The sequence below is a fragment of the Diabrotica virgifera genome, chromosome 9, assembly GCF_917563875.1.
Source record: "Diabrotica virgifera virgifera chromosome 9, PGI_DIABVI_V3a".
NCBI lineage: Eukaryota > Metazoa > Arthropoda > Insecta > Coleoptera > Chrysomelidae > Diabrotica > Diabrotica virgifera.
The window spans coordinates 32,237,658-32,381,836 of NC_065451.1; the positions used below are offsets into that span (position 1 = coordinate 32,237,658).

Consider the following 144,179-nt stretch of genomic DNA (forward strand, 5'->3'; position numbering starts at 1 on the left):
CCAGGATTTGCACTTGAATATATTTGATTACTGTAAGATTAATGATTAAATTATATACACGGTAGGGATGACATGACAGTGGAACTCTTAACCTTTAACTACACGCGCTGGCGTATTTTGTAAGCCAGATATAAGAATTCTACGACAAATATATTTAAAAATTTAATTTTTGACCTTGTTTATCTATCTAACCTATCACTGGAATGTGCTTTACAATTGGTTTTAGTTTTGTTAGAACCGGCGTTCTGAGAAAGTCGTAAATGTTAGTTTATTATTTGTTGTATCCGGTGGTGTACAAAAAATGCGACGATTGTAGTAATGTAAGTACATCTTTCATTTGTTTTTTTAGCCATTATGCCACAAAATATATTTTATCGCCAACCGTTACTAAAGTCATTTAATATTGTACTCATTTGCCCTCATTTGCGACAATAAAGTAACACTTTATTGTACTGAAAGAAAAACTTTAGTTTACCTTTACCAATTAACTTACGGATAAGGAACTCCAAGTATTCACTGATGCCGAATAAAGTTTATAACAAACAACTAAGTGTAATTTTTCAAAGAAAAAATAAAAACCGCTGTTTTTAAGTGGCGTATAAAGTACGCCACGCGTGTACTTATGTTATAACTTGATGCGCGGGTAGTCAAAGAATTTTTTTTATTATTTAGCTAATGCTTCGACAACTAATCGCCATTGGCATGGTAGGTACGGTGAAATTTTGCAGTTAGGTACCTAGTGTCATGTGTAGTGTGTGTGTTGAGTAAGTCTCTTGTTACTTTGCAAAGTCGACGTCATTGTCTTTGCAAAGAGACGCTAATTATATCCGAACGTCTGCGGTCCCTCCGGTGAGTACCGATCCCACAAGGACAGAAACCATTTTCATTTATTAACTTATAATAAACGAAAAATTCCTGACTCTGGTGAGATTCGAACTTACGACCATTCGGAGCTTTCGATCCAAAGGTAGGCGCTCTTAGAGTTAAAGAAAGTTGTTAAATAGGGACAATATACATTATTTGCTTACTAAACTTTTATAAAACCCGTTTGTGAATCAGGAGAAATACCAGATGACTGGATGACTTTCACTTTCATTGTAATTCCTAAAATAAAATTTAATGAGCTATACACTGAAATTTTTTTTGACTATACAAAATCCTATTACCCAAAAATTATATTTAGTATAATTAACATACTTAACGTAAGCTAAGCATTTGGAAAACTGAGTCGGATCTTGAAAAACACTATAATAGAATAATATTTGAAAACCAGAGTTTACTATCAGTGTATCCTTCCTATACTTACGTATGGTTCAGACAGGTGGACAATCACCAAGGCCAATATAGATAAAACAGTAATGGCACAAAGAGCGATGGAAAGATCAATGCTCGGGATGAGGCTTATAGACAAAAAACAAACAAGAAGCAAAACCGCCACAAATGAGATGAGCTGTTGACATTAAGAAGATTGGAACTAAGAGGAATAAAATACTAGTTCTGCAGAATATCATACAGGGAAAGATTTTAGGAGGGTGTAGCGTTGAAAGGCAATGAATGTCATAGCTGAGTAATCTCAGGTAGTGGTCTAATTGTTCGTCTGGATAGCAGTGAACAGAGGTGATGATCGCCAACCTTTGAAAGAAGGAACATCTTAACAAAAAGAACATTCTAGTAGAATACTTTAACGCTCTCGTTGCTTTGTAGTCTTAACCGTACCAGTCTCTATTTCTTCTTATTGTATTTTTCTTCCCCATGCTTTTCTCGTTCTATCGTTTATGTTGCAATTTAATTCTGGTCATCACTATCTACTTAATATTTGTAGGTTTACTCATAACTCATAAGATTGATGTAACAGGTGGGACAAAAATTTCGTACCTCTTCTTAGTACATAGATAACACTACTGCTGTTAACTCCATATGATTTTTGACGGCTGTCGAACTATTTGTTTATATTATTTTGAGTGAAACAACTTCTGTTAGTTAAAAAAATGGATAAAAAGAAATTTCTTAATAGAGCATTTATTTTTGGCGAAAAAAATACTGTTGAAGCCACGGTTTGGTTTGATAAACAATATTCGAACTTTACACCAAGAAAATCAACCGTTGAGAAGTGGTTTTCTGAGTTTAAACAAGGCGAAATGAGCGTATTAATATCAGGGTAAACTAGTTTGGCCTAGGCTAAACTAGTTTATCCTATCGCGTTTAGGCCAAACTAGTTTGCCCTGAAATCGGGTTTGGCCGGTAACAGAGTTATTTGACAGAGTTGAATTTTTTTTTAAAAACCTGTGACCTATTCATCGTGACCAGTGTCTAATCATCAACTAGCCTATATTTGTCCACTGCTGAACGTAGGCCTCCCGTAAAAATTTCCACCTATTTCTATCTTGAGCTTCTTGCATCCAATTTGTGGTGATGCGCTTGATATCATCCGTCCATCTAGTCGGTGGTCGTCCTCTGCTTCGATATGCCTCCTGCCTTGGTCGCCATTCCAGAATCTTTTTGGTCCATCTGTCATCCGTCAGTCTGTCAACATGTCCTGCCCAAGCCCATTTAGCCATGGCTATTCTTTCAACTGCCTCCGTGACTCCTGTTCTTCTTCTTATTTCTAGGTTTGGTACTTTATCTCTGATGGTAATACCTAACATTGATCTTTCCATAGCGCGTTGTGTAACTCTTATTTTATTTATTGTTCTTTTTGTCAGAGTTAGTGTTTCTGCACCATATGTAAGAACCGGCAAAACACACTGGTCAAAGACCTTTCTTTTTAAACAAACTGGAATATTAGACTTGAAAATGTTATTTAATCTACCGAAGGCAGCCCATGTAAGACCTATCCTTCTTTGTATTTCAGTTGTCTGGTTATCTCGGCCTAAGCGAATCTCATGTCCTAGATATTTGTAAGCTATTACTTGGTCGATGCTATGACTCCCAATCTGAATTTTATCGCTGACTACAAGGTTGGTCATAAATTTTGTCTTTGAGGTGTTAATTTTAAGACCAATTGTTTTTGACACTTTATAGAGCGTGTGCAGCATTTTTGTAGCTTTATCAACTCTATCAGATATTAAAACGATGTCATCGGCAAATCTTAGGTGGTTCAGATCCTCCCCGTTTATATTGATTCCCATATTATCCTCTCCTTCCATTTGCTTGAACATATATTCAAGAACAGCTGTAAACAATTTCGGGGAAATAGTATCACCCTGTCTAATTCCACGTTCTATTCTAAATTTCTTGGTATCTTCATGAAGTCGAACACAAGCTGTACCAGTTTCGTAGATACTTTTAATCAAGGCGATATATCGGTAGTCAATGCGGCAGTCCGCCAATGCTCGAAGCATTTTATGATGATCTATAGTATCGAACGCCTTTTCATAATCCACGAATATAAGAAAGATAGGCTTGTTATACTCTGTGCACTTTTCTATTAGCGTTTTTATAACTTGTAGATGATCGTTTGTTCCGTATCTGGAGCGGAACCCAGCCTGTTCACAAGGTTGGTAACTATCCAGTTTGTTCACAAGCCGTTTTGTTATTATCTTCATGAATAGTTTGTATGTATGGGAGAGCAAACTAATAGGTCTGTAGTTCTTCAGATCTGAAATGTCACCTTTTTTATGCATTATGGTTATTATTGCATTATGCCACTGAGAGGGGGTTACGCCTCTTGTCAAACAAACATTGAACATCTTTTTCAACACATTTATTAACGTTTCTCCTCCTTCTTTGATGTGTTCAATGACTATCCCATCTTCTCCAGGTGATTTATTGTTTTTCATCTCCGAGAGAGCTGATTTTATTTCCTCTGTTGTGATGTCTGGGATGTCTTCTGAGCCTACATTTTGAACTTTTGGTATTTGACTTTGATCAGGATCTGGAAGTTCTTCTCGCTTATACAATTCTGAGTAAAAATCTTGAGCAATTTTTAAAATATCTTCCTTATTTGTTGTTATTTCTCCTTTTTTATTTACAAGTTTACAAATATTTTTCGATCCTTCAGTCATTTGTCGGCGCAGTACCTTTAAACTCTTATTTTTATCAATGGCGTGAGTTATGTGTTCAGTGTTGTAATTTCTGACATCTTTTCGAATGGATTTTGTGATATCTTTGTTTAACTGTCTAAGTGCTGCAAAATTTTCTGTGTATTTGTTTTTCAATTCTCTTCTTTTGTTTATAAGGTCTTTAGTAGCTTGAGTAAGTTTATCTATCTTGTTTTTTCTTTTTTCCTTATATTTGCTATGAGCGTTTCGAATCGCACTGTTTATTCGCATGTTTGTCACCTCTATATCTAATGCATTTTCATTTAGATGTCTAATGTCTATGTCAGTGTCTAATACCAATCGTTAATTACCACATAGTGTTGTGAACTGGATGGTTGGTAAAGAAGAAGGTCTTTAAAAAACTTCCTTTATTTAAATGCAATATTTGCAACCAAATTTGATTTATTCAAAAGAATTTAGTCACAAAATTAATAAAATCCCATTATAATCTTATTTTTATTCTTGCTAAAATTTATAGGTAGGTACAGGGTTTCTCATTATATTTTGACCCCCATTTATTTTCCTTATTTTCGGGAATACAAAAAAAAGTTTCAAATAAAAGCTGTATTATTTTATCTGTACCGACCAACAGTGTAGCAACAGACCAAATTTTTTATACAGGGAGTGCCCAATAAAATGCATCTTCAATATTTCAAATGGGACACCCTGTAGTTTTTTATAGTTTTGAGTAGCCCTGCATTTCCTGATTACAAATATATAACATAGTGTAGCATTAGTTTTGTTTTATAATGGCGTATGGTACTACTATACTATACTAAGATAAGAAAAAATATATTTAGAAAGTCAACAAAATTAATGACTTACAATACTACATTTAAGATACAATACTACATTTAAGATTACAATAGATGCTCAAAGTACCCTCCACTGTTATCAATCCACAAGTAATATCTTCGTCTCAAATTTTCTAATGCGTCAGATATTGTGTTACTATGACCATTTAAATTTTCAATTTCCGCGCGAACTTTTGCCGTAATAGTGATAATATTTTGTGTTTGAATCAAAATACACTTTTTCTTTTAAAAACCCCCATAAAAAGCTATCACATGGTGTTAAGTCGGGACTATTTGGTGGCCATGTAATGGTACCCTTATTGCCGATCCACACATTAAATTGATTATTTAAATGTTCTTGAACGGCTACGACATTATGTGGCGGTGCTCCATCTTGTTGCCATATCATAGTATTTAATTGATTTTGGGTATAATTTTGATTTAATAACTCATCCACTTCTGTAATGACTGTGTCCAAATATGTTTCCCCAGTTAATTTAAAATCATAAAACAATGGTCCAACTATTTTGTTTTGAAATATTCCGCACCACACATTTATTGATTTTCTTCCTGACTTTTTTATTTTCTTAATTTTTCTTTTTCTATTATTTTTCTGTTCCCACGAATACCTGTTTCTTCTATTAAAAATGCCTGAAGTTGAAAAATTTTATTCATCTGTCCATAAAATGTTATAAAAATAATTATTAGGATCATTGTTCAAATTTGTAAGCATGTCATGACAGAACTATAAACGCTTTCTCTTATGAACATCGGTAAGTTCTTGTACCGGCAATATTTTGTACAGCTTATAGTTGTGCATTTTTAAAACTCTATGTATCGTCACGGCTTTTCTCTAATGCATTAGTAGCATTGTTTAGACTAGTTTCGAAATTTTCTTAAAATAAAAATGTTATTATGGATTTAATCTATTATTTAAGTATTTAATTTTTACCTTCAAAGTAAAGCAAAGTATTAAGCTAAAAAGGGGTAGTTCCCTGGGTTGGCTGTATACCTTATAGTTAAACAAACTAGAACATGAAGTAAAAACCACTTCTATGTAAAAGATATATTTACTAAAATTTTTTTTTTAGAATCCCAATGGATTCAATAAAATGAGTTCATCAGAACGTTTTCAAACCTATCGGTCCATCATCAGTGAATTTGAAAACTTGCAAAATAGCCCCAGAACCAAACAATGGTTGTGATTATAAATAAATCTACATTATGTTAAAATAAATTTAAAATGGCTAAACGCCGATGTTCAGGGATTAAACCTCTGGGAACATGGTGAAACTCTACCCGAGGACCCAATCAACCATCTTCGGTCAACGATGACTACTAGACTTAGTAGTCATCGTTGACCGAAGATGGTTGATTGGGTCCTCTTGGGGACTACTAGACTTAGTAGTCATCGTTGACCGAAGATGGTTGATTGGGTCCTCGGGTAGAGTTTCACCATGTTCCCAGAGGTTTAATCTCTGAACATCGGCGTTTAGCCATTTTAAATTTATTTTAACATAATGTAGATTTATTTATAATCACAACCATTGTTTGGTTCTGGGGCTACCCCTCTCCGTGGTAAGTCGTGTTTAATATCATTCGATAGATTTTTAAAAAATATTGAGCACATATTTTTTAGTTTTTCGATCTGTCATTCATTTCGCGAAATATTCGCCTTTTTCTTGTGAAACTTTGGGCTCATCCATTTCCTTACGCACGGCTCAAATCGTCAGATTTTTTAAATATACACTCTTTTGCATGTACTTAACTTACCTTATCTTAATCTGACAATTTCGAGTTTTTTTAAGGATAGATTTTTTTTCGGTCCCACTTTAACGAACTCCCCTGTGTTAAGAGCCAATATACCTATGGTAGAGGTACATCTGCAGGGTACCAGGTTTCTCCCCATAAGATAATCTGACGCGCTCGAGTAACTGCAAAAATCCCCGCTTGGGCTCCCCTACCATAATACATTAATAATTGTTTCATTTTGAAATGTCAGTTGCATAGCCTATGGTTACCCTTTTGTAGTACCATAAGCCATTATAGAACAAAGCTAATGCTACACTATGTTATATATTTGTACTAAGGAAATGCAGGGCTACTCAAAACTATAAAAAAATACAGGGTGTCCCATTTGAAATATTGAAGATGCATTTTATTGGGCACTCCCTGTATACAAAATTTGGTCTGTTGCTTCACTATTGGTCGGTACAGATAAAATAATACAACTTTTATTTAAAACTTTTTTTTGTATTTCCGAAATTAAGGAAAATAAGTGGAGGTCAAAATATAATGAGAAACCCCGTACAAATTAATTAACTATACTTTTATTCAGATGTTTACTAAATTATATATACCCTTTTACATTATTCCATGCCTATAATAATTAATAAAAAAAAACCTGCGTAAAATTAGCATCCCTGTCAACAGAAATAAAAGCTGCATTCAAGCCTCTTGTCAAGATCGTCTCGTTCAAAGCCTCATTTTTCTTGTTTCTTGTATAACTTGAAGCCAAACTAGATTCCCAAGAATTGAGTGTGCCTCTCACATCCCATTCTAAGAAATACAATGGAGAAGACAATGCTTGTGGAAAATATGTGTGCTGTTAAGTACAAAAGGCAGTTCTTGTTAGGGAAGGATTTCATGCTGGGCATATCGTGGAGAATCTTTTGTGGTGTTTTTTAGGTAAATTAATAGAGGAGGGATTATTGTTGGGGCATTACGTGTTGTAACGAATGAAAAATTGATGTTTGTGTATAACACGATACCACAACTTTTTTCCTAAATTGTTTTTATATCGACTGTATATTGATGATATCATATTGATAATAAATAAAACAGAAATTTTAGTAATACATTTACTGATCTGAAAATACGAGGGTTATCCAGAAAGTTTGATACGTTTTGATCTTTAGTCGCTAGGGACGGGGCTAGCGCGGCGATTTTAGCATCGTGACGTTCCTCCGTAGGGATGATACAAATGAGTATTTTTCGGTAACAGTTACGTTACGTTGCGGTTCCATTACTTGTTCCAAATACTAGTTACTTTTTAACCTAGTATTTTTCATATTTTCCTGTCACAGAGTCGCAGTCGGTTGTGATGCCACCGATTCTAGGATTCTACCGAATTCCTGTCAAATCTATCGATCTACCGAAGTTTCTTTTTTCTCCTATTATTCTGTTGAACAAACTAATAAATATTTGTTTTTGTTTTGATATTGATTGCAGTTCATTATTAGAAATTTTTTTTGGCAGTTGCCCTAATAGATTAGCGGATAGATTTGGCAATAGAGTTTAGTCAATTTTCAAGAATTCTTGCATTTGCTTGCAGTTACTTTGATTGCCCTGACTTGGTCTTTTGGGTTCAGGAACTCCACGCCACCAATAAAAGTAAATAAATATCATTAATAAGTATGTCTTGCAATGTTATCTAGGTCCTACTATCCCATATCGAATGTAATCTTTATTTGCTTTTTTTAATTTTTAATAAACTAAAAACTTATTTGCACATACAGAAAATTTATACACCCTTTTATTTTAGTTTCATTGAAAATATGTCTTCCATTCAAACAAAATAAAACTAAAATACTTCTAGACTAGAATAATATAGTAAAAAGAAGGAACCAATATGATACTTTTAATTTCACATCTGGGTACCCCACCGTAAACCGTAATAATCCCGAACGGCCCGAACCCGTCGGGCCCGAAAAACCTTAGTAAAACTACCTACAAAGTAATACCCTACCCACAAAATGTAACTGTTCCCAGTGCGTATCAGGTACCTATTACAAATACCACAGCGCATATCGAGTTACGATTATAGACCTTATTGTATTGTCTACAAGTACTAGTTACCACCGGCTTGATTCATTCCGTGTCCGTCGTGTCGTTGAACAAATGGAACTGGAACTAGTATTTTAAATAACCGGTAACTGTTACGTTACGTTATATGCTCATACCTATTACGAAATACTTGTTCCTAGTATTTCGTATCATCTCTATTCCTCCGTTCAGTAGTTGCCTAACCATGCTAGCCTGAATCACTGTCTCTTTGTTATTTTATAACAACTGTTTGAAATGTTTGCCGCGATCGAAAACCGCGCCAATTGTGAGGTGCGATAATACGGTTCTTCTTGACTAAACGCAACAAACCAATTGAAATATATCGCCATCGACAAATTTGTGCTGTTTATGGGAACATTGTGATCACTGAAGGTGGAGTGCGTCAATGGTGCATTAAATTCAAAAATGGCCGAACCAAGCGTGACTGATGAACTTGTCTATTTAATTCAAGTGGGAGGTGTTTCCTCATTCGCCGTATAGTCCGGATATTGCACCTAGCGACTACCACCTGTTTCGAGCAATGAAGACCTGGTTTGCAACACAGCGCTTTGATGACGATGCGGAGCTACGGGACGTCGGCGTCGTTGGACACCTGGTTGAAGTCTCATGCTGCAGAATTGATTGAAAATATTGTTATTGCTGCATCTGAATTATATTTTCAACGATATCCAGAAAGAAGGCAAAGAGACAACAGAATTTTTAAATAACTTGATTCAAATTTATTATAGTATGGATGTTTCGTAAAACCACGGCGTCGGTATGAAAAAAATAATGAAGCGAGAGTTTTAAATACGTTGGGTTATATACACGCATACCATAAAACTTCTTTGCGTCAAATTGAGAAGGAAACAGGTATTCCAAAAACAAGTGCTGGGAGAATTTTATAGAAGTATAAATTTAGGCCTTATCGAACATCTGTCCGACAAAAATTATATCCTAATGATTATTTGAGAAGGATACAATTTGCAGAATGGTATATAGAAAAATGTAATGAAAATCCAAATTTTTATTCAAAGGTAATATTTAGCGATGAAGCTCGCATATCCAGTGCAGGAATATTTAACCGACACAATGAACTGTATTGGAATGACTCAAATTCCCACTTAGTGCTAGGGCAAGGATCAGGAGGCAAGGCAGATTCTGTTTTAACTTTAGTTGTTTTGTCAAGCATAATAAATTAGTTTATCAACATCAGCATCAACTAACTGCTGCCGGATATGTAGATATCTTAGAAACTAATTTAAATGACATTTTTGATGAGGATTTTTGGCTTATCGGAATACATTTTGGTTCCAACAAGATGACCAGCCCATAATGCAGAATTCGTTGGAAATTATTTAAATGAAAAATTTCATAATCGGTGAATTGGAACTTATGGTCTTGTTAGGTGACCCCCTCGATCACCAGAACTAAATCCTCCTGATTTTTTTATTTGGGGATTTTTAAAAAACAATATTCATAAAACTGAATTTCACACCACGGAAGAATTATTACAAAGCATTCATCAAGCATTTAGAAAAATAAAAACAGTGCATATACTCAATTGCGTAAGATCTGTAACAAAAAGGTGTCAATTATTATTACAACAAAACGGGGAGTATTTTCAACATTTATTATAATTTTCATATTTTTGTAAAATTAATTATAGTTTTTACGTTGTTTATTGTTGTTGTTTGTTGGTTCATGTTAATGTTATTATTTTTGTCAAATTAATTCTGGTAGTTAAGTAGTTTTTCGTTGTTGGTAAATTCATTATTCCTATTTTTTAAAGTTGATTGGTTTTATATTTGCTATATAAAAATGTCAAGGATTGGTACCCTAATATTAAAATGTTAACATACGTTACCGAGTGTTTTATTTTTAAGTGCCTTTAACCTGACGCCAACTATAAACAATTTATTTGAACGGTAACTCCAAGAATCGCCTTACACCACTATGTGGTAAAAAGGTTTTTTGAAAATATATATAACTCCAAGAATTGAAAATAGATATATAAGATATGTCATATCAGATGAAAGAGAATTAAAAAGTTAAACGAAAAATGTCAAAATATACCATTTAAAAAAAACTTAAGTATGGTTTATATTTCCTTAGCGAGACCCCCTAAAAAAGTTTTTTGTACGCCACTGAATCCGTCCATAATATATCTAGCAAAAGTTCCTATAAAGTTTTTAAAAATTTTTCTTAATAAAGAAGATCTGTAACCCTGTCGTTTTCGACATTTTTCAATAATCGCCCAGTATCTCGATAACGTGAGGAGCTATTGATGATTTGATTGGGCAATCGTTACTTTAACGAAAAAAGAAGTCATAACATCTTAACTATTTTTTTTTTTCTATCTCCTCTAGTTTTCGGTATACACTGCAAAACATACCAATTTGGGACACACTATCATATTTCCATCTTTCTGCTTTTTTTAAATTTCTCTTTGTTCTAAATATACACAATCAATCTCTACTCTAGATGATTAAAATACACATTTTTACAGTAGTGTACTATGTAATTAAATGTATATGGTTATTCTGAAATTTTATTATTTTTTGTTTTTCCAAAATTCTGCCTTGAGAATCTGTTTAGGTGCTATGAGATCTACTCCTATACAACCAATACATATTGAAGCTTCTGAGCCTCCTTTGGAGATTAGAAGAAATTTACTAAGCGAAAAATGGGTACTTAAAGCACACTCTACAAATTTCGAATTATTTTCCTGTATATGTCATTTTAACGAATCAGATCTTACTCACAAGTATTGGATTAAAAAACCATCTCCGCCTTTATGTACTGCATTACAGAACAATCCTATTTTTTCAAAGAAATTAAACACAGTAGACAAAACCTTAGACTACTTTGCTCTCTTCCATAAAACTGATGTAATAATACCCACATACAACGAAAACAGCATAATCAGCAGCAATATCCTGAAATCTATTTTGAACTGCTACAGTGATGCAACAGTTATACAGAGAGAGTCTGTAAAGTGGAATAAATTCAATATCTCAAATACTAATTGTTTTTTTGGAAAATGCTCAGACCCGTCGATTAGTATTTCAAATTGTCCTTTTTGACATTCAATAATAATGTATACAGGGTGTCCCAATTTAGAGATATGACGTCATCGTCGATTTTCTTAAATGGCAACACTGTCATTTTGATAGCTAATTTGATAGGGTTTGTAAAGTTATACATAACTGCAAAATATCAAATTTTTATTCTCTACCATTTACAAGATAATAGAAAATAACAAAGTTATATCTGTAATTTGGAATATATTCAATAATTAAAATACTAACTGTTTTTTTGAAAAATGCTCAGACCCTTCGATTAGTATATCAAATTGTCCTTTTTGACATATAATAATAATGTATACAGGGTGTCCCAATTTAGAGATATGACGTCATCGTTGATTTTCTTAAATGGCAACACTGTCATTTTGATAGCTATTTTGATAGGGTGTGTAAAGTTATACACAACTGCAAAATTTCAAATTTGTATTCTCTACCATTTAGATGATAATAAAAAATAACAAAGTTATGAAAAAGAAGTAATCAACTAATAATTGAATTTAATTATTTCAATAAATTAAGCAAAAACTCATAATGTTGCCCTCAATTATTGTCAAATTGTCAATGGGCAACGTTATGAGCATTTGCTTAATTGAAATAAATAAATTCAATTATTATTTGATTACTTCTTGTTCTTCATAACTTTGTTATTTTTTATTATCTTGTAAATGGTAGGGAATAAAATTTTGAAATTTTTCAGATGTGTATAACTTTACACACGCTATCAAAATAGCTATCAAAATGATAGTGTTGCCATTTAAGAAAATCAACGATGACGTCATATCTCTAAATTGGGACACCCTGTATACATTATTATTATATGTCAAAAATGACAATTTGATATACTAATCGACGGGTCTGAGCATTTTTCAAAAAAACAGTTAGTATTTTAATTATTGAATATATTCCAAATTACAGATATAACATATAACTTTGTTATTTTCTATTAACTTGTAAATGGTAGAGAATAAAAATTTGATATTTTGCAGTTATGTATAACTTTACAAACCCTATCAAATTAGCTATCAAAATGACAGTGTTGCCATTTAAGAAAATCGACGATGACGTCATATCTCTAAATTGGGACACCCTGTATACATTTTTATTGAATGTCAAAAAGGACAATTTGAAATACTAATCGACGGGTCTGAGCATTTTCCAAAAAAACAATTAGTATTTGAGATATTGAATTTATTCCACTTTACAGACTCTCTCTGTATACACAGATTCATCTAAATAAATCAAGAGAAGGGACTGGCTATGCTTATGTTTTACCCTCAGGAGGTTTCGAATTTAAGTACAAACTTCCCAATGAGTTTTCAGTTTTCTCTGCGGAATCATTGGCCATACTCGAAGCGTTGAAATATATTTAAAACTCTTATACTAAAAAAACGTTAATTCTTTCAGAGTGCCTGTCAGTTTTACAGAATATCAAAAATACTTTTTTGCCCAAAACATTTAGTAATCCTTACATATTTTTAATAAAGGATATGTTAAAGCATTTAGAAGACTCTGGCTTCAATATAAAATTTATTTGGGTTAAGGCACATATTGGACTCAGGGGCGGTTTCTCCATTGGTTCACTTGTGCAGTGAAAACCCAATCAAATTTCATTAAAATACATATTTTTAAAAATCTCATAAATATCATTAAAATATTTTTTCTTAAATCTCATAAATATCATAGTATCATTAAAATATAATTGTATTTATTAATCACATAATTTGTTTGCACAACACCACTACGCTAGATGCACGTGGTAAGTGCAGAATTCAAATTGAACCCAGCCACTATACAGTAACCCTATAGAACGAGAGCTCTTAAATCCGTGAACCAGGGATTCTCCTATCTTAAAACATTGACGATTTGTGCACTGCACACAGAGACCGGGGCGAAGCGTTTCGATTCACAGTTTGGCATTTTCTGTTGTGGGATTTTATTAAATACAATATTGGTATTGTCCTTTTCATGATCATTTTTCAGTGCGTAACAAATGATAGGAAAAAGGGTAAGTCCCTGATAATATACATTTATGACATTTATTCTAACATGACATTTTAGTTAAATCTGACAGTTGTCACATTTTATTTTTAATTTGGAATAAAAGCAAATCAAATGTGTTTTTTGCATTTATGAAATGGTATTTTCTTTGATTTGTATAGTCTTATAAATTATACAGATTATATTTGTAATATTATTATTTAATTAAAAAAAAATATTTTTTTATTATGGCGCCATCTATCGACAACTAGAATAACTAGAATAAATGTTATAAAAATGTCACCGACGAAATATAATCACCGACGTGCCTTTTTTTCTGTCACATACAATTTAATGCGTTAGAAAGAAATCGAAAAACTGTGACGCACTGAAAGATGATCATGAGAAAAAGAATATAGTATTTTTACTACAAAAGCGATATTACGTAGGTCAAAAAAATTTTGACGTAAGAGAACTGTCAAGACATTAGAATGTGACTTTTCATTATTGCCATGTTTATTATAAACATGGCAATAATGAAAAGTCACAATCTAATGTTTTATAAACATGGCAATAATGAAAAGTCACAATCTAATGTTTTGACAGTTCTCTTACGTCAAAAATTTTGACCTACGTAATATCGCTTTTTTAGTAAAAATACTATAGGCGCTTATTCACCGTTTGTATAATTACATTCTTTAATTGAACACCCTCCTTAAATTATCACGAGCCGCCACTGATTGGACTCAAAGATAATGAGTATGTAGACTACTTAGCTAAATCCAGTATAACATCAGGCACTTTATTGTCATATTCTTTATGTGTATCAGATGTTATTACTATTTTTAAAAGAAACCAACTATCGATATGGAAAGATCAATGGAATCTTTACTGCTTAACAAACCCCACAAGATACACCACTTTACAACCAGTGATTCCACAAAGTACCTGGTTTAAGAGTTTTAAAGCTCCACGTAAATATATAACGACTGTAAATCGACTACGTTTTGGTCTTGCTTGCTATCCAAGTCATTTATATAAAATAAATGTGATTGAAGACGATAATTGCAAACATTGCGGAAAGCAGGGTGATCTTCATCATATCTTTTTTGAATGTACTAAGTTTCAACAGCATTCAAACTCTCTCTCTATAAAAATTTAATTAAAGTTGATATGCATGCACCATTCAATATCCAGTCTCAGCTGGCTACAGGCTCACAACAAATATACAATATCATTATAAATTTCTTATCAGATACACGCATGGTCTTATAAGATTTGTACTCGGGCATGATATTTTTTATGATTTAAGTTCAGATTTGCATTCGTTTTTATCTTAAATGTTATATCACTTTATCAGAGATCCATTATTGTTTTTATTGTATTATTATTGTATTGTACCATTGATTGTATCACTATATTGTTTCTGTTTAATTTTGTATTAGGGATAGGATTGTATATTCTTTATTTTGTATATTTATCCTTCAATTTTTTGTACACTATAATTTTATTAATTGCATCGTCTATTCTGGTGAAAGCTCATATTATATATCTGCAGTTTGATAACATCAAACACACTGGGGAACTATTTTATCAATGAATGAGAAATATGAAAAATCGATAGTCATTTAATTTATGAGAGAGATATTTCAGAGCCTACTAATTTTATAAATGGGCAGAGATGAATAATTATACTTTGTATAATAATTTGTGTTTTGTTTATAAACTTAAAAAAACCATTCAACAGAAAAATATACTTTAAAAACATCAGTATTTTTAAAAGTAATTGATTATCTGACCGGGTGTGACTCATACCGATGAAAAACATATTTACTGGTTTACTAAACATTTTTTATATAAATATCTATTAAGAATAACTATTGTGTCGAATGGAAGCATGGACTTTAAAAGCCAGCTCCATTAATACACTTGAAGTCTTAAAAATGTGGTGCCTTTGCCGAATGCTTAGATTATCATGGACAGACAGAGTTAGAAATAAGAAAGTATTAAGGAAAGCGGTCTTTCAGGATAGGGAACTGTTTGATTATGTAAAAAATATAAAGAGTACATATATATAAATTCGGGTTCAAAACGTCCTCCGACGTTGTCCGATGCGTTGTTGCCAATATCTTCTATCATTGCAGTTTTCATCTTCTAATCCTCGTACACTCATTGATCGTCTTACTCCTTGTATCCATGTCGTTCTTGGCCTTCCCCTTTTTCTGTTTTCTGTGGGTATCCACTTCATAATTTTATTTGGCAGTCTTTTCTCCCCCATTCTCTGAACATGTCCGTACCACGTTAATTGTTTCTTCTCAATGCATTCTACAACCGTTTCTTGTAAATTCATTCTTCGCTTTAATTCCTCATTTCTAAAACCAGGTCCAATGTCGATGTTCTACTTGCTCTTCTTAGGGCGTCCATCTCAGTAGCTTCAGAGTACATACTTTATATATTACGAGGAGAACGATATACTTTTAAGCAACTGCTGCTTAAAGGAAAGATTGACAGTTCAGAGAAATAAGGAAAAAAAAATCCTGTTGGTGACACAACCCCCTCCAGGCCGAAACCAGTTTTTTTAAGTAGTATGGACATCTATATTAATAACCTATATGTTTCGTGCAGCCGATTTTGATTATATACATAGTTATAAAGAAGTTAAGATCAAAAAACAGTAAATTTTCGCTTTTTTCGTCTATAACCAAAAAGTATTTTAAACAAATTTGAGAGTGAGAAACTCATAAATCGTAAAAAAACTTCAATATGGCGTTAGCTGAATATGTCTATCCTTATTGGTTGCTTAGAAAATTGCAAAATAAATCCTAAATTTTAAGTTTTTATAAATATTCATAATTTATGTAAAAATTAACTTAGAACGTTCTTATTACAGGGAATGCTGTAATAGTCTGGTGCTTAAATCATACCCTAAATTGCAAAGCAATTGGTCAAATAGTTTAAAAGTTATTTAATTTGTTTACTTGTTTACCACAATTTAATTTTTTTTTGCAACGCTTTAAGTCAGAAATTGATGAAGTTACACTAATACTTTGGATAGATTATGAAAGAAGAAGATTTATACTATTAATCTTATTTAAAAAAATGACAAAAAATAATTCTAAATACTGCAAAATTATTTTGCAAAAACATGTGAATTAAAAAAAGGGGGGCTAACTTTGTCCCTAATTGTCCTAGGACATTTGTTTTTCTTTCTAAATGTGTATAAAAATTCAGTCTTTTCAAATATAAAAAATAATTTTTCTACGGGTAACGGTTAAAAAGTTTTTCTAATTGTTTATAAGTAAGCAAAAAATCGACGTGTTTTTTCAAAATAATTTTACACCGTTTAAAATTACTTTTTGTCATTTTTTTTAAGTCAATAGTATAAATGTTCTTCTTCCATAAACTGTCAGAAGTCTTATTGTAACCTCATAATTTTCCGACTTATAGTGTTGCAAAAAAATGAATTTGGGATAAACAAATTAAATAACTTTTAAACTATTTGACCAATTGCTTTGAAATTTAAAATATAATTTAAGCGCCAGAAGTCTCAGCAATTAGTGTAATAAGAAAATTCAAAGTTAATTTTTACGTAAGTTATGAATATTTATATAAACTCAAAATTTATGATTTATTTTTTAATTTTCTAAGCAACCAATAAGGATAGACATTTTCTGCGAACGCCATATTGAAATTTTTTAGACGATTTATGAGTTTCTTACTCTCAAATTTGTTTAAAATGCTTAACTTTTTGATAATAGAAGAAAAAAGCGAAAATTTACCGTTTTTTTATCTTTATTTGTTTATAACTATGTAGAGCATCATAATCGGCTGCAAGAAACATATTATCCATCCAATGGCACTACAGCCCAAATCGAGCCTTGGCCTCCTTCAATAAGCTTCTCCAATCATTTCGATTTACCGCTGTTCTTTTCCATGAACGCGTTCCCAGGAAGTTCCTGGCATCCTCATCGACTTCGTCTTCCCATCTCTTTTTAGGTCTTCCAACCGGTCTTCTTCCCTGCATTCTTGCATTCAGCAATTTTCTGGGGATTCTATTCTCATGCATGCGGACCACGCGCCCTGCCCACCGTAATCTCTGTAGTTTAGTGTGTTGTGCTAGAGTTGGTTCGCTATATTGCTCGTATATTTCTCTATTATACCTAATTCGCCAGTTGTTATTTTCCCTTATTGGGCCCAGTATCCTACGTAATACCTTTTTTTTAAACACATCTAATGCATTGGCAGATTTCTGTGTCACCACCCATGTTTCGCAGCCATAACTTACTATGGGCCTGATTATTGTTTTATATACCCGGAGTTTTGTTTTCCGGTGTACGTCTCGCGATTTGAATATGTGGCCCATCGCGAAATATGCTTTATTTGCCAGCACAAGCCTTCTATTTATTTCCGGTTCTTCTTCACTGCTTGCAACCAGATCCATTCCTAGGTACGTGAATCTATTCACATGTTCTATATCGTCAATAAAGTGTTGTTACGCCGGTCTATTTGATCTGGTTTGTATGAGTAGTTTTGTTTTATTTGTGTTTATTGCTAGCCCTACTGTTTCTGCACTCTGTTTAAACTCAACGTAGGTTTCTTCCGCTGCATTCATTATTCTGCTCATTATGTTTATATCATCCGCGTATGCTGCTAATTGGGTAGATTTGTTTGTAAGTATGTTATTTCCGCTTACCGTCAACCGTCTAATTACATATTTAAGAACAAGATTAAAAAGCGTTGGAGCCAGTCCGTCGCCTTGTTTCAGTCCTTGCGTTATCGTAAACGCATCAGTGATCTGTCCTTGAATACATACTTGTGCTTCTGTTTCTGTCATTGTCATTTGCACTAGTCGTATTAATTTTGATGGTATGCCAAATTCTTCCAGTATATTAGGTAGAATTGTTCTATCTATTGAATCATAGGCTTGTTTAAAATCTACAAAGAGATTGTAAACGTCCATGTCATATTCCCATGCTTTGGCTAGTATTTGTTTAACTGTAAATAGTTGGTCAATGGTAGATCTATTTTGCCTAAACCCTGCTTGATATTCCCCGATGATTTTTTCCGTGAGAGGTTGAAGTCTTCGATTAAGGATGTTTGTGAATATTTTGTATCCCGAACAAAGTAAAGAGATGCCTCTATAATTCTGACACAACAGTTTGTCTCCTTTTTTATGAATAGGGCAGATTATACTTTTCTTCCATTGTTGGGGGATTTCTTCTTCTATCCATATCTCTCGTATTAGCTGATACATCTGTTGTGTCAAATTCCTTCCTCCTTGCTTGAGTAGTTCTGCCGGTATTTTATCTATTCCCGGTGTTTTATGGCTTTTTTGTATGTGGATTGCCGTTTGGACCTCCTCTAGCGTTGTGGGTCTAGTTAATTCATTTTCTTCTCCATCTTCCCCCAGCTCTTGTTGTTGTACCTCCTGCCGTGCCTGCTGCTGTCTCTGTTGTTGTAATGGTGGTTGTGCCCCTTTGTTTAATACTTCCTTAAAATATGTCATCCAGGTTATCTTAATTTCGTCCATATCGCTAATGATTTCACCCTTCTTATTTTTGCAGAGGCTAGTCTTCGGTTTGTATCCCTGTCTTAAATGTTTAATAAGTTGGTATGCACTACGTGTTTCGTTTTCCTTAAACTCCCTCTCTATGTTTAGTATCCGTTGGTTTTCGTACTTTCTCTTTTTCTGCCTGCACAGTTTATCTGCTCTTCGTCTTTTGTTCTCAAATTCTGTTTTTCTCTCTCTAGTACGTCTGAGTATGTAATTCTTATGTGCTTCATTTCTTTCCTGTATAGCTTGTTTGCATTCTTCATCGAACCATGTTTCTTCTCTCCGTTGTGTCTTTGTTCCTATGACTTCTTTCGCTGTGTTTAGTATGATACTGCTTATGGTGTTCCATTGATTTTCTATTGTGGAGTCTGCTCTGTTTTCTTCTAGTAATTTTTCATCCATTGTTCTCTCAAATCTTTCTTGTACCTCAGGGACTTTTAGGTTATCTAAGTTTAGTTTTTCTTGTTTTGGATATTTTTCCTTTACCTGTCGACTGATTTTGCATCTAAACCGTGTCTGCACTAGTAGATGGTCTGAGTCACAGCTTGCGCCACGTCTGCTTTTTACAAGAAACATATTATAGGTTATTAATATAGATGTCCACACTACTCAAAAAATTTAGTTTCGAATAGAAGTAGGTTGAATGCTCGAATATATGGAATTTATAGGGATAAAAGGCAGATTTCGAGCATACAGTTTAATCAAATCTTGCCCAAGTATACTTTTTGCTAACTTAGCATCATCAGGGGCATTTCTTCAAAATAGGAAGATATCCCAGCAAAATGTAAACATTTGTATGGCAAAAACGTAATTCAAAGAATTTTGCAAATAATAAATAAAATTAAACACACACTGGACGAGGGACAAACATATCAAAATTAATTAAAATTTGCCGGATACTAGATCTTGGCAAGAGAAATGTAAGAACAATGATTGTTTATTTTATGAATAAAAATTGACATGTTATGTAGAAATATATTAATTCATTTCATTCCTGTTTTCATTTTTGTTTTTTCTCCTCGACCTCTGCAAACGACTACTGTCTGGGACCGCATCCTCTTAAGGTATTTGTATATGGGTTCCTGGAAAGGGTTGAACGCTGCAACTACAAAACTGCTTGGTTGTTGTCACCAACCATCTGGCTAGATACTGATTAGATGGTCAATCAGTCTGTTTTTCTCGGAACACTCGATGCAACCCGTTCATGTGTTTGTATGTACTGGAGCCTTATTTACATGGTTTCATTCATAACATATTCTTCATGAGGACCCTAGATGAGACTGAAGCAAGGTATATCCTTTCTTAATAGATTCTACAGTTGGTGTCTCCAGTGGAATTCCATAATGAAACTACATGCAACATCAACGTTCTAACATAGTCCTTGTATAATTGGATTTTCTTGACCCACGATAGAAAGCTGGTTCTAGATATTTACATACATTTATAACAACCGAATCATAATTTTTGCCAGTGATTATTTCTTCTTGATTTCTTGTGAAAATGAGTCTTTCATCGAGACGAACTTCTAGGTACTTGATTCCTTTTTATTCGCTTCTATCTGATCTTATCCTGATTCCTTCTCTTCATAGACTGGCACTTACTTAAGGATCTAACTAAAGGCACTTAAGGCTAAAGGTGGTAGGTTTATTATTTCTACTATTTAGGCTATACCTAATGTTTTTATGTTCAATAATTCGTTTAGAGAGAACACTTAGAGACACACTTTGATGTGTCTCTCTAATATACAATAAGAGATACAGTCTCTATAGTTTATGTTATAACTAGTTCCGATGGACTCTATTTATTAAGCAATTGAAAGACGCAACTATACTGGAAAGGACAAGAGAATAGGTAAACAATAATCTTAAAAACCTCGCTGCAAAAAATAGGAACACAGGCAATGTAGAGAACAAATGGATGGAGATAGAAAAGGCCCTTATGACAGCTGGTGAAGGCTCCTTAGCTCCAAGCAAAATTAAGAAAAAGGAATGGATGACAAACGAAATTTTGTACCTTATGGAGGAAAGGGGAAGAAATAAAATCAACAAGACAAAATACAAAGTGAACCGTGAGATTAAGAGAAAAATTAGAGAAGCCAAAGAGAAGTGCGTTCTGGAAAACTGCAAGGAAATAGAAGAATATGAAAGAAAGTACGATAGCTTTAACATGCATAAAAAGATCAAGGAAATAACAGGTAAAAAAGTAAAACAAGAAACATCCTTCGTAAAGGACAAAAAAGGTAAAATATGTACAGATTTAAATGAAAAACTGGTAAGATGGACAGAATACATTGAAGAACTTTTTGCAGACGACAGACCAGAAATAGCAGTGGCAGAACCTACAGAAGACACAACAGGGCCTGAAATCCTAAAAAGCGAGATAGAATATGCTATAAGGAATACAAAAGGGGGTAAAGCTGCAGGACCAGATGAAATTCCTGTAGAATTGTTGAAACTTATAGACGACAACACACTTGAAATAATGGTGAACCTCTTTAACACAATTTATAGAACAGGCATCATACCAAAGAAATGGCTCTACTCTACTTTTGTCACAATTCCGAAGACGAATAACGGTTCAGACCACAGAACTATAGCATTGATGAGTCACACACTAAAAGTATTTTTTAAAATAATTCACAAAAGAATATTTAATAAATTAGAAGAGGACATAAGCGCCACACAGTTTGGATTCAGAAGTGGACTGGGAACACGGGAAGCTTTGTTTGGTCTGAGTGTGTTAATGCAAAGATGTTTGGATGTAAACCAAGACCTCTACGTAGGTATCATAGATTTTGAGAAGGCCTTCGATAAAGTCAGACACCAAAAGCTGTATGAAATCCTAAGAAGCAAAAACATCGACAGTCGCGACATTAACATCATATCCAGGTTGTACTGGGGACAAACAGCAAAAATCAAGATTAATAATGAGTTAACCGAAAAAATTGAGATTCGTCGAGGTGTGCGTCAGGGTTCTGTGCTTTCTCCACTATTATTCAATATATATAGCGAAACAATATATCAGGAAGTGCTCCTAGAGCAAAACATTGGTATGAACATTAACGGAGAGTTAATTAACAATATACGATACGCTGATGACACGCTAATAGTAACAGATAACCTATCAAATTTACAGTATTTGATGGAAAACATAAACACTCATACCAATAAATATTGTCTAAAACTGAACATCAAAAAAACTAAATTCATGATTGTAACAAAGAAGCTATACACCAACGTGAATTTAACCATAAATAATCAGCCAGTTGAAAGAGTTACGTCCTACAAATATTTAGGGGTTTGCTTCACTGATACTAATGACCAGACAAGAGAAATCAAGAGGCGAATTGAGATAGTGAGACAAAATGTATTTTGTCAAAATGAAAAAGTTCCTATGCAGCCGGGACATAAATATAAACTTAAGAACGAGAATGTTAAGGTGCTATGTTTTCTCCGTTTTGCTGTACGGCATGGAAGCTTGGACACTGAAAAAGATAAGCATCAAAAGCATTGAGGCATTCGATATGTGGTGTTACAGGAGAATGTGGAAAATACCATGGACAGAAAGAGTAACAAATCAAGATGTTTTGCTGAAGATGGGGAAGGAATACGAAGTCATAAAAACCATACAAACGAAAAATTTAAGTATCTAGGCCACATAATGAGAGCAGAAAAGTACTCTCTGCTAAGACTCATAATCCAAGGAAAAATCTCGGGAAAGAGAAATGTGGGACGTAGGAGGATTTCCTGGTTGCGAAATTTAAGGGAGTGGGTGCAGTTCAATACAGTTGTTTAGAGCTGCAGCCAACAAAGTTAAGATTGCTGTGATGGTAGCCAACCTCCGATAGGAGACGGTACTGCAAGAAGACGAAGTATTTATTGACAATAAGTTTAGACAGATTGGCAGTTGGACACACCTACCACGCGGTATAAAACAAAATTAATTTAAGCTTCATTTTTTCTGTAAGATTCATCTGCAACTATCTAGTTATCCAGATTTTCTAATTTCTTTATTTACCCACTTCCATATTGCGTGTTTCCGATGCTCGACCAAATTCCTCAGACACATTCTAACTCGTTATCTTGTTTTTTACTATCTCATAAAGTAGAATCGCTCATTCCAAAGTACACGATAAAATACTTCTAATTGTCACTCCTAATTGCTTCATATAATAAATTAAATATTATTTGCCAGTGAGTGTATTATTAATGATGGACAATTGCTTGTTGGCCCCAAATGTCACCGTCCTCGTCCGTCCTTCTATTCCAGCATTATACGTTTTACCTAATACAACAAAATCGATTTTCAATATCCTTAAATTTTTAACATAATATATATAGCCGTATTTCAATTTGCTCTTTCCTGTTGTTGACCTTTATTTATTCCGCAGCTAATTCAGAGAGGACACAATATTTTATGGTAAAACAATATTACTCCTGCTTTAGAATTTATAGATATTTACCAATGGTGTTGGTATTGATTTTGGGTTTTTATTATTCTTAAGATATCGTAAAATAGAGAACTTTAAAATTATATTTCTTCTTGCACTTTATAAGCAATTCTGCTTGTTCATTAGCGCATTCCCTAATAACACCAAACATTCCATGTATGTTCCTAGAATGTACACACAGGACATTGAAAACATTCTTGGAATGTCCTCAAAAGCACAAGAACGTCCCCTAAATGTCCCAGGAAAGTCCTGTGTCAGCATTTTAAACATTCCTTGAATGTCTTGTTGGAATATTCCACGAATGTCTACGAATGTTCTTTGTACATTCACAGTATATTTTTTAGACATTCCCTGGATATAGTCGCTTATGTGACATAATACCTCAGATTTGTTTTTCATGAGTTTTGTAAGCGAGACTAAAAACTTTTTTTTACAGTCACCTCCTTTTTTCATATGATATTTTTTGACATGTTTTGTAGTAAATTCAACTATCTATTTACTACAAAACATGTCAAAATTTACATGTGAAAACAGTAGATGACCCTAAAAATTCTCTTTCGTCTCCTACAAAATTCATGAAAAAGCAGATAGGAGTTATTGTCACATCACCGACGATCTACCAGAAGTATATGTGGCCATACCAAATAATATATCCTTGATAAATATAAACATTTTTATTGCACAAAATCTTGTCATATATTTTTTTCCATAATCATCACTACGATGATGATTCATTGTATTTAATTGTACATTACAATTGCAATCTGGTCATAACTGACCAATGAGCAATTTTAATTTAACCTAAATTACTACTGTTCTTTAAAATGAATAGCTTACCCGATAGCGTATTTTAACATACACAGGCACACAAGTACTATGCTCTGCTTTTCACTATCACCTATAACTCAAACTAGTTTAAAAGGCTTATTTGTCCTCTTCAATCTTCTAGTTTGCCCAGTAGTATCGAGGAGCTGGATTTCCTCAATATTCTCGTACTTATGAAGTTGTTGCTCGTGACTTCCTGCTATCTTCTTGATGATTATTCCATTCTGCCATTTCTAGGTCCTTATGGAGGTCACTGTTTGTCATATACCAAGGAGCATCTACAGTATTTCTCAGTATTTGTTCTGGAATCTTTGTATAATTTTTATATTACTTGGTCTAGTAAGAACACCCCCATAGTGGGCATCCATAATTCCATACAGGTCTTAATATTTGTTTATAAAGAAATAACTTATTATGCATCGACAATGTGGAGTTTCTTTCAACTAGCCAATACACTTTTTACATATATCTTTCTTTTGCCTTTCATAGCCGTTTCCTACGTTTCCTTTCTGTTTTTTTTTTTTGTAAAACACTTTCAGCTGATTCTAAAAAAAATTAAAATGAATGGTCATTTTTCTATTCTTTACAATTAAAAATCAAAAGAAACAATAAAGAGTAAAGAAAATTGAAAACGGTTTTTATAATACTTACATAATTGTTTAAACAAAAGAAATCCAGCCAGAGCAAAACTGTGGTTAGTTATTCTGTGGCAAAACTAACATACAGAACAGCAAAAAAAGCCACTAATTCTAATTATAATTTCCATTTTACATCCAATCATAAATGTTTAGGTTATCATAAAATGTGAAAATGTGATGACTATGACCACGCGGCACGCGACCCTACTTACATATAACACGCGCGGCAAATTTGAAAATGAACGCAAATTGAATAGTAAATGGTCTCACTTAAAATATAGGACATTGGTACAATGTTCATAGAATGTCTTGTGGTAACATTCCACCAATAATTTAATCAGATGTTCACCGAATGTTCCTTGAATGTCCAGGACATTCAAACATTAATAGAACTTTGATAGTACATTCCTGGAATGTTTTGTGTTGTTAGGGTGGATATCTCTATGGAAGGTTATCACTCCATCTTTTGCGCAATCGGCCGATATTTCTTCTACCGATTGGTGATTTATCTTTTGCTATTTTAACCACCGGAGTCTCCTCCATTATTCTTATTTGGTTATTACATTTTGTGTGTGCACAAATACATGTCACACCTCCGCTCAAAGAGTGTCACAACTAAAATAATTTTAAAATCGGTTTTATTGCACCAACAGTTTAATACAACTATAAACTCCTATCTCACAAAGTGTCACGTCTATGGGTCAAGTATTTATCGTTAGATGACACTAGTGTTATTATACGATTATCCAAAATCAACGACGCACCGAACACAAACAATGTCACATATAGACTTGTGCAAAGCATTTGTCCATCTAAGATGTGTATAAAGCGTCATTTGTCGAGTTAAGACATGGCGAAGCAATAAAGCACTAAAATCGGCCTTACCTCCGAAAAAAAAAAACCGACAAGACGGATCTTGATAATTCTTTTTGCATTTGATTCGTGAATGCGCCAGGAAACTTTGTGACCCCGAGTCATGATATAATATTGAAAAACTGCATACAAAAAATGCATTCTTAAAGTACATCTCAAACAGACAATAAAAAAAATTCAGAACTCGTCAATTATCGGCGGAAATTAGTTCAATTTTGTTACTCTGAGGTTTTGGGGTCGCTGAAAACGAATATGACGTCGTAAGTGATCTCCGGAGTACCTGGTGCCCAGGGTACCTACTGTTTACCTCGTCATTAAAAAGTTAGTTAAAAATCATTACTCGGGGGGTTTTTAGGGTCACTAACAGAGTCAGGCAAATATGCAATAGTGCATATGCATATGCATTTGCATATTTTTGTAGTTTATTTTGAATTTTGCATATACTGGTATATTTAAAAATAAAGTGTCTACAATAGGTTTTTAAAGCGAATTTATTTGTTTATTCATGGTACAAATACCTTCGTACCTGATATTTCCGTGTGGATCAAAGCCTCCAGAATTGGTCATTGATATGGGAAAATTATTATGTTCAGCATGCAGTAAGTAAGTACAAAGTAAACCTAAATTATTTTAAATTGCATAAAAATAATAAGAAAACCAAACAATATACATTTTTAATTTAAAATTCTTTAAATAAACCTCGATCTAAAAATTATTTGGTTTACTGTAGGAATTTTTTGCAGATTCCATGCGAAAAAAAATTTCAAATAGTCCAGCATTGCAAAACTGCTTTACACACCGGTAAAAAAATAAATTAGAATCGGGAGAGAAAAAGCAAGATTTGATATCTAGGTGCTTAAAATCAACTAATCGGAAATCAAGTGAGCAAGAAACATTTAATCATGATTTGTTCGAAGCATTTTTAAGCTTTGTCCAAATTATCAAACGAAAATTTGCGAATATTTCTTGGAAAATACTGCAAATCAAATATTCCAAGTGAAAGAAGCTTAAGAAACGAGGTCGATTCTCTATTTATATTCTGCGGTATTGAGTAACATAAAATTAGAGACAATTATTTCTATGTATGTGTAGATGAAACAATTGATTGTTTTGGACGTTACATCGCACATTTATTAATCGGATCTCTTAAAAATGGGCAAGCTTGTAAATCGCATTTAATTGCTTCCAAGAAGTTGAATAAAATCAACGCATTCGGTAACAGTTTCAAGGTTTTTGCAAGACAGTTTAGCAATTTTTTTTTTCCTTTAGCTGTTCCCAACGAAAAATTTTTATTTTTCTTTCAGATGCTGTACCTTACATGGTTAAAGTAGGAAGCAATTTGAAAAATTTTTATCCTCGTTTAGTACATACAACTTGCCCAGCACAGAATTTAAATAGGGTCGCAGAAGAAATTAGAAATAAATTTCCTCTTGTTAATAATTGTATTTCAAATATGAACAAAGTATTTCTTAAGGCACCTATAAGGTATCAGTTGTATAAAGAACATTTGCCGAATCTTCCTCTTCCAACAAAACCTATTATTGTTACTGGATGAGAACTTGATTAGAGGCTGCAATGTTTTGTGAAGAAATTTTTGGTGAACTGAAGCCAAGATTCTTTCGAACCACTTATACTTTTCAAAGAATTGGTGAAAAATAAAATAGCACCACAGCAACTTTCATACTTAAAATATTATTGACACAAATAATACATGCATATTTGACATAAATAAATGCATATACATGCATAATTGACACAAATAATATCCATATATATGCGCATATATTTTCCTTTTCAGCCTGCATATTTGCTTGACTTTGGTCACTAACGAAGAATATGACATCGGAAGTGATCTACGGTGTACCTGGTGCCCAGGGTACCTACTCTTTACCCCGTCTTGTGGAGTTTTCAGCAAAAAATTTATTAAAAAATTAATCAAAAATCATTACTTGGAAGTTTTTGGGTCGCTGACGACGAATATGTCATCGGAAGTGATCTACGGAATACCTGGTACCCAGGGTACCTACTGTTTACCTCCTCTTCCGAAGTTTCCGGCAAATTCATTAAAAAGTTAGTCAAATATCATTAGTCACGAGATAAACAGTAGGACCCTGGGCACCAGGTACTCCGTAGATCACTTCCGATGTCATATTCGTCGTTAGCGACCCCAAAAACTCCCTAGTAATGATTTTTGACTAATTTTTTAATAATTTTTTTGCCGAAAACTCCACAAGACGAGGTAAAGAGGAGGTACCCTGGGCACCATGTACTCCGTAGATCACTTCCGATGTCATATTCGTCGTTAGTGACCCTAAAAACCCCACGAGTAATGATTTGTCACTAATTTTTTAATGAATTTTAATGACGAGGAAAACAGTAGGTACCCTGAGCACCAGGTACTCCGGAGATCACTTCCGATGTCATATTCCTCGTTAGCGACCCCAAAAACCACCCAAGTAATGATTTTTGACTAATTTCTTAATGAATTTGCCGAAAACTCCCGAAGACGAGGTAAAAAGTAGATACCTTGGGCACCAGGTATTCCTGAGATCACTTCCAATGTCATATTCGTCGTTAGCGATCCCAAAAACCCACCGAGTAATGATTTTTGACTAGTTTTTTAATACATTTTTTCCCGAAAACTCCACAAGACGAGGTAAACAGTAGGTTCCCTGGACACCAGGTACTCCGTAGATCACTGCCGATATTCATATTCGTCGTTAGTGACCCAAAAAGCCCCCCAAGTAATGATTTTGACTAATTTTTTAATGAATTTTAATGACGATGTAAACAGTAGATACCCTGGGTACCAGGTACTCCGGAGATCACTTGCGACGTCATATTCGTTTTCAGCGACCCCAAAAACCCCAGAGTAACAAAATTTAACTCATTTCCGCCGATAATTAACGAGTTCTGAATTTTTTTTATTGTATGTTTGACATGCACTTTAAAAATGCATTTTTTGTATGCAGTTTTTCACTATTATCTAATGGCTAGGGGTCACAAAGTTTCCTGGCGCATCCACGAATCGAATGCAAAAATAATTATTAAGATCCTTGTCTTGTCGTTTTTTTTTCGGAATTTCAGTGCTTTATTGCTCCGACTAACAAGTATTGTATATTTAACAATCAACGGTATGAACAATTTTAACATTTAACAACGGTAATAAAACAATTTTAACATTTTGTTTCAGTGCAGATCTCAGTACCCTACATACTAGTATCTCATGACTTTTTATGTAAAATAATTATGGAAGCAGGAGTTATCAAAGCAGGAATTATCTATCAAACAGTAAATCTTCCTTTATGTTTTGTGTAACCCTAGAAAATATATTTTTCAAATCATTAAAATGCTTGTTAAAAGTATTTTACCTTTTGTTCACTTTGAGTCTTAAAACGAAACACGTACTGGAAAATTTTAGTCGTTGTTTAGTACTAATCAGGATAGCAAGAAAAAGAGAAATACGAAAATTTGCTAAATTGAACCAATTACATAACAGATAAAGACAACAATAAATTTTTTATCGTAATTGTTAAAAAAAGTGTGAATACTTTTCTGAAAATGATTTCTAAAAATTCAACAAATTGAAGAGGTAACTGTATGTTCTCTTTTTTTTATAATTCACTATTCTAATTGGGAAATAAGCCACAATTTAACTTGAAAAATGATTTTATTTTATTTCATTTTTTATTTTCATTTTTATTTTATTTGATATTATTTCTCAGCTAGTGAAAACTGGGTACCTACGCAACAAGAAGCATAAAACTAACAGGAAAGGCTAAGTATGACAGAATGAGCAGTGAAGAAATAAGAAATAGTATTGGTCAATAATTAGGATATTGGCAAAAAGCAAAAAGTAGACAAGTGAAGTGGTTAATGGAAGTAGAAATGTAGATGAAAAGAAGAAGCAGACTAAGAAAAAAATGGTCTGATAAAATAGAATATGGAAGAAAAAGAGGAAAACCATAGAGTAGATGAAGGAATTAGCAAAGAATAGAAGATAATGGAAAAAATAAATAATTGGTAAACCGGAGTCACACTCTGACACCTGAAAGGATATCGGGAGGAGGAGAAGGAGAAGAAGAGTTGCATTAGTAACCATATTACTTATTAAGGTTGCTAATAACTTGTTTATAGTTGCACCTCTCCTTTTTAACCGATTATTTTTTTTTACTTATGTTCCTGGTATAACTAGAGCTAGAATTGCATTAGTTAAACCATTCAAAAGAAATCTGATAAGATATAATATTATGTATCTATGCCTTATAATAGCTGTTCGTTTTAATAGATACACATTTATCTATACTATACTAAACAAAAACAAATAAAAAATCAACATTTATTCTTCGGCTTCCACTTCGGATTACAATGTATTAATATTTTAATAGGACATCCCTTTTTATCTCTATACGCTTCAAAAGCCTTTACAGAATCTTCTAGTTTAAAATGATGAGTTCCTATCGGCTCTATATTGACTTTTCTGGCTCTCAGCAACTCTACAGCGTCTGGATAATCGTTTGCATACCTGAAGGACCCTATTATAGTTATTTCTTTTACGAGAGACGCTGAAAATGGCAAGGTCATTTCTTTAGCGCCTATTCCTAAAAAGTTTTCAAATGGTTATTAAATACTTGTATACGGGATGTACAAAAAGTCACACACAGAGTAGTTTATACAGATTCAATTAAGGATGATATTCAATAAAGATACGAGGTACGTAGCAGAAAGATTCCTGTCCAGAGAGCTACAAAAGGTGAGAGTCACCGAAATAATGACAGACAAGGCAAGGGCCAAATTCGCGGAGCTGGAACACCACCCAAGCCACACATTGCGAGAGATGCTAGGGTATGACGCTTTCCACCGATGGAAGCACAAACGTCCTAAACAGCAAATAGTGGAATAAAGTAAAGGAAATAAAGTGAAATAAATAAAGTAAATAAAGAGAGACACAAAGAATAAAGTGAAAGTATAGTGATAAAGAAGTAAAAATAAAAAATAGTAGATAGTTCGTAGCTCGAAACACCAAGTGCCGAAGAAGCACGTAACCCAAGCGTAGGTCCAACACCTCGATCAGGTAAAGTCAGCCCATAAAAAAATAGAAGAAAAAGGCGCAAGCCACCAAAAAAATATAACAAAACAAAAAAAGCCGGAAGTCACCAAAAATATATAAAAAACATAAAACAAAAAAAACTTGAGCACCAAGCCATTGGACTGAGCTCAGTGGGGCTTGGTTCACTGACTTGGGGCCCAAGCAAGCAATTTTTAGTTCCGCGGATAAGTAATTAGAAGATAAAGGCATAGAGCGCTTCACGCTGGCCTAGTTTTGAATTCGATTAGGGCACCACATTGGTTTATTATTACCCAGGATTCCATTGGCTACGATAGTTGTGCCCCCATCGCGCATCAGCGTGCTATGGGGGGGGGAGGGATGGCCTGGGGCATTGGAGCGTGGTGGGGTGATCCCTGTTTTTACTCGGGTCAAAACACCTCGCCCCAATAAATTGTTACACCTGAATGTACTTTTTCGATAGGGTGGACATCTCCCACAGGTCGGGTTAAATCAAATTGCTTGCTTGCTTGCTAGAAGTGTCATTAAAAAAGAAAACTTTATATCTGAAACATTTCCAATAACAAAGGGGCTTAAACAAGGATGTTGTCTGTCTCCGACTTTATTTAAAATATATATATATATATATATATATATATATATATATATATATATATATATATATATATATATATTTTAAATATCTATATCATACTGATGACGACTAATAAGTCAGAAACACGTGTCTATGATTGCATTCCATCTTGTGCATATTTTGTTTTTATATATATATATATATATATATATATATATATATATATATATGTATATATATATATAGTTTGAGTTAGATTCTTGAACCTTAATATATTTTATTAATTTGGTTTCTTGGGTTTAGGTTCATAAAAGAAGAGATGGCTATGATGTTATGTCATATTTATTCGACGTTTCGGCTGGATATCCATGCCTTTTTCAAGAATTATTATTACATGACTAAAAAAACAATTCATCAACGATATAATACTAAAATTTAATAAAAGTTGACTTACCCTGCATGCAAAGTTGGTAGTGAAACAGAAATACATAAATAGATAAATATACGTCACAAAATAAAACAATGGTAAAAAATAGGAATACACCCACTAGTCATTACGTTTAAATTATAATGTGTCAAAATTAGTGTGATGTTTTATCGATGTTTGAAACATCAATTAAATAATTAATTGATTTCGCATCATGGGCGTGCTAAATTTTCTTTTGTATAGTTCAAATTAAGTTAAAATAAATTTGGTTTAAATTTTGGACATCCTTCTTGTCATTTATGGCATTGTTGTTCTTTTTTATTTCTATAGACTCCAGGAGCTCCCTCTTTTTTTTGTTATGTTCGGTTTTTAAGATTTTGGTGTTGTCAAAATCAAATTTATGTTTCTTCTCGTTTTCGTGTTTTGTGAGGGCCGTTGAGTTATTTTTGTCGTATTTGTGCGAACGTATTCTTGAGTTGAGTAGCTGGCTGGTTTGTCCAATGTATACCCCATCGCAATCTGTGCAAGGGATTTCATATACCACGTGCGATTTTTTTAATTGAGGGGTTTTTGTTTTTAGTTGTGTGAAATTCCTTTTCAGTAGATTGTACCCTTTATGAGCAACTGTGATGTTGTGCTTAGATAGAAGATTTGCAAGCTGTTCTGATAACCCCTTTATATAAGGAAGAGATGTGTAATTCTTCTTTACCTTGTTAGTTTTGTTGTTATTCTGGTTATTGTAGAATGTATGTAATCGCGACTTAAAAGTGTTTTCTATGAGTTGATGGGGATAAGAATTAAGTGTCAGTGCTGTTTTTGCCTTTTTTCTCTCTTCTATCAACAGACCTCAGGCCATAAAAAATAAATAACGAAACGTCGAATAAATATGACATAACATCATAGCCATCTCTTCTTTTATGAACCTAAACCCAAGAAACCAAATTAATAATAATATATATATATATATATATATATATATATATATATATATATATATATATGTATATATATATATATATATATATATATATATATTGCTTAATATATATATATATATATATATATATATATATTTACTCCCAGCGTATGAAGTGAGCCACATATCAAAAGAAACTGCGGTTGAAGTGAGGTCCTGTACAAAGTGAGGTCCAGTATACGGACCTCACTTAGTCAATCAATGTAAGACTTTTTCGTAGACATGTACTGATAGCAAACACTGTTTTTTTACAAAAAAAAGTGGGACCTCACTTTGTATGGTCCACATCAATTTTTAGTTCAGAGATTTTCCGCATAGAGGCGCTGACTTTGGCGTATATTTTCTAACCATGTATATTCTATGCCCTGTTGAATAACTTACGATACACATAGTGAGGACCATACAACTGGCAACATCTGTTCAACCAATCTTTAAAACAGTGGATCGTCAATCGTCGCATAAATTCAAACAGTACAAAAATGTTTAATACTTTAATCCTTTTTGAGAGCGTAGGCGCAAAATTTCGGTCGAGTTCTTTTTAAACGCATTTATTTTTTTCGAATCCTGAGATAACTAATAGGTATTTTTAAAATATTTAAACGCAAAATAGAAGACTACATTATTCCCGAGGGCAGAAAGTCCCTTATAATGAACAAAAAGTTTCTTTTGTAATATATATTTAAAATTAAAAATCAGACTATTTTTTTTCACCCCTGTGACTTATTAAAATAAATATTATAGAAGTTCTCAAGGACTTTCGACCATGGATAATACAGTAATATTTCTTTCTGCGTTTAAATTTTTTAAAAATACTTAAGGTTTTCTCAGTATTCGAAAAAAATGAACGCATTTAAAAATAATTCGAGCGAAATTTTTGCGCATATGCTCTCAGAAAGGCTTAAAATACTATAAATTTTTGTAATCAGTATTTCAATAGTTATTTATGATATAAGTGTTAAAAGTACACGTTTAAGGCACGCATGTGAAAGTTTGCAGAATGAGCGACAGCGAGTTCTGCAATTCACATGAGTGCCTTAAAAATGCACTTTTTAACACGCATATCATGCAATATTTTTTCTACAAACGTAATTACAGGACAATATCTACAAAAACTTTTACTTGAACTTGACTGACATTCCATTTTTATATTTTTTTGACATTTCATCAAAATTGCCTATACGATCAATACGAATTGCAGTGCCATAAAAATTTTAAAGCACTAGTGCCTTAAAGCAGCGCCGGATAAAGGGGCGGGCGAGCCGGGCGACCGCCCGGGGCGCCAGAATTTGGGGGCGCCAAATTTTGAGAGACGCTGATATATAAATATAATATTTACCCCCCTCCGTGGCTCAGTGGTAAGAGCGCCTGCCTTTGGATCGAAAAAATCCGAAAGGTTGTGGGTTCGAATCTCACCAGGGTCGGAAATTTTTCATTTATTATAAATTAATAAATGAATATAGTTTCTGTCCTCGTGGGATCGGTTCTCACCGGAGGGACCGCAGACGTTCGGATACAATTAGCGTCTCTTTGCAAAGACAATGACGTCGACATTGCAAAGTAACAAGCCACTTACTCAACACCCACACTACTTACACATGACACTAGGTACCTAACTGTTCAAAATTACCGTACCTACCATGCCAATGGCCATTAGTTGTCGAGGCATTAGCTAAACAAAAAAAAAATATAATATTTTTTACATTCACTATTTTTTTGGACTTTATAGATTATCTTTGGGCTAAGATTACTCCTAAGACAATTAATATTAAATAATTGTAACAATAAGAAAACTATTTCTAGCTCACAAAAATTCTCTAATAAAAATAATGCAACCTAAAAACTGTTATGGCTTTTAAAGGTCATTTTTGTCAGGTAATACCTATCACTTTTATGGTATTACAATGTTATACATACATACTTAAAATACACGAAGATCAGATTTACGAAGTATCAACAAATTTATGAATAGTCAGTGATATTATTATACTGCTACTTGTCATTATAGCCTCAATGGTTAGATAGTTTTGTCTTCCTGTTCTGTAAACTTTGCTTTATCAACATTGTCGTGTGTCCGTGGGTGTGTAATTTGAAATAAAAAAAAACAAACCAGGTATATCTATATGAATTAGAATTGACAAGTTCTTTTTCATAATATGAATATATAGAAATTTATTTCGAATACTTTGTACGCGTTAAGATGTTTCACTTTTTGCATAAAAACGGCACGAACGACGTATGAAAAAAAGGAATAATAGATTTTTGTATATATCATAAATTGAACGAGTAATTCCAAAATGATTTGTTATTTGAAATATCTCAGTGGCGTACTATGTTTTTCTTTAAAAAAATTCACACCATTTCAACAGTAGATATAAAATTATTAATTTTATGTCAAAAAATGCGCAATAATTACCTCTTAAAACACATCAAATTTCATTTGCATATCTGAACCGGTTTTAGAACAATAAAGAAATCGTCAGTTTGTAAGAAAAATGTCAACACCCCATATCTCGGAAACGAAGTATTTGCTGACATACGCTTATAGAGCAAATTGTCATTATTTTTTCATATAGAATTACCCTTTAAAGTTTGTTGCATTTATTTAGAAACATCCTGTTTTTTCTTGACCACCCTGGATTTCCATAGTTTTTCCTGTATTATTTCACTTGACCGTTATTTTCAGTTCTTTCTGTTTTTCCAGTCCTGCAGGTTTCTTTTCTAATATTGCTTCGTCCATTTTATCTCTAAAAGATTTTCGGGGTCTGTCTCTCTTCCTTCTTCCTATCGGGCTCCAATCTGTTATTCTGTTTATCAACGATTTTGGTCTGCTCTTCTGCCATGTCCGTACCAGGTTAATCTCTTTTGTTCTATGTTGTCTATTATCCCTTGAATTCATTACCATTATTTTCTTAATCTCTATGTTATTTATTCTATCCCTTCTACAGCTTCTACTTAGGTATTCGATCTCTGTTGCTCTTATTTTGCATTTGGTTTTCGTATTTTTTATTCAATTTTCACACCCATTATTCAGAATACTTTTTGTCATGGTGTTATATTATATTCTTCTTTTTGTTTTTATACTGATGTTCTTATCCCACAGTACCGGGTTTAATTTTAGTATGCAGCATATTGTTTGTCCTAGTAACTCGATACCTAAAACCATAGCTTGGTTCTATAGGTATCGAGTCATAGAGATAATAAAAAGCTCATGAGATAATAAAAAAAAATAATGAATGATTTTATTTGAATTTGCATAGATGATTGTAAGGCCAAGGATATCACAACGGCTCTAAAAGGAAGAGAAAAAATAAAGATGTACAAGCTCGCGTTTGCAAAGAATATCCGCATGTTATTTTATGCTAAGTGGATGCCACTCCCTCAATTTAGTTATTGGGGATGCAGCTATATCTTGCGCACAATCAACATGTTTTTTGGTCTTGTAGAAGATTTATACACACTAAATGATATAAATGAGTCAGATTAAATAAATTATTAGACGAATTTTTTACTAAGCAACAACATTTTTGTTTAATTTAGTAGTATTTTGACAACGACACCCGATTTGGGCGTCGAAACGATAATAAAATTATTTTTTTCAATTTAATTGTGGCTTATTTTCCATCTAAATAGTTATTTATACACATTTTTTACTGGTTGTTGATAATGTGCATTTATCTTTTACCTCGCTTCTTCGTCGCTTGAACTTAAAATGTGCTCGCTATGCTATGCCCTATGTTGGATAAGTTGTAAGTAATAACTATCCTACTATTTTTTAAATAAATATATTTTTACATTGTAGTTCTTTATGGTAAAATTTTGATTTTTTCCTATTTTTTTTTATATTTGCAGTAAATTTGTATATTCTTATATGAAGGGGCGCCAAATTTTATTTTGCCAGGGGCGCTCAGAACCCTAAAACCGGCCCTGCCTTAAAGTAGCATTTTTAACGCACGTATGGAGTTCTAAAAATTGCATTTTTAACACGGTTGTAGAAAAAAGCCTTTAAATGAGGTGTCACATGATGTACTTACTTTCCTATTTAAAAAAATCAAAGTTGTGCCTGTCACCTGAAGAAGAGGGATCGCGTAAAGTTCGAAACATTTACGCTATAATATACTATGATTATTTTAAAAATCGACCTATCCGAGCGTTTTTCTTATGTGCTAAAAATAAATAAGTTAATAAGGGGGGTAAAACTTATTCCAGCGAACTGTATTTGTAACAACCAAGGTAGGGATGGTGGTTGTTGAACAAAAAACCGGTTTTCGGTTATACCGGTTTTTTACTTACGGTTTAACCTGGCGGTTATAACTGGTCAAAAAAAGCGGTTGTTCCAAAAACCATTTTTCGGTTTTTTTAATCAGAAGCAAATACTCGATAGGTTATAATGTTAATATAATGTTATGTGTTACATAATATTGTGTTTTCAATTTTATCAATCAAAGGCAAAATAAAAATTAAATTAATTTTTTTTTAATAATGCGGGCACATAAATTTGATACACCCTGTATATTGATCTGTAAATATTTATTAGAATTTAGTTTGGATGTAAGTGGATTTCTTTTTTTAATGAGCTTTCCGATGAACCATTAAAGACTTTTGTGAATAATTAAAGTGAAAATAACGATGTATTTTGATTTAAAATGGAAAAAGATTGTTTAGGGTAGAGGTAATTATCAATTTCTAGAAAAGTGGTTTTAGGAGAAAGTTTGGAATTTTAGTATCTTTGTTTCAACACGAGTAAATGTTGTATAGTTCTCAGAAGGTAATTAGGATGGTCGGAATGGTTTTGAGGGTGACTGTTTTGTTTGTCGAATGGAAAAGTCGATGTTTCAGATTCTTGGCAACGTGGAAGGGGAAAAGTAGTTTGAATGATTAAGAGAGTTTGAAGGGGAAGTCATTATGTTTTTGGCATCGCTGAGGACCGGTTCGACGTTTTAGTGGATAGATAGTTAGCAGATACCAGTGGCTGTTTGATAGTGGAGAATAGTGTTGAAAAGTGGAACGAGAGACAGATCAAATTGAGACGAAATACCTCTTTGATTCTGTATTATTGTGAGAAGGAGAGCAGAGAATTTTTGGAGTTTTGTTTGAATCGAGTACGTGTCAAAAGAGGCCCGGCTTGTTGGAGAATTGGTGCTGGTATGCTGATAGTTTTGAAGCTGGAGAACGGAGAGGGCTTTGATGAGTAGCCTTTAACATAGTCAACGAGGGAGAGCTGTTTTGGGTCACGAGAAGACATCAGAGTGAGTGAAGCAAAAGGTCAGTCAACTTATGTGAAAGATATTTTTATGTTCGGAAACTAAAATTTTGAGTAAAAGGCATATGAATTAAAATTCCAATATTTCTAAAAGTAAATAGGAAGTATAGCTAATCTTGCGAATACATAAATTTGTTTTGTTTAGTTTGTTTTACCAAAGTCATCGGGAACAAACCGATAAATTGTTTTTTTTTAACTATAATAAATTTAAGTGGTAATGATTTCATTCAGGCATCTGTGTCCACAGGTTTTAGATTTGATAGAGTTTAGAGTATTGATTTTGACAAATAAAAGACAATTCTGTATGTTTATTTTAATATTTTGCTTTATTTCTTTTCCCTATTTTATCCCGATTAGGATCAACTAAGAGATACTGAACCCACGAGAGAAGATAAGTATAACGTGAGATAATTTAGATTTTTTTTATAGTATAAAAAGGCACCCTGAGATTTTTTATTCATTTTTATGTATGATTTGCGACAATTAAATAATTAATCAGATAAATAATAATTAATAAAAAGCAGATCATAACAATACATTTATATTGCAATTCAGTTTGCTCAATTTTCCTCCCGAAAAATTCCCCAACCAATTCAACCTATAAAAATTTTCCCATGTGCTTTCAAATTACCTTAAAAATGGGCGAAAGTACCCCAATCTGGCATCTCTGATTCGTCGCTCGTTGTAGACGGCGTCGGTGTATATTGCGTTGTCAATTGGGATATTCCCAAAACTCCCAAAAGTGATGATCCTACCGATCTACCGACATGTCCCTAGGATCTATCGAGTTTAAAAAAAATATCCAAATGACATATTTTACTTAAGAGGAAACAGTAGCGATCAACAGGTAGCGAAAACGCGTTCCAAGATTGCGGCTGTAATTTTGAATATTTTTTCGAGATATGTGGCACACGTATTCGTAATATAATAAAGAATGGCGGTACAGAGCCCAATTTAAAAAATATATTAATATGTGGAAATTACTCTGTAATTAAATACAATATTAAAAAAACGAGCCTGTACCGCCACTAAGAAGAACAAAAAAATACATTTTCTTCAAATAAACTTTTTTATCCGATGCCTAGATTTTGTGTCATTTTGGAACTACTAAAATTTTTTATTTCATTAGTAGTTCCAAAATGACACAAAATCTAGGCATCTGATAAAAAAGTTTATTTGAAGAAAGTGTATTTTTTTGTTCTTCTTAATGGCGGTACAGACTCGTTTTTTTAATATTGTATTTATTTACAGAGTAATTTCCACATATTAATATATTTTTCAAATTGGGCTCTGTACCGCCATTCTTTATTATAATACAAATACGTGTGCCAAATATCTCGAAAAAATATTCAAAATTACAGCCTCAATCTTGGAACGCGTTTTGGCTACCTGTTGATCGCTACTGTATCACCTTAAAAATAAATTCGATAAACCAATTCATCATTTATTGCCATCAAAAAATTTCAGTAGGTAGTATTTTTTAACACATTTGTATAATACCTTTCATTTCCTAAGAATTATGTATTATTTAAAAATTACATAATGGAGATTCCTAATCGTATTTCGGTATTCACATTTCATACAAGAGTCTCAAAGTACTCAAGTATAAACAATTTTTAGATGATTTTGGGAATATCGATTTCAAGCAGATCACTTACCTTTTTATGTAAATATTCATGTGTTTCATAAAAGCTGATGTGACACTTTCGTCCAGTTCTTTATTAGTAAATAAAAGTTGAATTATGGTTGTTTGGGTTAATAATTACTTCGCATATTATTTATAATACATATATAGTAGGGGAGCAAAGTATGCTAAATGTGCAGTCACTCGAGCGCTTTGGGGACCTATTGGGTTGTGATTATTAGGTTCTAAAACCAAAAAAGTTAAGTAAAATTTTCCATTTTAGTGGGGACTTTCCATATTTTAATTTAATTTTCCATTTCCAACACCCGTTTTCTCCGATTATAGCGCCACCTATCCGTAATTAGAAAAAACGTTTCGAATAAAAGTTGCTTATTTTTACGCAAATAATCCAAATCTGAAATAAAAAAAAGGAGTTCCTATTTAAGATTTTAAAGTAACCCCCCCCCCCACCTCCGTGGGGTCGTGTTTGGTACCATTCGATAGATTTCAGAAAAAATATTCAGAAATTGTAGTGTATTACCTATAAGAAGTTACCGTTAAGCCGGGTCCAGACTATGTAACAAAACATGTTAAATAACAAAGTTTTGTAACTTGTTACAAAATTTTAAATAAACAAGTTTTAAAACACAGTGTTGTATAACATTTTTCTGGTTATATAGCATGTTTTATGTTATCCAACAGATGTCGGTAAACATCAAAGAAAGTTATAAAACCGCACCGCGACTGATCTACACCTAAAAACATGTTATTGAAACATTTCTCTGGCATAGTACCTACGCGAGCAGCAACCGTTGTAGTCATATCGCCTTGTTCATTCTGAAGTGATTGTGCTAGATTTTTCTTTGCTCTGTTCACGTAGGGTTATTTACGCGATGAAATTGTCGAAAGAACTGACTACTCATTTAATTGAGCTATTTCGTAAGTAACGAGTATTATGGGATTGCTATGGGATGAGCTACATTTATTGATTTAAAAAACAAATAAAAAACACGATGAATAGACTGAAATAGAAGTGAAAATAGATACAGAAACTGTAGTTAAAACTAATGCAATGCACGTACGCCTATAACTCAAGCCAACAAAAGAAAAGCAGTACGCGGAACCTTAACAGCAAATCGGTGAAAATCAACTCTAAATTTGACAAAAATACTATTCTCTACAGAGCAGAGTGTTCAGACATAAAACCTGTAACATTCACTTCATTCGCTACACAGATGCAGACTGCTTCATCAGCTACTCAAACAGGCACTCAATCATACAATATATCTGAGCCTTTCTATTCCGTCCACTACACCTACATCCGCTACTTCTCCAGCTACACCAATTCAAACAGACAGTGACACTCAATCATAAAGAGGTGAAGACGATAATACTGAGGAATTAAATTCTACAGAAATGTTATACTTCCTCTCTGAAACAATGAGTAAAAAGTTTAAAAAATATGAGGCGTTCTTTGCAAAAACCCCATATGTCACTTTTTACAACATCGGAGATATTTAAAAAAAAGTTATTTAATTGAACCCTATTAAGTTTACGGAAATTCTCAAATTAGTGATTTATTATTTTGATGATTACACACAGTTTACAATATAAATAACATTATTTTTTCCTTTTGTTTATTTATGAAGGACATTTATTCATTTGACATATGGGGTTTTTGCAGGAATTTTTCATTAATTTATAGGAAAAACGATATTTATAGTAATAAACCAAAATAAAAAATGAACGAAAAATGGTGTTTACTTATAATATCACGCAACACAACTATTCGAAGGATATTTAACCTATAAAAACCTACTGACAGCCCACGGTTCTGACAGCCAAGCGATAAAGTTTCCCGCAAAAACACCAATAACAACTATGGTTTTGAAGGGAATTGCGCTTGACATATGGGGTTTAGGCGGAATCGCCTATATTTTTGTCGCTTATATTTTGAACTACTGTAATTTTAATGCAAGTTTCTTACGCAAGGAACGTAGGTAATTAGTCCTTCAATCCATAGAAGCCATAAGTCCATTTCCGAAAAAAAAAGGACAACTGGGGTTTTTGCAAAGAACGCCTCATATACTTTGCTAATAATATAACTGTTAATCTTTCTCTTACTGGAATTGCATCTCGAAATGTTTTTCCTGCCTATTTTATGGCCGATTTCATTTATAAGAAATTCAAAATCAGAACTTTCTATTCTTAAGAAGTTTTTAAAACTGCCATCACATTTAATGTCTCCTGTCGATGGGTCTATGTTATCTCTTTCCAGATCAGCTAAAAGAGCTGTACCACTACCTATATTTTGCTCGAGCTGCTAATGAAGGACACATCCAAAATATTAATTTAACACGCCGGTGTCGCCTCCACAATATTACACAAGCTGCTGTTGCTATGAAGAGATCCTCCATACTTATATGACGCAATTTTATATACTACCTAACCCACCAGCTATCCATCTAAAATGCTGCAAACTTTATGCTCATGTTGTTGTTTTGTTTTTTGTTATATAGTCTGGATACTCATGCTATTAACAAGTTACATAACAAAGTTGTACAACAAATTTGTTGTACAACTTTGTTATTAGCATGTTTTGTTACATAGTCTAGACCCGGCTTTAAAAGTTCCCCGTTTCAGGAAAAAATATTGTCTAAGAGCGATAGCCTAGTGACCTAGTGGGTAGACCTCGGATCTCGGATTCGTAAAGCAGAGGTTTCGATTTCAAATCCGGGGTGTGGATCTCCGATTTTTTTATTTATTGTTACTGCATTCATGTCTGTAGACAATGTTGCAATCTATTATGAGCACAATAAAAAAATATAGTAATAAAATAATATATAAATATTTCAAAAAAAAAAAACAAGAAAAAAATACAATCACTGGAAGCGAAACTAAACAATACGGAAGAAATATAACCACTGGATTCGGAACTGGATATGGAAGTGGATAATATTAGAAAACTGATATTATAATATGTAAGCACTACGAGCCTAGTAGGCCCATGGCTTGATGTACTATTCTTTTCCACTCCCTTTTTTCAGTCGCTTTTGTTTCCCAGTTCCTTAAGTTAATTCTTCTCACATCTTCTCTAACTCCATTACTCCATCGTGACCTCGGTCTTCCCCTTCGTCTTTTCCCTGCCAATGCACTAGATAGTACCATTCTGGGAATTCTAGATGGAATGATCCTCTGCACATGGCCCAACCATCTAAGTCTTTGCGCCTTAATTACTGCTAGTATGTTAGGATCTTGATAGAGCTCAGTTAGTTCCTTATTTGTTCTTCTTACCCATTGTCCACCACCGAAGATTTTGCGCAGCATTTTCCTCTCCCAAACTAATAACAACTCTTGATGTTTTTTGTTGTGACCCATGTTTCAGAAGCATACGTTACTATCGGCCTTATTACGGTCTTGTAAGTTCTTAGTTTTGCTCTTCGTGATATATGTTTACTTCTTAACAACCCATTAAAAGCAAATATAGCGCGGTTGTCCGACATAATTCTCTTTCGTATTTTTTCTTCACAGTTAGGATCTCTTGTGAAGACAGTTCTTAAGTACTCAAATCTCTCAACTTCTTCGAATTTATACTGTGTTCCCTTCGCTGTTGTCATTGTTATGTATTGCCCCCGAACGAATTGCTTATTTGTCCATTCCATATACTTTGTTTTTGCTTCATTTATATACAATCCTTTGGTTGCTGCCCTCTCCTCGAGTTTCATGAGTGTTTCTATAAGTTCTATTTTGCTCCTAGCCAAGATTACCAAATCGTCTGCGAATGCCAAGCACTGATGTTTTTTGTGGTAGATCAGACCTGTTCTATTAATGTTTGATTCCTGTATAACCTTTTCTAGTAATATGCTAAACATTATAGGCGTTAATGGATCACCCTGTCGCAGTCCTTGTTTGACCTCAAAGCTTTCTGTTATAGTATTGTTTATCTTGACTTTATCATACTGATATATCATACTGATATTGTTTAAAAACACTAATAATATTGATATAAAATGTTAATCAATTTTATTTATTGTTATAAGAATCAAAGGTAAATATGATTAGGCGAATGAAGCCTTAGGTTTCGCAGTCAATATCCCAACCACGCACACATGTTGCAATCTATTTCAATACGGTTTATAGTACAAAATATACATTTAATATCAAAATAGTGGGATATATTTTTTTAGTTGAGGACACTTGGTCACATTGCATTGTTTCAGGATAAGGTGAAATATCTTCAATAAATGGAAAAAAGCATGTATGTCATATATTATAATACTTTCTATACTCTTAATATGGAGTCTCGTATAAATTTGTAGTGACATGATTTTAAGTATAAGAACAAGAAGCTTGCAACAATTTTCAGAGAAAATAGAAAACTAAAACTATTTTAAAATGATTATTCGAAATAAAACATATGCAAATATTCACTGTATTTGCCATCTAGTGGAATAACTGTAAAATTAAGTCAGTAAAAAAGGTACATTAAGTTTAATTAAATTAAGTAAATCATCTTGTATACTAAAATTAAGGTTCTAAAATTTTCATTTCAAAATAAAAATCGACAGGGGCAACAGTACCTATACTAAAATACACTCTGTATAGATAATTATGTCAATGTTAATAATACTGGATAGAGAATTGAATATCCTTTCAAATGAGCTAGCACACGCCCCTCTTCCCTATTTAAAAATAAGGGGTGGGGGAAATGGAAGGGAGGGGGTTGACAAATGACAGATATGTATGTACCGTAAAAACTGTGTTCCCCTTAGATCAAAAGTCGGGCTTTTATATTTATATGTTAAGTTCAATATAAATTTCACATAACTGAACTATCACTGTGTCCTCCATTTTGATTATTATTGTTCTCAACTAACGCTATTTTCAAAATTCTTGCTTTCCTATCCATCTTTAACGTAAATTATTAAAAAATATAAAACTATTTCTTTATTAACGCTAGTCTCCGATAAGGCTACCGTGATTTAATGCTGAGGTACTAAAATGTTATAAAATTAACAAACAGTACGAGCAAGAACAAAGAGTCCACATCTTCTTATAACTACAAGTGACTGAAACATCGAAACAATAATAATTCTTACTGTGTTATACAGAAAAAGGCAGTAGAAACGATTAATCTCATATTTATCGACAACACTGTATGGTCCTCACTTGATGAGCTGTAAGGAAATATACACGTAAAGTTGTCCTCACTTTGTGCGCATAACGAAAAAGTATATACAGTCTCACTTTAATAGCTGCGTATAATGGCCTCACTTGGGTGGCAATATACTTGAACAATACGGGGCACATATACGTAATTTTTTTTGTGTATACTCGTCATTTTTTAATTGCTATTTACTTGTCAAGGTCACTATGAAGAGTTGAAACGATTATGTCTACGTTTTCTACCGGTCCTCACTAAGTGCGCGTAATGTCAGGACCTCACTTTGATATCTGTGCATAAATATATATATTGCTTAATATATATATATATATATATATATATATATATATATATATATATATATATATATATATAAACAGATGAAATAGAGAATGTGGAAAAATCCCCTTACGAACAATTCACACATCCACCATTTCGGGTTGGGTATTGTAAGTAATTAAGATAATATAAGAATTGTTCGTAAGGGGATTTTTCCACATTCTCTATTTCATCTGTTTGATTTCGTACGAGTGGTCGTCAAACCATTAACCTTGGATCTTTTGATCACTGAGTGTGTTTCAAGGATCTACATCTCATGTTTTTATATATATATATATATATATATATATATATATATATATATATATATATATTCAATCATCGCTATATCAGTGGAGGAAACAAGTATCCGGAACGGGAATAGACATGACGGTTGTAAATGTATATCAACTTTGTTTTTCGCTGATGATCAGGTAGTCGTAGCGAATGATGAGGAATTCGAGGACTACATATTTAGAAAACTAAAGAAAGAATATGAAAAATCTGGCCTCAATGTGAATATGTCAAAGAAAGAGTATCTTAAAAAAAGGGAATGATGAAGAAGATCCAGAGTTAGAAATTAGAACCACAAAATCATGTAAAGAGTATAAATATCTCGGATATATAATATCTAAAGGAGGCACTACCAAAAGAGACATCGAAAGGAAACAGAACGCACCAGGGCAAAAAAGCGGTAAACATTCTAAGCTCTCTACTACGGTCTAAAGATATAAGACAAAAAACGAAATTGACAATCTATCGTTCCTTGGTAGAGCCCATTATGACTTGTGGGGCAGAAGTTTGGCAGATCAGGACAAAAGATAGAAAAAGAATAGAAGTAGTAGAAATGGATTATATTTAAGAAGAGCGTATGGTATATCCAAAAAAGATCACATCAGGAATGAAGATATTAGAGAGAGGACAAATACTGTATATTCCAGTGTAGATAGAATTGAAACGAGACAACTAGTGTGGTATGGTTACGTGAAACGAATGGATGAAGAAAGTTGGCCAAAGAAAGCTTTAAATTACCTTCCACAACAAAGAAGAAGAAGGAAAAGGCCTTCAGTGGCCTGGGAGGGAAAAAATGTACGGCACATTATGAGGGATAGAGCCATCAAAGAAGACGAATGGATGAACAGAAAACGATGGCGGTCGAAATGCGAGAACGGGCAGCGGCTGTAGGAACACCGCTTATAGATAGAGAAATAGATCTAGTAATGGTACCTAGGGGAGAGTCGGCTAATGATATGCGTCGGGTAATTGTGCGCATCATTGTTTCTAATGTCTTATTTAATAAATTCGTAAAAACTATATTGTCGTATCATCTATTAGCAACTGCCAAATTTATCCCACACAAACGAAAGTCAAGGTATACTTTGCTGGTTGGCAGCTCTCCTTTACATGTTTTTTCTTTTTTATTTTTTTTTTTGGCGTGTGTGACAGAAAAATTCCAATAATTTTGAAACAGCCATAAGACCAGCTGTAGTGTTTGGAACTGAAGAATAAACAATGTTTAAAAATACCATGACAACTATTGTCACTTGCTTCATATGACGCGATTATATTTCACAGGCTTCCTGATTTCAGTGTCCTTTGTTTTGGCGCATACAGTATTATGAACTTTTATTCAAAATCTGATCGTTCAGAATTTGAATGGAATTTATAACGATATGTTTATTATTTTTATTTATTATTTTATTTCTCTGTTGATCTCCAATTTATTTATGTTCATTTAAACTTTAAATGGATAAAGCAAATGGAAAAAAATACAACACTCCTAATTAGGCACTTAACTCGGCAATATCGGCAAATAGTTGCGACATGGTAACAGATTAACAAAACGAAAATACGGAGAAATGCAAATAAAATGAAAAATATAATTTGAACGAGCGACTTTCTGGAAATGGCTGCAAATGGCAAAGCTGTTCTGTATACATCAACTCAAACTACAAATAAAAATCAAAATAAACAGAACGGCAAGAACGAAGTTAAAGTTTATAAAGGCAAATATAAATATCCTTTATTTGATGCTTGATCGAATCAACACCATGTTTTTCTTACTATACTATACGAGTATATTTTAATGAATTGTGTTTTTTTGTAAAGTTTGGTAATGACCTAGTTATTAATTGAAATAAATTAGTCCTGTCGCCAGGGGGGGTACAACGGCCTCCTGTATTCAGATGGACTTACCCAAGTTTTTTTTATGTATTTTGACCTGTAGAACACGAATTTTTTGGGTAACAGTTGATCCGGATGTCGATAAGATTGTTATAAACCAAGAAGTTGAGGAATCACATAACAGCGATTTCTCGCAAAACAAAACATTTTTTTGTATTTTTTGGGCCATTCTAACCAAAAAATGTTCCTACAAATTTTTTCGTAAGATGCATAGTTTTCGAGAGAAACGTGGTTGAACTTTCAAAAAATCGAAAAATTGGAATGTTTGAACCCGAAAAACTTTTGATTAAAAAATAAAATAGCAATTCTGCTTACCGCATTTGAAAGTTCAAGTCAAATTATATCGGTTTTAATTATTTGTATTGCTAAAAATGTATTATTTTATTGTTAAAACAAAGCTATAAACACCTAGTGCTTGAGTGATGTTTCAATGATTTCTCATTTAAAATCGAACGAGTACGTAGAGGAGGTAAAAGTGCAAGCGGGGCTATTTCTAAGTAGCATGCATTAAAACGCATGTATTAGGCACGGGAAACACTATGTGTTTATAGCTTTTTTTAACAATCAAAAAATAAATTTTTAGCAATGCAAATATTCAAAACAGATATAATTTGACTTAAACTTTTAAAGGCGGTAAGCAGAATTGCTATTTTATTTTTTATTCAAACGTTATTCGGGTTAAAAAATTGCAATTTTTCAATTTTTTGAAAGTTCAACCGCGTTTATCTCGAAAACTATGCATCCTACGAAAAAACTTGTAGGAACATTTTTTGGTTAGAATGACCCAAAAAATACAAAAAAATGTTTTGTTTTGCGAGAAATCGCTGTTATGTAATTCCTCAACTTCTTTGTTTATAACAATCTTATCGACATCCGGACCAACTGTTACCCAAAAAATTCGTGTTCTACGGGTCAGAATACATAAAAAGAACTTGGGTAAGTCCATCTGAATTAAGAAGGCCGTTGTACCCCCCCTGGCGACAGGACTAAATTTACTCACACTATTATTTTTATTTTTATAAAAATAAGCAGATCTCCCTCCTACAGAAAGGAGAAAATGGAGGAGAATATACAAAAAATTATGGAAATGATGGCAGGAGTAAGTCTAAAAATCGAGGAACAATCAAGAGAACTTAGCGAGATGCGTAGAGAGCAGAAAGAATATAGAGATGAAATAAGAGAGCTACGCCAGGCGAATGTAACATTAAGAGAAGAAAACACGAAACTAAAACAGGCAGTTTATCAAATAGAAGAACGGCTTCAAAGTTTAGAAAATCAAAAAAGGCGGAAAAATATAATTATACAGGGATTGAACATAGATACAAATGGGCCAGATATCCTAAAACATGCAATGAAAAATTTTATGCAGACAGAATTAAAAGTAGATGTACAAATAGAGAAGGCTCTGAAGTTAGGAGAAAAAGTTTGTCTGGTTGAGCTTGAAAAGGAAGAAGATAAAAGAAAAATCATGCGAAACAAAACCAAATTGAGAAATCGAGAAGAAGGTCTAGTTTATATCAACGATGACCTATCAAAGAACGACAGAATTGTACAGAAACATGTCAGACAAAAAGCGCAAGAACTAAGAAAGGAAGGGAGAAAAGTGAAAGTAGGGTATAAGAAAATATATGCCGATCATGAAATATGGCGCTGGGATGGAATGAACCAAACGTTGGTGGTAGAGACCAAAGCAAAAAACTAAGCAATAGCAATGAAAGGAAACAAATGACGACGAAAAATGCAAAGAATAGGATTACGAACTATGGAAATAGAACAAATCAAGACAGCAATAAAAAAGAAAAGCCGAAAAATGACAAGATACAGTTTGCAACAGGGATAAATAAGAAGGAAACGACGCAGACAATGGACAAGGCAATAAGTAAAGATAACAAAAAGAAAACTAAAGTCAACTTGGGTACATGGAATGTAAGAGGCACATACGAAACAGGAAAACTCAAAGAATTAATTAGAGAAATTAAAAGATATAATGTACAAATAATAGCTTTACAAGAGACAAAACAATTGGAAACAGAAATAGTAGAAATAGAAGACGTGGTATTTTTTAAAAGCGGGGGAGAAACCAGAAGGTTAGGAACAGGTTTTATAATACAGCGAAAATGGAAAGAAAGAGTAATGGCATTCCAACCAATATCAGATAGACTATGCACAATAAGATTAAAAGGGGACAAACGAAACATAAGTATAATAAATGTACACGCACCGATTGAAGATGCCACCGAAGAAGAAAAAGATGAATTCTACGAGCAATTGGAAAGAGAATATGATAAATTACCAGGGTTTGACATCAAAATAATAATGGGAGACTGCAACGCCAAAGTAGGAAGAGAGAATATATACGAACACATAATAGGGAAATATAGTAAGCATGAGGTGTCGAACGATAATGGCCAAAGAATAATAGGCTTTGCAACAGAAAGGCAAATGGTGGCAAAAAGATATATATAAAGGAACGTGGATTTCCCCTGATAAGAAGACAGTAAATCAGATAGACCATATTTTAATAGAGAAGAAGCATGCAAACAATGTAATAAATGTAAAGAGCATGAGAGGAGCGGACTGTAACTCTGACCACTACCTGGTGAGAGCAGAATATAAAATCGAGCATAACATAAATCGAAACAATAAAACAACAGAAAAAATTGGAAAACAATTTAACATAGGACTACTAAAAGATAACAACACACAGAAGAAGTATGAACAGGGAATAACCAACAGACTAATCAGGGAACAAGAAACGTCAAGCCCAAACAAACAATGGCAAAATATCAAAGAAGCAATCTTGGACACAAGTAAAGCAATCCTAGCGAAAACCAAAAGAAAACACAAAACAAAAGATTGGTATGATGAAGAATGTCAAGAAATAGCAGAAGCAATAAGAAAAGTAAGACTCAAAAATCTCACAAATGACGAAGAAAGCACTAGAGAAGAATACAGAGAATTGAGAAAAATCATGAAAAGAAAATGTAGAAGCAAAAAGAGAAAATACAACGAGAACAAACTGAAAGAAATAGAAGAAAAATTTCAAAAAAAAAGAAATAAGATCATTCTACCAGGAAGCAAAAAAAATGGAAAGAGGATATCAAAAAAACAACCCATATATTAGAGATGATAAAGGGATGTTGCTAAATGAGCCTGAAAAAATAATGGAAAACTGGCAAAACTATTTCACATAACTGCTAAATAAGAGCGAAGTACAAAAGGAAACAAACCATGAAATTGAAGATGATCAGATAGCAATAGAAATACCCACAGAACAAGAAATAAAGAGCTTGAAAAATAACAAAAGCCCAGGAATAACAAAAATATCGGCCGAAATGATAAAATCAGGAGGGAAAAGACTACAGAAAGAGATATATGATCTGATAAAAAGAATATGGGAAGTAGAAAAAATGCCAGAAGAGTGGACCATAGCAAGAATATGCCCTATACATAAAAAAGGTGATAGAATGCTATGCGAAAATTACAGAGGCATCGCACTATTAGAAATAGTTTACAAAATCTTGGCACAAAGTATAAGTAAAAGGCTAAGTCATTATTCGGAAAAAATACTGGGGGAATACCAGGCAGGTTTTAGAAACAACAGATCAACGACTGACCAAATATTTGCCTTAAAAGAAATACAGACTACCTGTTACGAACATAAAACAGTACTATATGCTTTGTTCATAGACTTTAAGCAGGCTTACGACACAGTAAATAGACAGCAGATGTACGAACTGATGAAAGAATTGGGGATACCAAGTAAAATTGTCAGGATGATAAAGATGACGATGGAAAACACAACAAACGAAATAGCTTGGAAAGGGTATACATCCAAAAAGTTTGAAACCAAGGAAGGATTACGACAAGGAGACCCACTATCAACAATGGCATTCAATCTAACATTGGAAGGAATAATCAGGAAAAGCAGAATAAACATGCAAGAAACGATATTTAAAAACGGCCACCAATGCATAGCATTTGCAGATGATCTGACGCTATTAGCAACAAGCAAAAAAGAACAACAAAAGTTAATGAAAAACATAATAACAGAAGCCAAAAAATTCGGACTTAAAATAAATGAAGAAAAGACAAAGTATATGATAATGGGAGAGATCCAAAAAGAAAAAGAGAATAACATCATAGTACAAATAGATGGAGAAAAAACATACTCGTTTAAAAGAGCCAAAGAAATTATTTACCTGGGAGCCAAAATAGATGAAAATGGTCATGAAGAAGGGGAGATAAAGGCAAGAATAGCTAAAGGAAATAAAAAATATGGAGCATTACGCACATTATTGAAATCCAAATACGTATCAAGAAAAACAAAAATAAGAATTTATAAGACTGTTATCAGACCTACAGTAACATACGCAAGCGAAACATGGGTGCTCAAAAAGTCAGAAACAGACCTGTTAGAAAGATGGGAGAGAAAAATGCAAAGAGCAATATATGGAGGTGTGAAAATAGAAGGTCAGTGGAGAAGAAGAACCAATAAAGAATTGGAAGAACTATATCAAGAGCCAACGATTACGACGACGATCAAAGCACAGAGAAATACTTAGGGCACATAGAGAGAATGGGAAGTAAACAAATGCCAAAAATGGTACTTTCACGAAGACCAATACAAAAGAGGAGGAAAGGCAGGCCAAGGAAAAGATGGAAGGACAGTGTATATGAAGACTTGAAGAAAAGTAACATTGAGAGATGGAAAGAACTAGCATTGGACAGAAGGAGATGGAGAGAGGTTGTGAAGGAGTGTATAAAAAGACTGAAGTGTATTTAAATAAAATTTATAAGTTATGTAAGATATATTAAGTTATTTACTATATTATTTATGTAATCAGAAATGTAAACATTTTAGCCCTAGGCCTACAAGGCCTGTTGCGCTTAATAAATATAAATATTATTTTAAAAAAATGAAAATAAACGGTTTCGTTCTGATTCAAATCGAGTCCCTTGCCATCCACCGACACGTGCTTCTAGGTTTACCCGTTGTCAAGGAGGCTTTGTAAGAAGTCCGATCTGAAGCAAAAAGCCCGCTCTGTTTGGTATAGATAATGAAATATTTATACCGGAATATGACTAGAACGACCTCTAATGGGGAACGATGAAATGAGTGAAATGAATGTCGACAACAAATCAAGTAATCTGTTAACCCAGGTATTAAAATACCAAAGGGCGACGCTTAGGAAAATATTACAACAATGCATCTCAGATTACCCATCTGAATAGTCATCATTTTTGTACTCTAATACACAGCGCAGAAGGGCGAGCCGGGCGATTGCCCGGGGCGCCGAATTTTGAGTGGCGCCAAATTTTGAGGGATGCCGATATAAAAATAAAATATTTTTTTAACTTTGAGCATTGTTCCTAAGACATAATTAAATAATAATTTTACTAATAAGAAAACTATTGCCACCTATAATCAGAATCAATAACTCAAAAAAAGATTAATAGACAAAAAAAAAGAATTCTCTAATCACAATAATGTAATTTAAGAATTTTTATCACCCATACAATATTAATGCAAACTAAAATGTTTTTTACGATCTAAAAAGTTTATTCAGTTTTTAAAAGGACATTTTTGTCACGTACATCACTTATACTTAAAGAATTGACAAAGATCAAATTTATGAATAGTCAGGGATGTTGTAATACTGGCGCTTGTATATTATTTCAGGGATGTTATATTATACGCCTTAATAGTCAAGGTTAAATAATTTTGTCTTTCTGTTCTGTACACTTTGTGTTAACAAAAGTGGTGTGTGTCCGGGGTGTGTAATAATTAAAATGAAATAAAACAAAGATTTGTTAGATATTGGGAATTTGTGGCATTGTGGTATTAATTAGCTATTTTTTTATTTTTACGTTATATAAATTTCGGTAAGAAGGTATCCACGTAATATAAAGTATAAAATTTATGGTAAGAAACATAATATTAAATTGCCATTGTCAGGAGGCAAACCACGGGAATTTTGAACATTTGAAGTGATTTTTTGAAATTATTATTCTCATCCGTAAATAAATTTACCTATTCTTTTATTGAAAAGTGATTTATTTCTTCTTTTAAAAATTTTTTCTGCCAATAAACTGGGTATGAATGAATTAGAAATGACAAGTTCTTTTTCATATGAATATATAGAAACTTATTTCGAATACTTTGTAAGGTTAAGATGTTTTATTTTTGCATAAAAACAGTGCGTCGCATGAAAAAAGGAAAGATAGATTTTTGTATCACAAATTGAACGAGGAATTCCAAAATGATTTTTTATTTGAAATATCTCAATGGTCTAATTTTTTTTAATCCAGACCATTACCCGTATTCGCGCCAATTCTTAATTTTATGTCAAAAAAATGCTCAATAATTATCTCTTACAACCTATCAAATTTCATTTGCATATCTTTACCGGTTTTAGAGCACTAAATAAATCGTCAGTTTGTAAGAAAAATTTCAACAACCCGTATCTCGGAATCGAAGAATTTGCGGACATACATTTATAGAAACTGTTATTATTTTTTTATGTAGCCCTTAAAGTTTGTCGCACTTATTTAAAAACACCCTGCATATTACTAAGGATTTATGCAGTTTTCACTGTATTGTTGTCTTAAATGGACTGCATATTCTATTATCCATTTTTATAGCTACTTTGTTATTCTTGTAGACTGCTTTTACTGCTCTTATTAATATTCGTGGAACTTCGATGTCTTCCATTGCTTCCCATAATTCGGTTTTAAGTATCGAGTCATAGTCCTACTCATATGAGATAAGTAATAAAAAAATTAATGAATGATTTTTAATTGAATTTAGATGATTTTAAGGCCAAGGGTACGACAGTGGCTCTAACATGAATGGAAAAAATAAAGTTGTACAAACTCGTGTTTGCAAAAAATATCGTCTTGCTTTTTTTATGCCATATGGATGCCACTCCCTCAATTTAGTCCTTGGTGATACAGCTATATCTTGCGCACAATCAACATCTTTTTTTGAATTGTACAACATTATGCACATTTTTTTTTTCTGCTTGTTGATAATGTGCATTTATCTTTATCTTTTATGTCCCTCCTTCGTCGTTTGAACTTCCTTATGCTATGTCATATGTTGGATCGGTTATAAATAATAACTAAGTACTGTACTATTTTTTAAATAAATATATTTTTACATAGTTCTTTATAGAGAAATTTTGATTTTTTGCTAGTTTTTATATTTACAGTTAATTTGTAGGTATATTCTTGTTTGAAAGGGCGCCAAATTTTATTTTGCCCGGGCGCTCAAAGCCCTAGGACCGGCCCTGCGTTATACAGAGTATGATATAAAACAAAATTAAAATAAAATGAAATGGGTGTCGACTGTCGACAACGAACTTTTTAGTCTATTATTTTTTATTCATTACTATTGATGTGGTAAATTTCTTTGTAGACCAGGGCACTTAGGAAAAAATAAATAGGTTTTTAAATACAGCGCCTATCGACTTGCAACTTTTTGCAATTTTTTGTATTCGGGATGACGTCAGGAAAAGTCTACAAGAGAAAAATGCGTAAACATGCATACAGTTCATCCCAAACCATTTTTTCAGTGCGATAGTATCTGTTTCTCTCTAACGCATTAAAGTTGGAAGTGACAGAAAAAACGTACCTCCGTGATTATTATACTTACTTACTTACTAGCCAACGCCCACCCTTGGCATGCTAGCCATTTGGCGGCGCGCTGACCAGTATAGACGAGCCGTTTCTCGTAGGCGATCTTCATCCTCCTCGGGTGGGTCTGTTATCAGGGCTGGGCACTCTGGAAGGTGAGCAGCATCCATCTGGGGCTGATTACATAGTGGACAGTTGTCATTTTCGCGGACTCCGATGCGATGTAGATGGGAGGCCAGGTAGTCATGCTCCGTAGTTGTTCTGAACGCGGCTACACTGATGGGTCTCGGCAAGTTGCGAGGGATTGGTGACTCTATTAGGTGGGCCCAAGATTTTCCAGCACCGGCTTGTATTTGCTGGTCTTTTATCTTCGCTTTGATTCCTCTTCTAATGGTGGACTTTGCTGATGTGTACGATTGGAAGCTAGGGGGCTGTGGAAGAGTAGTGCCTTCTTTTGCAAGTTCATCCGCCGCTTCATTCCCTTCAACACCGACATGACTAGGGATCCATTGTAAAGTAATCAGCCACCCTTTTTCCAGCAAATTCGATAGTTGGACGCGGCAAGATATTGTTTGGGCACAGTCGGTATATCGATTTGTCGACAGGGCGAGGATTGCGGCTTGGCAGTCGATGAAGAAGGCAACTTTTTGGGGGTGTTGGAGATTCTCGAGACTTTTAGCGGCTTCGTGTATAGCAGCAATTTCGCCATCATAGTTGGTGAGAGGGGCACCCACAGCTATGGAGCCTTTGGAGAACGTTGAGACATATCCTGCTCCTGTTCTTCCCGAGTCCGGCATCGAGGAGCCATCGCAGTAGATGTGGAGCCACTCATGCGCTGGGTAATTGGTGTGTATCGTCTCTAGGGCGGCTTTCCTTAGGACAATGTCTGACGATAAGTGCTTCGGGTCGTTATGGTTTTCAAGACGCAATTCTGTGTTTGGTAGACAGCGGGCGAGTGTAGTTTGCGCTGGGAAGGGGGCGGCTTCCGACAGGTCAATGTGGTATTTTTCCATGATTTGATTTGCTACTGTAAGCGGAGTGGTTTGTGTTTTAAGACGTGAGGCTGCTTGTCTATATTCGTCCCATTTTTGTGGAAGTATTCGTCTTTGCCTTTCCCAGAAGGTTAACGCGTGCTGCTCTCTGCGGCATTGTATTGGTTCAATACCGGTCTGGGCTTCCATTGATGTAATCGGTGTTGATTTTGGAGCACCGGTGATGACGCGAAGGGCAGTGTTCTGGGCGACTTCAAGCTTGGAGGTGGTGTTTGTACTCGCAGTTAATGTAGCTTCACTCCCATATTCTAGTATCGGCCGGACATAGGTTTTGTATGTTGCTACCAAGACATCTTGCGTGGCGCCCCATTTTGTTGCTGTGAGACGTTTGAGCAGTCGACATCTCTTTGTGGCTTTCTCTGCAATGTCGTCGATTTGAGGTTTCCACGTCATTTTCTTATCTATGTACACCCCCAGGTATTTTGTTACATCCTCTCTTTCCAGATCGACTCCTTTGTATGTCAGCTTGACAGCAGTCTGTTTTGTTGAAAGGGTAAGTACTTGATATACGGTTTTGTTTGTACTGACAGTTAGGCAGTTTTTATCCGCCCATTTTTCTAGATTTTTGAGAGCTTGGTTCATTACTCCCTCGAGCGCTTTCAGACTGCTACTTGATGCCCATATTAGGAGGTCATCGGCATACAGGAGGGCTTCAACACCAGGTGTCTTTCTAATCATTGCGAGCACATCGTTTATGATTAGGTTGAACAATTGACAGCTGATGACAGCTCCTTGTGGCAGCCCTTGTCTTTGAAGTCTGAATTTGGAACAATGGTTTTGAAATTTGACTCTCTGATACCTTTCCCCGAGAAAAGATTTTATCCAATTGAACAGTTTTCCGTCAATTCCAGACTTCGCTATCTTGTGTAACAGCAAACCTCTCCATACTGCGTCGTATACAGCTTTGAAGTCTAATAGCACTGCAACTGTTGACATCTTACGGTGGAAAGCATCCTTGACTTTTTGAGCAAACTCGACTACATGGTCCATGGTGTTCCTGTGTTTCCTGAAGCCAGCTTGTGCGTCGTCAATCAGTTCAAGATGGGTTATGGCTCGGTTCAGTCTGTCCAGAACCATTTTTTCGGCTACTTTACATAAGGAGCTTGTGATGGATATTGGCCGGTAGCTATCAGTCAGGATCGGGTCTTTTTGTTTCTTTAGGGTGGGTATGACCTCGCTCTTCCTCCATTGACTTGGGACTCTTGAATTCCATGTTAGGTTAATCAAGTTCAGAATGGTACTTTTGGCTGCGGCTCCCAGATATTTAAGCATTTCCGGGTACAACTCGTCAATCCCTGCTGGCTTTTTCGTTTTTGTGTCAGAGAGAGCCGCTTCCAGCTCTGATATCGAGAAGACTTCTGTACAGATGTCCTTTATACTTTTGCTCATCCGCCGGCGAGGGGGATAACGCAACAGTCTTGCTCTCTCCCTCCGTGATTATTATACAGAACTCAGAAAATTATGGATTCGTTGACAGGTATTTTCAACTTAAATCGACTTATACTTATAGATTATAATTGGTTGGCGATTACAATACTCTAAATAGATAAGCAATCCATGATGCGAATACAGATAATTTGACACAAAACCAATCGATCGTGACAGTACTTTCACAATTTCAACGGGTAAAATGATAATTGCAATTTCTAGGTTAGTACTTTTCAGAGACGTAAATATAAATATTTTATGTCATTTTGGTATATTCTGACATTGTATAGTGAAATTTGATTTTATATTTATTTATTTTTACATTAAAATATGTTAAATATTAATATTCTGGCAAATATTTGTATAGATATTGATGTTTATATAAATATAAATATTCTGACAACTGTCAGCTTTATCTAAAATTTCATTCAATGATTTGACACATTCTTAAAATCCTATATAACGTCAAAATTAATGACGCACAAAAAAAGGGTTTGGGATCTACTATAATATCTGAATGACGCACGAAAAAATGGGTTTGGGATCTACTATATCTGAATCAACGGTTTATGAATATATACAGTATATACAGAATATATCCGAATTAACGGTATTTACAGTGCATAAAATGCATCCAATAGTGCATAAACATATTAGAATCAGTATATTAAGGGCTATATATTGTTACTTGGAGGGTTTTTCGAGTCTAAGTGCTAAGGCAGTGACTCTTCTGTAGTTTTAAGGGTTTTCGGCACTAACTTAATACGAACGGGATTTTTGGGTTTGCTGAACACGAATATTATAAATCAGAACCGACCTTCGGAGCACTTCCTGCCCTGCGTAACTGATGTGTTCGTCATCTTCTGGAATTTTCAGTGTCTTTGCTTTTCGGAGATAGGTTCTGATGGCGAATTCGTGTTCAGCAACCCCAAGTAATCTATTTACAGCAACGTAGTGTCGTAAAGCCTTGTAATTCCAAAAGATGACGTACATATCGGTCACCCCGGGCACTAGGGTAAATTCAAGGTAAATTGTGATATTACATTCGTGTTCAGCAACCCCAAAATTAACCGAGTAATCTGTTTGCATCAATTTAGTACCGAAAATCCTCGAAACTTCAGAAGATGACCTGCATCAGCAGTGATACTGGCCACCAGGTACCTACTACAAGGATTGGTTCTAATGATATTCGATTTCAGCGATCACAAATCCCTTGAGTAAACTATTTGCATCAAATAAGTGCCAAACAATCCTCGAAACTCTAGATGAGGTTCCTTACCGGTAACCCTGGCCACCAGGTGTTCTGGAGGTCGGTTCTAATGGCGTATTCATGTTCAGCGATCCCAAAAACCCCTAAGTAGCAAAATGTGGCCCTCAGTATAATGATTTTGACATGTTGACAGTGTAAATAGAATTTTGCATTTCCACCCATTTCTCTCTGTTGTAGAATTTTTTCCTGACGTCATCTCTAACACAATGCAAACAGTTGTAAGTCGGTTGGGACTGTATTTAAAATTTTTTTTTTCTTAATTCACTCGTATATTAACTAAACACATTACTTTGAGTTTGTTTTTGTTTATTATTATACATTTAGCTTCAAATTAGTCCATAATCGAGAATTTAGAACGGCTGGTAGCGGAAGAGCGTCAGTCATGACCTGAAGCATTAATTTTGTATTAGTTATAATGGAATATTTGGCAAATCGAAATCGGCTATCGAGCCATTTAGCGGAAAGTTGGTAGACTTCGAAACGATTTGTACGATTTTCGTACAATTTGATATGTCCTATGGAATGGAAATATGAAAATATTTAAATATAATATCTCACGAATAATAGAAAAATATAGGTACTAAAGATAATCAAAACAAATAAAAAAATATGAAAAAAAAAATTTTAAAGAAACGCTTTTCTTTAGTTACGAGTGACTAAAATTAAAAATATTATAAAAAAAATCAACTAAAAAGCAAAAAATAAAAAAATTGAAAAAATCTAACACATTCGTCAAAGAAAAGTGTGGCGCGTCTTCATCGAATAAACGATTTTCGCCCCACGCATTTCTTTAACGAATGTGTTAGATTTTTTCAATTTTTTTTATTTTTTGCTTTTTAGTTTAATTTTTTTTATTATATTTTTAATTTTAGTCACTCGTAACTAAAGAAAAGCGTTTCTTCTAAAAATTTTTTTCATATTTTTTTATTTTTTACTTTTTAGTCTTACACTTTTCAAACATTAAAATATATCGTCATGTTTCTTAAAATATGTATAAAACATAATATGATGTACAAACATGAAAAGTAGTAGGAATCGGCAAATAATTTGAAACTTTATTGTTTATTTATGAAGCATAACGTAAACAATTAACGTAAAAAGTGAAATTATGTATAGTTCATATCATTAGCTAAAACATGTAAAAGTTTCAAGTTTTTACATTGTAAAAAACAAGAGAATTTAAGCATTTTCCATTAAAATTGTTTTTTTATTTAAACAATTAATAAACACAATAAAAAATTTATTGATTATTCGTGTATTGTTCCCGCAAATGTATATGTCTGCAAATTTTCATTCATTAGCATTGGAGAAATGGCACTCAAATTAACGCCTAAAAATTTGACGCAAACTACTGAACTAAATAAAAGCGTTTAAAAAAACAACGGACGAATAAAGAAATTATTGAATTAATTAAGTAGAGAAGACAACAGAAAAGTGGCAAGAAATATAAGAAAAGACAGACACACGAAGGACCAAAAATACTAAAGCTAGTAGCAAGGCATGCAATTTTGGCGAATTTGACTTTACAGAATATTGTAAGTAGCCTGACTAGCACAAGCGGGACGCTTAATGAGAGGACATGTATTTCCTAGCTACTCGTGAAAACAATATAGAACCAACAGTAAAAAATAAAAAAGAATTGATTATTCAGGAGGCCGGTTAAAGTACCCCTGAATAAGACACCTCCAAAGTAGGACCAGAATAGATCCTAAAAAATGATGAGGAGGAGGTTAGGTTGGGTGGCTCGGAAACAGTTACATCAGCGTCTGAAATCAGAAACACCCTATGAGAAAGCTCTAGAAAAGGTACTAAAAACAAAAAATTCTCAGAATGAGAAAGAAGAGAATATACTCTCTTTTACACAAAATCTTGGGAGGAGAATCAGATCAGAGGCTAGCGGACCGGAGAAAGCGCAAACGAAACGATTCCGAACCGAAGAGATGAATTACAAAGCTGCAACCTTTTGGGAACAAGGTAGAAATAATCCACTCTGAGTACCCAGTACAGCTAAAGGATAATGACAATCTTAGAAGGCTGCAGAAAGCCATCCTCCAAGCTACAGGATCTACCTAAAGACGGACCAAAAGTTAAATTCTACGGCTGCTCACATCGGCCATGACGGCTTCAGCTAACATGTGCATGTGAGGACAACACAAGCTACAGATAACTAATTGACGCGAGTGAATGCCTCAACTCTTGTGAACGAGAAAAAATTAAGGCGATCAAAGAACTGATCTGCCCAAAACTTAGATAGGTACTGCATACATACCTAATGAAGAAAAAGATATCTCAATGTCAGGTGAAAAAATTCTTAACAGACTAGGGGACATGAATCGGGGCTTGAAGATGCAGGACTGGAAAGTACTCCACTGCGAGAAATCTGGTTCAGTAAATACTTGTTTTTTCTTCATAGATGATCTATCTATGAAGGTCTTGAAGAAATTAAACTTCAGTTTCTTCTCCGGCTTTAGTCAGATTATCATCAGACTAAAGAAAGCCAGATGAAGGGAGAGGGAGAAACGGAAAGAAGAGTGGTACTTACAGCCAAACTCTCAGGAAAGCTTAAAAGAACCGCACAAAGAAAAAGTAGAAGCACACTCTCCCTCACAAGATCAGCAACCGCGAAAACATAAGGAGAGGTAACTGAAAACCTCCCTAAATGCCAAATTACCTCGTGAAGCCAGACTTATATGTGTAGCCGATAGAGATAGCTCTACCAACGGTTATAGGAGGAAAGATCCTCAAAGAGGTTAACAAAGATTAAATTCATACGCGAATATTCAACATGCCAAGGATGCTTCATATATCATTGGCAGAAGATACGAAAATGAAGCTACATAATATGTAGCATTTGTCCAGTCTTTGGTTACTGGCACAGTGGCTTAATATCCGTCTCAACTAAGGTACTATATTGCTCAAATGCGATAAAATCGAGAGCATGCATTGTAGAAACGTTCCGGGGAGAAGATCAAGAGGACGATCACCAACTAGATGGTCCGACCAAATTAAGAATTTAGTTGGAAACTCATTCTGCGAAGCTCTTAGAGCAGCTGAAGATAGAGACCAATGGAGAAACATTGTTAGGAATATTGGAAGAAATCACGATCCTCAGTAATGGAGAAACGACAAGAGAGAGAGAGAGTGAGAGAGTGAGAGAGTGAGAGAGTGAGAGAGTGAGAGAGAGAGAGAGAGAGAGAGAGAGAGAGAGAGAGAGAGAGAGAGAGGGAGAGAGAGGGAGAGAGGGAGAGAGGGAGAGAGGGAGAGAGGGAGAGAGGGAGAGAGGGAGAGAGGGAGAGAGGTAGAGAGGTAGAGAGGTAGAAAGGGAGAGAGGGAGAGGGAGAGGAAGAGGGAGAGGGAGAGGGAGAGAGAGAGAATTGTAGAAAGATATTAATCACATCGTATTTTCTTGATTCTGCACGAAATATGACGAAAGCTCAAATCGCTATAGAGACTGAAGCGAATTCGATCTTTCCTTGGATTATTTTTTACGAAAAAGTGTATTTTGGTCCTTCATGAGACGGCCCAAATATCTGGGTTTTACAACTATATATTCAGTATTCATAGTGAGGTATAAAACAAAATAGTATTGTGCACTTTGGCTGAGATACATGAAATTTATCATAAATTACAGAAAAAAAAATCGTAGATAAACTGATAAATAAGTACGAAAACTTAAATTCCATAAAAATGCAGATCTAAGCAATTCCATAAATAAAATTTTTAAACAGATTTTAAAGACCACAACAAATGAATGATGTAACGATTTCCTTCCTAAATAAATTATGAACTTTCTAAAACTAAGTTGAGCGTAGAAAACCCAAAGACGGCTTTGTGAAAATGGAAAAGTTACTGCGTATACAGTATACATAAACATAAGGATACGGATAAAAGTGACACTAAATAATCCAGAAAACTTGATGTATCCAGAAAGTTAAATCTTATTAAATCAAAGGTGTAAGAAAACCATAAATTTTATAACAGTATATGTATGTATTTTTCTTTATTTGTAAATGGGTAAGGTCAACTTTATAGTCAAAGTTTATGTTAAATAAATAAGTAAAGCCAGAGTTTTAAATTCTAATGCGTTAAACAATTTAAGTGTAACATAAGTATTGAATCGATTTTAAAACAATCAATAATTTGATGGCATCACATCTCACAGTTCTGAAGCTAATAATGATTTTTGTGTTTAAAATGATGCAGTGAGCTCATCAAGAGAGCTCATCAGAGTTTGGAACTGCGAACAGTCTCTTAGGCAACTGGCAAGCAACAAAAATAAAAGTACCTAAAGGAGTCTGCACACAAAATGTATGCAAACAGCATTTTACAAAGGAATATATTACTTACAAATAGTACGGGATGCAATAAAATATCTAAAAAATAATAAATCTCCCGTGTGATGGTATAGCCGCGGAACTTATTAAATGTGGAGGTGCTGCTCTGAATAATCAATATATAAAATAATACTGAGATCCTGGAATGAGAAACAAATCCCGGAAGAATGGTGTATTGGTGTAATACAGACCAGATCTTTGTGCTAAGCCAAATACTGAAAAAAAAACAATGAATTCAATATCGACACATACCATCATGTCGTAGATTTTAAATCGGCATATGATAGTGTCCTAAAAAATAAATTGTATGAATTCATGGATGATTTCCACATACCCGATAAACTAATGAGATTGGTTAAGGCTACAATGCGTAGATTTGTTTGCAAAGTCGAAATAGACGGCGAACAATCACAGGCGTTTGAAACGCATGTTGGGCTGCGACAGGTAGATACGCTGGCGGGTCTCATTTTCATCATAGCTCTGGGAAAGGCGGTCAGAGATGCCCGAATATACAACAGAGGAAATATTTTGAACAAATCATCCAAAATTTTCATATATGCAGATAATGTGGACCTAGTTGTCCGCACAACACGCAAACTAGAAGAAATGTATACCACATTCTCAAATGCCTCAAAAAATATGGATCTGCAAGTAAACGAGGAGAAAACTAAGATGATGGCATCAACACCCAACAATAGATCCAGAAATATCGGTCACCAATTCACGGTTGATAACTCTACCTTTGAAGTGGTGGACAAATTCACATACTTAGTCTCCCTGAACACCAAGGAGAACGTCGTGAAGGAAGAAATTAAGCAAAGGATAACCCTAGCAAACAAATAATATTTTGGACTGAGTAGACACATGAGAAGCAGAAACTTAAGCCAGAAAACAAAAACAACCATATACAAAACCCTTACACAACCAGTGTTGACATATGGATCAGAGACATGGACTATCTCCAAGGCAGATGAAAACCTTCTGCTTATATTTTTACGAAGGATCCTGAGAGGAATATTCGGTGGCATCTGTGAAAATGGTGTTTCGACGAGGAAATACAACTACGAGATATACCATAGATATAAACATATATTTGAAGGGCTGAATGTGAAACAATGACAGGCCACACCTGAATTTAATGAGTTAGTGTTATTTTTGGTTAAAGTAATAGTATAATAAGCCACTAACAAATTATCTCAGCCCTTCGTTAGATGGCCCGATAAATCTATGGTCACACTATTGCATAGGCCTAGTTTGTTCTAGTATCTACTTGACATAATGACAAGCCACATCAAAATGGCGAACATGGACGGAAGCGTTTCGGATAATTATTGAGTTCTGACGATTCTAGAAAGAAAAGTAGCAAAGTTGACTTGACATTCAATGACAGTGACCGTGACCCTGACTATGTACAATCTAGAAGTGACAAAAGTAGTGAAAATCTAGCGATATGTAATTTTTTCCTAAATGTGGTTTGTCACATTATTACCATTCAATATTAATGTAGTGGCTTATGACGTGGCTTGTTATATTATTGAATTTGGTTGTAGGATAATGAACAAAGCCTGTCAATAAAAACCAAATACACCCGTCAAAAATTCCAACAAGTTTATGGAGACAAAGAAATAAACACTGTTTAACACCTGTAGGGTTGAAACCACCCCGTACTCAGTCAATAATAGAAAATTCTAAATCTACATATATCTAAAATTTGGGTATTTATTATTAATGTAATAATGTAACAAGCCACATTTTTTTTAAATAAAGGCTGTTTTTCAAGTAATTTGGCTCAAGGCTCAAGTTTCAAGTAATTTGATTAATATTGTTGTCAACTATTTATAGTCCCATAGGGCATGATGCATCGAAATATCTAAACTAAAATAATAAAAGTTGTTATTGGATTTTTTAATATTGTTTTTAACATTCAAAGTCAAATATCTCACTTTTACCTTTTTGCGGCTTGTCATTTTTTCGCATTAAGCCCTTCATTTGGTGGTAAAGACGTAGTATCTCTTATAAGAATAGGAAGACTAAGATGGGCAGGACATCTAGCAAGATCACAGCATAACAACCCTCCTAGAAGAATCCTTATGTCACAACCTGTGGGAAGTAGAAATAGGGGTAGGCCAAAACTCAGATGGAAGGATGGTGTAGATGAGGATGGGAGAAAAATGAAAGCAGCAAACCGGAAACGGTTGGCAATGGATAGTACTGACTGGCGTAATAGACAAGGTCGACGCTCTTTCATAGGGCTGTAGTACCATTGATGATGATGATACATTACTCACAACATTTAGACCGGACTAGTTAGACTCAAAAATAGGAGTGAGGTTACAATAATTACCATTAAGCTGAAAATTGACAGGATTGATCAAACTACCATCATAAATGAAATCTAAAAAGTCCTCATAAATCCAACCCGAGCTAAAAAATTTACGCGGGGTCAAAGGTCACCAAATTTGGTTTTTAGCGATTTTCAGCGAAACGGTGTTTTATCATAAAATCAGTTCTAACAAAAAATGTAGATTAAATAATTATCTATAAAAAATAATTTAATACTATTTTTCCTACGAGCCACCGCTTTTGAGATAGAACGATTCAAAGGGTTGAAAGAATTGTAATCGTCATAACATGTATTAGTACACGACGTATATACATTACTGAAGCTGTAATACAAGTAAACATAATATTCTATCGGTCAACTTAATTTATATTACACATAATAATATAAGATATTATAATTATGATAATGTATCTACTATACAGCTTGCGGTCTACCGAGGGATGCAATGCATAAGCTGTATTATATTACAGCGTACAGCCGTACAATTGTTTTAATTTTACGGCTTATTTTCAACAAAAATGGTAAACTGATATGACAAAGTATTAACTTATAATAATTCTTCTTACTTATACGTCTTATTCAATTTGTAAAGATGGGTTTTGTCGGAATAAACACGTTCTATTGGTACGTCGGCTAATCTAATCACCCTACCTATTATTTTCTCAGAGTGGTTTGAACATACTAGTGAAAGCCAACTTTCTACAGAATATATTTATTGCTAAGTACTAATAAACATTAGGGTGGGCCGAAAATTTTTTTTCTGTAAAATAACAACACCTGAGGTCAAAAAAGTTGCGTTGTACTAAAACACAAATTTTAAGCCCAAAATGAGTAGCTAAAAATATTTTTCTCCACTGTCACAAAGGCTCTATATTATTTTAATATAAAATGTCATTGTGACAGTGGAAAAAATAAAAAAATTTACTTTTCAAACACAGATCTTCATATTTTTTTATTATCTAATTTTTGAAACATCAGAGTTATTTATTTTGTACCCCAAAAAAAGTTTAAATAAAATCTGTATTGTTGTGGCTGGTTCATGTGTATACGTTATATTATACTGACGTATACTTTATTTGGCTATATCGCCACTAAATAATAAATAGACAAAAATTAATTTAGAAACCTTCTTGAAAAAAAAAATATTTTTTATGGGAAATAAGCCACAATTTTACTAAAAAATGAATTTAGCTTCAGAACAACATCAAAAAATGTGATGTCAAATAAAATATACGATAGTGTAAAAAAGTTAACATTACCAATCGTTATTTCACTTCTAAAATAACGTAACCTTGGATGTCAACGCTTCTCTACTGAACGGTACTGTCATAAATACAGGCGTAAAGGAGGCAAGTTTGTTTGCCAACAAGTTGCCTATAATACATCTATTTGAACAACTGGATAGCAGTACCAGTGGACCACGTGCATTTTCGGGCCTCTTGGAGAACGACTGTATGTTTGCGAAACTCTATCTTAGCTTCATTTTCAAAAGTAGAATCATAAGCTGACGATTTCCGCAGTGACGATCTTAGTACAGATCAAGAATTTCTGTACGATATTTGACAAAACAGAAAGTGGTGTTTGTTCAGAACAACTTTCTAAGAGACAGCCTGGGAAAATGGTTCATTCTTGCTGGCTTACCACTGCTTCCCGCATCTTTCGGTTATATGTAGGAAACCCCTCGGAAAATTTACAAATACTAAGCCATTTTAGAATAAAAGTGTATGCGCCCATGTGGTTTTGCATTAAGACTCAACCATCATGACTTTATGGTGCAGCGAGCAGACCTCTTCTTAATACCAGAATTAAAAGATATAGTCTACAAAAATATTTAAGGAAAGGGATACTTTGGCAGTCCAGAGAATATTATTTTGATTATGCTATTATTTGGTGAACGTAAAAACATAAGTCAACTGGGATTTTAAACAATTTTTAAGAGGAAATAATTAAATTACAAAGATAAGCGATATTTCATAGTAGCAGAATTATTTTTTTATGCGCTAAGGAATACTTTGAGATTATCGACTGTCAGAAAGTTTTATGAACAGAGGCTCGTGTAGCTATGAAGCTATCAAAAGACCAACTAAGGGAAGTTGTTGAAAATCCCGACACCAGTCTTTTGGCATATGTAACAGCATACCATTGTCACACACAAGCGGTTGAGAGGGCGTATTTTCGTTTACTTTTTGTGTTCAAACCAAAGTCAGCTTTAGCTCAATTTATTTTTTTTGTATGCAAAAAAATCTACCATACAAAAAAATATAGTTTTTTTTGAAAAATCCTTAGTTTTATATAGCTCTGTGGTAGTGTAAAAAATTATTTATCGGATAAAAAACATACTATGATGGCAGTTATCTTATCAAACACGTTTTTTGACTCAGGCGACCATAATAAATTAAAAAAAAACGAATTTGACATTTATTAGATGATTAGATTTTTTCGAAAAAACCTCATTCTTATACAGCTCTGTGGCAGTGGAAAAAAATAAAATTAATTATAAAATAGCAGAAGTATTATAAAATTATGAACCAGTTGGATAAATTTCTTTTTTTTAATTTATACAGCTTTTTATAACTTTTATCATTTTTAACCCTTGCCAATACCAATGGTTTCAATAGCTTCAAATTAAATAGAATCATAGCAGATCCGTGGAGGGGCGTATATACTAGTTCGCTCCGGCGGTCAGATTTTAATACCCCACAGAAAAGGGGCGTAGGTAAGTTCGCTCCGGCCATATATTTCTTAGAAAAGATAGTTGAATAATGTCTTTACTGGGTACACAATGAATAATATTGAATAGCCAGGGTCAGCTTAAACAGATAATGTTGCCTTCATAAAGCAGGTACTTTGATACATTTTATTAATAAAATTTTTAAAATATTTCTCAAACTTTGTATTTTTCTAATACGACAATACTATCATTGTTTAAAAGAATGAGTCTTTTTAAACAATGCTACTATATAACACTACTTCTTACTTAAAAATATATTAAACTTATAACGATAAGATATAACTTACAAGATATTCAAATTGACACTTATGTAAAAATACGAAGTTCGGTGAAACCAAAAAAAGTGTACCGAAAAGTACTTCTAGAGCGCCAAAAATTTGTTGATCACAAAATAGCGGAATTAAAGCAAAATAAAATTAGTAGATTTGATTTTGTCAAATGTATTTCACTTAGATTTGTAGCAAAATAAATGCCTCGTTTTAATTTATATTTGTTTAATTTTGTAATGGTAGAGGATATCCCATACTATTATGTTAGTTTTTACACTTGTATTGCTTTCTTATTATATCTATATTTTAGAATAAGGAATAAGCACAAAAATTATTTCATTAATTTTTAAAAACAATTCAAAATTTCTAATCTAATTTCTAATTCAATCATTAACATTTTTTAAAATATAGTAATGAGCGCGCTAATAACCGGCAAAATAACGCAAAAGATGGAAATATTAAGTTGTGAGATAAATAGAAATGAAACAAGTGGAGATGGGAAATTTAGCGATAGAACCTATAAATACATTACATTTATTATTTCCCACCTTTAGACGTATCAGACAAGTTTGGCAACTACCGCTGTGACAGTGACAGTTTTAGTTGACATCCTCCTCTAATACGTCTAAAGGTGGGAAACAGTGAATCGAATGTAAATTTATAGGTTTTTATCGCTAAATTTCCCAATTCTTCAGTTCAAGGAAGGTGAAATCCGGCGATAGGTACCGTGTAATTTTTAGTGTCACCACTGAATTGCATTAACATTTGAATTTACGTTCTACTTACCACCGCGAAGTTGGACTTATGCCGTTGGTTGTTTTACTTGGGGGGTGAAAGTCACCCCTTCTCGGGGGTGAAAAAACATACATTTAAAATATGGCCGGAAATAGATGAATTGACTAATTCTAAGCAACTGTTGTTCTATAGAGTTTTTTAAAGTCAATATTTTTCGAGTTATCTGCGAGTGAAAATGTTTATTTTATTATTGTTCAAAACAACATTTTTGGACGATATTTCGCAAATAACCAGAAAGTAAATATTTTATCGGAAAAAATATTCTCAGCAAAAATGTATTTTTGGTACACATTTATCATAGGAACATATTTTTCATAAGATACCTGACCTGTAACTCTTCTTTTGCTGAGTCTGTACCTACACTTCATGAATAAACTGTTTTTCATTTTATTATAGGCTATATTTGCGCTAAGAATTTTTTTTTTCGATAACTTATTTTTTCAGTTATTTGAGAAAAACCTTCTGAAAACGTATTATTTTTTGTTGTTTAAAAATAAACATTTTTGATGTTATTCAAAAGCAAACAAGAAGTTAAACAATAATTATTGACTTCTTTAAAAAACTACATAGAACAAAAGTTACTTAGAAGTAGTCAACTTATCCATTTCTGGACTTATTTGAAACGTATGATTTTTCGCCCTCGAGAAGAGGTGATTTATACCCTCAATTAAATGCAACCAACGGCACAAGTCCAACTTTGAAGTGGAGGATAGGTAGAACCTAAAACCAAATTTTCAACCAAATCCGTAGTAACGCCGAAAATTACACTCCAAAATAGTCATTTATTGGGCTAAATCTAAATTATCTAATCTCACTGTCTCGTTATACAGTTATGAGCGCGCTAATAACCGGCATAATAACGCAAAACGATGAAAACATATTAAGTTGTGAAATAAAAAGGCATGAAACTAGTAGAGGTTGGAAATTTAGCGGTACGAACCTATAAATTTAGATTATATTATTTGTTTCCTACCGTTAGCCGTATCACATGAGTATGTTAACAAAAACTGTCACTGTCACAGTGGTAGTTGCCAAACGTCTAAAGATGAGAAACAATCATTATAATGTAAATTTATAGGTTTCTACCTCTAAATTTCTCATATCTACTAGTTTCATCTCTTTTATCTTACAACTTAATATGTTTTCCATCGTTTGCGTTATTTTGCCGGTTATTAGCGCGCTTATCACTGTATTTATATAAATAGGTAATCACCAATATTTTATATAATTTCTAATATAAAATACAAAAGTCACGGTACCAATTTTCGTGATATTAATTTTCCTAGAATGGAATAGATAAATACTTAATCCGCTTAACCACGGGAGCGAACTAGGTTATGGTTTTCGGAGCGAACTAGTATGCAATTAAGAGGGTTTTTTGACCATGGAAGCGAACTAGTGTGCTCCGCCGTGGAGTAGGCCTACTGGAGGAACCACGTTAAAAAAATGCGCTAAGTACACTACCTCAAAAGTGGGGTGGAAACGTGTGCGCATATTATGACGATTACAACTTTTTGAATCGTTGCATCTAAAAAGCGGTGGCTCTTAGGAAAAAAGTAATATGAGATTTTTTATAGATAATTATTTAATCTACATTTTTTGTAAGAACTAATTTTATGATAAAACGCTGAAAATCGCTAAAAACCATATTTGGTGACCTTTGACCCCGCGTGAATTTTTTAGCTCGGGTCGGATTTATGAGGACTTTTTAGATTTGATTTATGATGGTATTTTGAATAATCCTGCCAATTTTCAGCTTGATGGTAATTTTTGGAACCTCGGATGTGTAAGTTGACCGGAGTAATTGTTTAACTTACCTAAAAGTACAACAAATCCTCCAGCTCTAGTTACATGCAGACCCATCCTCGCACATACTAGAGTTCCAGCACATTCGAAAGTTGCGTGTGGTTCTTCGTTGAGTATCTCTAGGATCTTAACAGCCACTTCCATTTCTTCCATTTTGCAGGTATTTAAAACGTAGTCAGCAGCACCAATTTCTTTGGCCACTTTCAATCGGTGATCGTCTATGTCTGTTATGAGTACTTTTGAAGCCCCAAATGCTTTTGCTACTACCCCGGTACATAAACCAACTGGTCCAGATCCTAAATTAAAAAAGAAACATATTTTTTACAAAAAATAAAATCACCCTAGGTAATTTTAGAACTCTTCGACGGTTAAATTGCAAAACCTCGTAAGTCAGTTTTATGTAACTTTAGAGGAGAGACGAAAAACATTTTGGCTCCTTTGTGTAAGATTAAATTTATTCGTTTTTTGTGTGTAGGGTTCTTTTTAGGTAACGATTCCATTACCATTAAGTAAAATTCAGTAATTTTGTTTTTTTTTGGTCAAAAAGCGACTTAAGAGGTTTTGTAACTTAAAATCTTACTTACGAGGTTTTTGTAGATGTAGCTAGTACCATTAAATTTAGATATTGACTTACAAGCTCTCGTAATTTAAATGATATAGCCCGGGAGGTAGTGCCAAGTTTGACCGGAGCATTTTAGCATGGCTGTTTTCTCTATATTTAGTTAGGTGTTCCAATGCGTATTAACAAATGATGTGTCAGCTGGCCCAAAACCGGGGATTTTAGGCAAGAAAAGGTAAAATATGAAACTTGATGGAAAAACGCTACAACTTATATGTCAAATATTTATCTCCGTGACTAATATCTGTTAATGGCGTAGAGTAGCTTTCACTCAGGCGGCCCGAGTTCAATTCCTGCCGTTGAATTTTTTGTTTGTTTTTAAATTGACATTTTATTTTGAAAAATAATTATTTTTTGATAATACCACGTTTTTATTATTTATAAGACACAATATAAAAAGTCTGTATGTCTTTTATAGAATCGTAAACTATATTAATATATTTAATCTTTGCCACACTAGTCCAAGAATATGTTTTTATTAATGACTAGCTGACCCGGCAAACTTCGTACCGCCTTAGAACTAAATAATGTTTAAAAGTTACCTAAAATACCTAAAAATTACCAGAAAGCCAAAAAATACTCAAAAATATTGCGTATACTTTTTCCACCAAATGCATAGTTTACGATTCTATAAGGGACATACAAACATTAATTTTTATACAGAGTGTCCCAAAAGTAGTGGAACGGTCGAATATCTCGCGAACTAAACATCGGATCAAAAAACTGAAAAGTACGTGTTCAATCATTTTCAAAAATCTATCCAATGACACTAAACACCAACCCCCACTACACCCCCTGGAGGTGGGGTGGAGGGTAACTTTAAAATCTCAAATGGAAACCCCTAGGTTTTCTTGCAGATTTGGATTCGTTACGTAAAAGTAAGCAACTTTTATTCAAGACATTTTTTCGAACTGTGGATAGATGGCGCTATAATTGAGAAAAACGATTTATCCTGATACCATAGGTAAATTATAGAAACGGTCTAATATCTCGAGAAATACACTTCCAAATGAGAAACCAGAAAAAGGTTTGTAATACTTTTCGAAAACCTATCGATAAACACCAAAAATTACCCTCCAACCCACCCCCTGGAGGTGGGGTGGGGGTAACATTAAAATCTTAAATAGCAACCCCCACTTTTTATTACAGATTCGGATTCGTCATGAAAATCTAAGCAACATTTATTCGAAACATTTTTTAGAATTGTTGATAGATGGCGCTTTAATTGGAAAATACGATTTATTAGCGCCATCTATCAGAAATTTTAAAAAATGTTTCGAATAAATGTAGCTTAATTTTTCATGACGAATTCGAATCTGCAATAAAAAGTGGGGGTTGCTATTTAAGATTTTAAATTTACCCCCACCCCGTCTCCAGGGGGTGGGTTGGAGGGTAATTTTTGGTGTTTGTCGATAGGTTTTCGAAAAATATTAAAAACGTGTTTTTTTGGTTTCTCATTTGGAAGTGTATTTCTCGAGATATTAGACCGTTTCTATAATTTACCTATGGTATCAGGATAAATCGTTTTTCCCAATTATAGCGCCATCTATCCACAGTTCGAAAAAAGTCTTGAATAAAAGTTGCTTACTTTTACGTAACGAATCCAAATCTGCAAGAAAATCTAGGGGTTTCTATTTGAGATTTTAAAGTTACCCCCCACCCCACCTCCAGGGGGTGTAGTGGGGGTTGGTATTTGGTGTCATTGGATAGATTTTTGAAAATGATTGAACACGTATTTTTCAGTTTTTCGATCCGATGTTTAGTTCGCGAAATATTCGACCGTTCCACTACTTTTGGGACACCCTATATATTATATAGAATAAGGAAATATTTACTTAGGGTTGTATATATCTTTTGGTTCTACATCATATAAAATTAAGAAAAAACGTGGTATTATAAAAATAATTATTGTTAAAAATAAAAAGTTAATTTAAAAAAAAAATTCAACGCCAGGAATTGAACCCGGGCCACCTGATTGAAAGCTAGGAGCCAAGTACTCTACACCATTAATATATATAGATATATATATATATATATATATATATATATATATATATATATATATATATATATATATATATATATAAGTCAAGGAGATAAATATTTGACATATAAGTTGAAGAGTTTCTCCATCAAGTTTTATATTTTACCTTTTCTTGCCTAAAATCCCCGGTTTTAGGCCAGCTGACACATCATTTGTTATTAATAAGCATTGGAACACCTAACTGAAAAAAAAAAAGAAAAGAGCCATGCTAAAATGCTCCGGTCCAATTTGACACTACCTCCCGGGCTAATATGTAAAAGTATAAACCAACAAAGTATAAAAGTCATAATGACCAAAAATAAATATTTTTTGTAAATAACTATCATTATCATCATCAATCAGCCAATCTCGCCCACTGCTGCACATAGACCTCCCTCAGTTCTTTCCAGTGTTCTCTACACTGGGCCGCTTGTAGCCAGTTTCCCGCCACTGCTTTTACGTCGTCGGTCCATCTAGTCGGTGGTCGTCCTTGGTTTCTTTTATAGTTTTTGGGCCCCCATTCCATGATTCGTCTTGTCCGCCATCCATCTTGTATGGTTATAATTCATCCATCTTGTCCAAAACACATTGGTTGTAAATAAACTCCGGATTATAACCATGACAGAAAGATCAAAATAAGCACTTATATAAGCAAAAAATGTCGCAAAAATAAGCAAAGTTTTTATGAAATAAGCAAACTTAAAAAAAAACGTGTAAGTAAACATGGATATAATGGTATAAATATGAATAAATGACATTAACATTATATTACATTTATTTTTAATTATCGTATTATTAACAATAAATAAAAAATTACCAAAATGTTAAGATATTAATATATTTTTAATTCATGGCCATTAGCAAAAAAAAACAATTAACAATAAGATGTTTTTCAAAATTTTTTTGATGTTGTTCTGAAGATATTTTCTTGTGGCATTTTTATAATCAAGTATATTCAAATGGGAAATAAGCCACAATTTTACCTAAAAATGATTTTATTAACGTTTCGACGCCCAAGTCGGGTGTCGTTGTCAAAATACAAAATAATACTAAATAAACAAAAATGGTGTTGCTTAGTAAAAAATTCTTCTAATAATTTATTTAATCTGACTCATTTATATCGGCAATTCAGACACGTATTATACATTTTAAAGTAGAGGACTTTAAAATGATATTGCCAATATTGAAGAGTTGCGTTCCTGGGACGACTTTACTAAAAGATAGTTCATTCGATTACAAGAAATCAATCCCAACTCAAGAATATCCGCCACAAAAAATCATAGCATGTGATCTGTCTTTAAAAAGACAACCAAATGCAACGGTGGCACTGAAATTCTCGCGTTAGAGATTCCATAGTAAATCACGAGGGAAAACCAGGAAAAACCTCGTGATACTATCCCGACATCGTAAGTATTTGGGTTTACATTTAGTTTACTCTCAAAACTAATACCAAATTCCGACTTGATATTTTAAATTTTAAATAATACTATTATTTAAATAGTATTATTTAAAATTTAAAATATCAAGTCGGATAATTTAAATAATACTATTTAAATAATAGTATTATTTAAAATTTAAAATATCAAGTCGGAATTTGGTATTAGTTTTGAGAGTAAACTAAATGTAAACCCAAATACTTACGATGTCGGGATAGTATCACGAGGTTTTTCCTGGTTTTCCCTCGTGATTTACTATAGAATCTCTAACGCGAGAATTTCAGTGCCACCGTTGCATTTGGTTGTCTTTTTAAAGACAGATCACATGCTATGATTTTTGTGGCGGATATTCTTGAGTTGGGATTGATTTCATGTAATCGAATGAACTATCTTTTAGTAAAGTCGTCCCAGGAACGCAACTCATCAATATTGGCAATATCATTTTAAAGTCGTCTACTTTAAAATGTATAATACGTGTCTGAATTGCCGATATAAATGAGTCAGATTAAATAAATTATTAGAAGAATTTTTTACTAAGCAACACCATTTTTGTTTATTTAGTATTATTTTGTATTTTGACGACACCCGACTTGGGCGTCGAAACGTTAATAAAATCATTTTTAGGTAAAATTGTGGCTTATTTCCCATTTGAATATACTTGATTAAATTTTTTGAAGTTATACTTCTTTAGGTGCGATTGAGATTGAGGGTGAATTTATATTGATCTGTGCGCATGCGCACACCGACAGTATGGTATTAGTCGTTATACGGGCTCTGATTGGGTGTTGAAATGATCTGTCAATAATAAATAATTGTTCAATATGAAGGTAAACAAATGTATAATATATTAGTTTTATTGTTGTGAGGACAGAAACAAAGAAGTTTATAATTGTAGTGACATTTAAATAGTTTTTAAAAGCAACAGGTACGTAATAATTGTAAATGTATCATAGGTACCTACCTATTTGAACCTACCAAAATACATAGTATGTAATACTTTTTTTACATAATTTTATTACCATCAAAATTTCTATCAATGTTCACCTAATATATTGTTTTCTTACTCTATGTTTTGTTGTATTTTTTCAATTCTAAATTGTTTCAATTCAAAATCAAAATAATTTAATTTAATTTAAAAATGTCAAAAGCTTAATCCGTTTAGTTAGTCGATCTTCGCACATAATGACACATTGCCTCCGTGGCGAAGCGTTTAAGGCGAATGAACCCCAATATACCAACCGCGCTGATAGCTGGTTCGAATCCCAATAAAAACTTTTATTTTTTTATTTTTTTTATACATTTTATAATTGTAAGTATATTTATTATATAATTTTATTTTCAGAAAATACGTATTTAGTTAAAAAAAATTCCGACAGTTAATGTTCAAAAATCATTTGTGGCATTTTTAATGTGTTTGTGTGTGTTGTGTTCTTTTATTATTTTAATTTTTGGCACTGTTTTAATAAAAATGTTTGAGAAGTAGTAAGTATAAATTAGTTTAATATTTAAATAAAATATAAATAAAAAGTATATTAATTCAGTTTAAATCATATAATAGAAGTATAACTTCTTACGTGCGTACAAAGTACACACACATTCTTTTAAAAAAAACTATGTGTTATATCGGTATACATATATTTGTACGTAGAAAAAGTTCTTTCAACATCCGCAGATGTGATTGGTGCGTATTTAAATTTCGACAAATGAACAGGTACTATTCTACAACAATATAATAAATTTGGGCTGTCTGCAGACAAATATTAGTTTATTACATGACAGGTATAACGACGGGTTTTCCTGTTTATCTCCTAAGCCGAAAGGATTAAAATTCTTATGGTTTATTGAATTATTAGAGTTTTATAGCTCTGTATACTTATATCTCTATATACTTATAGTTTATCATAAGAAGTAAAATAAATAAAAATAAGCAACATATCTGTAAAATAAGCATTTTTCATAAAAATCCTAATTATAGGCAAAATAAGCAAAAAAGCTAAAAAAAATCAAAATGCTTATAATCCGCACTTTAGTTATAAACATTTCGCTTGAGATACATGGGAACTGAACTTTTTAAAATATGACTTAGTTTGCCAAATTCTGATCATGTCAGGCCTATTCGCCCCTGTATTTCATGTGTTTGATTGTCTCTGCTTATTTGATCTCGTGTTCCAGATATTTGTAAGTGTCTGCTTGTTGTATGGTATTATTGTCAATAGTTATATGTTCACTCATTACGAGATTTGTCATACTCATAAGTTTAGTTTTCTTAAAGTTTTTCATGCTCTCTTCATTTTTAATCATTCTCACTTAGACAGAGTTTTAGGCGAATGTATCATATAAACTGTGTCTTGCAAGCTGTGTGCGATTAATACATCATCTGCAAAACTCAGATGATTTAATCTTTATCCATCTATATTGATGCTCATATCTTGCCATTGACTGTTCTTAAATATTGACTCTAGAGCTACCGTGAAAAATTTGGTGAAATATTGTCTCATTGTCTTACTCCTCGACCTAAGCTGAATTTTTCTGTCTTCATATAGTCGTAAGTTGTTTATAATTTATTGTTACGTTTAGAATATACTAAATAGGTAATCAAACAATGATGCGAATAAAGATAATTTGACGCAAAAGTACTCGATCGTGACAGTACCTTCAAAGTGTCAACAGGTAAAATGAAAATTGTCATTTCAAGTTAGTAGGTATTTTCTGACACTGTATAGTGAAAATTTTATTTAAGATTTATTTATTGTTTCATTAAACTATTCTAAGTATTAACATTCTGGCAAATATCTATATAAATATTTATATTTATATACTCACGGACAAAAATATTGCATAATATACATGTGAAATGAAATTTTTTGTGCTGCTCTCTTTAGCTCCCCAGTATCATAATAGGATTTCTTTTCCGGATACAATGTTTTAAAGTGTCATATAAATGCTATAATAAGATTTAAATTTGATCTAGGCTATATGCTAGCTAATATATTGTTATGCTCTATTATATCTATTTAATTAGATTGATAAGCAAATTCTTACTTTAATTAATTATTCAATTATTTTATTTACTGCCTTTCTAAAAACAAAACTAAATTCAAATTAAATTTTTCAATAAATTTTGTTCTCAGGGCTAAATTTGTATTGGCTACAATACCTTTGATCTGTGGCTTCTAATATTTCTGATTGCTTACTTCTTCCAGGGTGGAAACAGGGAAATTGAAAACACTCAATATCATATAAATGTAATCTATTGTTTTTATCAAATAAGCCGTGTCTATGTGATTCAAAAAATATTAAATTTAAACTTTGTTGCAACAATATCTTACTTAATAAATTAAACTCTAACTCTGATATCTCCTTGTTTTGACAAAAAAATTATTAAACTAAGTTATTCTTTACTCATACTAAATTTAGTAAAATTTACTTTTCTTCTTTTGACTTGATTTCTCAAATTTTAAATGACTAAATGCGTAAAAAAAGTTCAATAAACAAATAAACAAATATGGGTTTGATATAAAAAAATTCTCTCTATTCCGACAAATAATTTGACTAACCTTTTTGTTTCTTCACTCTCTCGTTCTCTGGATTGCGCCGTCCTTGATTCTCACAACACGTACTCTCTGGATGTTGCGAAAAAGTCCCTCTCGTCAAAATGCTTCCAAAAATCATACAGGATTTTCTCGAATTCTGTTACTCAGTTTTCCTTGTTCGATATCTTGTGCAAAAAAATATTAATCAGCTACTCGTCCTTGACAAAACAAAGGAAGCTCCCTCGGGCCAGGAAAATTGACTCTTCAACTGGTCGACAATTTGGTTTAAACTTGATTCTGCTCGAAATTGCTGATCACACACACTCTACACTGATTACTAAACTTTTAAAACAAAAAACTGGACTGCCTTCCACCGATGTTAATTACACAGTGACCTCTCGTCTCTCGCCAAATTTCGACTCCCTTCTACCTCATCTCTCCCACTCAATCAAAAACACGCCTCTCTCCAAACCTTTCATACCCATTTCTTCTGAACCAAATATTTTTTCACAGAACTTAACCAATTTGTCATATTTCAAGAGATATCATAATTAGTTCTTTCCTACTTTCTACTTTAACATCTAAACCTCATACAATTTGTATACCACATTAAAAACCTTCCCGGAAAAGATCTTAAAGCCGTCTTTGTTTTCGTCAACGATGTCCACTTCCTAATCACCGAATTGTTTGTTCATGTCCCGTGCATTTCGTCGAATCATTTATTAATCGTTTCACTTTTTCCCGAAACACTTTCTTAATAGCAAAATGAAATTCTAAACAATTTTGGTCATATACAGGGTGATGAAAAACTATGACTACATGGTCGTTGATATAAATTTAATTTTTTTCTGAATTTCTTTACAAAAAAAAACAATTCTACAACAATATATACAAGAAGACATACATTAACACAAATATGTCATATCCAATGTGGCTTGCAAATGGCAAAACATGATGTCCTAAAATGTTTTCAATGTACATGTCAGTTTGCCTAATCACCTCCACGTGTACATTATGTCATTTCAAAGCAATACCGCTCCGTAGCACTATGCTGCCACCACCAAAACTGACGCTCTGTATGAGGTTACAACTGACATATTGTTCATCAACTCTTCTGTAGACGAAGTTTTGTAAATCTTGTTTCCACATGGTGAACGGTATGCCAGATGTTACCTCATACAGAGTGTTAATTTTGGTGGTGGTGGCATACTGCTATGGAGTGGTATTTCTTGGAAAGGAGATGCCGAACTTGTGTAGGGGATTGGCTGAATGACAGCTGATATGTACATAACATTTAAGAAGATCATGTTTTGACATTTGCAGCCATATCCGATACAAATTCGTGTTAATGCAGCATAACGGAGGTCTTCATGTCGATAGAATAGTGTAGACTTACCTTGATGTGTTTCAATTTAAAAATTATATTGGTCAACATCTAGACGAAGAGGCATCGCCGAAAAATCTCTCTGAATTTATTAAAGCTAGTTTTTTTCACAGTTGATTACCGTGATTGTGTAGAGAAACATACTGCGGTCGGTCAAGCGAAACTTAGAACAGGTAGTACTGACAGCTTGTCAAAGTTGCTTACTTGCGGAGGTAATTAAATCCATTTACTAAGGTTGAAAATTCTATGACACACATTCTATATTAAATATAAATAAAAGTTATCATAGTCGGTCAGCTGTATGACGGGACAGAGCCGGTCGATCGGCCCCAATGAATGTACAGGGTTATTCACTATATTTTGACCCCCTCTAAACTGCTATATTTACAGAATTAGAAAAAAATTTAAAATACAAAAGTTATTCGATTTTTAATTACGATTTTTTGACATATATATCGTACTAGTGACGTCATCCATCTGGACGTGATGACGTAATCGACCATTTTTTTAAATGAGAATAGGGGTCGTGTGCTAGCTCATTTGAAAGGTTATTCAATTCTCTATGCAGTAATATAAACATTAAGATCATTATTTATACAGGCTGTCCAAAAAAATGTTTTGAATTATTAATTAAACAATTAATTTAATTAAAAAATTTTTTTGGACACCCTGTATAAACCATCATGTTAGTGTTTATATTACTAAATAGGAAATTTGATAACCTTTCAAATGAGCTAACACACGACCCCTATTCTCATTTAAGAGGATCGGTACGTTTTTTCGGCTGCAATGCTATTCAAATGGGGATTCATTTTTTTCGAATCCTGAGAAAACTAATAAGTATTTTTTAAAAATTTAAACGCAGAATGAAAGATTACGTTATTAGCGAGGGCCAGAAGTCCCTGAAAACTTCTATAATGTTTATTTTAATAAGTTACAGGGATGAAAAACTAAGAGAAAATTTAGTGTTATTTTTAATTTCAAATATCTCATTCAAAATAAACTTTTTATTTATTCTAAGGGACTTTCGGCCCTCGGTAATAATTGAATCTTTTATTCCGCGTTTAGATTTTTCAAAAATATTTATTGGTTTTTTCAGGATTCGAAAAAAATGAACGCAATGTCCGTGGTAATATTTTCCAAATCTATCTTTGTCATACAAGAATATTGTCAGTCAGGCACTGACAATCAGTGACAATTTTAAATAATTATTTGACATGAATCGGGAATATTTTTAGTTGTTGATTAAATAATATTGATATATAGTGTATTTGATAAATAATTGATTTAAGAGGTGAACTTTATAAAAGTTATTTATTGTGTATTATTTATGCAAGATAGAAGAAGAGAATACATCAAGATATATTCTGTGATCCAAGTATTTTATTATTAAAGATGTTCAAAGTTATAAGCGTTCCATAGTAACAATATATTATTAAAAAATCACTTTAACACTTTTCTTCTTTTCTCGATTGAGTATTAGTTTTTGTTGTAGGTACATATAAATTATTACAATCACTGAATACATAGCTAGTGAAAAAATTAGCACATTTATTAACTGAATTAATAATTTGCAATTGTACAAAAAATAACAGTTATCCAAGAACATTCAAAAGCCATCTCTTTAAGCTAGTTATGACATTGTCAAGTAGAATGACATTCTAGTAATATGTACATATCCATACCTGTGAGTTTTACTTCACGTAATTTGCCATGTAAAGACAGAACAGGTAGGGATAGCCGTAAAATATTTGCGAATTATGTACCCATAGCCTTAACAAAATAGTCGATTACGTCATCACACCCAGATGGATGACGTCACTAGTACGATATATATGCCAAAAAATCATAATTTAAAAATTGAATAAGTTTTGTATTTTCCATTTTTTTGTAATTCTGTAAAAAAAGCAGTTTACAAGGGAGTCAAAATATAGTGAATAACCCTGTACATTCATTGAGACCGACCGACCGGCTCTGTCCCGTCATACAGCTGACCGACTATAATAACTTTTATTTATATTCAATTTAGAAACACTTTAAAACATTACATTCGGAAAGAAATCCTAATTCTGTGACACTGCGGGCAGTACAAAAAATTTCATTTTAAACGTTAATTTCAAAATATGCAATATTTTTGTCCGTGAGTGTATAAATGTAAGTATAAATCTTCTGTCATGTAATGATTCGCGCCATTCTTAAAAACCTATATAGCGTCAAAATTAATGATGCACTGAAAAAGGGTTTGGTTTTAACTTACCTTGAACTAGACAAACGGATCCCAACTTTATCCTCGCCAACTTGTTAGCGTGGATTCCTACCGCTAATGGCTCGCACAATGCTCCTTCTTCGAGACTCACGTGATCAGGAAGCCGATGGCAAAAATCAGCGTCTATGCAAAAGAATCTACATAAATTTCCGTCGACAGGTGGCGTGGCGCAGAATGCAATAAACGGGCATAAGTGGTATCTAAAGAATTTCGTAATTAAATTATTTATGTATTTAAGTATGTCATTACTTTAAAATTTTTGTTTTAATTGTTTTACTATCAATATAACTGTCTTTATTTAATTATACAGAGTGGGTCTGTAATTTGGAATAAATTCAATAGTTCAAATACTGATTGATTTTTTGAAAAATACTCAGAGCTGTCAATTAGTATTTTAGATCTAAATTTTTTACATACAATAATAATGTAAGTATACAAGCTGTCCCAATTTAGAGATATGACGTCATCGTTGATTTTCTTAAATGGCAACACATTTATTCTGATAGCTATTAAGATAGGGCGTGTAAAGTTACACATAACTGCAAAATATCCAATTTTTATTTCCTACTACAGTCGAACCCGCTTCCTATAAACAGGATATTCTAATAACCGATCATTGGTCGCTAGTAGGCCCGTTTCGGGACCTCAAATTTCTATTCCTTAAACCGGGATATTTCTATAACCGGTATTCTAGTAAGCGGATTCGACTGTATTTACAAGAAAATGAAAAATAAAGTTAATAATAATTGTTTTTTTTTTTGAAAAATGCTCATACCTGTCGATTAGTATTTCAAATCGAAATTTTTTACATACAATAGGTTTGTTCTAGCAAACAGTCAAAGTAGTCAGAAACCGTCAGCAAACAGTTGGTCACTGAGAGAACATAATACAGTCACCAGTGATATAGCTACTCGCGCTGGTCCACTATTCGCTGATGGTTTCAAACCGTTTGAAACTGATGCTAGAACAAACCTATTAATAATTTATACAGGGTGTCTCAATTTAGAGATTTAATATTATGTTTTATTATCTTGTAAATGGTAGGGAATAAAAATTTGATATTTTGCTGTTATGTATAACTTGGTAACCCGTCAAACTAGTCCCGTCGAAAAAGCTACGACAAAATAGCCCCGACATAATATCCCGCACACAAAACAGCTCCGACAAAATACCCTGCAGACAAAATGGCCGCGGAACAATAGCTCACCCACAAAATAGCCCCGACAAAATAGTCCCGACAAAAAAGCTCCCTTCAGAATTCATCATGAAAAATAATACCTTAAAAATATATTTTTGCGGAAATGGTAATTATTATCCTCTATGCAAATGTCTATCTTCTTCTTTCTTCTTTACGTGCCATCTCTGAGACGAAGGTTGGCAATCATCATTGCTATTCTCACTTTCGACACTACAGCCCGAAAGAGTTCAGTTGAGCTGCATCCAAACCATTTTCTGAGATTTCTCAGCCAAGACATTTTTCTCCTACCTATGTCTTGCTGTTAGGAAAAACCAGGAAAAAAATTCCTGGTTTTTCCTCTTGATTCACTAACACGAGAATATTACTGTCACCATTGCGTGTGGTTGTCTTTTTAAAGACGGATCACATCCTAGGATTTTTTTGTAAGGGGTATTCTTAAGTTAAAGTTGATTTAATGTAATCGAATGAACTATCTTTGAATAAAGTCGTCCCAGGAACGAAACTCATAAATGTTGGCAATATCATTTTAAAGTCTTCTACTTTAAAATGTAAAATATATGTCTGCATTGCCGATATGAATGAGTCAGATTAAATTAAATTATTAGAAGAATTTTTTTACTAAGCAACAACATTTTTGTTTAATTTATTATTTTGTATTTTGACAACGACGTTCGAAGTGGAGTCGAAACGTGAATAGAATAATTTTTATTAAGATAAATTGTGTCTTATTTCCCAATTAGACTAGCGATTTAAAAAGGTAAAACTTTGACGTCATATCTCTAAATTGGGACACCCTGTATACATTAATATTGTATGTGAAAAATTTTGATTTGAAATACTAATGAACAGGTCTAAGCATTTAAAGAAAAAACAATTAGTATTTGAACTATTGAATACTTTGTTATTTTTATTATCTTGTAAATGGTAGGGAATAAAAATTTGATATTTTGCAGTTATTGTATAACTTTACACAACCTATCAAAATAGTTATCAAAATGACAGTGTTGCCATTTAAGAAAATCAACGATGACGTCATGTCTCTAAATTGGGACACCCTCTATACATTATTATTGTATGTAAAAAATTTCGATTTGAAATATAGACCTGGATCCCGCGTAAGAAAAAAAGTTGATTAATAGCAAGCTGAAAATTTGTTAATAGCTTAACGGTGTCTAGTCGAACAAACATTGATGCACGGGAACACTGGAACAGGGGAAGTTTTAATTGTGGAGCATGATAAACGTGTCGTCCTGACAAGTTTATGATTGTGAAAAATAGCAAGTTGTTTTTAAGTTTATTCGATAGCCTACGTTATGTTATATATGCGAAAATGTTTGTCCGACAATAATGTTGGGCTTTTTAACGAGTCCGACACGTATAACATGTCACATCACAGGAATTATATTGGTTATGAATAGCAGTCTGATTTTTGCATGAGAGTTTAATGACAGGTTAAAAAAGTAATTGGAAGTTCTGTCTAACAAAATTAATGGGAAGTTTTCGTAGTCGGACATTCTAAACAGGTAAGATATAGACAAAAATGCTGGTGATAAATAGCTTTCCGACAAAGACGAAATTTAATTAAGTAAATTATTCCTTACCAAGAATTACTGTTGTCGGAAAAAATAAGGGGTAGATTTTGTAGTCGGACAATTTAAAAAAATAATTTTTGAAATTTCAATAAGGGGTGATTATTCTATGTCAAAAGTACCTGCAATCAATTACAATCGATATCTTTCGATTTATCTCAACATCATTTAGATACCTCACTGTAATACATTTATAGTAGATCAGGCAAATTATATTATGGATTGAGTGGTCTAGCTATCTTTGTCTGCCACATGCGCGGGATCGCTTGGTTAAAAGAGATAGATAGACCACCTATTGACTTTCTGCACTGTATTCCCTGTCTACCCTTATGTCTATGAATACATTTCCATTTAAGAAAAGCTGTCACTTTTTACAATAATTCATAATAAATTGCAATCGTAACTTCAAATTTAAACTAATTTTTATTTTGGCAGCAAATTATTGCTTGCTATGTGACATATTAATTACATTATTATTTCATTTGTAGAAAGTTGAGAAAAATTACTTTATACAATTTTAGTAATAATTTATTTAGGTACCCTTTTTCAATCAAGCAAAGCACTATAGCACGAAGAATTATATTCAATAGAACTTTCACAATTATGTGGCAATTGAACCTCATTGAATTGATGACCAAGTATTTTACTAACTTTGTAAAATGTTCGAAAATTACTCAAAAATGTTCCGTTGAATGGTTTCACTTTTGATTTGGCGACTTAAAATTTAAACTGTTGACACTCAAAAATAGACACAAAAAGACTCCATAGTTAATATAAATTTTAATTTCCAACACACGTGGCAAAGAGAAACTCAGAGACGATGTACTTTCAAATATATACTGCTTTGTATAGCACAAAGTGTCACACTGACAAATGCAGCCTTCTAATACATACTTCTAAGCATAATGTGTCATATTTACATCTATTCTTATAAGCACCGAAGTTTTAGACTCTTCACATTTTTCAATGTCGTTTACAGGGTTAAGATTTGAGTATGGAAAAAAATGTATAAAACGTTTTTTGTAGGAAATTTCCGTACTTTCTGATGCGCCTAATTAGAAAACCCTAAGAGATTGCTTTCACATGTTCACATGACATTTTTTATTGTCATTTTGAGAATATCTAGAACAAACTCCACCCAAAAAAATAATTGTTTTGCAATACAGTAGGAAAAATGAAAGAATACCCATGAACGAACATATTGGAACCGTGCAAGTTCGGCAAAGCGACATCTATTTCTATGCTCTGCAATATTATTCGCACTTTTAATTATATTGACCAATTATATTAGTCCTGGTTACTGTATAATTGTCAAGGCCATAGTCCAAAAAAATAATAAGAAGAAAAAATAAGATTCAGGCTATGTTATTCAAACATAAAAAATTGTATGTAGTAAATCAAATTAGTTATTAAAATGCAGTACTGCAAGCAAAATACAATTAATTAATTTTACCTTTATATCATAATTGCATATCATATCAATATTGTGGAGCAAGATATAATTTTTATTCTTCAATGACAGTAGATAAGAAATGTACGTCAATTTGACAATATGAATTATTTAAGAAAGTTGCAATATTTCTCCGCTATTCGCGCACGATCGTTTCTCAATTCCCTTCCAAATACTTGCACACCGCGAATAAAACACGCTGTATTTTCCTGTCACTGTGTCACACAAAAAATTGGCCAGTGCAAGTATATGTAATAATTATTATTACATGTACTTGCGCTGGGCAATTTTCCTTGTGACACAATGACAGGAAAATACAGCGTGTTTTATATGTTCGTTCATGGGTATTCTTTCATTTTTCCAACTGTATATACATGCATTGATACTTATACCTCACTGTTTTTGGAGTGTGCATGTATATATATGTATAGGCACATGCAAATATGTGAATATAAATAAGAATATACAACTAAAATAGCTTTATCAATATGTGACTAAGTCATTCTGAAAAAATGTTTTTTTATTTATTTCCTTCGATTTGCCCAAACTTTTTGTCCGACATATAACTTTTTGCGTTACAAAATATAATTTGTACATAAACAAATCAAAATTAGCTTGCTATTTATCACCAACATTTTTGTCTATATCTTACATGTTTAGAATGTCCGACTAGGAAAATTTCCCATTCATTTTGTCCGACAGAACTTCCAATTGCTTTTTTAACCTTTCATTAAACTCTCATGCAAAAATCAGACTGTTATTCATTACCAACATAGTTCCTGTGATGTGACATGTTCTACGTGCCGGACTCGTTAAAATGCCCAACCTTTTTGTCGGACAAACATTTTTTCATATATTATATAACGTTGGCTATTGAATAAACTTAAAAACAACTTGCTATTTTTAACCATCATAAACTTGTCAGGACGACACGTTTATCATGCTCCACCGTTAAAATTTCCCCTGTTTCAATGTTCCCGTGCATCAATGTTTGTCCGACTAGACACCGTTAAGCTATTAACAAATTTTCAGCTTGCTATTAATCAACTTTTTTTTCTTGCGCGGGATCCAGGTCTAATACTAATCGACAGGTCTGAGAATTTTTCAAAAACACAATTAGTATTACAGCTATTGGATATATTCCAAATTACAAACTCACTCTATATAAACCAATGTCTATCATTTCAAAGTGAATAAAAAATGGATCATTAGTTGAACTGGTTTCTGATAAATGAATAGTCAACAAACCCGACAAAAATACATGTAGACACTAACCTTCGGTATTTTGAGTTGGTGAAAGAGGTAACATCCCGCTTAGCAGGTTAACTCTTTAACAATAGAAAAATGTTTTTATAGAAGGTTTGAACGACTTAGAAGAACAATTTAAGACTTACCAACTCGTTAGTTTTTCACTACAAAAACTTATTTTGGTGGTTAGCAAGTTAGATCACGTAATTACTGATGATGATTGGTCATCCAATCAAAAACTAGTTCTATGAGGTAGCCCTTCTGAGGGATTTAAAATATATATATATATATATATATATATATATATATATATATATATATATATATATATATATATATATATATATATATATATACCTTTTATAAGACATTAGTCGTTTTTTTCCAATAAAACGAATTTCATAAAACGAATCCAATAAAACAAGATACAAAAATTGTTGTTACCTTCCAGTCTTGCAGAATTCACAAGTACGACATGGTACTCCAGGCTCTATAGCAACTCTGTCGCCTGGCTTTAAAGATTTAACATTAGAACCACATTTTAAAATGCTTCCAGAGCTTTCGTGTCCAAGTACAATAGGATTCTTTAAAGTAAATGGGCCAACTTTACTCTTTAGCCAGTAATGTACATCATAACCACAAATGCCTGAAAAAAAAGGTTTATTTTTAATTAGTTTCTGTAAAAGACTGGATAAATTTTTGTAAGATCTTCAAACAACATCCGCCATGCAGACGACATCGTTATTTTTGCAGACAGTTTGAACAGTTTACAGCAACTAATAAACAAAATAAATGAAGTAACTGAAAGATTTGGGCTTCAAGTAACTATATCAAAAACTAAATTTATGATCATCAGCAAAAATAAAATTAGAGACGCCCAACTACTTATCAATAATACACCAGTGGACCTAATGAAACAGTATACCTATCTTGGAACAATAGTAAACGAACAATGGGATCACTCACAAGAAATAAAATGTAGAATAGAGAAGGCTAGGAGTGCATTCAATAACATGGTAAAGCTCTTTAAAAGCCACAACCTTAATCTGGAGATAAAAATATGGCTCCTACCTACGATGTTATATTATCTTCTTAATATTGTATTACGGAGTTGAATACTAGACACTCACTGAAGCAATGGAGAAAAAACTTGAAGCATTCGAGATGTGGCTATACAGGCGAATCCTAAGGATATCATGGACGGACAAGATAACCAACGAGACCGTATTGCGAAGAGTGGGCAAAGAAAGAGAGGTGATGTATACCATTAAAAGAAGAAAGTTAGAATATCTCGGACACATAATGAGAAACGGCACTAAATACAGATTATTGAAGGTAATCCTTCAAGGTAAAGTATTCGGAAAGCGAGGAATTGGGAGAAGAAGAATATCATGGTTAAAGAACCTGAGGAAATGGTTCTCCACAATAACTAATCTATTTAAAGCATCAGTTAATAAAATAATTATAGCCAGAATGATCGCCAATATTCGAAACGAATAGCCACTAAAAGAAGAAGAAGATCTTTATCCAAGTGTTGCTACGCCACTGGCCACAAAATAATTTCTATTTTCAAAAAACATGCCGAGTAACTTTCCCGAGCAAATTCCCAAGAAATCCTGGGTATAATGCATTCAAAAGATGTTTTTACCCACCAAAAACTTGTACCCAGGAAATCCTGGGTAGCAAAAATTCAAAAGGTGTGGTTTTACCTACCTAATAGAAATTTCGAAGCTGCCCCCCTCCCAACCCTCTGGCATTGGCTAAGCATTGCAGTTATAATTTTAAGCAGTCACGCAGTCAGTTAAAATTTCGGAGTAGCTGGACGTCGCTTTTGGAGAATTTCAGCATTTTCCTGTGATTTTTTGGCTACGCCTTCATCATTCTCTTTGCCTTATCCCTATGCGGGGTCGGCTTCCCTAATTGCATTTCTCCACACAATTCTATCTTGGCTCATATCAATGTTAATCCCTTTTACCAGCATGTCCTGCCTTATCGTCTCCCCCAAGTCTTCTTTGGTCTTCCTCTCCTAATCCTTCCAGGAATCTGCACTTCAGCTATTCTTCGTACTGGGTGATTAACGTCTCGACGTTGAACATGACCAAACCATCTTAACCTATGCTCTCTCATTTTGGCATCAATTGATGCCACATCTAGACTTCCTCTAATATACTCATTTCTAATTTTATCCTTCTTTGTCACTCCACTCATCTATCTAAGCATTCTCATTTCCGCCACATGCATTCATTGTTTCTCTTTCTTTTTCACTGCCCAACATTCAGTTCCGCACATCATAGCCGGTCTTATGGCTGTTTTATAGAATTTTCCCTTCAGCTTCATTGGAATTTTTCTGTCACACAACACACCACTCGCTTCTTTCCACTTCATCCATCCAGCCCTAACTCTACTGCATGCATCTCCATCTATTTTTCCATTACTCTGTAATACCGATCCTAGGTACTTAAAACTATTGCTTTTCACAATCATTTCACCATCCAAAGATACCATTTTATTTGTCTTAACTCCATCTTTAAATGAACATTCCAAATACTCTGTTTTTGTCCTACTAAGTTTTAAACCTTGTCTAGAGCTTGTCTCCACTGTTCCAGATTTTGTTCTAAATCTCTTTCACTATTTCCTATTAACACTACAACATCAGCATACATTAGGCACCATGGAATGCTACCCTGTAGTTTCGCTGTTATCTGGTCCAAAACTAATGTGAATAAATAAATAAGGACTAAGCACCGAGCCTTGGTGCAGTCCTACTTTCACCTGAAATTTATCAGTCTCTCCCACACCTGTCCTAACACTAGTCATTAGTCCCTCATACATATCTCTCACAATCTTTACTAATTCGCCAGGGACTCCTTTCTTATTGAGTGCTCACCACAGAACCTCTCGAGTAACTCTATCATATCCTTTCTCAAGATCAATGAATACCATATGAGCGTTGGTCTCTTTATTCCTGTATTTTTCCATCAGTTGCTTTACAATGAAAATTGCATCTGTTGTTGATGCCCTGCATACACCTTGTGAAATATAAAATTTATATTTTTCTGGTGATATTATATAAAACCAATTTTTTTATATACTTGTCTACATTGCTAAAGCTAAGTTTTATGTGTAACACACTCTTCGAAGATTTATGGCTGGTATATAAACATATCGTCTGCATATAGAACGCTTATTAAAATCTCAATTTCAGTAAAAATTGTTTGTGTTGTTTGTCAAACAACTGATTCAACTATATTTTACTTTCACGTGTGCTTTTAAAGTGACGTTTTTAAACTGATTTTAATAAAATAGGGGTGGAAAACTACATAATTTAATTTTTGAAAATTTCTTTCATAACGGTGTACTTTTTCGATGTTTAAAAACATTGACATACACAAATTGAGAAATAAAAGACAGATCAAAAGAAATCGATTAATCCTTCAGCAAGAAATAATACAAGAGCAAACTAGCAAATTAAATGCAGGAATCAAATACCTGAGGTACTATCAAAATAAGGAAACTTCAATAATTGGGTTATATAACACGTGGTGACAGATATGAACTCCTAAAACTAATTATATAGGGAAAGATACAAGGAAGGCGCAACATAGGTAGGAGAAAAATATCCTGGCTGAGAAATTTTAAAGAATGGTTTGGATGCAGCTCAACTGAACTCTTTCGGGCTGTAGTGTCAAAAGTTATTGCCAACCTTCGTCGCGGAGATGGCACATAAAGAAGAAGAAGAAGAGGTACTAAAAACTGAAATTTATGAAAGGAAGGAAAAAGGGGAGACGACGCACGTCCTGTTGAAAATTTTAAAGACAAGGATGTAAAAACAACAATACAATTTTTCAGAACATCTGCAAACAGAATAAAATGGTCCGTGATGATCGCCTCTATCGTTAAGGTATGCGACACACGAAGAAAAGGGACCACAAAATGGCGAACGAAATTGAAACTGAAACCAAGTCGACCCATATTAACTTTACAAGTAAAAGAATTAAAAATTTGGAACTGTTTGAATTAAAGGTATTCCAGTTGCTTATGAAATATCAGCAAAATGTCAGGGTATCGCTTCCATCATACGTCCATCTAAGATGGCTTACAATTAGACACTGACTACTTGTATTATATTAAAATTATAATTGTAATGCCAAGCCAAGACAAAGGAGATAGCGGGGAACAACTTCCAAATTTCTAGAAGTAAATAGGTATACAAAACCACAAACCACCTTTTGAATATTTACTAACAAAGATTTCAGGGGAATTTGCGCGGGACAGTTAATTGGTAGTTTTATCTTCTTCTCCTTATTCCTCTTTATAAGCAATTCTGCTTGATCATTGGCGGATTGATAGCTCTATGGAAGGTTGTCACTCCATCTTTTGAGCGGTCGGCCGATACTTCTACCGATTGGTCATTTATCTCTTATTATTTGGACCACACGTGTCTCTCCCATTCTGGTTATATGTGGTTGTTCCATTCTTTTTTTCTATTTAGTATCCATTCGTTTATACACTGTACGTTACATTGTCTTCTGATATCTTCACTCCTCTTTCGATCTCTCACTGTATTTCCTGTAATTCTTCTCAGTAGTCTCATCTCTGCCGTTTCCAGTTGTCTTTGTATTGTGGCTGTATCGGGTCTTGTTTCTGATGCATATGTCATTATTGGTATTACACTGGCTTTATAAATTCTTGACTTCATCTCAGTGTTAATTTGTCGGTTTCCCGTATAGTGTTATTAAGGCATCCTGCCAGTCCATTTGCTTTTGTACTTAATTTCTCACTTCTTTGTCCAGGTCTCCGTAACTTGACAATGTAATTCCAAGGTATTTTACTTCCACTACTTTACTTGTTCAATACTGATACCATCAATTTCAATTTTATATTTGATCGATTCTTTACTGATTACTATTGTTTTGGTTTTGTGAGATGAAATTGCCTTATTGAATTCCTTTGCTCTTACGTTAAATCTGTGGACTAATCTTTGCAGACTATCTTCATCTTTAGTTATCAATATTGCGTCGTTTGCGTAGCATAGTATTTTTACTTCTTTGTTTCCCATTCTATATCCCTTTGTTGACGTTTTTGATGATTTCATCCATGATTAAATTGAAGAACATAGGACTTAATGACAATGACTCTCCCTGTCTTATTCCACTGCCTATATCTATAGGTTCTGTAAGTTGTCCATCTATTCTGACTTCCATTTTGTTGTTTTGATAGATGTTGTTTAGTAGGTTTTATAGAAGTAGAAATTATTTGCTAAGCTCTAAGCTTAGCAAAAAAATAGCTCTAAGTAGAAAAAAATTGAAATATAGCTTACAACTTGTCAACCACACTGCATATTGATTTTATTTTTAACACGCGAATATTCTTTTAGGTGACCAGTCAATTAATTTATTTACAATTATAAAAAATCCAGGTCCGGATTAAAAAATATTGTATAAATGTTCCGACCCAAAAAAACACCTTTTATATTATATTTTTTTTAAATGGATTTTGCATTTGAAAAGAGGGTGAAAAACAAAATCAGTGGTATACTTTGAATTTTCGGCAAAATTATTTTTCTGATAAAATTTTGAATTTGAATTCTGAAATTATGTGAATTGCGAAGCTCAAAGTAAAATAAATTAAAATATGACTTAATTTTAATTAATACCATTATTTAATCTAAATTGGTAAAATATTAACATTTGCACACATAACAATAATTTTTGATGACCCCTCTGTGGCTCAGTGGTAAGAGCGCCTATCTTTGGATCGAAAGGTCCGAATGGTCGTGAGTTCGAATCTCACCAGGGTCAGAAATTTTTCGTTTATTATAAATTAATAAATGAAAAGCGTTTCTGTCCTTGTGAGATCGGTACTCACCGGAGGGACCGCAGACGTTCGGATACAATTAGCGTATCTTTGCAAAGACAATGACGTTGCCTTTGCAAAGTAACAAGACACTTACTCAACACACACAGTACACATGACACTAGGTATCTAACCACAAAAATTTACCGTACCTACGTATAAAAAAAAATAATTTTTGATGGTGGTAATTTTGAATACGTAGTTTAGTTTTGAATAGTTATTATGCTGCAAATTTTCGCTGTTTTGTTATAATTTTTAGCTATTTTGTTGATTAAAGTGATGTATTCTTTATTGACTCTTTATTTATTATTTAAAGATGCATATTCGCCAAAAACTAGTTTTCACACATATTAAAAAACACTAAAATATTAAAATTTTACCAATTTAGATTAAATAATGGTATTAATTAAAATTAAGTCGTATTTTAATTTTTTCTACTTAGAGCTCTCGCAATTGACATAATTTCAGAATTCAAATTCAAAATTTTACCAGAAAAATCATTTTGCCGAAAATTCAAAGTGTACCACTCATTTTGTTTTTCATCCTTTTTCAAATGCAAAATCCATTTTAAAAAAATTTAATATACAAGGTGTTTTTTTGGGTCGGAACATTTACACAATATTTTTTAATCCGGACCTGGATTTTTTATAATTGTAAATAAATTAATTGATTGGACACCTACAAGAATATTCGGGTGTTATATATAAAATCAATATACAGTGTGTTTGACAAGTTGTAAGTTGTATTTCAATTTTTTTCTTCTTAGAGCTCTCGCAATTCACTTAATTTCAGAATTCAAATTCAAAATTTCATCAGAAAAATCATTTTGCCGAAAGTTAAAAGTACACCACTGAATTTAGTTTTTTATCCTCTTTTCAACTGAAAAATCCATTTTAAAAAAATTTAATGTACATGGTGTTGTTTTGAGGTCGGAATATTTTTCCAATATTTTTTAATCCGGACCTGAATTTTTTACAATTGTAAATAAATTAATTTATTGTACACCCTAAAAGATATTTGCGTGCTAAATATAAAATACATATACAGTGTGGTTAAAAAGTTGTGAACCAATTAAGAAAATGGCAAAATAGATAAAACACCCAGTATCTTTGTTATTAATGGAGTAAGACCCATTAAGTATGATATTTTTGAGACCGCCTAAGTGTCCTCTTTCTACAGTTAACGTATGTTACTTTCCCAATGAAACACCCTGTATATCATATTATGCAGTATAACAGCTTGAATAATATAAATTAAAGATAAGTTGATTATTGTTCATGCTTGACCAGATTGTAATAGTGAAATTCTGCAAGGTATTTCCAAATAAAAAACATTGTTAGGTTATTAACCTCCTACAATACTCTAAAATCAATTGGAGAGATATAAATAAAGAGAGAACTAATAAAATCACACTAACCTACAACTTCCATTTGGAGTAAAACTTGATTATCATTTGGGACGGGAACAGGCCTTTCTTCCAGTTTAATTTCATTGGCTTTCCTTAAAACTACCGATAAATTTTTATTGTTCTTGGTCTTATTACCTTCATCGCATGTATTTTTGCTGGAGTTTCTTAGAACCCGAGTAATGGAAATGTTATGAAGTTTCAATGTTATTGAGCGCATTAAACGAAATAAAGTGGATGACATTTTAAATTTTGATAAAGTTTTAAGGTGACAGCTTCATTATTTTGATCGTTGATGTTAACGAAATATTGATCGATACGTTTAAGGGGATCGGTACATAGTAGCGGCTCCAATGTTATTTAAATGGGATTCATTTTGTTCGAATCCTGAGAAAACTAATAAGTATTTTTAAAAAATTTAAACGCAGAATGAAAGATTACGTTCTTACCGAGAGCCGAAAGTCCCTGAAAACTTCTATAATGTTTATTTTAATAAGTTACAGGAGTGAAAAACTAAGAGAAAATGTAGTGTGTTTTAAATTTCAAATATCTCATTCAAAAGAAACTTTTTATTTATTCTAAGGGACTTTCATCCCTCGATAATAATTTAGTCTCTCATTCTACGTTTAAATTTTTTTTAAATATTTATTAGTTTTTTCAGGATTCGAAAAAAATTAACACCATGTTCGTGGTGATTTTTCCAAATAGAACATTCGCTATCTTTATCATAAAACGCACTGAGTTAAATAGAATATGGTGACAAGACAGTGACAATTTTAAATATTTGACATGGCATTGGGAATATTTTGAGTTGTTGATTAAATAATATTGATAGTGTATTTGATAAATCATTGATTTAAGACGTGAACTTAATAAAAATATATTTATTGCTTATTATTTATGGAAGCTCCAAGCAGATAATACACCAGGATATATTCTGTGATTCAAGTAGTTTGTTGTTACAGATGTTCAAAGTTTTAAGCGTTCCATACTAACAATGTATTATTAAAAAATCACGTTATCACTTTTCTTCTTTTCTCGATTAAGTATTGGTTTTTGTTGTACAGTATATAAATTATTACAAGCACTGAATACATAGTGAAAAAATTATCATAATAATTATCTGAATTAATAATTTAAGCAAGAACAGTTATCCAAGAACATTTGAAAGCCATCTCTTTTTAAAGTTATTCATGGCATTGTCAAGTAATGTTTACATATCCATACCAGTGATAATTTTTCTACACGTAAGTGCCTTGTAAAGACAGAAAAAGCCGTAATAGCCGTAAAATATTTGCGCCTTTACTCTTAAAACGTGTACTGGCAATCGATTGTTAAATACAGTTCTTTATAGACCTAAATATGTATGCTTTTAATAAATGAAAAAGTGTTGTTGATTAAGAAGGCATAAATGGAAATTCAAATATTGATTAATTATTATTTTATTTGCTAGCATGTGATACGGTATGGCACTTTATACAATTAAAAAAAGTTAGTATAGTTCCTATTAGTCTAGGCGCCAAATAGAGGTCACCGTGTCCTTTTCAATTCCGATGGAAAAACTCAGCGGTTTCTTATCGATTTTTAGCTGCTGATTACAAATTTCGAGGATGGATTTCGATCCGAGTGGTCAACAAATTGTTATAAACAATTTAATTGTTTATAAATTGTTTATAAGGCTCTGACTCATAAACTAAAAGAGATGAAAAAATGTTTCAAATAAAATTTGTTCCGTAATAAAAAACGAAGAAAAAACGTTTACTAAACTTAAATCCAACAGTTAGAACTGAAAATATTGTAAAATTAGTGCACAATGCAAATTGAAAATTGCAAAATAAGTATTTTTCGAAGCTTTATCGATCGTAACTCGGCTTTTGCGCAAGCAAATGAGCCTTTGAAGATCTTATTTTAAAGGTCAATTAATATTCTTCCAAACAAAGTTTATTAAATTGCTTTATCTTTATTTTTTTAAAGTTATACCCCTTTGAAGTTATAATTTTCTTTAAAAAAATTATACATTAATTTGTTTATAAGGGTTTCAAGCGAATTTGAGCTATAAACATTTATACTTTAATTAACAATAATGATAGAAGAACTCAAAACGAACATTTTGAGCTTACGAAAATGTTCTTAACTTTATTTTTGGGCAAGATATCGATACTTTAATAGCGCAAGCTCTGAGGCACAAGACCGACTCACAGCGTAAAGTTGTTATGAAGCTACTTCATTGTGGCATTAATTATTCTAAATGGAAAATAAGCCACAATTTAACTAAAAAATTATTTTATTAACGTTTTGACGTCCAAATTGGACATCGTTGTCAAAATAAAAAAAATAATAAATAAACAAAAATGTTGTTGCTTATTAAAAAATTTCTTCTAATAATTTAATTTAATCTGACTGAATTCAGATATACAAATTTTAAAGTAGTTTAAACTGATATTGCCAACATTTGCAAGTGGCGTTCCTGGGACGGCTTTACTGAAAGATAGTTTATTCGATTACATGAAACCAACCCTAAATCAAATTTTTCATTAAAGATTTAATGAGCTCTCTTTTAGTAAAGTCGTCCCAGGAACGCAACTCATAAATATTGGCAATATCATTTTAAAGTCTTTTGAGTCAGATTAAATTAAATTATTAGAAGAATGTTTTTCTAAGCAACATTTTTGTTTAATTTACTAATATTTTGTATTTTGACAACGACGTCTGATTTGGACGTGGAAACGTTAATAAAATCATTTTTTAGTTAAATTACGGCTTATTTCCCATTTAGAATAATTAATTCCATAAGGAAATAGCTTCAGAACAACTTTACGCTGTGAGCCGATCTTGCGCCTCAGAGCTTGCGCAATTAAAATATCGATATCTTGGCCAAAAACAAACGAATATTTTCTAAGCTCAAAATGTTCCTTTTGAGTTCTTCTATCATTATTGTTAATTAAACTATAAATGTTTATAGCTCAAATTTGTTTGAAACCCTTATAAACAAATTAATGTACAATTTTTTTAAGAAAATTATAATTTCAAACGTGTATAACTTTAAAACAAATGAAGATAAAGTAATTTAACAAACTATGTTTGGAAGCCCATTAATTAAGCTTTAAAATGAGACTTTCTAAATCTCATTTTCATGCGTAGAATCCTTATTTTTCAATTTTCAATTTGCATTGTGCACTAATTTTACAATATCTTGAGTTATAATTGTTGGATTTAAGATTAATAAACATTTTTTTCTTCGTTTTTTATTAAGGAACAAATTTTATTTGAAACATTTTTTTTATCTCTTTTAGTTTATGAGCCAGAGTCTTATAAACAATTTATAAACAATTAAATTGTTTATAACAATTTTTTGACCACTCGGATCAAAATCCACCCTTGAAATTCGTAATCAGCAGCCAAAAATCCATAAGAAACCGTTGAGTTTGTCCATCAGAATTGAAAAGGACACGGTGACCCCTCTGGCGCCTAGACTATATTGTGGAACCGTCTCTCGCCGTCCTTACTACTCTGTTTGTTGTCATTCGGCTTATATGGTCATTCCATTCTACTCTTATGTTTCTTTCCCAGTTATTAATGTTGTCCACCTTGCATCACCGTTGTATATCTGTACTTCTAGCTCTGTCCCACATTGTCGTACCGTCTGTATTTCTAAGGGTTTTCATCTCAGCTGTTTCTAGTGTTCTTTTTGTCCTCTCTGTATCAAGTCGTGTTTCTAGCGAGTATGCCATCCATTACTGGTCTGATGACTGTTTTGCAAATTCTGCCTTTCATTTATTTCCCAATATTTTTATTTCTCCATATTGTTTCATGGATTTTTTTTAATTCACAAAATCTTCCACTTTTGTTTAGAGATTTCCGTAGATAGATAGAACTTGCGGACATCAGTCCACAAGATGCTTCCTCCACATGTAGAAGTTTTACACAATTTTTACAGTCAAATTGTAACAAAATGCTAAAAATAGCTTAACACCTAATAATGAAGTTTGTAGAATTATAGGTATAATGTAAACAAGTTGATTCTTCCTCCTTCCTGTTTCTGGTCAGTCCTTTGTTGTTTATGTTCCTGTATCTTAAGCAGTGTTGCCAATCGGCGGATAATTATCCGATTTGCGTACCTTTTGGAGAGTTGTCGTATCTTCTTCATACCTTTAAATAAATCGGATATTTGCGGATATTTTTCAGTGTATCTACCATCGACTAAAACTTTCTCATCCATATATTCCCAACACCAACAACACATTAATTTTGTTTGGTTCCACCCAAATTTTTATAAATAGCCTATACTGGATGAATGTTAGTGACATCCGATACTTTTCATCTTTTGACAAAGGGGACATTTCCCGATTCTTTTGTTTAGAATTTAAATGCACAAGTGCATCCACTTAAGGCATACTAATCCAATTCAAATTTCAAAAACAGTGTGAAAGGCACTTATTGAATAAAATTATTGGTGTCCTTGTTTTAAAGAATTTAAAAGCGCTGGGACCCGTCGATTTTAATATATATAAATGTGCATTTTTTAAATATAAATTTAAATCTACAGGGTGATTGACGCAAGCCTGGCAGAGTCCGTATGTTTTATTTTTATTGGAACACCCTATATATTTTTATTTTTTTAAAAGCTGCTTAACAACCAATTTTAACGAAATATAATTAACAATAATACAGGGTGAAATTTTGAAATTAGAAAGTATGGAAACTACTTATGGAATAAAATTGTTTGTGTACTTATTTTAGAAAATTATTAAAAAATGATGTGACTCGATAACTTTTAAATTCAAATGGGCGCTTTATAAACATAGATTTAAATATACAGGGTGCGTCACGAAAGTCTAGCATAGTCCATGATCTTTAGTTTTAATGAATCACCCAGTATATTTTTGTGTTATTAGAAGCTAATATTATACCTAATTATATTTATGATTTTTTTTGAGGAATGTAATGGTACTATGCAGAAAAGAACTTTCCGGCACAGAAACGTCACTTTTCTGCACACTACTGTCAGTTATTCTGTGAGAAAATATTAATTTTGTTAACATAAAATTGTGCAGAAAAATGCATTTGGAATAGTGGTTGTAGAAAAATATACTTATTTGAAACTAGTAATATCTAGATATCTACTAATTAACTCAAAAATCCTTCAAATTTTTTGCCTATAAAAATTATTTATTCGGGCATTAACGTTGAACGCACCACGGGTATTATGGATAATAACTTTGATACCTTAATAACTACAAGACTGTCAAATTCATTTCTATTGTTTTAGTTGTAATAAATCTTTAGTGGTTAAAAGAGCGTAGGCGCAAAATTTCGGACCAATAATCTTTAAAATTATTCATTTTTTTTCGAATCCTGAGAAAACTAATCAATATTTTTGAAAAATTTGAACGCAGAATGAAAGATTACATTATTATCGAGGGCTGAAAGTCCCTTAGAATAAACAAAATGTTTCTTTTGAATGAGATATTTGAAATTAAAAATCACACTCAATATTCTCTTTTCCTTTTACCCCTGTAACATATTAGAATAAAAATTATAGAAGTCTTCAGATACTTTCGGCCCTCGGTCATATTGTATTCTTTCATTCTGCGTTTAAATTTTTAAATAATACTTAGCTGTCTCAGTACTCGAAAAAATAATGCATTTTAAAAGCATTGACCAGAAATTTTGCGCCTATGCTATTAATTTAGCTGTAGTTTATTTTGTATTGATTTATTTATTATTTATTTTTCCAGTACCTAGTTTTAGGTAGTTATTACGTTTTTATAAAATAATATTTCAAAGTGTTTTTTTTTTACTTAAATAATTATAATAAATTAATATAACCATCCAAATAATGAAATATTTAGATTTATTTATTTATTTAGAATTTAACACTTACGATAATACAAAGTACGAATAATATAATAATAGTAAGTAAATAGTATTTACATACATGAATTAGGTAATAATCAGCTAGGATACGAGATTTTCATCTATAAACGAAAATGTTTAAACTTTGAAATAGAGAATCCAGTAGATTAAAGGGCCGGTTGCGGTTGTTCGAACGCTAATCAGAAATGGAATCAATTGATCATTATCAAATATTTAATTACTGTCAATGTCAACTTTGATTGGGTTGCTGAAAACATAATTGATTACAATTATGAGATTAGATTAATTAATCAATTATCTTAATAATTTTTACATTAATTGATAATTAATAATTAATTAATCAATCAATTATGGTAATTATCATAATGATAATTGATTATAATCAACTGATTGGCGTACGAACAACGGATTTTGTTATTTATTGATGGTTGTTAAAGGGACTAAAAGAATAACATTGGCAACATTGATTTTAATAACAGAATAATTTTTCACCTAGCGTACCTTTTCGTGACAAATCGGATATTTTTCGAGCGATTATCGGATAATCTAGAGAAATGCGATTGGCAACACTGATCTTAAGCTGATGATGGCTCGTGCTGAGCCGAAACGCGTCCTTTTATGACCTTTTAATTTAAAACTTTGTGGTACTTCTTTGAGTTTTTGTACTTTGTTACCTCGAGACCACATTTAAGAAAATGGATACTTCTCTTCAAGAACAGGAAACTATACGGTTGTAGAGAAAAGTATCCTAAATAATTTGGCCTCCATCTTGAATAACTGGTTTGAATTTATAGACACAAAATTTAATGGCCATCAAATCGAAACAGCAAATAGCCTAGCAGATCGACATGATTTATTTCTCTGATTGACACGATATCTATTCAACCCAAACTACAGATCACCACCAATTAAGCAGGTTTCCCTTGTCATTAAAAAGCTTTAAAATAATGAATCAGAAGCAACTGAACAAATTTTCAGTGAGATATATAAGAATGGTAGAGACGCGAGACGCCCTGTTACAGACACTGCGTAAAATGTTACTTCTTGTCTTACAAAATGAGACCATGCTCTGTGAAAGGTCTCAAGATGTGATATGCCGGTTATATAAAAAGGCGACCAGCTCCAATGTGACAACTACAGAGGTATATATATATTCGTATGAACTTTACACATTTCTAAAACATACAATAGATTGTAAGAATATAAATGAAAACATTAAAGGCGGATATTGCTACTGTGGAGCCATTCCAATGCCTCAGGAGTTAGTTCGTGGATTTCGATTAAGCTTCCTTCGAATCGTGTGGCTGGACATTCTTGTGTAATGTGGTGGACTGTTTGTTCAGCAGCATTGCATTTGTCACATAGCGGGCTGTCTGCGATGCCCCATTGGTTAAGTGATTTATTGCACACTCCATGACCTGCCCTGATTCGGTTCAGATTACACCATTCTCGGCGCGGAAGAGAGAAACCGCTGAGTTTGACTGTGGGATTTCCTATTAGGTGTGCATTGTTCACTTCTTCGTTCCATTCGCTTATCCAATGCTCATCGATTGTGAAATTGTTTGGAAGATTTTTTGCTGTCCTTGTTGGCGGGTTTCGAGATCTCAGCCGCAATTGGCCCTGGTTTAACTGATCTATGTCGGTATTTATTGGCAATGAGGGATTCTTTTGACATTTCTGATATTGTGATTTAAGGGCAGCTAACCGACGTGTTTTGGTTGGTGCAATGTTGCTTAGAACTGGAAGCCACTGAGTTGGTGTGCTTTTTATGGTCCCCGTAATATACCTCATTGTCTGATTTAGTTGTGTGTCTAGGACTTTAGTATGGTGACTATTTAGCCAGACTGGAGCACAATATTCGGCTGATGAATAGACTAATGCAAGAGCGCTTGTCCTGATTGTGTCTGCATTGGCTCCCCAAGAGGTGTTTGCAAGCTTGTGAATGATATTATTGCGAGTTTTTACTTTAGCTGCAGTTTTATATAAGAGTTCCTTGAAAGTTAGAGTACGATCCAGTGTTACACCGAGATATTTTGGATTTGGGTTGTGTTTTAGGGTAACCCCTTCGCTTTCTATGTTTAGTCTGTAGTTCACTTCCCGGTTATTTAGATGGAAGGCAGTAACTTCTGTTTTTGTGGGATTTGGCTGAAGGCCCCATTTTTTAAAATATATGTTAATAGTACGTAAGTCGCTTTCTAGGATAGCTTGGGCGTTCTCGATGTTTCTTTCTTGTATGCCTAAAGCCATGTCATCTGCATAAATAAACTTGCGTGAGATTGTAGTGGGAGCGTCTGAGGTGTAAATGTTAAACAGGAGCGGCGATAGAACCGATCCTTGGGGTAACCCATTCTGTAAACTTCTGTATTTACTAGTTTTCCCATTAACGCTAACTTGGAATAATCTGTCACACTGCATTTGATTTATTAGCTTATTAAATGATTGGCATGGTACCATCTGGTACAATTTTAGTAGTAGTCCTTCTTTCCAAACCGTGTCGTAAGCAAAAGTCAGATCAATGAATGCTACTGCCGTTTTGATTTTCTTTTGGGAGCCATTTTCAATAAATGTGGTTAGAGAAAGAACTTGATCACTGCAGTTCCTTCCTGGCATAAATCCAGCTTGTTCCACGGGAATATTTTCGCTTACAGAGTGTAAAAGTCTCGCGTAGATTATCCTCTCAAAGGTCTTATAGCAGACACTTAAAGGGCGATTGGTCTGTAACTCTCGGGCAATGAAACATCTTTGCCTGGTTTACAGATTGCGATGACTTTGCTTTGCTTGAATAGTTTGGGGAGCTTTTGCGTCGTCATTATCTGGTTGAAGAAGTCGAGGAGCCACTTTCGAGTTTTTGGACCAATGTGTTTTATGAACTCAGGATATATTTTGTCAACTCCTGCAGCTTTGCGGCACTTAATTAAGTCTAGAGCGTTGAAAAGTTCCTCGGTCTCTATTTGCCTCATGATGGGTAGGCTTTGTTTAGATGCAGTTTTGATCTTTTTGAGCTGATATCGTACTTCTCTTTTATGAGCCTTTTCTACGACTGGTTTGGAGATTTGCGCAATGCGTTTCGCTATATCTTCTGGATTTGGTAATGAAGAGTTAGTTGTTGGGATACTAGCGCCTGTGTCCAGTTTTCTGAGCAGGTTCCAGGCAGTGCGACTGCTATGCGTGAAGTTAAGGTTTTCGAGAGTTTCCCTCCACCTGGTAGTTCTTGCAGAATTTAGAGACTCTAGAAGTTGTTCCCCAAGATCTGGGTCTCTGGTTTGCTCATATTGATCATACAGGTCTTTGCATTCTTCGGTCCAGCATGGGATGTAGGATTTGGTTAGGCCACGTGGAACATGTTTTTTAGCACAGCTTATTATAAGTTTGGCGAATCTTCCGTAGTTTTCTACCTTAGGCTCAATATATCTGATATCTTACTCCAATTGTGCTTGGTACTTATCCCAGTTTGCGTTACGAAATTTCCATCTAGGCAGAGGAATTGAGTTTATAATGGGAATAGTGATGCCCATAGTTGTTATCACCGGCCTATGCTGCGAATAACGTTTACAAAACGTTGAAAAGGCGTCATAGTTATCATCAAACTACGTCAGTTTGTCACTTTTTTTCAACGTCGAAAGTCGGTCATTTTATGGTTTTAAAAATACACAATAATAATTATTCGTATGGGCATTGTTGGTATTGCAATTTTTCATTTAACTGTTTTAAAAGCTTATAGGCCAAAAGTAAAAGCAAATGCATAGAATTACAATACCCTCGATGCAACATTATAGAATTTTCACTTTTTATATAGGTATAGGTACTTACTGTGTCAAAACTGAAACAACGTATAAACTAATAAATAATTTATTAATAAATGAATTTAATTAAACTCGATAACACATAATTAGTTCATTAACAGAAAATATTCACCAAAACAAAACACATAACCTCAAACCGTTTTCAAGAAGAACTATTGCATTAAACTAACTCACTGGAGAAAAACGAATAAAAATCTCTTAATTAACACGTTTTTTCAACTAAATATCTAAATGAAAAGTCTTATTTTAATACCACACAAAGCACGTAAACAATAAATGAAAAATTTCTTATGAAAATTTAAGCTTGCTAACGAAATTGTTTTGAGTAAATGTCAATATACAACATTAAACATTATAAGACATGATACTATAAATAACTAAATAACTGATTATAAGAATTAACTCGTTAAGCTCCTCCCATTTTTGTGACGTCAGACTTGGGCTGTCTGAAATGAAAATGTGTTTTTAAACGTATTTTAACGTCATTAATCTTACGTATTTAAAATCACCCACAAAAGACGTTTATACGACGTAATGTTCAAACACGTGTATATATTCAACCAAAAGCTGACGTTTCCTCGACGTTATTGACGTCACTTAGTTGCGTGGGTAGCGCGTTCATCACTGTATATGTAATTAAAACATATAATTTCTTCTGAAATACATCAAAATTTTATTAATTTTATAATAAAAAAATATTTATGTTATCATTCCTTTTTATGACCAATGATTTCATTGTATGTTTAAAGTATTGTTTGTGTAGGTATTCAAGCTATTGAATAAAACCTAATTTTTTTAATGAGTTAATGTGTTAATTGTGTTAATTAATATGGGGCACAAGTTGGAGAGATGTCGGACATCCGATTTATATGTGTTTTATTGGCTCTGAGAAGGCCTTTAATCGCATAAAACACATTGAAGTGATTGCCATTTTTCAGCAGGTGGGTATTGATGATAAAGACGTACGCATTATTAAAAATCTTTACTGGCATTAACGTGCAAACGTCAGGATTGGCCGTAACGCTTCTGAAGAGCTTTAAATACGAAGAGCATTTTGTCCCCACTAATATTGAACATCTATTCTGAGTTCGTTTTCAATAAGGCAATGAGTAGTGTTCAATGTGGCATCAAAATAAATGGCGTCAATATTAATAATTTGAGATATATAATCAAATATGTACTTCAAAATTTTAATAATTTTATAACAGAAAAATATGTTATCCTTCCTTTTTCTAAAACAAAAGGTTTTATTTTACGTTTAAAGTATTGTTTATGTAGGTATTTGCACTATTGAATAGAACCTACTTTTTTAATGAGAAATAAAAATATCGGAAGAGGAACGAAAGGCAGAAATTACAAAATAGTCATGTGACCAATAATGACATACCTACGTGGTAGAAACACCACCTGACACAGAGAGGACAAAAAGATTGCTAGAAACAGCAGATATAAAAATACACTTAAAAAATTGATAGTATACAAGTATACACTATGGAACAAGTCCAGAAGTACAGATATACAGGGTGTTAGTAAATAAGTATGAAAAATTTTAAGGGCTAATTCTACATGAAAAATTAATACCAGTTTGCTCTATAAACATATGTCCGCAAATGCTTAGTTTCGGAGATACGGGGTGTTGAAATTTTTATTTCAAACTGCCAATTTACACACAACGCAAAAGTCTAAGGATATTTTAATAATTTAACAATACCAATGACAGAAGTTTCATGACCATATGAATTTGCTTTTATGTACTATAATTGTTGATACAGACACTCACTTCTTATCAAAAAAAAAATGTAAAACTGATAGCAATACGTGTTTTAGAATGTTTTTTATAAAAGACAAAAAAATCGACATTTTTATGTTTTGTTTATTTTTAATTTAAGTCACTTTATACCAGTCTTGCTTAATAGGTGAATTAAAGATAATTTGTCTTTTTACCATGCAACGACAACATTTAACGTTGGACGAGATGAATAGAGCCGTGGGCCTCCTTCAAGCTGGTATGCGACAAACTCAAGTTGCTGACCAGCAGGGTGTCTCCCAAAGCGTCGTAAGTCGTTTGTGGCGTCGGTTTTTAGAGACACTGGGAGTCCAGCCGAGCAACATCCAGGACGTGGTCGCTCTACAACCGGTGCTCAAGACCGATATTTAATTTTAAATGCCAGAAGGCAGCCAACAATCACAGCACCCGAGCTGGTTAATGAATTATAGCTTGCACATAATGTAACAATTAGCCGCAGTACTGTGAGGAATCGTCTCCATGAAGCCAATCTTCGTAGTTGGCGACCACTGAGACCTCCACCTCTATCTAGAGGCAATCGCGCTGCAATATTAACCTGGTGTCAAGAGTTTCAGAATTGGACTGACAATGACTGGGCTACAGTTTTGTTTGGTGACGAGTCTAGATATGGATTTCATCCAGATTCTCGTCGGACAAGAGTTTGGAGACGACCCGGAAATGGAGAACGATTACGACATTTTCAAGAAGTGTATGCATACAGAGGTGGTACATTAATGGTATGGGGCGGAATCATGATTGACGGAAGAACTTACTTCATTTTCCCACGTGGCTTTCTCAGAAGTCAGCAATATTTGGACACTATTCTTGAACCTGTTGTGCGCCCGTTTGCTGCTGCTGTTGGAGAAAATTTTTACTTTATGCATGATAACGCTCGACCACATATTGCGCATGTTGTAACAAACTGGTTGGATAACGAGGATATTGATGTATTGCCGTGGCCAGCACAATCATCGGACTTGAATCCCATTGAGCATGTATGGGACATGCTCCAACGAAGAATTACTCCACATAGTATTGCTCTACGGGCAATATCTACAATGAGTTTCAATTAAAAGAGCTTCTGAGAGAACAATGGACACAACTACCTCAAGCAGACATTAACAATGTGATTCGGAGCATGAACAGTAGATGTAGAGCTGTGATAAACCAACGTGGTGGCCATATTTTATTTTAAGTTTGTATTTCGTATTTTTGACATTTTATGGTGGTATGTGAAACATGGGTGATTTGCAATATAGTCTTTTTGCTCCAATTTTCTGTTTTTTTTTGCAATTTATGGTTTTTGACATTAAACAACAATTTAAACTACAAATTTTGTATTACTTTTTTGAAGTTGATTACAGATAAAAAAATACGTCTATTTATAAAAATATCCCTAGACTTTTGCGTTGTGTGTATTTATTGCTCTAAGACCAGTTGAGCTATGAAAATGAAATTTGGTGAGTTTTAGGAGGTAGTTATTACGAATTTTTCGACTTACAATTTAGAATTTTGTATTCATCATTGGCGCGCCTACGGGCAATGGTCTGAATTTTTTTAAAGAAAAAAATAGTACGCCTCTGAGATATTTCAAATTAAAAATTATTTTTAAATTCCACGTCAAATGAATGTAAAAAAAATTGTTTTGCCTTTTTTTTCATATGATGCACCGTTTTTATGCAGAAAAATAAAACATCTTGGCGCGTATTTTTCATTTCTTAATACATCATCAAGAACTATCCAATACAATAATACTAAACTAGAACAATAACAGAAAATATTACTAATAAGATTTCAACTAGGTGCAAAGCTGCAAGAAATGTTTAAAATGATCTCTTTTACAGATAACAGAAGAATTTTATATACAACATTGGCGCGCATACGGGTAATGGTCTGAATTTTTTGAAGAAAAAAATAGTAGGACACTGAGATATTTCAAAGTAAAAATCATTTTTGAATTTCTCGTTTAATTTACGACAAAAAATCTTTCTTTTCTTTTTTTCATACGAGGCGCCGTTTTTATACAAAAAAATAAAACATCTTAACGCTTACCAAGTATTTGTGGTAGTTTCCATATGCATAGAAACTTAGTTCAAATACTTTGTAAACGTTAAGATGTTTAATTTTTTTGCATAAAAACGGCGCCGCATATGAAAAAAAGGCAAGAAAGATTTTTTGTAGTCAATTGAAGGACGAATTCAGAAATGATTTTTAGTTTGACATATCTCAGTGGCGTACTATTTTTTTCTTCAAAAAATTCAGACCATTACCCGTACGCGCGCCAATGATGAATATAAAATTCTTCTGTTACCTGTAAGGAGATCATTTTAATCATTTCTTCCAGCTGTGCACCTAGTTGAAATGGTATTAGTAATATTTCCTGTTATAGTTCTAGTTTAGTATTATTATATTGGATAGTTCTTGATGATGTATTAAGAAATGACAAATATGCGCCAAGATGTTTTATTTTTCTGCATAAGAACGGTGCATCATATGAAAAAAAGGCAAGAAAGGTTTTTTATCATAAATTAGACGTGGAATTTAAAAATAATTTCTAATTCGAAATATCTCAGTGGCGTACTATTTTTTTTCTTTAAAATAATTCAGACCATTGCCCGTAGGCGCGCCAGTGATGAATACAAAATTCTTAATTGTATGTCATAAAATTCGGAATAACTACCTCCTAAAACTCACCAAATTTCATTTTCATAGCTCAACTGGTCGTAGAGCAATAAATAAATTGGCAGTTTGAAATAAAAATTTCAACACCCCGTATCTCCGAAACTAAGCATTTGCGGACATATGTTTATAAAGTAAACTGGCATTAATTTTTCAAGTAGAATTAGCTCTTAAAATGTTTCATACTTATTTACTAACACCCTGTAATGACGGAAATGCAAGCTGAAAAACATAAAGGATTGGGTAACAGATATAAGAGTATAATAAACGGTAATACGGTATGCGGCAAAATAAACAGTACTGAAATTCGTATGCCTCCAATTTGTATGTGTCATGCGCCAAAACATACTGAGTGGTTTCAGAATGTCGTTATAACGTATGTGAAGGTCGTGATAATGCCATTGTGCTTCATAATGGTTCTCAGTTTGGCAGAAAAAATTTTCATGGCGGAGTAGTATTTTCGGTCATACGGAAAAGGTCACGAAAACGGTCCAAACTTAAAATCAATAATAGTTTCAGCAGGACGGGACAGCCTGTCGCACTGCCAGGGAGTCTCTTAGAATACTGCGCTTTCATTTTGGTATTTTTCACTCACCAGAACTAACGCCACCAGATGCGTGCATATAGGCAATGCTGAAGGAGTCAGACAAATTCACCATTCGCAATTTCGGAGTTCCGGACTAGAATTAAAAATGATTTCGTGCCAAAGGCAGTAGCGGATCTAGAAATTTGCCTTGGAAGGGGAAATTTGCGTTTGGGGGAACTTCCAATGAAAAACCAACCAAAAGACATAAAAAATATAAACTCAGATTACACAAAAAAACATAAATAATAACTTATAGGCATTAAGCTCCCTTAATATTCCTAACTAGCGTGTTTATTGGGTTGAATTTTTCTTTCTGTGGTTTCGGTTTCATACTAGCTAATATATTTTTATGTTTAAAGAATTTTTTTCTTTAATTTTGGGCCTAGTTAGGGGGAGGGGGAAATTTCCTCATTTTTGCTTCTCTTGAACATTTCAATACTCATTTCAGTACTGTTTATTTTGCCGCATACTCTATAATCCAAATAAGAACAAATAGAATAGTAAAGATTAAAAGAAAATAAAGTAGTTGAGATGGCTCTCCAATAGGAAGGAGATCAGTGGAAAATCATGAAAACAATGGAACGTCAACTTACTGGAGGCACATTGGGAACAGAGTCATGTCCATACAAAAAGAAGAAGAAGAAGAAAAATATAAAAAACATTTTTATTTTCTATAAAATCTGTCTGAATTTTCAATAATTACAGAAATAAATAATTAATTTCACTTAATGTGTAAATATCAAATATTGATAATATCAAATATTTATTGTGTTTTCCAGTGACAATTTTATTAGGTAAACTAAATTATTCCTGTAGATACTGTTCTATTGGAAACCTAACGTAATATTTACACATTTCAACACAATTATTATTATATTGTTTTTTCATGTAGCAGTAGAAAATTTTCAAAATACTTTTGGGAATAGCTATTTGTATAACAAGGGAGGAAAGTGTAACTTTTCCTCCCGAGAATGAAGTTTACTGCCCGACGCGTAGCGGAGGGCAGTAATCATTCAAGGGAGGAAAAGGCACTTTACTCCCATGTTATACATATGGGTTTTCCACCTTCCTCAAATAACAAGTCATTTTTTCATTTTTACTTAATTTCTTTATGGAACTAACCAACAAAATTTATTAGAACTAAAACAACCAGTAGGTACAATATAACTGTCAACTGTCAAATATAAGTCAAATTATTAATGTAAACATTGTTAAATCAAAATAACAATTTACTGTTTTTTACCATTCTGCAAAATACAGGATGTTTTATAAATAAACGTTAAAATGTATAGATACTTCGTAATAGAAAATAGATATTATACAGGGCGTCAATAAGTTATATTTCATGAATGAAATACCATGACGTCACTTTTACTTTTCCTCCCTAGGGAGGAAAAATATTTTCCTCCCTAGGGAGGAAAAGTACAACTTTGCTCCCTACAATCAGGTCCGGAAAAGTATACTTTCGGTAGAGGTAGGTGGAAAAATATTTTTCATAAACCTGTTATGTATTTTATCTGTGATTACGAGCTATCATTTTACTTTAATTATTCTGCGCGACAAGGATTTTACTTAGTAAACTTGTAATGGGGAAAATAGGTTGTAGTGCGGCAGATTCGTGCAAATATTATAAGAATTCTGCATTGCATTTAATGATAGAAGCATATAATTTGGACCACATATACTACACATATAAACGTTCAAATTTAGATGGGAGGCCATCTCAGATTTTACCTTTTACACAAATGGCGGGGATTCAAAATGGCGACTATACATATGTGACTAATAGCATGATAACTTTTGAACGAGACTTCAGATTTCTACCAAATTTGGTATATAGGTTCTTTTTTTGATATATAAGATCAAGGTCTTAAACCGGAAGAATAGGTTTACCAGAAGTTATGTTTTTCCTGGTATTTATGTAAAAACATATGTTGTTTTTTTTTTCAATTCGTTCACCCTGTATATATTAATTTTTCAAAAAGTTAATACGGCCATTAAAAAGAGCGTAAACATATGTTTTAGGAAATATTTTTAACTTTTTAGTTATGTTAATTACCATTTAATAAATGCAAAACGTATTTTCACATGTACCTATATGCGGCAGATTCGTGCAAATATTATAAGAATTATTGTGAATTTAATGGTAGAAGCATATAATTTGGACCACATATACTACACATATAGAGGTTCAAATTTAGGTACGAGGCCATCTCAGGTTTTGTTCCTTTTACAAAATGGCGGCTTTCAGTGGCAGGCATTCAAAATGGCGACTATACATATGTGACTAATAGCACGATAACTTTTGAACGAGATAATAGATTTCTCAGGTATAACAGATAACAGGTATTAACAGATAACAGGTACACCGAGGGAAAAAAATTCTTGACATAAAGAAACTTTATTAATATTTAAGAAAGATCGACTTGGCATATTGCCTAAGAAATATATCTTTGTATGTAAGATATAATTTTCTAAAATATTTCAAATAAATTCTACTATAGCCAAAGAAATATATCTTAAACATAATTGAACTATCACTTTCTGGCAAACTTCAAACCCATTTATCAGGAAGAAATTACACTTGATGTTAATTAATTTTATTAGTCATAAAAATATATTTTCTACACATTACAAAACTATTCTTTCTGAGCAATAATATTTCTTAGTAAGGAATATTATTATTTTACTATTAATAAGTAATGTATTTAATGTTAAGAAATATATTTCGCAGAGATAAACGTATATTTAGAGTTAATATTTCTTGAAAATAAAGTGATATTACATACGGCGAAATAAATCATTATGTTAAGGTAAAATCATTATTTATTAATAAAACAAGATATAAAACGTTATTATTACATACAAATATTTTCTCCACTCTTAAACCACTGGCTTCTACACAACAATAAAAGGATGGAGAGGCAAATCCAACTTCCTCAAATTTTCCTTCTTTTGTTAATAGCACTTTGTATATCAGCAATTCACTAAAACAAAATCGTTATGTAGAAAGAGTAAACTTACTTTAATAAAATTTTTTTTATAAAGATATAGATATTTATTTTGACAAATTTAGGAAATACAAAAAAAAAACAAATACACGGCCCCACATAAGAACTATTAATACTAATAATAATCAATCATATTTAGTTCAAACATGGCATTATTTAACCTACACATCTTTGTTTATTTTTTTCTTTTTGTTAATGAAATATTAATTATTTATCTGTATAATATTAAGTCACACAATAAACATTGTTTATCTAAAACAAGAGGGAAAATACAACCAATGTAAAACATTGAAGCAGACATAATAATATGTAATTTTCTTAATTTTTATAATCTAAAAGAGACAGCATACCTAATCATTAAGAAATTTTATTACGGGAAAGTATTATTAGTTTACATCTAAGTCATTTAATACATATTAACTAATTCACGGTTTTCGGCAATAACATTTCTTAACCATAAACATATATTTCTTTTAGACTAACTGATCTCTTTATCTCAAATAAATTAACAGAACACATCCTCAGCGTTGCACCCGCCATGTTTGATATAGCGTTGTATTGTATATTTTTATAGAAGACGATACATTCAAGAAACCTATTATAGTTGATACATAAATATACAAATTTTTAAAAAGGTACTTACATGTATGAAGTTCTACCATTTCTGGAAAGCCCCGCAGTGGGTTAATAACTCCTTTCTTAATATTGTTCTGAAGCTATATATTAATATCATTCTGTCCCAGCTTTAAATTGTGGCATATTTCCCAGTTAGAATAATAAGCTCCTTTATTTCAGAGTCGTCCATCATTGTACCTAAAAAGCATACAAAGATACTATTATGTTTCTTTTTTAACCATTCGGATACGCAACAATATTATTATTACATCTTAAATTACTCAATTTACTTTTATTTAATACCTATATATGTACGTACCTTCAAAATATCCGTTAATTTTTAAGGAACACTAATAAATCAAAAATCCATCTATATAAACATGAACATATCACGCAATCTTGACAAACACTGACGACTAAATCATAAATAGTTAATCTGCGCAATTCTTTTGTGGAAGAAAATCTCTTTGAAAGTAACATTTCGGCATTAATGACAAAGTTTTTATTTTATAACCACAGTTACTACAGAGGGTATTTCTGAAGAATTATTTCTTGTGGTTTAAAATATTTATTTGATTGCAAGAAAATTTCTTGTTCACAAATATAAATATGGATTAACTTAACATTATATTTCTTATACTGCAAAATATTTGTAGTTTTCAATTTAAGAAATAAAAACTTAAGGATAAGAAAATTAAATGTAACCATTAATGCATTTCTTAGTATTGAAGAAATTATCTTTAAGAAATTATTGAGTTGTGTTTAAAAAACTCGTTTCTTTATATGTGAACCGGTATGTTTAAGTTAATAGGATATGTTAACTATTAAGAAATATTGCTCAAAGAAATCGGTGTTTTAGGAGAAAAGAAATTGTTCTCTCGGTGTATATAGGTTCTCTTTTTGATGAATAATATCGAGGTGTTGAACCGAAAGAGTCAGTATACCAGAATTTGTGTTTTTACTGTTTTTTTATGTAAAAATATGTTGTTTCTCTTTTAATTATTTCACCCTGTATATGCTAATTTTTCAAAAAGGTAATACCAGCGTTGAAAAGAGCGTAAAAATATATTTTAGGAAATATTTTGAGCTCTTTAGTTATATTAATTACCATTTAATAAATGCATAACGTATCTTCACATGTAGGTACCTATGTGCGGCAGATTCGTGCAAATAATAATATAAGAATTATTGTGAATTTAATAGTAGGAGCATATAATTTGACCACACACATTACACATACAAATATTCAAATTTAGATATGAGGCCATCTCAGATTTAGTCTTTTACAAAAATGGCGGGCATTCAAAATGAATCTGCCACCCATAGCTACATGTGAACATACGTTATGCATTTATTAAATGGTAATTAACACAACTGAAAAGTTAAAACTATTTCCTAAAAAATATATTTACACTCTTTTCAATGGCGGTATTACCTTTTTGGAAAATTTATATATACAGGGTGAAAAATATTGAAAAATAAACAACAAATTTTTACATAAAATAAACAGTAAAAACACACCGATTCTTCCAGTTCAAGACTTCGATATTATTTATCAAAAAAACAACCTATATACCAAATTTGGTTCAAATCTGACGTCTCGTTCAAAAGTTATCGTGCTATTAGTCACATATGTATAGTCGCCATTTTGAATCCCCGCCATTTTTGTAAAAGGAACAAAAACTGAGATGGCCTCGTATCTAAATTTGAACCTTTATATTTGTCGTATATGTGGTCCAAATTATATGCTTCTACCATTAAATGCACAATAATTCTTATAATATTTGCAGGAATCTGCCGCATATAGGTATATGTGAAGATATGTTTTGCATTTATTAAATGGTAATTAACATAAGTATAAAGTTAAAAATATTTCCTAAAAATTATTTTTACGCTCTTTTCAATGGCGGTATTAACTTTTTGAAAAATTAATACATACATGGTGAAAGAATTGGAAAAAAAACAGCATATTTTTACATAAAAACCAGGAAAAACACAACTTCTGGTAAACCGATTCTTCTGTTTCAAGACCTTGACCCTATACATCAAAAAAAGAACCTATTTACCAAATTTGGTTGATATCTGAAGTCTCGTTCAAAAGTTATCGTGCCATAAGTTACATATGTATAGTCGCCATTTTGAATCCCCGCCATTTTTGTAAAAGGCAAAATCTGAGATGGCCTCCCATCCAAATTTGAACGTTTATATGTGTAGTATATGTGGACCAAATTATATACTTTTATCATTAAATGCACAATTGTTTCACATATCGGCTGCACTATTGTATTTTTAGCTATGTCCTTCAAGACTAAAAAAAATTCTGCTTGCCTCGTTCACTTTAATTCGACGCTGATCCAATATTTAAGAAATGCTATTCGAACTGGAGCCATAGATTGTTAAAAATGCTTGTCATATGTCACTTAAATTTTTTATGAATTTCAGTTGAGACGTCGTAGGTATATCAGTTTGTGGTTCGTCTGGAAATGAATAAAGAATTATCATTTGGTTTGCACTGACTGGACAGGGGGAAGCTTACTGAATAAGTCATTAACATATCAGAGCCTCATTAAATGAAAGGTTGCGAAACTATTTTATTTCTTAACAAAAATAAATTAATCAGTTTATTAAACGCAATATATAGGATCAGGGCCGCCGAGAGAGATGAGCGGGCCCCGGTAAGAAGTGAAGAACGGGCCCCCGGCAAAAAGTGAGGAGCGAAAAAATTGTTAGAAAGAAATTAAATTATCAATAATAATTAATAAGAAACATTTGAAATAAAACTTTTATTCAATTTTGATTATATTTTTATAACAGTGAAAATATTTACAATACCAGTACTTTTGAGTTTTGTGTTTGGCAAAGGTGTCTATAATTTTCGAAAAATTCCATGATTTTATCAAATCGTTCTCAATGCACAAAGTTGCTAGGTCAATAATTAACCGATCCTGTTTCATTGTAGATATCATAGCATTTTTTATGCGAGAAAGAAAACTGAAGGAACTTTTTCCTTTTGCGACTACCACCGGTACCGGTAATGTGCAAAATATTCTTGGCGCTATAACGACGCACGTTAGGAAATAATGATTCCAATTGGGGATGTTTAATTTTATTAAGTAAATCTATTGGAGAAAGTTGAGATTCACAAAAAGTCTCCTTGTATATCTCTCTATCGTCTTCTTTATAACACTCGCGCAATACTTATATCATTTTTTTCTCTTAATATTCTTAATATTAATCTTAATCTCAATTTTAATATTATCTTCATCTCAGAATGTCCACAAAATGTTAAATAGGGAATGAATTTCAATTGCCGCATTAAATCTTCTGGTTAAGTTGCTTATTACATATACAATCTATGACAATATCAAATATTTCACAGCGAAATATTACATCGGGCTCAAAATTATCAGTCACCTCAAAATTAAACCCTGCATTTCAAAATAGAGATAAAGGTCATATTAAATATAGCTGAGTATTAACTAAACGCATTATGAACAAAAGCGAGGAGCAAAAAAAAACGGGAAAAATTACGTCTTTGGTCTGGTCGATGCCAGGCCCCTTACATCGCCGGGCCCCGGTAAATTGTACCGGCTGTACCCCCCTCTCGGCGGGCCTGTATAGGGTGCCCCAAAAGTAGCGGAACGGTAAAATATTTCGCGAAATAAAAATCGGATTGAATAACTGAAAAATACGTGTTCAATAATTTTCAAAAATATATCGAACGACACTAAACACTACTCCCACTCCACCCCCTGGAGGTATGGTGGGGGTACTTTAAAACCTTAAATGGAAACCTGTAGTTTTTATTGCAGATTTGGATTCCTAACGTAAAAGTAAACAACTTTTATTCGAGACATTTTTTCGAACTGTGGATAGATGGCGCTATAATTGGGAAAAACAATTTTTTCACCTACCTCTACCGAAAGTATTCTTTTTTGGACCTGATTGTAGGGAGCAAAGTTGTACTTTTCCTCCCTAGGGAGGAAAAGTGAAAGTGACATCATGGTGTTTCATTCATGAAATATAACTTATTGACGCCCTGTAGAATATCTATTTTCTATTACTAAGTATCTATACATTTTAACGTTTATTTATAAAACACCCTACCCTGCATTTTGCAAAGTGGTAAAAAACAGTAAATTGTTATTTTGATTTAACAATGTTTACATTAATAATTTGACTTATATTTGACAGTTTACAGTTATATTGTACCTACTTGTTAGTTTTAGTTCTAATAAATTTTGTTGGTTAGTTACATAAATAAGTTAAGTAAAAATGAAAAAATGACTTGTTATTTGAGGAAGGTGGAAAACCATATATATATAACATGGGAGTAAAGTGCCTAAACTTCATTCTCGGGAGGAAAAGTAGCACTTTCCTCCCTTGTTATACAAATAGCTATATACTAATACCACAGGTAAATTATAGAAATGGTCTAATATCTCGAGAAATACACTTTCAAATGGGAATCCAAAAAAAAGTGTTTAATATTTTTCAAAAACCTATCGAATAACATCACACATTACCGTCCAACCCAACCCCTGAAGGTGGGATGGGGGGGAGTAACTTTAAAATCTTAACCTCATTTTTAATTACAGATTTGGATTCGCCATGAAAATTAAGCAACATTTATTTGAAACATTTTTTAGAATCGTTGATAGATGGCGCTAATAAATCGCATGTTTCCAATTATAGCGCCATCTGTCAACAATTATAAAAAATGTTTCGAATAAATGTTCGGAATAAATCCAAATCTGCAATAAATATGGGGATTGCTATTTAAGATTTTAAAGTTACCCCCCACCCCACCTCCAGGGGGTGGGTTGGAGGGTCTAGTTTGGTATCATTCGGTAGTTTTTTGAAAAAAATATTAACCTTCGAGTGGTAACGTACGGTCCTTGACACCGACGTAGCGGATTTTTCGCGGTAAAACTCAAATGCGCATATTTTTTTGTCCCCGCGGCCAGGTAGCTTTCAAATTCTCATCACACTATTTAGTCTTGAAAAATCTGTGGCCAAGTGTAGATAGTTTATATGTTATTTGACCTGACGGTGTGAGAGACCGAGGTTACCATTTGTGTTATACTTTATACTTAACGGTAAGTTTTTGTCGTTTTTGGTGCATAGTCAGTTTAAATAATAGATGTTAATTTTAGGAGTTGTATATGAATATTGATTATGAAAGGGAACAAATGACGTTGCAACAACTTTTTGACGAAATTGTTGCTAATTCCGAACCAGAACCGTACAGTGCGGTGCAGTGGAGTGTATAAAAAATGAGGAAACAAACGGACAATAGTTTCAGTTTGTGTTGGACATTTGTTGAATAATTTTATTTTTTTTGTGACATTTCAACCCTTTTCCATATGTTTGTTGATACTTTGTATTCAAAAACTTGACATGTTTTCGTAAATTGTTTGTCAATTATGTTACTATCTAAAAGAAGCCACTTTTTTTACTGTGCATTTTTTTCCCGAATATAAATAAATATTGATCATTTCTTACTATATTGTTATTTAAATATAGTTATATTAAACATTTAGTCACATCAAAATATTAACACAAAATCACAACCTAAGATATTCATTATTAAAAAGTCGGTGTCGTAGACCGACGTTACCAACTATGTTACAAGAATTCACGTTACCGGCGGAAGGTTAAACACCTTATTTTTGTTTTCTCATTTGAAAATTTATTTCGCGAGATATTAGACCGTTTCTATAATTTACCCATGTTATCAAGAATAATTTTTTCCGATTATATTTTTATATCTATCCACAATTAGAAAAAATGTCTCGAATAAAAGTTGCTTACTTTTACTTATAGACTAAGAGCCGCTATAGGTGAAATTTCTTAATCATTTTAGGCACGATGGGACCCTATAACTTAAATAGTAGAACCTAAAATAAAACGTTTGAACACTGTGACGTCACTTTTCAGTGGCACATGCGTCGACAGTGGCGCATCAAACTTTCCACTTCTGGACGGGATAAATAAATTAAATGTTACCCTCCCTTACTAACAGAATTAATTTTTTTTATTTTTTTAAGTTCTATGTGATTAACACATAAAATTCAGCGTAATTTTAACCCACCACCCCCTTCCCCCTACCCTCACCATAAAAAATTTCATTTTTCGTTTTTATTTTTTTTGGTGGGATGCAATCAATTTTAAAATTTCAAAAAATTCACAAGCATAGCTGAGGATTTTATAAAAATGCCTATTTTTTATAGACTCATAGGCAGAGTGTACATAACCTCAAAAAATTTAAAAAAATTTTTTTTTTTTTCAAAAAAGCGTATAACTTTTTTTGAGGAATAGCTACAGGTCTAATTTTTTCTTAATTTTGTGTGTTTTATCAAACACTATATTTTTAATTTTTTTCAGATTTTTCTGTAAGGATCCCCACCTTCAAAAATCCGAAAAACTGTTTTTTGGGGGGTTTTGGGGGATTTTCCCTATATTATAGACTTCATAATATATCAAATCAATTTTGTTTTTATAGGTTATATGTAACTTGAAGTAAGTGAGTCCTTTAGAATATTTAAAAATCAGAAAAACACGTTCAAACCCCCCAAAACCCCCTCAAAAAACAGTTTTTTGGATTTTTAAAGGTGACCAGCGTTACAGAAAAATCTGAAAAAATTTAGAAATATAGTGTTTGATAAAATACATAAGACTAAGAAAGAATTAGATCTGCAGCTATCCCCAAAAAAAAGTTATATACTTTTTTCCAAAAACAAAAATTTAAAAATTTTTTGAGGTTATGTACACTCAACCTACAGGTCTATAAAAATAGACGTGTTTTATAAAAGCCTTAACTATGCTTGTGAATTTTTTGAAATTTTAAAATTGATTGCATCCCACAAAAAAAATAAAATCGAAAAATAAAGTTTTTGATGGTGGGGGCAGGAAGAAGGGGGTGGTGGGTTAAAATTACGATGAATCTTATGTCTTAATCATATAGAACTTAAAAAAATGAAAAAAATTTAATTCTGGTAATAAGGGATGGTATTCTTTAATTTATGTATCCCGTCCATAAGTGGAAAGTTTGATGCGCCACTGTCGACGCATGTGCCACTGAAAAGTGACGGCACAGTGCTCAAACGTTTTCTTTTAGGTTCTACTATTTAACTTATAGGGTCCCGTCGTGCCTAAAATGATTAAGAAATTTCACCTATAGCGGCTCCTAGTCTATTAAGGAATCCAAATTTGCAATAAAAACGGGGAATTTCTATTTAAGATGTTAAAGTTACACCCCACCCCACCTCCAGGAGGTGTAGTGGGGGATCGTGATTTGTGTCATTGGAGAGATTTTTGAAAATCATTGAACACGTATTTTTCAGTATTTCGATCCGATGTTTGTTTCGCGAAATATTCGACCGTTCCGCTACTTTTGGGACACCCTGTATAAAATCTACTCAAAAACTATTAAAAGAGATAAAAAACTATTAAATAAGCCACTGTATAGTATGGGAGGGAAGTATCGCGATGGGGACCTATTGGGTTGTGAAGAGTAGGTCCTAAAACCAAAAAAAGTTAAGTAAAGTTTTCCATTTAAGTGGGGACTTTCCATTTTTTAATTTAATTTTCCATCTCCAACAATAGTTTTTTCCGATTATAGCGCCATCTATCCATAATTAAAAAAATGTTTTAAATACAAGTTACCTATTTTTACGTAAGGGATCCAAATTTGCAATAAAAATCGGCGGATGCTATTTAATAATTTAAAGTAACCCCCCACCCCACCTCCATGGGGGTCGTGTTTGGTGTGATTTAATAGATTTTTCAAAAATGTCGAATACGTATCTATGTTTTGTAGTTCTTCAATCTAATATTTATTTCGCAAAATATCGCGTGGTTTATATTTTAAATTTTAAATTTACCCCCACCCCTCTCTGTGGGGGTCGTGTTTGGTATCATTCGATAGATTTTTAAAACATATTAAGTACGTATTTTTTAGGTTTTCGATCTGACGTTTATTTCTCGAAATATTTGCTTTTTTCTTGTGAAATTTTGTGACTCCCCCATTTCCTTACGCCCAATCCGTCAGATTTTTGAAATATACCTACACTGTTCTGCATGTACTTAACTTACCTTATCTTAATCTGACGATTTCGAGTTTTTCTAAGGATAGATTTTTTCTTCGGACCCCCCTGAACCAACTTCCCAGTGTTAAGAGCCAGTATATTATTATGGTAGAGGTACATTTATAGGGTACAAGTTTTCTCCCCATGTCATTATCTGACACGCTCGAGCAACTGCAAAAATCCCCGCTTGGGCTCCCTTACCACTTAATTTACAACTGGCATCATTCATAGCAAGGCTCATTATGTCATTACAATGATTTTCAGTCTGGTTTACTCCATGTGTTTATGAATCACACTGTATTAGTTCCAAACATCTATGTAATTCTAATCTACTGTACTATATACTGTACATTCTTATTCAGCTAATTATTGTTTATACAGTGCGTTTATAAAGTGTGGAAACGGTTGATTATCTCATGACTCAATTATTATTTTCAGAGCTAAAGCTCTGACAGGTCGATTTTTATTTTAAGGGCCGGTTGTTCGAACGCTAATCAACAATGATCATTATTAAATATTTAATTACTGTCACCAAAACTGTCAATGTCAACTTTGTTTGGGTTGCTGAAAACATAATTAATTACAATTATGAGATTTATTATTAATTATGCTAATATTCATTGTTATATTAATTGATTATAGTCTCAGAATTGTAATTAATTATGTTTTAACAATTGACATTGACAGTAATTAATTATTTGATAATGATCATTGTTGATTAGCGTTCGAACAACCGGCCCTTAAATTATGATTTTTTGACGTCGAAAAATCGACCTAACAGAGCTTTAACTCTTAAAATAATTAAGTCCTGAGATAAGACCGTTTCCACACTTTATGAACGCACCGTATATTCCAATTAGTGTTGAATTAATTGCTAAATAACGTAAATTATCGCATAATATTTTTTGGCAAAGTAAATATTTGTGCAAAATAAATAATCAAAATACTGATGATGATTAGTTGTATAAATCGAGGGTTGAGAACAATAGGATTCCAAGCGACTATTTAATAAAGAATTCTGCATCGCATGATAGTTGAAAAACGTTGAATTGTTTATAGGTGGCGGTGTAATCAATGATGAAATAAGGTTTCAAGTACGTGAAATACTTTTAGGTTCGGGCAATAAGGTTCCAAGAGATAAGTACTTTAAGAAAATTAAGAGTGTGTGTACTTTGTACCCACGTAAGAAGTTATACTTTTATTATATGATTTCAACGAAACAAATATACTTTCAGTGGCGTACCCGGCACCCGGGGGGTTTCCCCCCCTCAGCGATTATAAAAAATATTTAAAGAGTAGTAGGAAAATATAACTTGTTTTTCACAAAAAATACAAAAAAATAAATTCGGTGCCCAAGTCAACCCCCCCAAAAGGAAAATTCTATTAGGTACGCCACTTTAACAGTTTATTTCAAAGTAATTTGGATAAACTTATCATAGCTCCAACCGACAAAATGAAAAATAAAACAGTTACTTAAAAAAAATCAACAAATTCAATTTCCATATAAGTGAATGCCAAACCAGGATCAGGAATATATGAGGGCATTAATTTCTGAATACAAAAAGAGATAAATTTAATTAGGTTTTTTGATTATGTCAAAATATTTTTTTATTTTCATTTTAAGTTTTGTTGTTTAAGCTAAATTAAGAGAAATATGTTTTGTGTTATGATTTTCTAATTAAAAATAAATATTCGTTTTATTTTGAAATTTATACCATAATTTCACCAATTTCGCTAACAATTTTTGGAAAATTTAAAAATTTTTATGAAATGTTTATTTTATAATTCCGTAAGGTTTCAAGTACAAGGCTTATAGTGCATTAAGTTTCCAAGTACACTGCAGACGTCAGTAAATATGTTACAAAATTGCACATGTACACTTATGGCACTTATGTACACTTATGACATTGCACATGTACACTTATGACATTATCTAACGTGAGGCGTTATCACAATTTACCACTCTGTAGTATAAAATAATTTTAAGATTTACAGTCCTTCAAATAACGAAGTTATGATTAGGGATGGGAAAAACCTGCCGGTTTAAACCTAAAACTGGTTTTTTACTTCGCAATAACCGGTTTTACCGGTTGTTTTTTGTTCCGGTTATAACCGGCTTTTTCTTTTTAAAGTAAAAACCGGTTATTAGGTTTTTACGGTGATTAGGATTAGGTTAGGTATTATTTTGGATCCCAATCATAATTATTATTCTCAAGTAATTATTCCAAACAAAACAATAATTCAAATTTTATTTTATTTTTTAAAATACAAAAGCAAACTGAAAATCTCACATAGGCCAGAAACAATTATTAAGTTTTATTATAATATTTCCTTGAAAAGGTATTTGTAATCATAATATTTACATAAGAAGTGATCTGCGCAAACATCATCTATTTTTCACACTTAACTCTTGACATTGAAAGTGGGTGAATGACTTTTCCGATTACCAAAAATAATGCTCTGATTATGAATATCGAATTACTGATTACGAATACGAATCTCCAAGAATTTCGCTACGTTTTCAAAACGATACACTCATACAGGAAGTATTAAATGAGTTAAAATTTACCTATTCTACAAATATACAAACGTGTTAAAGTAATACATGTTCTTTCGATAGTACTAATTTTGATGATATTGATATCGAGTGGAATGGATTATCGCAAACTAAAGTGTATTGTAAATGTAACTTTGTAAACTATTGGATTAAAAAAACCGAAAACCGGTTTTTCCAAAAACCGGTTTTTGGCTGGTTATAACCGCCAGGTTAAACCGCAACAAAAAAAAAACGGTATAACCGAAAACCGGTGTTTTGTCAAAAACCGCCATCACTAGTTATTATAGTTTAAAATTAGAAATTTGTCTCCTAAAAAATTTATGAAATGGCGCTTGGAACTTTATTGTTCTCAGCCCTCGAAATTTCGATCTCAGATAAACGTGCGTAACTTATATAATAATAGATATCTAAAAAACGGATAACGCAATCAACAGGAAGATTTTAAAATAAATTTTAAAGAACTGCTAAGTACGAAAATACATCCATATCAGGTCTAAAATGAACCATTTGCAACTTATGATAGCTAAACTTAAAAATGTATTTTAAGAACGATTGTCAAGGTTAAAATTGAAATTATAAACTATAAAGCAGTTTTACTACAAATTAAACTCAATCTATGGTCTTACGCTGGACAAACAATCTGACGCTTGCTTTTGGTACTCTTCTACCTTTTTATTAGACAATTATGACTTTTTCTGTTTTCTTGGATTGCGCCTTCATGCTATATTTTATTCAATCTTATCCGTAACGAAATATAATAATCCGGACGAAATAATAAAAAAAGTAAGAACTAAAAAAGGATACCAAATGGGAGAAAAACAACAAAATAATCTGCTATGCAGACGATGCAATACTAATCTCTCAAAGTGAAGATGATTTACAACATATGCTGCACCAATTCAACATAATCGCCAGAAAATTTAACATGCTAATTTCCTCACAAAACGCAAAATGCACGGTTATAACAGCAGATCCAATAATATGTAAATTGGAGCTGGAAGGTCAGATAATAGAACAAGTGATGGAGTTTAAATACCTAGGCATCACACTATCTAGCTACGGAAGGCTCGAAACAGAAGTGGAAGATCAAGTGAATAGAGCAAACAGAGCCGCAGGTTGCCTGAATTTACAAGACAGTCATCGGACCAATAATGTCATACGCGGCAGAAACACGACCCGACACAGAGAGGACAAAAATATTGCTCGAAACAGCGGAGATGAAAACCCTTCGAAAAATAGTTGGTAAGACTCTACGGGACTGAGCTAGAAGTACAGATATAAGACGGAGATGCAAGGTGTATAACATTAATAACTGGGTAAGAAACAGAAGAATAGTATGGAATGACCACATAAGCCGAATGACAACAAATATATTAGTAAGGACGGCGAGAGACGGTTCCCCAATAGGAAGACGATCAGTGGGAAGACCACGAAAACGATTAAACGACAACTTACTAGAGGCACATTGAAAAAACAGACAGAGTCATGTCTATACAAAAAGAAGAAGAAGAAGGAGAAGAAGAAGAAAAAGAAGAAGAAGAAGAAGAAGAAGAAGAAGAAGAAGAAGAAGAAGAATCTTATCCGTGGTCGACCCACACTTCTTGTGACCAATGGCATTTTTTCTCTTGCTGTCTTAACTACCCTATCGCCTATTATTCTGTTTGTATGATGGTTCCGTTCTCTCTTCCTGTGTAGTATCCAGTCCAGAATATTTTTCCACCTTGTATGCTGTTCTGTTTTCGTCACAACTTTTTCAATCCCTCGGTGTGTTTTCCGTGATGCTTCTTAGTATTCGCATGTTTGTTGTCTTAGTTTTTGTCAAAGTAGCAAGAGACGAATCACCAATCGGTAAAAGAACTATCGGCCGACCGTATCGAAAAGATGGAGTGACAACCTTCCATAGAGGTATCAATTCACCAAAGAACAAGCAGAATTGCTTATAAATAGAAAAAAGAAGAAGAGCAATGTTTCATATCGCTTTCTGTGTCTGTCCGTTATTTCCTTTACTGTCTTTTAAATCTTAAAGGAATAGTAGATTTCTTTTTGGAATGGAAGTTTTTCGTATAATAAAAGCAAAAGTTTCAGATACACAATTCACCATTATAATAAAAATTAAAATGATAAATAATTATTTAAATCTGAAAACTTTTCTTGTTGAAACTTCTTTGTGGTAAATCCTTAATCTGTGACTTTTACAATTTATAAGACAACAGAGGGCGAATAAAGAAAGCGAAAAAACTCTACGATATGCACTCACATTCCGCTTTCATTCGTCTAAAAAAAAACGGACCGATAGAAAGTCCCTAGTACTCAAATCTGAGTAAAGATGAAGTGAAAATGATGGTTTATGTTTCAAAAATGAATAACCATTTTCAATTTCGTTGCAATACGAAACTACAGCCGCACCATTATTCCAGTCCAATCAGAGAGTGCAGCGAGGACCTCTACCGGGTTCGAAAAGTATTAGTCTCTCATCAGGAGGCACATATGTTGCTCTGTCTGGCCCAACTAGGACAAACCCCGGCGTGCAGTCACGGATTGCAACAAACGAAATGGCAGGGATACCCTAGAGGCAACTGCTAGCAAAAAAACTAAGTTTTCAATCTAACAGCACATAAAACAGCATCAAAAGATGTTACTCTACATCCTACCAGATTGAAAACAATGGGAACCTTCTCTGGTAACACCTCCGAGGCTTCTACAATTTGCAAGCCATAACGGATGCTGAGACTAAGGAAGATGGGGGAATTTTACAATTTATAATTCACGTCCCATCTGCTCAGCGCGGTAAAGTTCCAACGAGAATGGTTCCCTTCGTACTCAAAAATGGTTTATGTTTCAAAAATGAATAACCATTTTTAATTTCGATGTAATACGAAACTACAGCCGCATCATTATTCTAGTCCAATCAGAGAGTGCAACAAGCACCTCAACCGGTTTTGAAACGTATTAGTCTCTCATCAGGAGGCACATATGCTTCTCTCTCTGACCCAACCAGGACAAACCCCGGCGTGCAGTCACGGATTTCAACTAACAAAATGGCAGGGATGCCCTAGCGGCAACTGCTAGCACCTCCGATGCTTTACAATTTGCAAGCCATAACGGATGCTGAGACTAAGGAAGATGAGGAAATTGTACAATTTATAATTTTTAGTTTTTTTTGTTTTGTTTTTTTAGTTTATGTTTCCTTTGGATCTAGAGGCGATACACTATCTCCAGACAGCTGGTTCTGTCTTACGACGTCATCGGTGGAGCTGCATGCGCGTGCCTCTGAAGCAAAACGAAACCGTCGATTTTTAAAGATCGTTTAAAATCCACTTTGGGACCCAATCAGCGGCATCTCTTAAATAAAAGAAAAAGATTCAGATACAGAATTTACCATTATAAGTATTAGAAGTTTTTCAATTACATGACATTTTGTGGACGTCCAGTTTTTTCGTTGTACTTTACTAATAATTTTGTTGATTTGCTTATGAAAATTAGTTTTAATTAACTACGAATTGTTTTCAAACCAGGAGGAGTAAACTAAAAAGACAGATTCACACCCAAGAATGTCACTAGAAAAATAACCAAATACATCTTCTTTTTTGGTTGATCATATCGGCGTTCGATATTATATTACACTAATACGTCGCTAATTGTTTTTTTTTATATATAAAAGTCGACTAAATGGAGAAACATCTAAAAATTAAAGGACTAACGCAGAAAACACAAAAAATCGCCGATATACCTTAATTAACCTATGAAATGCTAGTTGTGTGAAAATTTAATAAATGTCATTAGTGTCAAAATTTTATAACAGTGGAGTAAACTCCAAAGATCTTATACACATAGATTTGGCCAACTCCGAAAAATAGCGTAACGCGGAGAAGTTCGGGTCGGTGGTCTATCTATCTCCCTCTACCGTCGCTTAGCTTTCTCTCTCTAGCATATGATGGCTGCCGCCTCTCTGTCACTGTCGTTCCATTACTCCCACCTCTTGGTAGATACGTCACACTCGCACGACAGACAAAGATAGCTAGACCACCGTACTTGATATTGACGTTACACCCCGATTAATTGAGTAGCATATCCCTAGCCAGATCTATTCTTGACATAATATCTCTGGTAAACTCACGGTCCTTAGACATAGACATATTACGGTTGCCCAGATCGACGGTGGAGGGAGACTTCAATTTTTGAGTTTACGTCACAAGAATAAAGAATCCCATATTTTTAAATGATTTTCGATCATGTGTATTATTGTGTATATATGTGTAGTATCTGTGTTATTATTAAATAATAAGACAAATAATACACATTTTACCTTATACCGGGTGGTGAATCGTAAAACGGGCCATAGGAAACTCAATGTAAAATTCTAAACTGTTGAATTCCCGGTTCCTTAATCACTAATCATTGTACATCAAAAGTCATGAGAAAATATTTGTAGAGAACTGAAATCTGTATTAAAATCAAAAGATAAGTTGTTCTACGATTTAAACGCATTCCAAAATTTTGAAAAATATTATACATTTGCCACAGTAGGTATGTGTGTAAAAGTTAGGCCACACGTTACTATTTAACTGACAGTGCTCACACCATTGACTGAATAAAAAATCTTTATTATTAATACTTTCCCCGCAGCTGAGGGTATCTCATCAACTGTATTGCTTTTAAGGATGTAATGCTATTCAAATGGGGATTAATTTTTTTTTAAAGTATTTTTGAAAAATTTAAACGGAGAATGAAAAACTACGTTCTTACCGATGGCCGAAAGTCCCCGAAAACTTCTACAATATTTATTTTAAAAAATTACAGGGGTGAAAAACTCATTCAAACTCAAACTAGTTTTAAATATCTCATTCAAAAGAAACTTTTTATTTATTCTAAGGGACTTTCGGCCCTAGTAGTCTAAGAGCTAGTGAACCTTTTGACTAACGGTCGTCCTGTAAGGCTAGAAATTTGTAGAGTGATAATTCATAGCACACCAAAGCTAAAAACCATGACCTGGCAGGCCTCAGCGGTGCACGTGTATCTACCAGGTGAATCGAAAAGTGCAAATTTAGGGGGTAAAATAAACTTTCTCCTGTAAGGTTTAAATTTAAGTATGTGTTTGAGTAAGTCATTTAAAAGAAATGTGTAAAATGACAGGCGATTCTGAAGAGCATAAGACCTTGCCAGGCGAGGGGAAAGATTAGGGGTTTTTCCTAAATTTATTTTTTTTGCATCGAACAAATTTTTTTTAAGTTTTTTGAATCATTCCAAACAGAAAAGGTCTTTGGTGATTTTTCTCTTAAGTTAATAGTTTTTGTTATATAAGCGATTGAAAATTTTGAAAATTGCGAAATCGACCATTTTTAACCCCAAATCGGATATTTATCTAAAAATCTCAAAGTTGCCAAGGTAGGTAGATATTCTTTAAACATTGATTGATGAAATCCCAAAGAGTTTTTTGCAATACAATATCGGAAACCCCTTTGTTTTTTAATTGCTAATCAAGCGGACGCTTCACTGTAGTATAAGTGAGGACGTTTGAGTTGGCATAAATTCATTATCTCGAGAATTGGCAAATTTCAAGAGCAATCTTCAGACAGGTCGATTTTTATTTTTAAATTAGGACTTTTTGGCATATATATAATACTAGTGACGTCATCCATCTGAGCGTGATGACGTAATCGATGATTTTTTTAAATGAGAGTAGGGGTTGTGTGATAGCTCACTTGAAAGGTTATTTAATTCTCTATTCACTAATATAAACAATAACATAATTATTTATACAGGGTGTACAAAAAATTTTTTTTTATTAAATTAACTTTGATTAAATTTGACAAATAGAAGAAAAAATTTTTTTTGTACACCCTATATAAATAATTATGTTAATGTTTATATTACTGAATAGAGAATTAAATAACCTTTCAAATGAGCTATCACACAACACCTACTCTTATTTAAAAAAATAATCGATTACGTCATCACGCCCAGATGGATGACGTCACTAGTATTATATATATACCAAAAAGTCCTAATTCAAAAATAAAAATCGACCTGTCTGAGGATTTCTCTTCAAATTTGCCCATTCTCGAGATAATGAATTTATGCAAGCTCAAACGTCCTCAATTATACTACAGTGTAGCGCCCGCTTGATTAGCAATTAAAAAAACAAAGCGGTTTTCGTTATTTTATTGCAAAAAACTCTTCGGGATTTCATCAATCAATGTTTAAGGATTATCTGCGTACCTTGCCAATATTGAAATTTTTAGATAAATGTCCGATTTGGGTTAAAAATGGCCGATTTCGCAATTTTCAAAATTTTCAATCGCTTATATAACAAAAACTATTAACTTAAGAGAAAAATAACTAAGGACCTTTTCTGTTTGGAATGATTCAAAAAGCCTAAAAAAAATTTGTTCGATGCAAAAAGAATAATTTTAATAAAAACCCCTAATCTTTCCCCTCGCCTGGCAAGGTCTTATGCTCTTCAGAATCGCCTGTCATTGTACACATTTCTTCTAAATGACTTACTCAAACACATACTTAAATTTAAACTTTACAGGAGAAAGTTTATTTTACCCCCTAAATTTGCACTTTTCGATTCACCTGGTAGATACACGTGCACCGCTGAGGCCTGCCAGGTCATGGTTTTTAGCTTTGGTGTGCTATGAATTATCACTCTACAAATTTTTAGCCTTACAGGACGACCGTTAGTCAAAAGGTTCACTAGCTCTTAGACTATAGATAATAATTCAGTCTTTCATTCTGCGTTTAAATTTTTTAAAAATATTTATTAGTTTTTTCAGATTCGAAAAAAATAGACAACTTGTCCGTGGTGATATTTTTCAAATCGATCATTCGCTATCATTGTCATACAACGCATTGAGTCAAATAGAATTTGATGACAAGACAGTGACAGTTTTAAATATTTTACATGGCATCGGAAATATTTTGAGTTGTTGATTATAGTTATTTTCCTAACAAGTGCAGAAAGTCATTCTTTTCCGCACGCGACTGCAGTTTGCCGAACGACGCGAAGCGGGAGTTCGGCAAGCAGTCGAGTGCGGAAAAGAGACTTTCTGCAAGAGTTAGGAACAATATTTTTTCTAAGAGTCTTTAAAAAAGTACCAAATCTTAATCAATTAATTTAGTTAATATGAAAATACATACACAAATTAATTCTTTGACAAGGTTGTCAAAACCAAACTTTCAATATAATTAGTTAGCATGACGACGATCTTGGTTTCCATGACGATGATACAAAATGACTGTTATTGTCTACCGATTTGACTTTCGGATATTATGTCAAAATAATTTTATTTCATCGAATTGTCGCGTTAATTTCATTAAAACAGGAACACAATAAGATATATTTAAAATAAATTAGTAAATAATATCTAAATATTAGTTTATTGCATGTATTATATTTACTTTAAGGCCATATTAACATATCTAAATTAATACTCGTGCGGAAAAGTAAAAACCGCGTGCGGAAAAGTAACACGCGTGCGGAAAACTGAAACTTTCTAAACTAAAATGCGTGCGCGAAAATAGACATTTTTGCACGCTCGCAGAAAAAATAATATTGGTAGTGTATTTGATAAATAATTGATTTAAGACGTAAACTTAATAAAAAGTTATAAGTTAATGATGACATTGTCAAGTAAAATGACATTCTAGTAATGTTTACATATCCATACCAGTGTGCATTTTACTACAAGTAATTTGCCGTGTAAAGACAGAAAAAGTGGGGATAGCCGTAAAATATTTGCGAATTATGTACCGATGGCCTTAATGATAAAATAAAAATATCGACAGTTCAAAAATGTGAAAATTATAACTTTATTGTGACACATTATTGCACTGTCTGTGGCCTAATTTTGGGCTGAATATAGTTAGACCCAAACCCAGACATCCAAAGTGAAAGTTATCCTCCAACACCAAATTGTTCTATATGGTCCATATAATGTTCAGAAAAAAGTCACACCATTTTGAGCGTCGGGTTTGGGGGGGAGAGGGGGAGAAATCTGTAAATTCGTAGTTTTTTAAGTTTTTCGTCAATATTTCTAAAACTATGCGGTTTAACATAAACAACCTTCTGTACAAAATTGTTCTACATTAAATTTGAAATAAAAAAAGCTCTATGTATAACCCTTCTAAAATGAACGGTTCCAAAGTTACGGAGGTAGTATAGTATAATTGGTCCAAAAAAGGCCTAACCCAGACATCCAACGCAAAAGTTTTCCATCAACACCAAATTGTTCTATATGGTCCACATATTGTTTAGTAAAAAGTTACACCATTTTGAGCGTCCGGTTTGGAGGGGAGATGGGGGAGAAATCGGTAAATTAGTAGTTCTTTACGTTTTTCGTCAATATTTCCAAAACTACGCTTTAGCGTAAAGAATGTTCTATATAAAAATGTTTTACATAAAATTTAAAACAAAAAAGGTTCTATACATAATTGTTATAAAATCAACAGTTCCAGAGTTACGGAGGGTGAAAAGTGGAGGTTTTCGATACTTTTTATATTTACCGATTTCTCCCCCCAAACCCGATGCTCAAAATGGTGTGACTTTTTTCTGAAAATTATGTGGACCATATAGAACAATTTGGTGTTGGAGGATAACTTTCACTTTGGATGTCTGGGTTTTTGGTATAGTTATAGCATACATTGCCCAAAAAATATAAAAAGTATCGAAAACCTCTAATTTTCACCCTCCGTAACTCTGGAACCATTGATGTTATAACAATTATGTATACAAGATTTTTTGTTTTAAATTTCATGTAGAACATTTTTGTATATAACATTGTTTAAGCTAAAGCACAGTTTTAGAAATATTGACGGAAAACGTAAAAAAACTACTAATTTACCGAATTCTCTCCCATCTGCCCCCCAAACCGGACGCTCGAAATGGTGTAACTTTTTACTGAACAATACGTGGACCATATAGATAGAACAATTTGGTGTTGGAGGAAAACTTTTACTTTGGATGTTTGGGTTAGGCCTTTTTTGGACCAGTTATACTATACTACCTACGTAACTTTGGAACCATGCATTTTAGAAAGATTATGCATAGGGCCTTTTTTTTTCAAATTTAATGTAGAACAATTTTGTATAGAGGGTTGTTCATGCTAAACCGCATAGTTTTAGAAATATTGACGAAAAACGAAAAAAACTACGAATTTACCGATTTCTCCCCCCTCCCCAAACCCGACGCTCTAAATGGTGTTACTTTTTTCTGGACATTGTGTGGACCATATAGAACAATTAGGTGTTGAAGGATAAGTTTCACTTTGGATGTCTGGGTTATGCCATCTTTTGGATCAACTATATTATACTATAATTATTTAGAACAATTTTAACAGTTGTTTTCAATACAGATTTAAATTCTTTGCAAATAGTTTCTAATGTCTTTTGATGTAAAATAATTAGAGAAGCAGGAATTCAACAGTTTAGAATTTAACATTGAGTTTCCTATGGCCCGTTTTCCAATTCACCACCCGATATATCCTAGTTTACTTTATATTTTTGTATTTGTAATTTTGGTGTTGTTTCCCGTAAAAACTTATTTTTCCACCTACCTCTACCGAAAGTATACTTTTCCGGACCTGATTGTAGGGAGCAAAGTTGTACTTTTCCTCCCTAGGGAGGAAAAGTAAAAGTGACGTCATGGTATTTCATTAATGAAATATAACTTTTTGACGCCCTGTACAATATCTATTTTCTATTACGTAAGTATCTATACATTTTAACGTTCATTTATAAAACACCCTGTATTCTGCAGAATGGAAAAAAACAGTAAATTGTTATTTTGATTTAACAATGTTTACATTAATAATTTGACTTAAATTTGACAGTTGCCAGTTATAATGTACCTACTTGTTAGTTTTAGTTTTAATAAATTTTGTTGGTTAGTTGCATAAATAAATTAAGTAAAAATAACTTGTTATTAATTTGAGAAAGGTGGAAAAACCATATGTATAACATGGGAGTAAAGTGCCTTTTCCTCCCTTGTTATACAAATAGCTATTGTTTAAAAATAAACTTAGGTTCCTTATATAGCAGCGATACACCTAGCCCCTAGCCCATACAGATACACCCGTTGTAAGGCATTTTAACCCTTTGTAATCCCGAAACCGACAATTGAGATAATTAGTCCTACTCCAGACGTATCTATACAAGTCCCGTGTCGATCTAAAACCGTTGATTACTCGCCTTGTAGCGAAGTGATCAATTAGGAACTGATGCGTTCATATTAAAGCGCCACGAGGTGAAACTGTAAACAAGGAAGAAGGTAATTGTTCCCCTTCGACGATTAAATTGTGTGCCTCTTTCTTAGCCATTTAACAAATTGCCAGTCGGAGGCACATCCCTGATCCCAATTCGCAGTTCTTTTTAAACGAAATGCACACACGAGTGTGAAATTTGAGCTGAATAAACAGTCGTTATTTGAACAATATTCAAAAATGAATAAAAATGTATGAGACATCTTATTTTTCTCGAGTGCTATGTAAAACAGAAACACAACTTGTAGTAATAAACTGCTCGTCAAATGTTAGGGATATAGAAAATTCTGCTGAAGTTTTATAGTAGATTTTTTCGTGAACAGATTAACAGATTCCGCTAATTTTTTTTATTATTGTAGACTTTGTTTAGTATTTACACAGTTATACAAAGGTTTACTCAAACTTTTTTTTGTACTTATACCGGGTGGAAGAAAAGAAATGTTTTCTTATGTTAAGTTTGAGACGCCCTGTAGGGAAGACGAGGTACAAATGGAAGTACAGTGGAACCCCGATAAGTCGGCCCCCGATAACCCGGAAGTCCGGCTAACCCGGACCGATTTTCATCAGATAAACATTTTGATTTTCAATATTTTGTATTTTGACAAGGACCCGATTTGGGCGTCGAAACGTTAATAAAATTATTTTGCAATTTAATTGTGGTTTCCCATCAAAATAGTTAATTATCAGACAAACCATTCAACAATAAAAATGTACGTAATATAATATTTGAGAGATAATGTGTATGTGTGTAATTTGAATTATACAATAGTAAAAATGACTAATGTCTGTAGTACCTATTCATTTTTATTTCAAACTGTCTTAGCATTGTTTAGGAAAGACTATTTAAAAAATTCTTTTATAAACAATGGTCTTTAGTTTTCACTGTTCTTAAATAAGATAACATCCTTGTGACTGTATTGTGTGTCTTGTATTGTTCGCTTCAGTTTGCTTAAGTTTGTGTTTGGTGTTTTTTTTAGTAATTTTGATGTGTAGGTACTGTGCATATTTATAAATATATTTCATGTTATTTCAATTCTAAGGGAGTTTATCTGTAAGTATACTGAATTTTATTAATTTTTACCATATTCTCCGGCTATCCCGGATTTTCGATGACCCGGATCGGCCGCGGTCCCGATTAATCCGAGTTATCGAGGTTCCACTGTACATATCTAAATCGTATTGTAGTCTTATGTTTTGTGAACATTTTGTTTTTTGAATGTCCCTGATATCTTTAGAAATAAAAAAATAGAGGGTTTTGTAATTTAACATGTGTTTTAAGCGAAACAAAAGTTTGAGACACTTTGTAGGGAGAAAAAGGCACAAAGGTGAGTATACCTCGATATTTTGTTGTAGTCTCATATTTTGTGAATATTTTATTTTTTTAATATATCTTTAATAACAAAGAAACTAGACGATATTACTCTCTAATATGTGTTTTAACTGACGACATGCATCACATCACACATGTGAAACATAGAAAAACATATTAAAGAGTAATACCGTCTAGTTTCTTTGTTATTAAAGATATCAGAGAAATTAAAAAAATAAAATATTCAAAAAATATGAGACTACAACCTAATATCGGGGAATACTCACCTTTGTGCCTTTTTCTCCCTACAAGGGGTCTCAAACTTTTGTTTCGGTTAAAACACATGTTAAATTACAAAACCGTCTATTTTTTTGTTTCTAAAGATATCAGGGACATTCAAACAACAGCATGTTCACAAAATATAAGACTACAATATTATTCTGATGTATACTTACATTTGTACCTCGTTCTCCCTACAGGGTGTCTCAAACTTAACACAAGAAAAACATATTTTTTTCTTCCCACCCGGTATAAGTACAAAAAATAAGTTTGAGTAAACCTTTGCACAACTGTGTTAATACTAAAGAAAAGGCTAAAATAAAAAAAATAGCGGAATCCGTCTGTTCGCGAAAAAATGAACTATGAAAATCAGCAGAATTTTCTATATCCATAACTTTTGACGAGCAGCTTATACCTTTATTAGAAAAAGTTTTCTTTATGGCAGGGGAGCAAAGTATGCTAAATATGCAGTCACTCGAGCGATGTGGGGACCTATCGGGTTTGATTATTAGATCCTAAAACCAAAAAAAGTTAAGTAAAATTTTCCATTTTAGTGGGGACTTTCCATTTTTTAATTTATTTTCCATTTCCAACAATCGTTTTTTCCGATTATAGCGCCATCTATCCATAATTCTAAAAAATATTTCGAATAAAGTTACTTATTTTTACGCAAAGAATCCTAGCGCTGTTTCACATTATAAGAATTTTGACTGTACGTTGGTTGAAATGTACCTACATAGTAGCTCGAGCAATCATATGGAATATTTCTCCCTTCGCCGAACGTTTCAAGCGATGAAGGAAGAAAGATTCCGGACCACTTTGTAGAATTAAACCATCGCACGGTCGAAATTCTTATAATGTGAAACAGCGCATCTCCTTCGTCCCATACATGGTTCTCCAGCGCGATAGGTTGATTTTCAATAATTAGCCGGCCAAAAGTCAGATTTCAAAAGTTAAAAATTCAAGACACATCCCAGAGACACTTGATGGTTTGTCTTAACAAAAACTTACCATCCCCACTCCAGAACTATTCACCACGCACGTGTGCACGTGCGAATGCACGCGCATGTAGTTGTTAGTGAATTTTGTTCTCTTAGCTTAGTATTCAACTTTTTAAAAATTGTGATATTTTGTAATATTCACCTTATGTTTCAAAGTGATTGTGATGGAATCGAATAATTCAGGTAAGAATCAATATTTCTGGAAATATTAATAGAAAGTTTACTGTTTTCTTATATTATTTTTAGAAAGTCAAAAACAAAAAAACAAGCAATTTTCTTGTGACATTTATGTTTAATTTTTATGTTTATAAGACATTTAGTTATATTATCGCCTCCGATCGAGCAATACTATTTATTTTATAGCATACTGTATATAAGGAACTGTACATACTCCTACCTCGTATAGAGGCTCTTATGGGGAATAACAAATGACCATTAAAAAGTGTCTGCTCCCATTGTTTAATAATATACAGGGCGAGTTTCGCATTTTGACAGAAATTTGTATTCGTCATAATTTTTGAACTGTCAAATCGATGTGTCTCTTATTTTGGCCAATCGTTACACTATTACCACCTAATCAACTAATTTATTTAAACTAGAAAAAAATCAGATCCGGCTTTAAAAAAATTAGTTCGTTTTGGTCTTAGAAAAAATTTCACCCTGTATACGCTTTTTGAAAATTCTAATATGAATTTTACAAATTAGACAATTGGGCAATTAAAATGGCATATTTATTTTTTTTCCGCACACGATTACTTAATTTTTTATAAAAATATCAAATTTCACTATGAATTAAAAGTTTGGTAAAGTGAACCATAGATTTAAAAAAAATAACTTTTATTACAAAAATTAATTTTTTTTGCACAAATGAGTAATTTATTTTACCATACAAATAACTGATATATTCAAACTAGAGAAAAATCAGGTCCGGATTTAAGAAATTAGTTCGTTTTGGTCTTAGAAAAAATTTCACCATGTATACGCTTTTTGAAAACTCTAATATGAATTTTACAAATAAGACAAATAGGCAATTAAAATGGCATATTTATTTTTATCCCCACACGATTACTTAATTTTTTATTAAAAAATCAAATTTGTCAAAATCGGAATTTTAACCTAAAAATGAAAAAAAAAATGAACTCACGGTTTAACTCGCTACAACTCTGTTCCATTTTAATATTTTTTGTCTGAAATATTTACAGCACATACCTCTTACCATTGTGAAGGCTATGAAAATTGTTGTAGACTTTCAGTCTTCTTCTTGTAAAAGTTGCAAACTTGTAAATCGCAAAAATTAGGTGGGAGAATTTAAAATTTATCAATTTGATCACGTCTATGTTAAACTATAGAGTCCAAAAGAAGTGTTATGGGAAGTTTTAGATCTAGACGTGTTATAGAAAAAAAAATGGTAAAACTTTTAATTTTAAGAAAAACGTTGTTTTTGTAAATTAATTTTTGTAAAAAAAAGTTAATTTTTTTAAATCTATGCAAAAACTTTGCCAAACTTTTTATGCATAGTCAAATTTGATTTTTTAATAAAAAATTAAATAATCGTGTGGGAAAAAATAAATACGCCGTTTTAATTGCCTATTTGTCTTATTTGTAAAATTCATATTAGAGTTTTCAAAAAACGTATACAAGGTGAAATTTTTTCTAAGACCCAAACAAACTAATGTTTTAAACACGGGCCTGATTTTTTTCTAGTTTGAATAAATCAGTTGATTGGGTGATAACATAAATTAAATATTTGTTCAAAAAAAAAATTCATTTCTGTAATAAAAGTTATTTTTTTTTTAAATCTGTGGTTCACTTTACCAAACTTTTAATTATTCATAGTCAAATTTGATTTTTTCTTTATAAAAAATTAAGTAATTGTGTAGGGAAAAAAATAAATATGCCATTTTAATTGCCTATTTGTCTAATTTGTAAAAATTATATTAGAGTTTTCAAAAAGCGTATACAGGGTGAAATTTTTTCTAAGACCAAAACGAACTTATTTTTTAAATCCGGGCCTGATTTTTTTTTGTTTGAATAAATCAGTTGATTAGTGGTAACATAAATTAAATATTTGTTCAAAAAAAAATTAATTTTGGTAATAAAAGTTCATTTTATTAAATCTATGGTTCACTTTACCAAACTTTTAATTCATAATCAAATTTGATTTTTTTATAAAAAATTAAACAATCGTGTGCGGAAAAAAATAAATATGTTATTTCAATTGCCTATTTGTCTAATTTGTAAAATTCATATTAGAGTTTTCAAAAAGCTTATACAGGGTGAAATTTTTTCTAAGACCCAAACGAACTAATTTTAAAGCCGGACCTGATTTTTTTCTAGTTTGAATAAATCAGTTGATTAGGTGGCAATAGTGTAACGATTGACCAAAATAAAAGACACATCGATCTGACCGTTCAAAAATTATGACGAATACAAATGTCTGTCAAAATGCGAAACTCGCCCTGTATATTATTAAACAATGGGAGCAGACACTTTTTAATGGTCATTTGTTATTCCCCATAGGGGCCTCTATACGAGGTAGGAGTATGTACAGTTCCTCATGACTCACCCTGTATTTAGCTAATTAATGGTGTACAATTTAGCTGCGGATGCCCGAAATACAGGGGTTTTAATTTTGCTAGAAAGGATGACGTCCCAAAAATAAAAGTACCTACTTATTTGTTTTAATTGTAATAAGTTACGTTTTTTTTTGTTTTAGCTGCATCTGATGCCTTTGCTCTGGCGTAAAAATAGTGACCCATAAACATCTGCGACCAAATGGAGCTATAAGATTTTCCTAATCTAGAGGACAAATTAGAATATTTAGAAATCAACTTATTGACCTCTTATATCTGGTAATTTAATCAATTTAAAGCAAAGTTTTCGAGATTTTAAAACGGCGATGATAGAGAAATGGTTAAAGTCTCACGAAAAGATGCGATATTTCTACAAACAATTAAAGATTGGTTAGATCGAACCTATAAACTGGTAGGAAACAAATAAATGGAACCAGGTCGTCTTTCTAAATTATTTGGGGACTCCAGTGAAAGGATAAAAAGAAGAAAACGGAAGAAATACGTTATTTGTTTGATGATGAAGTTTATGCAGCACAGACATTACAGATTTGTGGAAAAAGGAATTCTTCAAAAATACTAAAAGAGATCTCAGAAATTCCAGCTAGTACAGGGAAATACAGAGTTGCATACAGGAAATTAAACTTATTTTAATCCTGACCCACTCTTAACAATTTTAACCAGTAAAAAACGTGTATAGAAAAAGGCCAAAACAGGGTCATTTTTCTCTGAAACAATTCAAATCTTGTTACCTACCGGGTGACCCAAATTCTGAGTCCGATATGTCAGATACCGACTGAGGTATAAGTAAAAACCCGCATATTTTGTATTCATTTTAAATTTTGATTTTTTTCTATGAAAAATACAAGTAAATTTTTAAAAAACAATATTTTTCTTTCATTTGTACCAATTTTAGTAGAAATATGCTGTAAAATAATTTTGGCCGCGTAAATCCATTAAATCGACGTGCAGCGGCTCGCACAAGTTCTGCCAGCATGTGCGTTTAGCCCCTCTGATCAATTTACTGAGTTCTTTTTTGGAGCTCTTATACTCTTCTTTGTTTTGCTGGGTCCTATTTCTCTGTGCCGTACGCCTGATTCTGAGACATTCTGTCCGCTTTTGCTGGATGTTTTCATTCCACCAACATGGTACTGTATTGTGACATATGTGTTTTTGCTGCTCGCTTTGTGTGCTTTTAGTTATAAACATCCTAGTCAACAAAAATCTCGCTGAACAAGTGAAAAAGTTAAGTACCTAGGATGTTGGATACATGAAACCTTAGGCCAAGAACAAGAGATTAAATGTAGATAGAACAGACAAGAAACGCCTTCTTAAAGATGCGACAGTTACTCACTGCCCGCAATCTTGATTTGTCCCTACGATACCGCATGATAAAATGTTATGTATATAGTGTACTACTACACGGCGTGGAAGCTTGGACGTTAACAGTCAGCTCGTTACGACGTTTATAGAGCTTTGAGATGTGGGTATTTCGTCGTATGCTGAAAATTGTTGGCGAACATCCAAAACGGATAGTCACTACAAGAAGAAAAAGTTTTTTATTGTATAATAAGAAGTAACCTTATTATTATTATATTTATATAACAACGAAAAAATTAAAAATATAGTTATACATATATTTCATATATTATTATATGTATCATTTTTGTAATATTATTTCTTCAGAAATGAGATTTCACATATAAAAGTTTATCAAGAAAAACAAATACAGTGGTAGACAGACTGTATATTTTAATGGTAATAATATCAAATTGTTTTCTGTCAAAATTTAATACAAGTTACGTAAAAATTTTCCGAGCGCGCGGATTTGAAGCGAGCCGGGCGATTTGCAAAATTCGGCCGTTCGCAAAAGCACCGATTTTAAAAATAATTTTTAATAATTAAATGTAATTATATTTTATAATAATTTGTATTTTAACATAATATAAGTCTTTCTTTAGTCAATGACTTAAACTTTGATGACTCAAAACATGATGAAACAATGACTCAAAAATTATCTCGGCTTAAGTTGATAGTAGATTTTTTTTATTGTTTTTTAAATCTTCGTTTCGTCTTCAGCAATAATAATCTGTAAGTTAAAAACTCATAGGATGTACAGGGCCGCTTCAGCTCTAAATGTTTATAACGAAATTTGCCCCCTTATTTTCAAACCCAAAAATTAGAGGTTTAAAAATAATTTACGCATTTATTTACATCAGGATATGAAAATATAACTCTTTAGAAGGAGATTGGATGTTTAACCAACTCTCTACGATTTTTTTTTTCAAAAAGTTATAGCCTTCGACATTTGACCTCTTGGGATAAACAATTTATAATATCTAAGCAACAAATTCATTAATCTGGCTTTACAACTTTTTTTTTATGTTTGGAATTGAAAGATCTTCATTTTAAAGCTTTAAAAAATATAAAAAAATGATTTGTACAATAAATAATGCAATTGTAAAAAACGGACATTTTGGACCTTTCGTAGGCTGTTTTGCAATAACCAATAAACGAAATTAAACTTATCAAAGCTCAAATTGTAGGTTTTTTAATTTACTACAACTTTCTATTAAAAAGTTTTTCTCTAAAATCAATATCCTAAGCTGCAAAATTCAAAATCTTTAAAAATTGCAAATTTAACAAATGAAAATCGCAATATAAAAAAAAGCGCACAATATTTTTGGTTACATTTTAGTAGAAGTTATTCCTGGCATCGACTTTACAACACCTGATAGGTTTCAAAAATTCCTGAATTATATCATGAAGTCGACCTATTTTTCACCCACAGCCTGGGGTATGACACAAAAAGTAAAGATTTGTGAAATAACTAAAAATTACGGAATTATTTTTCGTAGATAATAAAAAGTTTTTAACTGTATTTGTTTTTAAATTTAAGTTCACTAACACTTGTAGAACTTCTTCCTGTGACTTGGGCAATAATATTGTGGATTTTCGTCTTGCAGCATAGATATTTCTTCGAACGTAAGGAATGTCTTTCGTCGTCAGCGGTAAATTGCTGAAATTTTCCTTCCTCAATTCCTTGTGGACAATTTTTAAAGATCTTTCACATATATCTACTACAGCTTTCCTCTTTGTAGAATTACTAAAAATTTGCAGGTTAACGTGGATATCTGGAGCATGATTATGCTCCACCGATGCTTTTTCAAGAATAACGTAATTTTCATCACCTTCTTTTGTGTACACTTTTTATTGACGCCCTTTTTTGATACATCGCCATCTAACTTTTCCATCTTTGGAGACATGGGCCTTTGAGTATTATTTATATTCATTAATTATTAATAAAAGTTCTCCCCTTTGACTAAACCTAGTCGTTGGATTCGCCGTGTAAAAGTTATACACTAACGTACAAAATCGGACACTACACCGTAATACTTGCAACTGAAGTGAATAACTGAAAATATTTATATTCTTACTTTTGGCTATAATCAAATTTGGAATTTCCGGTCATTAAGACTTAATCCCCAACTTTCTCGGCGATGGGGCAGCAGGTACTTGGGATTAATGGGCCCAGGTAGTTCGTGGAGCAGATAGATAACGCCGGAAGTCATCGCCAACCTTCGCTAAGATGACGGCACCCAAAGAAGAAGATCTTTGTTTTGTCGTTTGTATAGGTATGATAGTCGGCTAAACAGTGGCGGCTAGTCTTAAGGGGCCACCGAGCCATGGCACTGGCTCTGACAAATATACTTACAGGAAAATATATTGATCAATAAAAATAATTTTATTTTTACTATGTTTTTTTTAATATTAATGCATTATCTACATACATTATTTATCATTATGTAATTTAATATCCACTAAAAAACAAATAATTCCTGTGAGTTACTCTGCCCGAGCACCATTCCGTATGGCTCGAGATTTCTGCTGTCCTTAGGAAAAACGCCGTATCTGCAGAGAGATCACATTTGAGTAAAATCGGTTTTTGTTTAAATGTCTAGCCGTTGAAAACTATTTAGAATTTTTTTTGTGTTCTACTTTATATACATAATAAATATCATAGAATTCATATTTATACATAAGATTGGCAAAATATATTTTATTTACTCTAAAAACTCATTTTACTGCGTTCTTTCTAAGTATACTACATAAATTAACTTCTTCCTCCTTAGGAAGAATGCAATACTGCGTTTGCGCTAATCATTTTCTTATTTTATAATACACTAGACTCTCTCTATAACGAACACAGTTATTACGGGGTTTCGCTTATAACTAGGTACACTATGTAGATGTCCCATGAAATTCCTATTGAACTGAACACCTCTATAACGAGGAAAAATGAAATCGTAAAATATGTATTGTAGCAAAACCATGAGTCACCAGCCGCAAGGCGTAAGCCGAGAAAAGTCTAGATCAAAGCACGCTATACGTGGAACCGATGCGCGGTTGTTGGAAGGTCACA

The 144,179-nt window shown here is 32.9% G+C and overlaps 1 protein-coding gene across 1 annotated transcript; it reads right to left on the reverse strand.

The window, feature by feature from the left end:
* Positions 1-30,387: 30,387 nt before the first annotated feature.
* Positions 30,388-95,612, reverse strand: LOC114330589 (sorbitol dehydrogenase-like). Its single transcript, XM_028279985.1, has 5 exons — positions 95,344-95,612; positions 88,515-88,716; positions 82,577-82,785; positions 71,336-71,620; positions 30,388-30,663 (listed from the first exon to the last, which is right to left on the reverse strand). The coding sequence occupies exons 1-5, from the start codon at positions 95,573-95,575 to the stop codon at positions 30,395-30,397; spliced, it is 1,197 nt and encodes a 398-aa protein (XP_028135786.1). The 5' UTR covers positions 95,576-95,612; the 3' UTR covers positions 30,388-30,394.
* Positions 95,613-144,179: the final 48,567 nt, after the last annotated feature.

Excerpts from the sequence above, each read along its gene's own strand:
- LOC114330589 (XM_028279985.1), bottom strand. The coding sequence starts at position 95,575 with ATGTCATCCACTTTATTTCGTTTAATGCGCTCAATAACATTGAAACTT. Across the intron at positions 88,717-95,343 it reads ACTCCAAATGGAAGTTGTAG|GCATTTGTGGTTATGATGTA; the intron begins GTTAGTGTGATT and ends CTTTTTTTTCAG. Across the intron at positions 71,621-82,576 it reads ATCCGTTTGTCTAGTTCAAG|GATCTGGACCAGTTGGTTTA; the intron begins GTAAGTTAAAAC and ends TTTTTAATTTAG.